General features: G+C 40.5%; 3 protein-coding genes, 1 long non-coding RNA gene and 1 other non-coding gene across 15 annotated transcripts; 3 read left to right on the top strand and 2 right to left on the bottom strand.

Moving 5' to 3' along the window:
• The first annotated feature begins 10,965 nt into the window (after nt 1–10,965).
• On the top strand, nt 10,966–36,816 carry LOC105489965 (actin like 6A). Of its 4 annotated transcripts, none has more exons than XM_071091295.1 (14): nt 10,966–11,157; nt 18,246–18,322; nt 18,490–18,664; nt 22,905–23,005; nt 23,923–24,020; nt 25,753–25,847; nt 26,151–26,257; nt 26,351–26,440; nt 30,381–30,442; nt 30,639–30,753; nt 30,883–30,963; nt 32,982–33,077; nt 35,023–35,109; nt 36,126–36,816. In XM_071091295.1, the coding sequence occupies exons 1-14, from the start codon at nt 11,133–11,135 to the stop codon at nt 36,204–36,206; spliced, it is 1,290 nt and encodes a 429-aa protein (XP_070947396.1). In that variant the 5' UTR covers nt 10,966–11,132; the 3' UTR covers nt 36,207–36,816. The 4 variants fall into 4 exon arrangements, with proteins under 4 accessions (XP_070947396.1, XP_070947398.1, XP_011753439.1 ...); XM_071091297.1 differs by having other exon boundaries at nt 10,966–10,985; XM_011755137.3 differs by lacking the exon at nt 10,966–11,157 and adding an exon at nt 11,433–11,678.
• A 121-nt stretch (nt 36,817–36,937) lies between these two features.
• LOC105489966 (mitochondrial ribosomal protein L47) lies at nt 36,938–52,910 on the bottom strand. Of its 3 annotated transcripts, none has more exons than XM_011755138.3 (7): nt 52,715–52,910; nt 50,850–50,995; nt 49,930–49,990; nt 46,868–46,964; nt 41,931–42,061; nt 40,769–40,864; nt 36,938–37,163 (listed from the first exon to the last, which is right to left on the bottom strand). In XM_011755138.3, the coding sequence occupies exons 1-7, from the start codon at nt 52,810–52,812 to the stop codon at nt 37,040–37,042; spliced, it is 753 nt and encodes a 250-aa protein (XP_011753440.1). In that variant the 5' UTR covers nt 52,813–52,910; the 3' UTR covers nt 36,938–37,039. The 3 variants fall into 3 exon arrangements, with proteins under 3 accessions (XP_011753440.1, XP_011753441.1, XP_011753442.1); XM_011755139.3 differs by lacking the exon at nt 52,715–52,910 and adding an exon at nt 52,591–52,706; XM_011755140.3 differs by lacking the exon at nt 52,715–52,910 and adding an exon at nt 52,494–52,621.
• A 58-nt stretch (nt 52,911–52,968) lies between these two features.
• Nucleotides 52,969–75,110, top strand: LOC105489967 (NADH:ubiquinone oxidoreductase subunit B5). 5 transcript variants are annotated; one of them, XR_011619915.1, is made up of 8 exons: nt 52,969–53,127; nt 63,155–63,243; nt 64,168–64,234; nt 65,163–65,224; nt 66,885–66,991; nt 70,912–71,055; nt 71,161–71,278; nt 74,493–75,110. XR_011619915.1 is itself a non-coding variant. In XM_011755143.2 (7 exons), the coding sequence occupies exons 1-6, from the start codon at nt 53,004–53,006 to the stop codon at nt 71,030–71,032; spliced, it is 570 nt and encodes a 189-aa protein (XP_011753445.1). In that variant the 5' UTR covers nt 52,969–53,003; the 3' UTR covers nt 71,033–71,055; nt 71,161–71,498. The 5 variants fall into 5 exon arrangements, 4 of the variants coding, with proteins under 4 accessions (XP_011753445.1, XP_011753444.1, XP_011753446.2 ...); XM_011755143.2 differs by lacking the exon at nt 74,493–75,110 and having other exon boundaries at nt 71,161–71,498; XM_011755142.2 differs by lacking the exon at nt 74,493–75,110 and having other exon boundaries at nt 70,912–71,498.
• Nucleotides 62,954–63,057, bottom strand: LOC112428065 (small nucleolar RNA U13). The gene has a single exon (XR_003019932.2). It is a non-coding gene; the product is annotated as a small nucleolar RNA U13 (small nucleolar RNA).
• Nucleotides 75,111–91,166: 16,056 nt separating the features above from the next.
• On the top strand, nt 91,167–95,626 carry LOC139361925 (uncharacterized). Of its 2 annotated transcripts, none has more exons than XR_011619917.1 (3): nt 91,167–91,758; nt 93,098–93,309; nt 93,640–95,626. It is a non-coding gene; the product is annotated as an uncharacterized lncRNA (long non-coding RNA). The 2 variants fall into 2 exon arrangements; XR_011619916.1 differs by having other exon boundaries at nt 93,654–95,626.
• The last annotated feature ends 12,624 nt before the right edge of the window (nt 95,627–108,250 follow it).

Here is a 108,250-nt window from a genome sequence, read left to right on the forward strand (position 1 = left end):
AAATCTGGGGAGGAGACAGTCCCATCTCAGGCTTTCCAGAGGCTAGGGGGTGTGGTCCTCATCAACCCTTTTGAACCGTTTTGTTTTCTGATAAACGCTGAACAAGTGGAACAAATATTTTACTCTCTTAGCCTAGATAGGTATTTTACTTCTAGGACATATTATCTTCAAATATGAGAGATGTTGGAGATAGTATTGAAGAGAGATATCAATGTTCAGCAATATCAAAATCTAGTTAATTTGCTGTATATAAATTACTTGGCATTTAAATGCTACATTGATTTAAATGGATAACTGTGTATTATAAACTCACAAATAGCATCTCTTCAATATTTAATTATTAGAAAGCATCTCAATATTTTATAACTCTTCAGCTACTAGTCAAACACATCATAAAAACATTGGAAGAAGAAATATTTGGGGATTTGATATACGTCTACAGTGACAGCTATAATAATGGGGACAACAGTTGACATAGGGTACTTATGCATGCTATGCTGTTTATATCACATGTGTTAGCTCAGATTTGCAAACTTTTCTTGTAAAGGATCCAGTAATAAATGTATTCTCCAGTTTAGTGGGACATATAGTCTCTGTCTCCCAACTACTCAACTCTACCCTTACAGAGCAAAAGTAGTCATAAATGGATAAGCATGGGCTGTGTCCTAATAAAACTTAGTTTAAGGTCACTGAAGTGTGAATTTCGTATAGTTTTTTTTCTCTTTCTTTCTTGGACTTGCTTTGTCACCCAGGCTGGAGTGCATTGGGGAGATCACGGCTTACTGTAGCTTTACATTCCCGGGCTCAAGCCATCCTCTCACCCTAGTCTCCAGAGTAGCTAGGAGGCATGTACCACCATACCCAGATAATTTTTAAATTTTTTTGTAAAGACGGAGAGGGGTGGGTGGTCTCCCTGTGTTGCCCAGGCTGGTCTTGAACTCCTAGCCTCAAGATCCTCCCGCTTGGACCTCCCAAAGTGCTGGGATTACAGGTGTGAGCCACCATGCCCAACCTGTCATACATTCTTTAAAATTTTTAAAAAAATAATTTAAAAACAGAAATAATCATTCTTAGCTCATGGTCGTAAAAAAAAAAAAAAATAAAAGGCAGTCTTCCCACCTGCTTCCCTTTTTCCCCACCTCCCCTCCCTGCCCCACACACAAAAGATGATTTGGCCCTAGTGCCTTAATTTGCTGACATCCGCATTATCTCACTGGGTTAATAGGGCTTTTCTAAATGATCAGATATACTGTGATTATATTGTCAAGTGAATGGGAAAGAGTTTTCCCGCTAGCCTTGTTTCCCACCCTACTGCCTCATCACTTTCTGCCACCCTGCTGCCACTGAGACTGATGGGGTTTTAGTCAATTGTTTCTGAGGTTAAAAGCAGGCTCTGCATGTCTAGACTCTAGACATATCAACTTAAGAACTGCTATCAATTATAAGGATAGGCAACAATCTTACGGGTTTGAGCGCTGGAGTGTCCTGATTGGGTTTGGTCGTTTTTACAGATGAAGCTCCGTTGATCAAGAGTGGCAAAGAGACAGAGCAACAAGTTGCTGCAGTAATCCGGGGATAAAGGAAGGTGATCTGGACTAGGCTGGTAGAAACAGGGGACTAAGACAGGCTGTTTATAGGATGTATATTTAGGATTGGGTGCTTGCTTGAATGAAGATTGATTAGCTGTTTTAAATACCTCTCACAGGATAAAATAAATTTATTTTTATTTATTTGAGACAGAGTCTCGCTCTGTTGCCCAGGCTGGAGTGCAGCGGTGCAATCTTGGCTCACTGCAACCTCCACTGTCCCGGCCCGCGGGATCGTCAAAGCAGGCCCTGGAAGAGGGGGTGGGAATTTGGGGAACAAGAGACACGAAAAATGGAGACAAGACAGTATCCTGATCAAGTCTCGTTTAATGGCGGTAATGCAATGCCTTATATACATTTGGAGGGGAAGGGGTTGGGCTAAAGCGGAAATGACCTAAAAAAGGAAGGCGTGGCCAGATAAGCCTCGGTTTCTCCGGTCAGACGTCATGTTGCGCCTGCGCAGTCAGGTAGTCTTTTCGCGGGCGCGGGAAAAAAGAATGAAGCAGCAGCAGGAAGAGCGCCATCTTTTAATGGCGGTATTAATACAGGGAAGAAGGTAAATCTAGGGAGAAGGTGTGGGGTGGAAATGAATATAGCTCAGGCGTTTAATCTTTAATTATTATTCGCTATGGCCGGGGCGTGCAGCTCCGGACAGGTCCCCCTTTTTATATTTTTATGATAAGAAAACCCCTCGGGAACTGCGCCTGTCTTAGGTTGGGTCAACTCACCCCCACCTTCTAGGCCCGTCATGGGATAAGGCAGCAGCAAAGGCGGCCCTCCTGTCTTAGGCTCTGATGGAGATAGTGTCCTCTTACCCGTCATTGACTGTCCAGTTCAGGTCACAGGGGAGGTGGTCTCTTTAGGGCAAATAAGACTCACCATTTTCAGACATCTCAAGGCGATGATAATGGACCTGTATAGGTTTGGCCTGGAAGGCCTCAATTTGTTGCTTGACGAATGCCATAAGCTTATTAAGAATTATAGGCCCGAGAGTGAGGAAGAGTAGAAGAGTGAGTAAAGGACCAAGAAAAGGCAGGAGATAGAGGAGAAGTCCATCGAGTCCAGTCCACAATGGATTGGCGGCCAGGTCTTTTCTGCGCTTTTCTAGTTCTTCTTGTAAAGTCTTTATTTTATTTCTGACGATTCCGGATTTGTTAGCGTAAAAACAACATTTTTCCTGTAGGGCCAAACAGATCCCTCCCTGTTCTGCTGTTAGTAAGTCTAGACCTCTTCTATTTTGGAGAACTACTTCAGCTAATGAGTCTACTTGATCTTGTAGATCTTGTATAGTACTAGATAAGGTTTGTACATCGGAAATTAATTGATTGGATAATTTGGTATATTGCGTTAGTGAAACTTCTAGGCCTGTAGCCCCTGTTGTAAATGCAGTGGTGATTTCTAGTCCAGCCAACAAAGGAATAAATTGTATGGCTCGTTTTGGCCTATATAAAAAATGTTCAATAGCAGGGATGGGGACAGGTTCATCTCCAGGGATGATATCAATATCGGGGAGAAGAGTGGCCAGAACACAAACCCCTGTCCAATTTATGGGTAGATAAGTATATGCCATGTTATTTCCACAGACAAAGACCGAGCCCTTTACAGCACATAAAGGGCTGGTGGCATTGATTATAGAGGTGCAGTTGGTGAATATAACGTAACCTAGATAGATTTCTTTAGTGTTATTATATGATGGTGAAAAGAGGCAAAGAATTAGAAAACGTCATTGGTTGAACTAAGAGGGGGGAGATAATAGGACAGGAGTTATTGACCAAGGACTCACATGAGTAATTGACATAGGATAATAAAAGATTAGGTATAGCTAGAGGGATAGGGGGGCCCATTTTAAGACAAAGCCAACAATGGTGGGCCAGGCTTGTATTGGACATTTGAAGTAAATTGTAAGTAGCATTGAGGATATCAAAGGTTTGGGCATCGAGCTTAAAATTACCTCTAAGCTCAGGCAGGGCTAAAGGGTGATATTGAAGTTCAGGATATGGCTTTATGAATTTCTTCTAATTTTTTCTGAACAGTTTTAATTCTAGCAGTATCTAATGGACCCCCTCCATCAGAGATATGGACGGGGGCGGTAGTGCTCCAACAAACAGGCTGTCCTTTTTGGCCGTTACAAGGAGATTGTACAAGTTTATTGGTGGATCCTAATACTTGTACGTTATTGGTACCTCCAGTTTGTGTTTTTAGTAACGTGGCCGTATAATATGTTCTATTGCCTGATTTGCATTGTTGATAGGAGGTATAACAGGAACTATGTACAGAAGATTGGAAAGAGCTACAAGGGCATTCTAGGAGCGGCCCGCTAGGTGAGGTATCTCTTGGGGTAGACTTACATTTCCATAACTGGTTTGGCATTAGGTAAGCTGTCTTGCCCGTGCAGGTCACCTGGGTGATTCTATCTGACGGAGGTTCAGATATTTGTCCCCCTCTGCAGTCACAAGGCTGGCCGTATTGTTTTCGTAATAATTCTTTTGCCTTACGAGGGTCACCAAAACCTGCATAGACTGTCACTATGTTATATAGAGTGATTATTCTCCAAAGGAATTTCATGTTAGGCTTCATTTCCTGAAAAACAAGAAGGAAAGAACTTCTCAGGGAGATTTATCTTCCCTGGACTGACAATGGTTATGATTTATTTGTCTTACCAATCTTTCAGGCAGCCATCTGGCTGCATCATTTTTTTGTGAGAAGATGCATACTGAGCCTCTTCCCCAAATTAAAACTGGATCGGGGCCATGCCATGAACTATCAAGTGGATCTTTCCATTTTACCATTGCAAACTGTTTTTGAGATTCAGGATGCCAAAAACGGTCGGCAGCCAATTTTCCATGACTGTCCAAATTTAAAAAATTAAGGATAAACAGGGCATGATTGAGTATGTTTCTGGGGGTACCCTTCACGGGGTACCAGCTCCCCCCTTTTAATTTTGTGATAATAGTTTTTAATGACAGATGAGCTCTTTCTACTATACCTTGTCCTTGGGGATTATAGGGAATGCCTGTGGTATGTTTAATTTGTAGGGTATTACAAAATTGTAAGAAGGTTTTGGCTATATAACCGGGGCCATTATCTGTTTTGATTTGTTTGGGTATTCCTAAAATAGAAAAGCAGTGTAATAAATGAGCTATGACATGTTTGGTGGCCTCTCCTGTTTGGAGAGTTGCACTGATGAATCCACTATAGGTGTCTATGCATACATGGATATATTTTAGTTGACCGAATTCTAAGTGGTGAGTAACGTCCATTTGCCAAATTTTGTTGGGGATGAGTCCTCGGGGGTTAACTCCTAGATGGGGAACAGGTAAATATGTTATGCAGTTGGCGCATTGTTTAACTATTTGTCGAGCTTGTTCTCTGGTAAGTTTAAACATAAGTCTTAAGGTTTGGGCGTTTAAATGATGTAAGGCATGTGCTTTTTGTGCTTGTTGCAAATTGTCTATAGTGACTGTGGCTATGGTTTTTGTTGCCGTGTCAGCTGTTGCGTTACCTTGTGTTAGAGGTCCCGGTAATCCTGAATGTGCTCTAATATGCCCAAGAAAAAAGGGAGTAGTCCTTTTTCGGATAAGTTGTTGACATTGTAAAAATAGGTTAGCTGTGTCTGAAATATGTTTAATTTGAGACACGGTCTCTAAGAGGGGTATTGAATGAGCCAGGTAGGCGCTGTCTGTATAAATGTTAAGTGGCTGACAAGGAAAAGCCGATAGTGCTGCAATTATAGCTTGCAATTCGACCAGCTGAGCTGATGTATAAGTGGTCTGGAATTTAACGACTACATTATTGTAAGTGTAAGCGGCAAGTCCTGTGGAAGATCCATCAGTGAAAATTAGTAATGCGTCATTGAGAGGTTCTTTACTGGTAATATGGGGAAATACAAACGCATGAAGTTTACAAAATTGAATAAGTTTGTTAGGTGGGTAATGGTTGTCAATCGCGCCAGTATAAGAAGCGCAAGCAATTGGCCAGGCTTCCGTATTTTGTAACAGCCAATGGATGCGTGGTTGAATGTAGGGCTGTATAATGGTAGAGGGTTCTATTCCAAAGTATTTCCTACTGTTTTCTTTTCCCAAGATAATTAGATCAGCTATGGCATCATAATAAGGCAACAAAACCTTTTTAGGGGAGGAGGGCAGGTGTACCCACATAATGGGATTGTTCTGCCAAAATAGGCCAGTAGGGGTTATTGTTGTGTTAAAAATAAGGAATATTAATGGCTGAGAATAATCAATACCGGTAACAAATTGTGTTGCAATGGCATGTTCTACCTGTTGGAGTGTTATTAATGCTTCTTTAGTAATGGACCTGGGGGATTTTGGATTAGAGTCTCCTTTTAATATATCGAAAAGAGGTTTTAACTCTCCTGTGGTGAGCTTTAAATACGGTCGAAGCCAATTTATGTCTCCCAGTAATTTTTGGAAATCATTTAAAGTTTTTAAATGATCACGATGTATAACGGCCTTTTGATTAATGATTTTGGGTCCATTAATCTGGAAACCAAGATAAGTGTATGGATCTTGTAATTGTACTTTTTCTGGGGCTATTTGTAGTCCGGCTGCTGTTAACTCTTGTTTGAGTTGGGCGAAGCACTGCAAGACTTGTTCGCCAATTTCTCCTGCTATTAAAATATCATCCATATAATGTATAATATACATTTGTGTCCATGTTTTTTTGACTGGCTCTATAGCGGCAGCTACATATTTTTGACACAAGGTAGGACTATTGGCCATACCCTGAGGTAAGACTTTCCATTGATAACGCTTCATTGGTTGTTTAAAATTTGTAGATGGAAGACTAAAGGCAAATCTTTTCTGATCAGCAGGGTGAAGGGGAATTGTAAAAAAGCAATCTTTAAGGTCAATAATGATTTTAAAATATTTTTGAGGAATCGCAACCGGTGAAGGCAATCCTGGTTGTAAGGCACCCATAAGGATCATAGTGATATTTACTGCTCTTAAATCTTGTAAGAGTCTCCATTTACCAGACTTCTTTTTAATAACAAAAATAGGTGTATTCCAAGGGGAATTACTTTCTTCAATATGTCTTGCTGCTAGTTGTTCCTGCACTAACTGTTGGGCAGCACTTAGTTTATCATTGAGTAAAGGCCACTGATCAACTCAAACGGACTTATCTGACTTCCAAGTAATGGGGTCAGCGCACCTTTGGGGTGCAGGTATGTCAGTGGCCTGAGCTAAAAATTTCCAAACCCCTTTTTATCAAGTTGTCCTGAAACCAGTATAGGCTGTGGGATACCGTTCTCTCCTTTTCCAAGACCTTTACCAGGGGTGTATCCTTGAGTTAACATTTGTGCAGTAACTATATCATTTGGACTACACATTATAATTTTCATTTGAGAGAGTAGATCTCGCCCTCAAAGGTTAACAGGTAGGTAAGGGATGACAAATGGCTTAATGAGGCCTGAATTGTTTTCTTTATCTGTCCATGTTAGGTATTTAGAACTTTGTTTAGGATTACTGCTTTGTCCAATTCCTCTCAAGTGAGTTAAAGTTTCTGTGGTAGACCAATGAGAGGGCCAATCTTCCTGTTTAATGATAGTTACATCAGCCCCTGTGTCTATTAGTCCAGTGAATGCCTTCCCGTCTAACCATAAGGTTAGAGAGGGTTTTTGATTTGTAATTGGTTGCACCCAGTATATATCTGATGATCCGAAACCTTTTATATTTCTATTAGAGTATTGGATATTATTATCTGTTTTAACCAAAGGTAGCAGGAGTAATTGAGCTATTCTAACTCCTTGAGGGACAGTAATAATACTATCAATAGCTCTGGCCATAATTTTAATTTCTCCTTTATAATCATTATTGATAACTCCAGGGAGGACTTGTAAGCCTCTCATGGTGACACTACTTCTTCCTAAAAGTAGCCCAAAAGTGTTAGGTGGTAAAGGCCCATATATTCCTGTATTTAAGGCTTGCGGTCCCATTTCAGGTGTTAGTATTGTGTGGGAGGTGGAACTGAGGTCCAATCCTGCACTTCCTGGGGTTGCTCTACTAAGTTTTGAAATGGATTGCTGTTGCTGGCTGGAACAAAGCTGACTGCCCCATATGCTTGTTTCGGAGCCTGAGGCTGGCCCCTCATCCGTTTCCCTGCCTGGGGGGTAAAGGATTTCCTTGACTGTCAGTTTTAGATTTACATTCGTTTGCCCAGTGCCTTCCTCTTTTACACCTTGGGCAAAGACCTGGAACTTTTGTTTCTGGATTTTTATTTTGGTTTTCATGGCAATCTTTTGCGAAGTGTCCCTTTTTACCGCATCTAAAACATCCCCCTTTATCTTTACCTTTGTTAGTGAGGAAATCTCTTACTGTTTGACCGCTGAAGGCGGCAGCCATTGCTAGACCTTGTTGGTATGAGGGCCCAATATCTGAACAAAGGCAAATATATCCTGTTAAATCTGTTTTCTTTCGATAAGGTCTGATTGCCGCTTGGCAAGCGGGGTTGGCGTTTTCATAAGCTAACTGTTTAACATAATTTACACCCGTTTCTGCATTTCCAAAGATTCTACCTGCCGTGGTCATAAGTCTATGCACAAAGTCTGAAAATGGCTCATCGGGTCCTTGTTTAACCGCTGTGAGCGAGGCCCCTGGATCTCCTTTAACGGGAAGTTTTCTCCAGGCCTTTGTAGCAGCAGCCTGGATTTGTGAGAATAGTCCAGGGTCATATTGCATTTGGGCCTGAGTGTCTGCATAGTTACCTGAACCAGTTAACATATCAAAATCCCAACCGTTTCCTGCCTGTTGATTTCTTTTAGCTGTATCTCTACAATTTTCAAAGAACTCTAACTTCCAAATTAAGTGGTCTCCCCCAGAAAGAACTGCCCTGACTAAGGTATTCCAGTCTGTAGGGGTGAGCCAATTATCGGCTACAGATTCCACTATAGCAAGAGTATATGGAGCAGTAGCCCCATACTGAGAGGCAGCAGTCTTTAGCTCTTTTATGATGGTAAAATCAAACCCAGCATGATGTCTCCAAGCCTGTCCCTGTTCATCTATGGTTTCAGTGACCGGAAAAACCTCTTTGGGGGAGGAGTCTTCTCTGTGTCGGCTAGCAACTAACCCCCCTCTTGGGACATGTTGTCCAGGCCGCTGAAGTGGGCGCAAGGAACCCTCCATAGCGTCTGCGTTAGGTATTTTTTCATTTCCTGTTTTTAGCTTTTGGAGCCTAATTATCAATGATTGATGTAACTCTTCAAGTTTAATCTGTTCTTCTAGTTGAGCAATTTTTTGCTTTAATTCTTCTTTGGGATCTATGGCTGCCATAACAATGGGCGCAGAAGCCTCATTATGTGTCTTATTATATGGGGGTGGGTATGAAGAACAGGGAGGCAAATCAGGGTCGTGATATTTAGCCGCCTCTTCCTCTAAATTATCCCAATTTATATCCGATTGATTAGGCTTATTAACTTCCTCCTCCTTTTGAAACATCTGTAAAATTGGGTATTTTTTTGGTTTATTTTCGTGTGGTATTTCTTTATCTGTTACAGGAGACTTGATTTCTTCATGATCACTTTCGAGGGAAATGAGATCTTCCTCCGTATCTTGCGGAGGCTTTGTGAGGTTAGAGCGGGAGCTAACCTTTAAAATATGCTCTGTCTGAGCGACCGCAGCCATGACTTGCGGATTGGCCTCCTTCTTATCTATTAACTCTTTAATGAGATTCCAATAAGAGAAGGCGGTCACAGGAATTTATTCTGGGCCAAAAGTATTATAATAATCTTGAAAACAATCCCCTACTCTACGCCATCTTTTAATATCAATAGTTCCTTCCTGTGGAAACCAAGGGCAAGTATCTTTTACAAAATCAAAAAATTTAAACAAATCATTACTTTTAACCTTTACTCCTCGTATCTTTAAAGCCTCTTTTAATTGTCCTACATATATTTGATGTTGACTTAATTCTTGTCCCATTTCGGACGCGTCACTTACCTTCGATTCTGACGCGGCAGGTTCCCGCGGTGATCGGAGGAGTTTAACTTCTTTTGTCTTTGTTAACGATCGACCAGTCTTTCGCGTCCTCTTCCTCACGGAGTCCCTCGTTTCCAGGCCCCACGTTTGGGCGTCACGTGTCCCGGCCCACGGGGTCATCAAAGCAGGCCCTGGAAGAGGGGGTGGGAATTTGGGGAACAAGAGACACGAAAAATGGAGACAAGACAGTATCCTGATCAAGTCTCGTTTAATGGCGGTAATGCAATGCCTTATATACATTTGGAGGGGAAGGGGTTGGGCTAAGGCGGAAATGACCTAAAAAAGGAAGGCGTGGCCAGATAAGCCTCGGTTTCTCCGGTCAGACGTCATGTTGCGCCTGCGCAGTCAGGTAGTCTTTTTGCGGGCGCGGGAAAAAAGAATGAAGCAGCAGCAGGAAGAGCGCCATCTTTTAATGGCGGTATTAATACAGAGAAGAAGGTAAATCTAGGGAGAAGGTGTGGGGTGGAAATGAATATAGCTCAGGCGTTTAATCTTTAATTATTATTCACTATGGCCGGGGCGTGCAGCTCCGGACACTCCACCTCCTGGGTTCAAGCGATTCTTCTGCCTCAGCCTCCCAAGTAGCTGGGACTACAGGTGTGTGCCACCACGCCCAGCTAATTTTCGTATTTTTAGTAGAGACGGGGTTTCACTGTGTTGACCAGGCTGGTCTCGAACTCCTGACCTCGTGATCTACCCGCCTCGGCCTCCCAAAGTGCTGGGATTACACACGTGAGCCACCACACCCGGCCTGAAATTTTTTTTTTTTTTTTTTTTAAGAAATTGATTTTTTAAACCGTTTTTAAAGCGCTACCTAGGTTTAGCTGGGATAATGCATCATTTCATTCTTCTTTTACTTACTAATAACCATTTTAAAAATTACAAGATCCTATCAATTTGTCTGATTTACTGATTCCCCTATCCCAAAGTGGAGCGCAAAATTTTTATTTCTTCAACCTAAAGTTAGTTTAAAATACTTTTTCTGAAGAAAAAAAGAAAGAAATCCGCATTGCCCACAGTCACTGGACAGGAATCTCAGCGTGGAGACACACGTTCAATTTCCAGAAGTCTACCTTCCCCTACCCAGGTTCCCGCAGCTCCTCAGCGCCCAGCCGCACCTCTTACGCCCCTCCCATGCTTCCCTCCAGCCTTCCTCCTTCTTCTCCCACTGCCTCCGCCCACTCTCTCGCCCACCCGGGAAGCTCCGCCCGCTTCAGCTCCGCAACCCAACTCCTTCTGTCCGGCTGTCGCTTTCCTCTTTCCCCGCCCCCATGGCTGCCTTCGATTGGCTAAACCTGCTGGGCCGCGGCGGGGATGCGGCGCAGCCGCATTCTGATTGGCTAAACGTAGGCCTGGACCCTCGTGATTGGCTGATAGGAGGAGACAGCAAGTGTAGCTGAGCTCCGGGGTGTGTGGACGCCGCTTTGTTGCCTGAGGGGGGTGGCGGTGGAAGTTAAGGGAGTCAGGGGCTATCGCTTCTCGGGACTCGCAGTCGCGGCCACTGCAGTCACTTCTCCAGTTAGCCCTTAGGGTAGGGGTCGCGCCGGCAGCAGCCATGAGCGGCGGCGTGTACGGGGGAGGTGAGTGAGTGCGGCCGGAGAGAGCGCGCGTTTTCGGCGTGTGGGGTTTGTAACCGCCGCTCCCAGCCCTCCCCTCCTCGGCGTTCCCTTCCGGTTTCCCCCTCTCGGGACCCCGGCCTCCCCGCCCCATCCCCGCCCCACGCTCTGCCCGCCCCCGGAGCCCACCAGGCTCGGCCAGCGCCTCGGGCGCCCTGAAGTGGCGGCTCTCTGTGGCCGGTTCCTGCCTCTGCCCCCGGAGAAGCAGGGTTTTGGGATGCACGCTCGTTTCTCTAGAGAGCCTCGGGGCTGGGCGGGAAGCTCAGTCCAGCCGGCCGCCGGGCCCCGGCTTGCGTTACCGCCCCAGGGTCGCATCTCCACGAGTGCCTCCTGGACTCGGCTGTGTCGGGGCGCATGTGCTCGCGCCTAAACTTGGAAGGTCCCGGCGGTTTGCAAGCGTGGACGGAGGGTTCCCAGAGCGTCTCACAGGTGGCAATGCGAGCCTCAAGCCGTAGAACTGACTAGGGAAGCGGCGGCTACTTAGGGTACTGCCTCCTCCCTGTCTGTGCCCCATGCGCGAGCTGCCTCACCTTTCAGTAGTAACTCCTGCCTGTTTGTTGGCTGCGGAGTCTCCAGAGTGACTCGTGGGCGGGTCTGTTTGAGATTAATTCAGGAGCACGTGTAGTTTAAGGATGCCCAGAAAGTTTGCCGGGGGTCCTAGGCGTCTTGTTTTTTCACTTATCCTTGATTAGACTGGTGTGGCAGAAAGATTACCAGGTGCGGGGGGTTACAGACCTGAGTTGAAATATCCGCCTCACTGTTGAGCGCTTTGGTCTTAGGCAATTTACATAATTTTCCAACTTTAGGCCTCATTTGTGGAATAATTCCTAGCCAATGGGGATGGGCGTGGAGGTTAAATGAAATAATGCTACATTTGCCACTTAAAGTCTGGGCCATGGACCAGCAGTGTCAGCATCACCTGCAAGCCTGTTAGAAATGCAGAATCTCACTCGTCATTCAAAATCTACTGATTTAGAGCCTCCATTTTTGCAAGATCTGCAGGTGAATCAAAACACTGATACATATAATTAATGTTCTGGGTTGTGTTTGATGAGTTAGAGACCCAGAAAACAAATCCAGACTATTGCTATTGTTGCTGTGTCTAGTAGTGATGCTGTTTCTATAAAGGATGTCATTTTACAGGTAAGATACAACAAAAATAAGATTTTTCCTTCATGTTCCCCAAGAAAATCACATCACCCCTAAACTTGGAAGGAGAAAAACATTTAAATCCTCAAAAAAGAAAAAAAACCTTTTTAGTAGAATAGAGGTTCAATTCTTTTTTTTTTTTTTTGAGACGGAGTCTCGCTCTGTCGCCCGGGCTGGAGTGGGCTGGAGTGCAGTGGCCGGGTTTACGTCATTCTCCTGCCTCAGCCTCCCGAGTAGCTGGGACTACAGGCGCCTGCCACCTCGCCTGGCTAGTTTTTCTGTATTTTTTAGTAGAGACGGGGTTTCACCGTGTTAGCCAGGATGGCCTCGATCTCCTGACCTCGTGATCCGCCCGTCTCGGCCTCCCAAAGTGCTGAGATTACAGGCTTGAGCCCCCGCGCCCGGCCGAGGTTCAATTCTTGAGGATTTTTATACACTAGAAATTGCATCCTAGGTTTTAAACATCCAGAACTCTGTGGTTCTTTCTACTAAGCCTCCTGCCTCCCATTGCCACTCTCCTACTTAGGGTTCATGGGGCTTGATTTTTAATGAAGCAGGGTACAGGAATTAGATGTATCTCCCATCCTGAAAAAGGAACAGATGTAAAATTCTAAGAATTTAGAGTCTTAAATTAAACTTCCACCATATCCAGTTTACTAATTAGGGCAGGAAAATGAGCTGATATGTTGGATTTTTTTCTATTTCACAAAAATGTTTTTTGAGCACTATGTGGCAGGTATAGGCTGTTGTCATCAAGAAGTTCAGTCTTGTAGATGAATCCGTTAGGTAAATAGACACCATATTTCACCGATTCTTAATTGTACATTTTTCCCACATTTAAACAGCTGAAGTTGGAATATGTCTTTTGTTTGTTTGTTTGTTTTTAATAGAGACGGGTCTTGAACTCCTGAGCTCAGGCAGTCCTCCTGCCTCAGCCTCCCAAAGTGCTAGGATTACAGGTTTGAGCCACTGCCCCCAGCCAGAATATGTCTCAGTAGTGCTGGCCTGGCAGAGTTTTAATTGCCATATTATTTTCTTAGTGATGCCGGAAATAGTGGTGCATCATGTAGTTGATAGCATCTTATATTGATCAGAAATGGTAACTGTAATTCAATGAGAGCTGTTCATTGATAACAATATGTAGAAGGGGCCAGGTGCGGTGGCTCACACCTGTAATCCCAACAACTTGAGAGGCTGAGGCGGGCGGATCACTTGAGGCCAGGAGTTCAAGATCAACCTGGCCAACATGACAAAACCCTGTCTCTACTAAAAATACAAAAATTAGCCAGGCATGGTGGCACATGCCTGGAGTCCCAGCTACTGGGGAGGCTGAGGCACAAGAATCACTTGAACCCGGAACTGCACTCCAGCCTGGGTGACAGAGCAGGACTGTATCCTAAAAAAACAAAAACAAACATATATATTTATATATGTTATATATAATTTATATATATAATTATATATAATTTTTATGTTATATATGTTATATATATTTATATGTTATATATTTATATATGTTATATATATTTACATATGTTATATATATATAGTGCAAAGGTAGTTCAGAGAATAAAGTTATTGATTCCATGTGGTGGAGTCAAGGGACTTTACAATAGAGGTAATGGGGATGATGGAGGAGGAGTGGAAAGGGACAACATATGCAAAGGTTAGCTGAGAGTATGTGGTGTGTTCAGGAGATGACATATTACCCAGTAAGTCAGTGTATGAGGCAGGAAGTGAGACTGCTACCAGATATTGCTACGCCTTGAATTTCAACTTGCTAGAGTGATTTAAATTTTATCAAATTCAATGATGAGAAACCACGGAATGATTCACCCCCTTATTTTTGTTGAAGGATTTATGTACCAAAATAATGACAGTTACAATATTGAAAGATCACAGTGCAGCAGTTGGAAGGGTAGATTTAAGAGGCAAAGAGGTGGAGGCACGGTATCTGTAGGGAATTGTAGTTTCCCTGTTGAGATAAGAGCTTGATTGAAGGCAGGGGCAATGGTATTTAAAAGGAGGGGATTTGAGAAATACTTAGCAGAAATATTTGGCAGAACTTGAAAGATGGAGGTGTTCACAACAACTCTCAGCTTTTTGCCAATGTGGACTGTGGTCAGCAATGTGTTAGGCAATGCTGAGATGAGCAGTGCTTCAGATGTGTTGAATTTGAGATACCCATGAGACATCAGATACAATTATGTTGTTGTACAGTAAAAAGTTCAGGATATGGATCTAGACATTGGTTAGAGCTGAGACAGAGAGAGAGAGAGAGAGAGAGAGAGAGAGAGAGTGTTTTGAGATTGGATTTACCAGTATTTAGGTAGAAGTTGAAGCTATAGGAGTACAGTATATTATCCAGGAAAGGGTAAATTAGGGAAAGGGCTCCTAACATGGGGTTTGTGGCCTTCCCAAAGTTTCCATGGTAGAACTATATTTTATTATAATTGGTTTCTTTTATAAACATTTAAAAACATTCTAAGAAGGGATTCATAATTTCCTAAACTGTGTGTATTAGTTTGTAGGTTGCCATAATAAAGTACCACAGTCTGTGTGGCTTAAACAACAGAAATTAGTTTTCTCACAGTTGTGGAGGCTAGAGGTAGATCTTAGTGTCAGCAGAGTTGGTTTCTTCTGAGGTCTCTCACTGTGCATAGATGGCTATCTCCTCCCTCTGTCTTCACATGGCCTTCCCTCTGTACAAGTCCAAGTCTGAATTTTCTGTGTTTTTTTTTTGTTGTTGTTGTTGTTGTTTGTTTTTTGAGATGGAGACTTGCTCTGTCACCCAGGCTGGAGTGCAGTGGCACAATTTCAGCTCATTGCAGCCTCCTCCTCCTGGGTTCAAGCAATTCTCCTGCTTCAGCCTCCCGAGTAGCTGGGACTACAGGTGCACACCGCCATGCCCGGCTAATTTTTTGTATTTTGGGTAGAGTTGGGGTTTCACCATGTTGGCTAGGATGGTCTTGATCTCCTGTTCCACCCGCCTGCCTCCCAAAGTGCTGGGATTACAGGTGTGAGCCACCACACCCGGCCCGAATTTTCTCTTAAAAACATCAGTTATACTGGATTAGGACCCAATCTAATGATTTCATTTTAACTTAATTACTTCTTCAGAGATTCTGGTTTCACTGGGCATGGTAGCTGACATCTATAATCCCAGCACTTTGGGAGGCCAAGGTGAGTGGATCACCTGAGGTGTGGAGTTTGAGGCCAGCCTGGCCAACATGGTGAAACCCAGTGTCGACTAAAAATATAAAACCTAGCCAGGCTTGGTGGCCAGCAGATGTAATCCCAGCTACTCAGGAGGCTGAGGCAGAAGAATCTCTTGAACCCAGGAGGCGGAGGTTGCAGTCAGCTGAGATTGTGCCATTGCACTCCAGCCTGGGCGGCAGGAACGAAACTCTCTCTCAAAACATAAAAAAAAAAAAAAAAAAAAAAGTACAGAATAAAGACTCTGGTTTCAAGTACATCACATTCTGAGGTACTAGGTGTTAGGATTTTGACATAGGAATTTTAGAGACACAATTCAGTCCACAACACTGTCACAAGGGTCCATAACACAGAACAGGTTAAGGGTTCCTAGTGCAGGGCAAAAGATAAATCCTTGAGGAACAGAAGTTGAAATTTTTGGTTAACTATACAATTAATTCATTTAATTAGGATATCTCTTTACCCAGCATTCTGGTTAATAAAAGTATTAAATGTTATCAACTCCTGTTCATTGCTATACTTACCATTTGTACTCAAGTTTAGGTGCTGTGGTGAAAACAAATACAGTGTTCTCCTTTTAAGGATCCCCTAGTTTCTGACAAAATAATTTGGACCAGAGAATTTTACAGGGTTGTGTTAATTATCTTGAGAAATGTAACAAATACATAAACTTTCTTTTATATTAGAAATTTAAATGTGTCTTTGTTTTATTTGAGTAAAAACGAAAGGCTGGGTGCGGTGGCTCACACCTATAATCCCAGCACTTTGAGAGGCCAAAGCAGGTGGATCACGAGGTCAGGAGTTTGAGACCAGCCTGGCCAATATGATGAAACCCCATCTCTACTAAAAATACAAAGATTAGCTGGGTGTGGTGGTGCACATCTGTAGTCCCAGCTGCTCGGGAGGCTGAGGCAGGAGAATCAGTTGAACCCGGGAGGTGGGGGTTGCAGTGAGCCGAGATCACACCACTGCACTCCAGTCTGGGTGACACATCAAGACTGCGAGTCCAAAAAAAAAAAATCATTCTGCAAAGATACTATCTCTTAACTGATATTTGCAAAGTAATGGGTTTACTTTTAAAATTTTTAAGAAGTTTTTGAAATATTTTAAGCATACTAAAAATATATAAACATAAAAAATATATAAATATATGTTTGTATGTGATATTACGGTAATATTACTATAAGTTTGTATGTAATACAATACTATATTCACCAGTGAGATTAAATAGATGTCATATTTTGCCATATTAATTCCTCAGATATTTTAAGAATAAAAATGTTAATTGATACAGATTTCCTCTCACTTCTTCAGTTCAGGTAACCACTGAACTGAAGTTGGTATGTAACATTCCCAGACCCCATGCGTATTTTCTTTTCTTTCTTTCTTTTTTTTTTTTTTTTGAGGGGGGTGTGTGTGTGTATACATATATAGTTTTTTGGTAACTAGCTTTTAAAACTAAGCGTTCTTTTAGATTTATTGATGCTGACATATGTAGATCTAGAGTGTTCATTTGAACTGCTGTACAGGATTCCATTGTATGAATATACTATTGCTTATCTATTTCACTACTGAGAGACCGTTAGATTATTTCTGCCTTTTCCTATGGCAAGCAGTGTGTCAATTATAATAGCAGCTTACATTTAGTGTGTGAGTTTTCTAAGACTTCATATACATGAAAGTATTTAATACGTTTAATCATTAGCGCATCCTGTGAGGTAAGAGCTATTATGTATATTTTACATGTTAGGAAACTGAAGCAGAGAGGTTAATAAATTGCTCAGTTCTTGTAGCTGTTGAACATTCTTGTACATGTCTCCTTGCAACCTGTATGAGAGAGTGTCTCCAGAATAAATAAGTGTAATTCTATGTATGCACAATTTCAACTTTAGTAGATGTAACTAAATTGCCCATAGTGGTTGTCCCACTTTGGATAATAAATTATAGAATCACCCTAGTTGATGGTGGAGGGAGGTTACTGGTATATTTATTAGCCTGATTCATTCACCTCAGGGTAATCTATGGCTAACTGCATCCCCTCTACTAAAAGTCACAGCTCCTATCAGGTAGCCCTCCCCATACAACTTTCTCTCCAGATTCTCATAACAGTAATTTCTTCTTGTTTCTTCAGTTTGAAGAATGGCAGTGGATCCATTATTATTAGTTATCATTATAGTACTGGGGAACTGTACTGTTCCTTCTGGTTGTCCGTATTTCACCTATATCTTTGCAAATAATTCCCTTTAATAAGTAAACTCAAATTACCCAGTTTTAGTGTACCATTTCTTAACTGATTGAACCTCTACTGAAATACGGTGTATGACTTGTTATATTTTAATTAAATGATTCTTTAAGGTGTATTTGAAACTAGGTTCAAGTGAATAATAATATGAATATAATTGGGTTGAGTGCAGTGGCTCATGCCTGCAGCACTTGGGGATGCTGAGGCAGAGAATTGCTTGAGCCCTGGAGTTTGAGTCCAGCCTGGGCAACATAGTGAGACCTTATCTCTACAAAAAATTTTTTAAAATTTGCTGGGCGTGCTGGCATGCATTTGTAGCCCCAGCTACTTGGAAGATGAGGCAGGAGGATTGCTTGAGCCTAGGAGATTGAGGCTGCAGTGAGCTGTGATTTTCATGTGATACTTCTGCAAGCTGTTAATGCTAATTATCTTTTAATCTTTTCAGATGAAGTTGGAGCCCTTGTTTTTGACATTGGATCCTATACTGTGAGAGCTGGTTATGCTGGTGAGGACTGCCCCAAGGTAAGTGTAAAGTTAGAGTTAATTGGATATGTAGAGCTATTCATGTAAATTAAAGTCATGCAGAAATTCTAATTTAAAACAAAATATAATAAATTATATTAGTTGGGGGAAAAAATGCCTCCTTGATAAAAGGTGAAACTTGTGTATCATATTTCTGACTCTTACAGGTGGATTTTCCTACAGCTATTGGTATGGTGGTAGAAAGAGATGACGGAAGCACATTAATGGAAATAGATGGCGATAAAGGCAAACAAGGCGGTCCCACCTACTACATAGATACTAATGCTCTGCGTGTTCCAAGGGAGAATATGGAGGCCATTTCACCTCTAAAAAATGGGATGGGTAAGATGTTTTCCCCATGGAATTGATTATAGAGTATACATGTTACAGTTTACATACAAAGTAGTAGCTTCCTATAAGTTGAACATCAGCCATGGTTTTTTTTTGTTTTTTGTTTTGTTTTTATTCCACAAACTGATTTCAGACACTGAGAATATAAAGATACATAAGAAATGTTCCTTTTCCTTAAAAGCTTAGTTAGGAGAAATAGATGTATGTATATATACAAATAATGGTACACTGTGATAAGTGCTACAATATAGGTATATGCAATGAGCAATGGGATTAGAGAGGAGAGGTATTTTACTCTAGTGTTGGGAGTCAGTGATGGTTTTCACAAAGGAGGTAACTTGTGATGAATCTTGATCAATGAATAAGAATTAGTCTGGCTGAAAATTGACAAATGGGATCTAATTAAACTAAAGAGCTTCTGCACAACAAAAGAAACTACCATCAGAGTGAACAGGCAACCTACAGAATGGGAGAAAATTTTTGCAATCTACCCATCTGACAAAGGGCTAATATCCAGAACCTACAAAGAACTCAAACAAATTTACAAGAAAAAAACAAACAACCCCATCGAAAAGTGGGCAAAGGATATGAACAGACAGTTCTCAAAAGAAGACATTCATACAGCCAACAGACACATGAAAAAATGCTCATCATCACTGGCCATCAGAGAAATGCAAATCAAAACCACAATGAGATACCATCTTACACCAGTTAGAATGGCAATCATTAAAAAGTCAGGAAACAACAGGTGCTGGAGAGGATGTGGAGAAATAGGAACACTTTTACACTATTGGTGGGATTGTAAACTAGTTCAACCATTATGGAAAACAGTATGGCAATTCCTCAAGGATCTAGAACTAGATGTACCATATGACCCAGCCATCCCATTACTGGGTATATACCCAAAGGATTATAAGTCATGCTGCTATAAAGACACATGCACATGTATGTTTATTGTGGCATTATTCACAATAGCAAAGACTTGGAATCAACCCAAATGTCCATCAGTGACAGACTGGATTAAGAAAATGTGGCACATATACACCATGGAATACTATGCAGCCATAAAAAAGGATGAGTTTGTGTCCTTTGTAGGGACATGGATGCAGCTGGAAACCATCATTCTCAGCAAACTATCGCAAGAACAGAAAACCAAACACCACATGTTCTCACTCATAGGTGGGAACTGAACAATGAGAACACTTGGACTCAGGAAGGGGAACATCACACACCGGGGCCTATCACGGGGAGAGGGGAGGGGGGAGGGATTGCATGGGGAGTTATACCTGATGTAAATGGTGAGTTGATGGGTGCTGATGAGTTGATGGGTGCAGCACGCCAACATGGCACAAGTATACATATGTAACAAACGTGCACGTTATCCACATGTACTCTAGAACTTAAAGTATAATTAAAAAAAAAAAAAAAAGAGTCTGGCTGACAAAGCTGGGTAAAGCAGAGGGACCAGCATGTGTGAAGGGATGGAATTGTGAAAGAAGCTTATGTGCTTAAAAATGTAATACAATTAAGTATGGTTGCAGCATTGGGCTCATTAGGGTCAGTAGCAGGAAAGGTAGGCAGGGAGCAGTCATAAAAGGGCTTGTAAACCATCCCAGGGTTGTATTAAGCTAGTTACTGAAGGATAACCCCAAAGGAATTTAAACAGATGTGATATGCTCGTATTTGCCAGCTGGAAAGATGAATAGTAATATGTAGTCTAGATTGGAAGGAGACACTAGAGACGGAGCTCAATAAGGGAGGTAAGAGTCCAGATGAGAAATGAAAAAGGTTTAAACTCTTATATAATGCTGGTAGAGATCCTGAAGGGACTTTCAGGGTAACCAGGAAAGAAATGGTACTAAACGATCGAGGGAGTGAAAGCAAGAGAGAAGTTGAGAAAGTTTCCTAGATTTTTGGTTGGAGTAACTCTGAACAGAGAGTACCATGCATTGAGATAGGAATAGAAAGGGAAGAAGCAAGTTTTATGGTTTTAAAAGGCATGGTTGGCCATGCGCGGTGGCTTGCGTCTGTATAATCCCAGCACTTTGGGAGGCTGAGACTGCGGGTGGATTGCTTGAGTCTAGGAGTTCGAGACCAGCCTGGGCAACATGGTGAAACCCCATCTCTACTAAAAATACAAAAATTTGCCAGGTGTGGCGATACATACCACCTGTAATCCCAGCTACTCAGGAGGCTAAGGCATGAGAATCACTTGAACCCAGGATGCAGAGGTTGCAACTGAGATCCCATGACTGCACTTCAACCTGGGTGACAGACCGAAATTCTGTCTCAAAAAAAAGAAAGAAAAAGAAAAAAGCGAGGTTATCAGGGATACTCCAAATCACTCTCAGGTTCAGTTACTCACCAGCAAGACTCCCTCACAGGACTCAGCATATGGTTGTATTCACAGCTAAGATTTATTGTACTGAAGATTCAGATTCAAAACAAAATCGACAAAGGGAAAAGGGACAGGGGATGATGAAGTCCAGATGCAAGCTTCAGAGAGTTTTCTCACAGTGGAGTCACACAGGATGTGCTTAATCCCTCCATCAACAAGTTACAACCTGTGTTATCTTCCAGGAGAACTCTGAAACTCAGTACCCAAGGATTTTACAGAGGACTGGTTATGTAGGTACCATGTACCTGGCATGTAACAAAATTTTAGATTATCAGAAGGAAAGCAAGTGTTCAGAACCAACCACATTGTACAAACAGTGTAGGTATAGCGAGCTACTCTTACCATTTAGGGACAAGTTTTATATGAACGTAGGGAACTGTTTGCCAATCGTGTTTCCAGACACCAGCTAAGAGTGAGCCTTACAAGCAGGCCTTTCTCAGGCTTGCAGTGTTAACTCTTTCATGTATAGTAAGTAAATGGGTTCACTAAGTTAAAAGTGCTTAGAACATCCAGGTGACAATTCTGTAAACAGGGGAATAAAAGATTATAAGAAAGATTTTAAGACATGGAGTTGCTTTTTATTACTCTGAAAAAATTTGGAATATGGGAAGAGGATTGAAGATGGAGTTCTTAGCAAAAAACTTGTATATTTTAACCAATAGAGAATAAAAGGTACCCTTGAAGGAGAATGAAAGGGAACAATTAGGGATGTAGGAAAAAATTCAGGGGAAGAATAAGAAAAGAAAAAGTTTCTGGAAGCATAAAATTCCATTTATTCTCAGTGTTTTCCGCTGTGACATTGAAAGCTTTACACTAAGAAAGAAGTTAAAAAAATCCAGGTGGGCCTGTGGAAATATATAATTAATGACATTTTTTCTTTGGGCTGCAGTAGAAAAGTTTGTAAACTCTTGTGAAGGCAATACTGTTATAATTTAGAGAAGTCAGATGAGATTAAAAATGTTAAGTGTCCATGAATTTGCCTAGTAGAAGGTCATTCGCGACTGGGAGCGGTGGCTCACACCTGTAATCCCAGCACTTTGGAGGCCGAGGTGGGTAGATCACCTGAGGTCAGGAGATAGAGACCAGCCTAGTCAACATGGTGAAACCCTGTCTCTACTAAAAATGCAAAAATTAGTTGGGCATGGTGGCGGGCACCTGTAATCCCAGCTACTTGGGAGCCTGAGACAGGAGAATTGCTTGACCCCAGAAAGCAGAGGTTGCAGTGAACCGAGATTGTGCCATTGTACTCCAGTCTGGGCGAGAGAGTGAGACTCCATCTCAAAAAAAAGAAGGTCATTAATGACTTATGTCAGTAGTTTTAATGGAATGTTTAGGTGGAAGCCGAATTGAAGACAGATGTTCTTCTTTGAATTTTTAACATGTCTTTTAGTCTTTTTCCAAATAGATTGTAAGCTTTTTTGAGTGTTGGGTCTAGACCATACAAATCTTTGTTGTTTTTTTTTTTTTAAACCCAGCAGTAGTATCATTTAGAAGGCCATATAATTCTTCTGTACTTCCTGTTATTCTGATCACATTCTGGGCCTCTAATAAGTATTTATTGAATTGATTAACATTTACTTGGTATTTTAGGTCTGTTAGATTAATTACATTTGGGATAGGTCTGGGGGCTGGAGGGACCAAAAAGAAGTTCTATGTATCTAGAAGACAAAGGTAATCTTTATATAAAGTACTGTGGTATGAAGTTGATCTGTAAAATCAGTAGGTTCTGTATAATACGGTATTAATTGTTAAGTCACAGAAACAATTTCTCAAAATATGTTGTATTCATCTTCAACTATGCATTGTTTCCAAGTTACTAATCTTATATTCTAGTTGAGGACTGGGATAGTTTCCAGGCTATTTTGGATCATACCTACAAAATGCATGTCAAATCAGAAGCCAGCCTCCATCCTGTTCTCATGTCAGAGGCACCGGTGAGATAAAGATTTTCTTTTTCATGTTTCTGTAGTTGGTTGTTTTTTTTTTTTCTTTTTTCCTTTAGTTTTCTACTCATTTGATGAATATTTTTCTATAAAGAGGCATAGAAATTCAGAAATTCATATTTTGAATTTGAAAATTAGGGAAAAAGATTAATTTTTTAATACTATTGTAACTTTCATTTTACTATTCTGATAAAATATGCAGAGAACAACAAAACACACTAATGAATTCTTGTGGTTATTTATGTATTTCTAGGGATTTAACATTTTATTTCCTAGGACTGCTTCCCATTTTGAATTACGAATCATTTCTTGTGCCCCAAGGGCAGCGTATATCTACTTTATTCAAGTTTCCAAGAGAGAATTAAGATGTTGAACAAGGGCTGGAAATTTCTGGACCAAAGTCTCTTGTGAAATACATTTGGTACATAGACAGAAACGACCCAGAAAGCAAGCATAATGGTCATAAATTATCAGTATCTTATTGTTGCTAACTTATAGTTTCTTTTATGAATACCATCTATAAGTGGGAGAATTTGGTGGTCTAAAATTCATACTTAGGATTTGGATTGACCATATTTACTCTTTAGATTTAATAATATGTTTATAAGAATACTGATTTCCTCATATGTGGAAAAGTCTCTAATTTCTAGAATTTATAGAAGCAATTTTATTATTAAAGAATTTTAATTCTTATCTGATTGATTTGTTAAATTTAATCTACATCTAAAGAAATATAGAGGTTTTGTTTTTATTTTTGTGAGATATTATTATGAAAGATTATTTCCCATGGTATTTTTTGCTGTTCTTATTGTTTTATTTCTTTGTTAATATAGTGCTAGATTTTATCTGGAGGTAAATCAACTTTTTAATTCTTAATAACTTGCATTTCTTTTTCCCCTCTTCTCAAGTGGAATACTAGAGCAAAGAGAGAGAAACTGACAGAGTTAATGTTTGAACACTACAACATCCCTGCATTCTTCCTTTGCAAAACTGCAGTTTTGACGGCGTATCCTTGAAAGAGTAATACCTTTCCTCTTGAAGTGTATACCATACTACTGAATGTGATAACTCTGGCAGAAGACATAAGCCAATTATTGCTTGTTCAGAAGTTGTTTTTTTCTCTTTTCTCTTGCTTTTTAGCTATTCATCTTTTGGTGTTTCTCATTAGAACTGATGATACACTAGAAAGTATGAGGGAAATAAAGTAACACTCAAATTCTGAGTGTTAAGACGTTTTTGTTTTTAGGAAGGTGCATGTGGATAGAAGGCAATATTTTAACCAGTTGGCTTAGATGAAATGAAAGATTGCCATTTTCTCCCTCCCTTCCAATATCACAGAAAACTGGAAATTGGCTGTAAATTCATTCCCCTTCAAATTTAGTCAGTCATCAAGTCCCACCTATTCTTTCCTGCTATTTGTTTCTCTCTTTCCCACTGCCACAGCATTAGGTGGAAGCTATTTCCAGGATTACTGAAGCACATCCTCTTGTCTGCCCATTCTTTACACTGTTGATCTAATAATCTTTCTATTTTTATTTATTTATTTATTTGGTAGAGATGGAGTTTCACCATGTTGCCCAGGCTGCTCTCTAACTCCTGGACTCAAGCGATCTGCTTGCCTCGGTCTCCCAAAGTGCTGGGATTACAGGCATGAGCCACCATGCCCAGCCTCTAATAATCTTTCTAAAGTGCTAGTCTGCTTTAAGCTAGAATCATCTTCTACATTTCTTCCTTTTACTTTCAGACCGTACTGAGGTGCTTGCAGTTCTCTGACCTCGCTGTGTTCTCTTGCCTCCTGGTCTTCCCACATGCTCCTACTCTTGCCCATATTCCCTTCCCCATAATTAACAATTGGATATCCCAGGAATAGGTTTCTCTTTTACACCACCACCTTCCCTGGGACATCGTGAGCTTTTCTTTTTACAGCTTTATTGATCATCTACTTCACTAAACAGGATAACCTTCAGGGAAAAGGCAGTTTTGGTGCACCATTGTGTGTCTACTGTGTTAAAGGAATTTTAGTGCCAGGTGAGCAGCCTCCCTCTTTCCTCCCTCCCTCCTTATTAAGCACCAGACTTAGTAGACACCTAATAGACGCTCAGTAAATATTTGATGAATGAGTGAATGCCCCTACTCCTAAACTTCAGTTTAGTATATTCAGGTAGTATAGGCCTTCTGCAGCACAGAATGTGGAAAATGGGATCTGCCAATATTCACCAACTGTGGAATTCACCTGGCATAGTTTTCCTGCCCATTGAGTTAGAGGAGATAGGAACTGCCATATGGCTTTGCCAAACTGCTGAAACAGCTCCTCTTCAATGCTATGTGAGAATGGTTATAGTCCCTAGCTCAGTTGTCACAACCTCCCACTGTTCTTACCAAGTTTCTGTACATTTTGTTAAATAAATGCATCTCAGTTTGTTGTAAGCGCTTTGATCAGTCTCCAGAGACTTTCAATGATTATGTTAATTTTGACCAGCTTAATAGTAGCTGTTTCTAGGATAAAGGTTTCCCTGAGTTCCTGATACCTCCATTCTAGAATTCCTGCCTCTTGCTATTTGTTCTTAAGCCATAAATATTATTTTATACCAATTTTTATCCCTAGATTCACTGTAATACATTTTTAACTATGAGATAGATGTTTAAGAAATAGTTTCTGAAATATAAGAGCCTGCCCTTTACAATAAACATTATTTTAGCGGCCTTGATACTTTCTTTTCCTTAATGTTTTAAACTAGATTTGCTAATGGTCGTTCTACTGGGCTGATTTTGGACAGTGGAGCCACTCATACCACTGCAATTCCAGTCCACGATGGCTATGTCCTTCAACAAGGTAAATGTATTTAACCAGGATACACTGAGATGATTTTAGGTGTTACGAGGACGCACATAATGAAATAAAATGATGAGTAGCACTTTTAAAGCATATCAGTTTCTGAATAAGATCATTTTTAAGTATGTTAAAAATCTTTAGTATATAATGTGTATTTAAAACTGATGCATTGCTTTATTTATGTGTTGAAGGATAGTTCATTTACCTGAAAAAGTTATTCATATAAATACACCCGTAGGGGAAATTCGTTCTAGGAAGTTTGGACTTAACTGCTCTCTTAGCCTTGTCTCATCTGTTTCATAGGCATTGTGAAATCCCCTCTTGCTGGAGACTTTATTACTATGCAATGCAGAGAACTCTTCCAAGAAATGAATATTGAATTGGTTCCTCCATATATGATTGCATCAAAAGTAAGTATTGAATTTTCTTTCTAGAACTTACCTCTAGCTCCCCCACCCCTATGAAATGAACTCCATTAACATAGCATCTCTTGGTACTCTCAGGAAGCTGTTCGTGAAGGATCTCCAGCAAACTGGAAAAGAAAAGAGAAGTTGCCTCAGGTTACAAGGTCTTGGCACAATTATATGTGTAATGTAAGTAACCCTCATTCTCTTTACAAAAATGTTATAGGCTTTTTGCGTGAGTGTTAAAAAAAAAGTTATATATAGGCTGTAAATCCTTGAGTAAAATATGAGCACTTTATATTTTCAAGCTCTTTTTTTTAAATTACTAAATATATTTTGAAGATTAAATAGAGCATGATCTCAGGATTACACTCTATATTTTTAATGATACTTTACTAACAAAAGAGCTTTGCTGTGAGAGGCATGCTTTTCATATTTGCCAAACAAATGTCTCTGCAAATCACTACATATTCACTTGGATTACTATGGTGAGACCTGGAAGGAATTTTTGTTTTATGCTATTCTGAACATTTTTGACTGAGAAAATGGTTTTAGGTTTTGGAGAGGCATACTAGTATGTCTCAGTTATGTTCTGTTTCCCAGCATCAGTCAGCCATATCAAAAATGTGTTTTTGTTCAGAACAAGGAACCCATGAGAGATTCTCTACTAAAAACCCATCTCTGAACATATGGCTTACTGATGGGGAAGAGGTTAGTAAAACAACCTGACACCACAGATACACCTTAATTTCTTTTTGTTTTGTTTAAAAAAACTGTTATTTTAGGTTCAGGGGTACATGTGCAGGTTTGTGATATAGGTAAACTCGTATCACGGAAGTTTGTCATACAGATTATTGTCCCCCAGGTACTAAGCCTAGTACCCAATAGTTATGTTTTCTGCTCCATTCCCTCGTCCCTCAGGGAGGCCCCACTGTCTGTTGTTCCCTTCTTTGTGTCCATGTGTTCTCATCATCTCGCTCCCACTTGTGAGAACGTGCTGTGTTTGGTTTTCTGCTCCTGCATTAGTTTGCTAAGGATAATGGCCTCTAGCTCCATCCCTGTTCCTTCAAAAGACATGATCTCATTCTTTGTTTTTTTTTTTTTTTCACTGTGGTCTGTATGTACCACATTTTCTTAATCCAGTCTTCCACTGATGGGCATTTAAGTTGATTCCATGTCTCTGCTATTGTGAATAGTGGTGCAGTGAACATACGCATACATGTGTCTTTATGATACAGTGCTTTATATTCCTTTGGGTATATACCCAGTAATGAAATTGCCGGGTCAAATGGTAGTACTGGGCCAGGCATGGTGGCTCACGCTTGTAATTTGAGAGGCTGAGGTGGGTGGATCCTTTGAGCTCAGGAGTTAGAGACCAGCCTGGGAATCATGGCAAAACCCTGTCTCTACAAAAACAGAAAAATTAGCTAAGTGGGGCCAGGTGCGGTGGCTCACTCCTGTAATTCCAGCACTTTGGGAGTCCGAGGCGGGTGGATCACCTGAGGTCAGGAGTTTGAGACCAGCCTGGCCAACATGGTGAAATCCCGTCTCTAAAAATATTTAAAAATTAGCTGAGTGTGGAGGTGGGCACCTGTAATCCCAGCTACTTGGGAGGCTGAGGCAGGAGAATTGCTTAAACCCAGGAGATGGATGTTGCAGTGAGCTAACATGGTGCCACTGCACTCCTGCCTGGGTGACAGAGTGAGACTCCATCTCAAAAAAAAGAAAAAGAAAAATTAGCTAAGTGTAGGGGTGTGCACCTTTAGTCCCAGCTACATGGGAGACTGAGGTGGGAAAATCACCTGAGCCCTGGGAGGTCGAGTCTGCAGTGACCCGTGAGTGTACCAGTGCCCTCTAGCCTGGGTAACAGAGTGAGAACCCACCTCAAAAAAGAAAAAAAAAACAAATGGTAGTTCTGTTTTTAGCTCTTTGAGGAATTGCCACACGGCTTTCAACAATAGTTGAACTAATTTACATTCTCACCAAAAATGAATAAACTTTCATTTTTCTCTGCAGCCTTGTCAGCAGCATCTGTTATTTATTTATTTTTTTCGAGACAGAGTCTTGCTTTGTTGCCCAGGCTGGCGTGCAGTGGTGCAATCTCGGCTCACTGCAACCTCCGTCTCCCGGGTTCAAGTGATCCTCCTACCTCAGCCTCCCGAGTAGCTGCAACTACAGGCGCGTGCCACCACGCCCGGCTAATTTTTGTATTCTTAGTTGGCCAAGGTGGTCTCGAACCCTTGACCTCATGATCTACCTGCCCCAGCCTCCCAAAGTGCTAGGATTACAAGTGTAAGCCACCGTGCCCAGCCCTATTTTTTTACTTTTTTATAATAAATAATAGCCATTCTGACTGGTGTGAGATGGTGTATCATTGTGGTTTTGATTTTCATTTATCTGATGGTCAGTGATAGTGATCTTTTTTTCATATGCTGTTGACCGCATATATGTTTTCTTTTGAAGTGTCTGTTAATGTCCTTTGCCCACTTTTTAATGAGGTGGGTTTTTTTGTTTAAGTTTTTTATAGAAGCTGGATATTAGACCTTTATTAGATACATGGTTCGCAAATATTTTCTCATTCTGTAGGTTGTTTGCTTACTCTGTTGATAGAAATTAATGTGTATCCAGCAAAAGAAACTAAGAGTAAAATTATATAAGTCATAATTACTATGAGAAGGATCACATCTAACAGGTTTTTAAAAATTATATCATATATATTTATATCATGTATATATCGTGTGTATATATGTGTATACATATACATATATGTATATACCTATATATACGATATATCCACACGATATATACATGATATAAATATATATGATATAATTTTATATATATTTATATATATATACACACACATATGTATATATATACACACACACACATATACATATATATATATATATATATATATATTTTTTTTTTTTTTTTAAAGACAGGGTTGGCCGGGCATGGTGGCTCACACCTGTAATCCCAGCACTTTGGGAGGCCGAGGTGGTGGATCACTTGAGGCAAGGAGTTCAAGACTATCCTGGCCAACATGGTGAAACCCCGTCTTTAGTAAAAATACAAAAATTAGCTGGGTGTGGTGCTGAGTGCCTGTAATCCCAGCTACTTGGGAGGCTGAGGCAGGAGAATTGCTTGAACATGGGAGATGGAGGTTTCGTTGAGCTGAGATTGTGCCACTGCATTCCAGCCTGGACAACAGAGCAAGACTCTGTCTAAATAAATAGAGCAAGACTCTGTCTAAATAAATAAAAATTAAATAAATAAATAAATACAGGGTCTCTCTCTCTGTCACCCAGGCTGGAGTGCAGTGGTGCAATTGTAATTCACTGCAGCCTCAAACACCTGGGCTCCTCCTGCCTCAGCCTCCTAAGTAGGGAGGACTACAGGTGCACGCCACCATGCCCGGCTAATTTTTTATTTTTTATTTTTATAGAGACAGGGTCTCACTATGTTGTCCAGGCTGGTCTTGAACTCCTGGCCTCAAGCGATCCTCCTGTCTCGGCCTCTCAAAGTGCTGAGATTACAGGCATGAGCCACTGCACCCAGCTCTGACAGTTTTTGCACCTAAAGATTTTGTGTGTGTGTACATGTAATATATGAGGAAAAATTAGGATTACTCATTTTTCCTAGATATTAGACAAGATTTTTCTAGAGGTCATGTTAGTTCATAGCATTTTATTAAACTGTTTTATACTATGTACAGTCATTAAAAGTTGCGTAAAATGTGATGTATATGCACATGTGTATATGTAGGTAATGAAATCTTGCTTCTAATCTAGCTTATTTTTAAGAAGAAAGTGGTGTTCTGAAATTGGTTTTGTTATGCAGGACTGTGGTGCAGGGGTTCCTGCACCTGCAGTTGTTTATCTCTCATCGTTTCATAACTGTTGTAACTTTTAAATGTGTGTAATTTAGCTTCTAATGCAAATGTTTAGAATTAGGTTTCTTGATACTCAGAATTCTTGTTAGGTAGATTAATACTGTTGAAATGATTTACACATCTAGAAACATGGTCCAATTTCATTCTGAAAAGTATTTAAAATATATTATAAAAGTATAGATTACAAAGATAAATCTCAACCTTGTTTGTTAAACTTTTTTCTTTTACTCACAGTGTGTTATCCAGGATTTTCAAGCTTCGGTACTTCAAGTGTCGGATTCAACTTATGATGAACAGTATGTTTTTTATTTAAATTGTATACTTTATAAATGAGGAAAGGATTTGTTTAGAAAACATAGAAAGTACTTAATTGAATAATGTTTAAAATATTCTCATTCCCATTTTTTTACAAGTTGATAATTCCCTAGTAGTTTATAATTTTGAAGAGAATTATTTTTGTCTTTTGTGTAATACTGTTTAACATGTTTTCAGAGTGGCTGCACAGATGCCAACTGTTCATTATGAGTTCCCCAATGGCTACAATTGTGATTTTGGTGCAGAGCGGCTAAAAATTCCAGAAGGATTATTTGACCCTTCCAATGTAAAGGTATAAAAGCTTTTCATAATTAGCCTGGCTTTTCCTATATAGGTGAAGAGCTTTTGTGGCTAAAATGTTTCAGATATGCTTTACTGTATGAAGAGCCTCCATGTGACTACTTGTTTTCTTTTGTTGTAGGGGTTATCAGGAAACACAATGTTAGGAGTCAGTCATGTTGTCACCACAAGTGTTGGGATGTGTGATATTGATATCAGACCAGTAAGTGCCAGTCTCCTGTTACGGTTTAAAGGTACCTTTTAGGGGATTGAAATGCCCCCAAATCATTGTTAGGTTGACAGTGACCTAATGGTTGTCAATGTCATTGACTTTGAAGTTCATTTTATAACAGTATCTATAAAAAGATGAAGTACTAGAAAAAGAAAAATGTGCAACTCTAGAGCCATGGTGTCCAGTTTTGTAGCTACCCTCCACATGTGGCAATTTAAATTAAAATAAGTAAAAACATAAAACTCAATTCTTCAGTTGTAATAGCCTCATTATAAATGTGGCTAGTGGCTGCTGCATCAGACAGTGCAGATATAGAACATTTGCACCATCACAGAAAGTTCTGTAGACAGTGCTGCACTAGAGATTTCCTGAAATGTGGCAAACCAAAATATGTATTGTTGGTGATTTTCTTACAGATAGTACAACTTCTACTTTTATTTTTCAGGAAGGTGTGGTTTAAATGGTATGAGTAACTTTTACATGAAGTTTATTTTAAATGATCTTCATATTTTTTGTGCTTTGTCAGGTTTTAAATACTAACTCCATATTATATATTTCACTCATTATCAGTGATAGGTTCTTGGAGACTGAACTTTAAGTGAAACAATGTACAGTAAGTCCTTGAAGGACATTGTTTCAGGAAAAAAATTGGTTTTGTTACATGTCATTTTGTTGAAAGTCAGTTTCCAAGGTCATATTGATAACATTGAGGACTGACTTTATCTTATTTAAACCTAATTCAGCTTCTCACCCACATACTGCCTAGATTTTGAATAAATGAATTTGCTTAAAGCATAGTGCTAATAGCTACTATGTTGTTCAAAAAAGGCTTTGAGTGGCTATGAAAATCATACTTTATTTTACCTTTATTTCACCTGGTAACCTGGTAGGCATGTGATGTTTCTAGGACAATAGTAATATAAGTTTGGGATTTTTTTAGTGCAAATACAATTCCACCTTTGGGGGAAGGTAATTGAATTGAAGTATATTTATTGCAACAGTGATAACTTTGTTTTTAGTGAAAATTCTCCCTTTAACTAATGAGATACTTTTGCATTCTATTTTCTACTTCAAAACTTAGATGATTTAGACATTTGAAATACGTTTTAAAAATAGGAACTTATCCACTAAAACAGGTTGACATTTAACTTTCTGATGCATACATGCAAATTCAAAGTAAATATAAGTAGTAATTTATTTTTATTTGGGGAGGCCTTAGCATGTGTGTTTTGGGAAAGCTCCCATGTGCTTCTGATGTATATATACCTCTGCAAAAGAGAAAGGTAGCAATCATTTTGGCCAGGAATATGTTCAGTTTATCATTGTCTGTCACAATCATAAAATAATCTGTCTAATTTTGAATATCCTAACTTCCAGATGAGCATTCTTTTTCAAAATATTTGTAATTTTAATTTTTGGCTGGTGGTTGCTATTAATATTTCCAGATGACCATTCTAAGATAAAGTCATTATAGAATGTACTTCTAATTAAATATTGGCAGCTATCTGCCAAAAAAATTATGATTTTTAGAATGATTCCTTTAAGTTAGTGGTTCTTAAAACTTCATGCACATTAAAATAATCTTGGGAGTTAAAAACCATGCCTGCCAGGCACAGTGGCATGTAGTCCCAGCTACTTGGGAGCCTGAGGCAGGAGGAATGTTTGAACCCAGGAGTTTGAGGCTGTGGTACACTATGACTGTGCCTGTGAATAGCCACTGCATTCCAATGTAGGCAATATAACGAGACCCTGTCTCTAAACGTAATCTTGCCTGGATCCCATCCCCAGACATTTTTATGTAATTGCCCCTAGGAATTTGTGTTTTAAAAGCTCCTTAGATGAGTTGAATGTACAGCTAGGATGGAGAATCGATGGATTAAGCTATTAGGTCTATATAATAGTAAAACATTTCCAAAAAATGAAAGGGAAGATTGTAGTAGCGCACATTTTTAGTTGTATTTAAAACTTTTGGAAACGTGGAACTGATTTTTCTTGTATTTTTATCCTAGGGTCTCTATGGCAGTGTAATAGTGGCAGGAGGAAACACACTAATACAGAGTTTTACTGACAGGTTGAATAGAGAGCTGTCTCAGAAAACTCCTCCAGTAAGTTCTGTTTGTTCTTTAATGGTATTCTTCAGTCATATCTTTCCTCGCTGATGGTGTCATTTTGTAGATAAGCATTCATCTTTCAATAGATACATGATATTTTGTATGTGCCTGGTATAGTATCACTAAAGTTAATATCCTTTAACCAAGTTTTTCTAGTTAACATCTATTAGTTTCTCTTAAATTATTTGAATCTCATTTATTAACTTAATATTTAAATATGGATAGTTTGCTAGGCACTAGTCCATGCACACCAAGGGCTCAGTCTACTAGGATGGTTAGACATGCAGAAAATGATGACTGTAGCATGCTAAACAATTCAGTATGTCATGGACCAGGTGCTGTCGGGAACACCAAGAAGCCACTACTTAACTCGCTAGGAGTATCAGAGAATAGCCTCATGAAGAAGCTATAGTTTGAATGAATAGTTCAACTCATTACTAATTTATGAAAGGATATCTAGATGGAGGGAATAAAACCATTTACAAAAATATTAAGAGAAGATGGGTATGTTCCAGTAATTCAAAGTAGTTGGCTTCTAGTCTTTACATAAGTGGGGAAAGCAATATGGCTAGAAAGATGGATTAGTTTCCTAGAGCTGCCATAACAAAGTACATGTTGGTGGCTTAAAACAGAAATTTATTGTCTTATAGTTCTTGAGGCTAGAAGCCTCAAGGTGTCAGTGGGGCTATGCTGAATCTCTAGGGGAAAATACTTCCTTCTTCACAGGATAAAATCTAGCAGCGGACTGATGAGCTCATATGTTTGTTTTAGAAAGATCAGTGGGTATATTGTAATAACTTTTAAGAGAATAGAAAAACTCGGTTTGAGAAGGTAATTTATATAGTACTTCAATAACAGAATGGCAGTTATAATCTTTTAACTTTAAATTTAAAATTTTTATTGGCTGGATGCGGTGGCTCATGCCTATAATCCCAGCACTTTGGGAGGCCGAGGCAGATGGATTACGAGGTCAGGAGACCAGCCTGGCCAACATGGTGAAACCCCATCTCTACTAAAAATACAAAAATTAGCTGGGCCTGGTGGCGGGCGTCTCTTAATTCCAGCTACTCGGGAGGCTGAGGCAGGAGAATTGCTTGAACCCGGGAGGCAGAGGTTGCAGTGAGCTGAGATTGCGCCACTACACTCCAGCCTGGGTGACAGCGCAAGACTCCATCTCAAAAAAAAAAAAAAAAACAAAAATTAGCGGGACATGGTGGCACGTGCTTGTAATCCCAGCTACTTGGGAGGCTGAGGGAGGAGAACTGCTTGAACCCAGGAGGCTGAGGTTGCAGTGAGCCAAGATCATGCCACTGTACTCCAGTCTGGGTGACAAAGCAAGACTCTGGCTCAGGAAAAAAAAAAACAACAAAACTTCAAGTGGATTTTTTGTAAGGTGTTCTGCACTAAATATTAAATTTTAAAACCCATATTAGTGGTTACATATGCCCTAACAATGTCTATAAATCTGTATATTTAATAGTCTTTTAGCTTCCCATATAAAAGAATGTTTTACATATGCCACATTTCTATTATTACAAGTGATATCTAAATATATAGGCACACAGACATCTGCCTTGTATTTTCTAAATTCTTGGAGATCTAGAGCATTACCTGAATTATAATACTAATCATTAGATTGATTTATTGATTGATTTGAGATTTGTTATCCTATTTCAAAATTACCATATTTTAATCAGTGTTTGAACCACAGGGAGCCATTCAGAAGTCTGTCAAAATTGAATTTCCTGGCTGGGTGCAGTGGCTCATGCATGTAATCCCAGCACTTTGGGAGGGTGAGATGGACCGATTGCTTGAGTGCAAAAGTTGGAGACCAGCCTGGACAATATGGAGAGCAAGACCCTGTCTCTATTTAAAAAAAAAAATTTCCTAAGTTGAGTCACAAGATTTGATTGAACTAATGCATATTCTTCTATTTCAGAGTATGCGGCTGAAATTGATTGCAAATAATACAACAGTGGAACGGAGGTTTAGCTCATGGATTGGCGGCTCCATTCTAGCCTCTTTGGTTAGTAGATGAGCTACTTTGCAAAAATGTTCTTACTGAATTATACTAAATTTAGTAAAAATACAAAAAACAATTCCAGTGCTTCATTTGTCTTTGCATTTTATAACTGTCAAATGAGTGGAGGACCTAATAGAATAACCAGTTTTATGTGTTCTGATATAACAAAATGCCTCTTTGCCTAATTAGTGGACATCTGTCAGCCTAATTTCAATGTCCCCTCTCAAACAGAGGTGGAAATATGTTAACATATGCATGCCTCTTCTAATTATACCCCCATTGGCACTGGTCAGGGCTTGTCTGGAATGTATTTAAAATCGAAACATTCCTTCTCAAGTTCTGGTCATTCCCCAGTTTACAGTGAGGTCTACAGTGAGGTCTAGGAAGTCAGGAATTGGTTCTTGGAGTAAATGGTGAAGTCATGGTGCTGTGTGTAAGATGTTTCTTGGACTACCATCTGCCTTGAATAAGGAGAAAAAAATCCTTATACTTTTCTGCATCCTGGACTTACAGCATCCTCCCCCTTTATATACTGTATATATACACACCATATATACTGTTCTGGAGTATGGTTCTGGAGGAGGACAGAAATAATCGAGTACTATTTTGGGAGGTGGGACTCTTAAATGAATTATTCAAAGTTTAGGAGTTATGAAAATAAGATATTAAAAGAAAAAAGGCTGGTGCAGTGGTTCACACCTATAATTCCAGCACTTTAGGAGGCTGAGGCAGGAGGATCACATGTGCCCAGTAGTACAAGACCAGCCTGAGCAACATAGTGTGAGGCCCCATCTCTACAACAATTACAAATTAGGCAAGGTGGCATGCCCCTGGAGTCCCAGGCTGATGTGGGAGGATCCCTTGAACCAAGAAGTTCGAGGTTGTTATGAGCTATGATTACGCCATTGCACTCCAGCCTGGCTGACAGAGCAAGACCCTCTCTCAAAAAAATAAATTAAGAAAAGCCATTTCTAGTAAAAAGTAAGGCATAATTATATAAATTTCTTTCCATTTTACAGGGTACTTTTCAACAAATGTGGATTTCCAAGCAAGAATATGAAGAAGGAGGGAAGCAGTGTGTAGAAAGAAAATGCCCTTGAGAAAGAGTTCCCAAGCTTCTACCTTCCTTTGTCACCTTACGTTTCATAGCTTTAGTATACTCAGGAAAAGAATGACCATCTTTTGTAGAATGTTTATACATTTTTGCATATTTCAATTTCCACTTAAATTTTTTAAAGCTTTAACTGGCTCTATAAATTAAGATAAGTTTGTGCTTTCCTTGAAATGCACTTATTCTTATTACAAGCATTTTTATAATTTTGTATAAATGTCTATTTTCTCTAAATATTTTGCTTTCAGTAAAATGCTTTCCAACTCTGTTTAGTATATTAATTACCAGTGGATTGGTAGAATTGCTTTTTATTGACTAGTAAAAGTTACTGCCTATGCTTTTTACCTTAGGCTTATAGAATTAAATAAAAATTAGCCATTCCAGAAATAAATTTTGGACTGTGGTGCACTGTGACTTACTACTTTAAGGACTGAATGTGTTTATCATTATTTTGAAGCAGTACCCACATCCTCTTCATATCCTATTAACAACAGAGGTAAAATTATTACTCAAATTCAGTTATTGCCTTTGCCGTGGCAGTTACCATCACCTTCACCCTCTAAGATAGCAGGCGACATTTAAAGCCTACTTAAATGTCAGAATTCATAAAGTGGGAATTTAATCCGAACTTTATACCTGATTTTTAGAGGTAAATTAGCTTCTACCAAATTAGCTAATTAGCATGCCATATTCACACTTAGAACAACTGATTAAAGTCACTTGACTAAAAACAGAATTTCTTTATAAACCACTTAACATATTTACTCTTGTACACAGACTATTCAAGAAAAACAAAATGGTAAATTTAAGAGTTCAGACATCTTAGACAAGACTTGACTTCTGCGCTTCAGCAAGATGTGGAAACTTTTTTAGAAGAATTTTTGCTTTCTTTCTCTCTAAATTTTCCTTCCGTGCTTTGATGCGGGCTCGTTTCTCACGTTCCAGTCTAGAATAAAAAAAGCATAAAGCAATTTATACAAAAATATTTCCTTGTTATTCAATACTATCAAAATATGCATAAATCAATTACATCAAAGCTTCAAACATGCCAGTCTCTGTATTTGGTGTATTATATATATTATTAAACTTGAATAGTAATCACTGTAAACCTATACAAGTCAAGAGCATCTGAAACCCTATACCAACTATCCCTGTTTCTTGACTAGAAAGAATGTCCCGATCTTACGAACCTGTAACAAACTGGGACTTAATAAGCATCATCTCTTAGCAGGGTTTTACTCTGTGTATAAGGGAAATGATAAGCTAGAGTGAGTACTATTTGAAAGTAGGGAATTCCCACAAGTCTCAGGATATATCTCATGATGTCAAAAATAAATTCTTAGGCTCTGGCTAGGCTTACTATTCCTTAAATGAGTTTGTTCCCACACATCAGTATCCCAGGGCATGACACATGTGCTGCATAAATTACAACATAAATTACTTGACCTGTAGGGTCAACTTGGGAGTTGTAAAAATTGAAAATGAAAAAAAATGCTTGGATACCAAACCTCCATTTAAATTGATATATTACAGGATATTGATAATAGAAATAAGCTTATATAAAATACAGCAATAAAGTTACTACAAATGAGTTTTTTGGGGGAAAAAAGGCTGAATACAATATGCCAGTGCTGTGGGAGAGGTCATAGAAAATTGGGTGAAGTAAAAAATATGCACATATATAGGAAAAGTATAAAGGCTATAGTCAAAATGAGATTACCCATTCTATTCATCAGTCTTTGCTCCAACTAAATTTTGACCATTTACAAAAACAAAGACCCATCTGAAGGAATAAAGGTTTGCTATTCTTAAGAATATTAAGATGATGATGCCAAATTCTGAAGGTGAGGCTAAAAAAGGTACTTTCAAAAACAAAATCAGAATGTGTATAAAACCTGTAAAAGTGATACAGGATTGATACATTCTCATACATTATTTTAAAAGTTATGGCCAGGTGCAGTGGCTCATGTCTGTAATTCCACCACTTTGGGAGCCAAGGCAAGAGAATCACGAGGTCAAGAGATCGAGACCATCCTGGCCAACAGGGTGAAACCCTGTCTCTACTAAGATTACAAAAATTAGCTGGGCGTGGTGGCATGCACCTGTAGTCCCAGCTACTCGGGAGGCTGCAGCAGGAGAATCGCTAGAACCTGGGAGGCAGAGGTTGCAGTAAGCTAAGATCACACCACTGCACTCCAGCCTGGCAACAGAGCAAGACTCCATCTCAAAAAAAAAAAAAAAAAAAGTGATTTATAACCACCCTGTATGACTAAGGGACAAAAGGATCAAACAGCACAACACTGGGCTTGGAGAAATCTCAGACTCAGATTTCTTCAGTTGCTTAGCATCTCAACTAGGTCTTAAATGTGAATAGCAAAGATTTAAAAGCTTTCGCCACAGAAGAAGCAACAGTGGAAAATGAGCAAGGAATATTTAGGAAACAAGGCAAGAATTCTGACTTCGATGAAGGGTAGGTAGCTAAGACTTGTAGGAATGCTGGGAGGAAAAGAGTTTAAGATTTGATCCTGTAGATAAGAAGCTGCTGTATGTTTCTGAACAGCCCTGATGTGATTAAAAAAAAAAAAAAAAAAAAAGTCTTGAGGAAAATTAGCCAGGAAGCAATACTTGATTGGACTGCAGTCAAGAGGATGTGCGGTAATTAAATTTGATAAAGACAGAGACTGCACTAGGGCAAAGACAATGGGAGAAGAAAAGACAGATCCTGGAGACATTCTGCAGCAAGAATTAAATCAAGGACTGATTAAATATACAGCAATGGTGATGAAAAAGACGACTGATGGTTTAGTGCCATGCAGACTGGATGTACTACACATGAAATGAGGAGAGGTAGCTGGTTCAGTAGGGAAGATAAGTAATTTTAAATGTGATTCTAAGGTACACTAAACACTTTAAAGCCAAGCTTAAAGATACATTCCATTCCTGTTTAAATTGTTTTTAAAAGTTTGTTTTGGTATGAAAATCTTTCGTGGTGGGGGGCGGGAGAGAATCAGTTTTTGAGGAACTTGCTAAAAGCAGAATGTATTATTCAAGAGAGTTGTTAAAAGCTGTGGTTCTTGTGCTGCTACGATTTCCCTTTTAATTTTCTAGCTGCCTTCCCAGCCTTGAATTCTGACTTCTAGCACCCTTAGCCAGGAGCCTTTTGGTTCCTCTGCCCTCTCTCTGGAGCCACAGCAATGGGAATTGAGTAGCACCCTTGGCCCAGGAAACCATTAACTTGCAATACTTTTCCCTTCTAATTGCAGTTTTGGGGATTAAACTCTATCCTCTGGCTTTGTCTCCTTTTGGATATGGCCCAAGTGTTTTAAAATAGCTCTTTAAAAAAAAAATCTTAAGTTTGTATAGTTATCAGCGAGTGGTTCATGGGAACACGCGCTCCTCTATCATAACAGAAGCCCTATGTTCTCCCTATTCAATGATAAACCTAATGCAGGAAAAATGTGCTAAAGGAAATATTTGGAGACCAACATTCTGCAGGACAACATGAGTTTACATATAATACAACAGACTTCTCTTTCTAGCCCCATTTTCTTTTCAACAGCCTTCGAATAACATGAACTCACACTGTATGCAACTGAATTATTTGGACCTTCATTTTAACAAGAGGAGAAATTCTTCCATTTACATATAGATACAAGAATAGAAAGGCAATAAAACTTTTCAAAGGATACATATTATAATGTTAACAGTGGCTATTTCTTTTTTTTTTTTTTTTCTGTTTTTTGAGACGAAATCTCACTCTGTCACCCGGGCTGGAGTGCAGTGGTGCAATCTCAGCTCACTGCAACCTCCACCTCCTAGGTTCGATCAATTCTCATGCCTCAGCCTCCTAAGTAGCTGAGATTACAGGTGCATGCTACCACGGCCGGCTAATTTTTGTATTTTTAGTAGAGACAGGGTTTCGTCATGTTGGCCAGGCTGGTCTCAAACTCCTGACCTCAACTGATCCGCCTGCCATGGCCTCCCAAAGTGCTGGGATTACAGGTGTGAGCCAGCGTGCTTGGCTGACTATGGCTATTTCTGATAGTGAGCTTATATGTGACTTCAATTTTCTTTTTAACCTGACTTTCCTGTTTTTCTTTCTTTTTTTTTTGAGACGGAGTTTCACTCTGTCACCTAGGCTGGAGTGCAGTGGCACGATCTCTGCTCCCTGCAAGTTCTGCCTCCTGGCTTCACACCATTCTCCTGCCTCAGCCTCCTGAGTAGCTGGAGTACAGGTGTCCACCATCATGCCCGGCTAATTTTTTGTATATTTAGTAGAGACGGGGTTTCACTGTGTTAGCTGGGATGGTCTCGATCGCCTGACCTCGTGATCCACCCACCTTGGCCTCCCAAAATGCTGGGATTACAGGTGTGAGCCACCACACCCGGCCTGACTTTTCTATTTTTAAAAATACTTATGTAATAACAGAAATTAAAATTTAAAGAAAGCTTTCTTTATGTCTTTATGTCATATTTCTTTATGTCTTTATGACTTTCTTTATGTCATCTGGTATAAAGATAGTATGTTTTATTAAGAGTACTTGTGCTCACCTGAGAAAATGGTCCACATAAGGCATGGCAAAGAATCGTTTCCTATTGTATCTTTTATTTAGGTGCCAAGGTATAACCCACTGCTTGAACTTGTGCCTGCCAATAAAGCAAAAAGTTATTTGCCTTAAAGAAAACATTTAATACATTTTCACTTTCCTAATTTACCTCAAATGGGTTAGTCCAAATACAAATTAGTAGAAAATAAAACAGATAAACGTTTTTAGTGAGATGTTTTGGCAATTTCTCTCTTTTCTGTGTTGGACTTAAACTCCATTGAAAGAACCTACCAAATGAGCTATGAGTTAAGTGGTATAATGTCAAGAGTACAGGGAAGGTCTCTAACCAAAATGCCTTCCCCATTCTGCCTACATTTAAAAGTCTAATGATGCTTCATCTTGGTTGTTCAGCCCAAAGATAAATAAACCTCCTTCTGAGCGGAAGTTTATTTACCTTTGGGTTGAACAGCCTTCCCACCGAATGAGGTTTATTTACACCAGGTCTTCTTAGTTACTTACACCTCAGCATGAATGCTGATTATCAGATCCTTTCCCAAAGGCCGACAAGACTCTGGGATATGAATGTAGGAGAAACAAGGAGGTATAAAAAATAAACTATTTTTCTCTCTTTTTTTTTTTTTTTAAATAAACTATTCCATAACTTGTCCTAGGGTTTATCCTGATGGCAACGGGAGCAAACTGAAACTGGTTCATGTGACATTCCCTGAGACTTTAAAAAAAATAGTTCCAGGTTCTCAATGGGCAAAGAGGGCAGGTGTGTGTCCTGAAGTTAGCTTCGTGGATTTTATACCTTCTGAAATGATACGTGTGCATGTACATTCTTCTGAGGAAACGATCCATAACTTTCATCAAAGTCTCAAAAGGCCTTGTGATTCATGTAAGACTACGAACCACTACAATAAAGACTTATAGGTAACTGAATCATGGGAATGGGATGTCTGGGCTGGTTTTACCAGATAAAGCTACCTTCATTCATATCCCCCTTCGTTAAAGTGCAAAGGAGTGTGGGGCCTCTTCTTTTATTAGACATATCACTAATATATCTCATACGGTGCAAGTTTTTTTTTTTTTTAAAGATATTGGGCAGGGGAATGAGGCATGGATTTCCACTCTCATCTTAGAAGAGCCACAGCGTAACTACCTACCAGATGATTCTTCCAAAGATGTCTCTTCTCCAAGCACCAGGTCTGGCTCTTTCTTGGCCAGTCTGAAGAAGCCTTAGGGCATCTTCTCTTTCCTGGACAACTTTATCTAATGCATCCATGGAATCTACTACCTGAAAGGAGAACAGAAAGATACAATTTCAACAATCACCTACTACAAAATTCCAAAAAAAAGAGAATGTATAAACACTCCGCTACAGAAAACTTACGATGAATATTTATACCAAAGAACCACTCTGTTAAGTATTTCCTAAAAATCTTTTTGGCACAAGTATGTCTACATGGGTGTCTAGATTACCACTTTCTATGTTTTTAAAAAAGTTTATAGTTTTATTTAACTACAAATCTATTTCCACATATTAGTTCTGTTTGGAGTGAGATACACTTATATAGATTCTTTTTGGAGACCCAATTTGATTCATGTTATTTCAAAACTCAATGAGCTAATAAGAAGTGACAACAATTTGCTATTTTCATTATATTAAAAAAGACATGTTCTGGTCTCAACTAATCATTGTGTCCCTGACATGCAGACACAGATATTGCAGCCTGCTTGGTAGCTGTTGCTACTACAGGGAAAGGAATAGCAGTCCATCTAGATAAGAATCTCCAAAGATTTATCAAGATGCAAGATGATACTATTAAACTTCTATTTAATTTTACCTCTTTAAGATTTCTATTGTTTTATAATGTATACATTGGCAGAGTTTTTATATATATATATATATATATATTTTTTTTTTTTTTTTTGAGACAGAGTCTTGCTCTGTCAATCAGGCTGGAGTGCAGTGGTGTGATCTCGGCTCACTTATCTTAGCTCACTGCAACCTCCACCTTCCAGGTTCAAGTGATTCTCCCGCCTCAGCCTCCTGAGCAGCTGGGATTACAGGCACCTGCCACCAAGCCCGGCTAATTTTTTGTATTTTTAGTAGAGACGGGATTTCACCATATTGGCCAGGCTGGTCTCGAACTCCTGGCCCCAGGTGACCTGCCCACCTTGGCCTCCCAAAGTGCTGGGATTACAGGCATAAGCCACCATACCCGGCCTTATATTTGTTTATACATAAATATTCATATGTTGGGGATTGTAATGTGAGATGGGCCAAACTTTTTCATAGTTCTAAATACATACTGAGAGCCATTTTATGTGTTATGTATGTCCCTTAAGCATCACAAGAGATATCAAATACTGCATAAGCACATTTGTTTCTCATAAGAATCCTCAAAAAAAGCACAGATTATAATCTCCCAGGTAGCTATGAGATCTGAAAAAGATGTGAAAGCCACAAATTTAGATAAATTATTTCATAATCTGTTTCATTTTTGTTTTTTGAGACAGGGTCTAGCTCTGTCACCCGGGCTGGAGTGCAGTGGCATGATCTTGGCTCACTGCAACCTCTGCCTCCTAGGCTCAAGCAGTCCTCCCACCTCAGCCTCCCAAGTAGCTGGCACTACAGGCATGCACTATCACACCCGAATGATTTTTGTATGTTTTTGGTAGAGACAGGGTTTTGCCATGTAGCCCAGACTGGTCTCAAACTCCCTGGCTCAAGTGATCTGTTTGCCTTGGCCTCCCAAAGTGCTGGGATTACAGACGTGAGCCATCGCACCCGGCCCATAACCTGCTCGGTTCACACTCAGCACTTCTGCTATCCTCAACTTCACTAAATGGCTTACAGTAGCTGAATTCACATGCCTTCCTCTTAACTATTTTATTTTCTACAAAATCCCTGAAAAAGAAAAGATGACTAAGACAAATTCTATTTTGAAGACAAGCAAACTCAGGAGGGTAAAGGGACCACACTGATAAGGGCTTTATATAAAATTCGCTAATCTTTAGAAATTTTTAGTAAATCTGGTTGTTGATTAACTACACTAACAGTTTGCCTAAGCAAGGGTAAGACTTGAGGCTTTCGGCTGAAATCCAGTGTTAGCTCACAAAGATAGAAAGAAAATGGCTACCAAGTCCACAGAATTAACATTCAGAAGTTCATGCCAAGAAATGTGAAGGAAAATCAGAAGTATTATTTAGATATACCTTACTGTAAACAAGTCAACCTCAAAGAGCCCATCTTTTCTGTAAGTTTCTTAGTGCCAAAAGTGTCAGTTGAGAGAATATAAAATTAATAGGACTGTGTTCCAGGGTAAGAGTATACACTTCTCTTTACAGCCAAGAATTAATATTACAGAGTAGCCCTTGAAACACATTTTTTAAAAAGAGACAAAAAGATACACTTGCAAAATTATAATCAATCTTTTATCATGTGCCTTGTTTCTGTATTTCAAACACAAGGGAAGTAACATAATATCATTTATTTGTGTGATAAATAGGTACTAATACTCTGAAGAGAAGCACATATAGTGAGGGTTTTTTTTTTATCTCAGATGGATAGTTAATACTTTAGTTACAATCATAGCTATTGTGCCAGAATTATACAATTTCTCCCTTAATTTTTCTATTATTCTGTAAGTAAAATTTGTCTGTAATATGCTTGAACTGGGTATCAACTCAGATCAGCCCAGTGATAAGAATTATATCCCAGTTATAATTCTTCTTTTCTGTTTTCCTTAAAATAGTTCCAAATCTTTGGTTTCTATCTTATATTGAGAAATTTTTTTACATTTTTGCTTAATAAAGTTTCCTAGTAGTATGTCACAAAACACTGGAAACACCAGATATATTTGAAGTTTGAAAAAATTACGGTCACTTTCAGCTTCTCTGGAGTAAACTTCTATTATTTTGGGTTCTACTGATTGAGAAAGTGCAGTACATATGACCTACTGGGCTGAAGTTCACCTCTGAAATATATATTTAAAGCAGATAATCCACTGTTGAAGTTCTATAACAGCACCATTATAACAAAAGCTTTTTCATCAAATAATGTGTTCTTTATAAAACATCCTTGTCAATGCACTTTCAGTTTTTTATTTATTGAGACAGGGTCTTGCTCGGTCACTGAAGCTAGAGTTTGGTGGTGCAGTCGGGGCTCACTGCAGCCTCAACCTCCCAGGCCCTATCGTTTTAAAAAAGTTCAATGTCAGGAAACACAATGAAAGATTAAAGGAGATAGTCTCCAGATTAGAGTAAAGAGACACATGAAAATTCATGATGCAGAATTTTCTTTTGCCATAAAGGACACTTGGGATAACTGATAAACTCTGAATAAGATCTGTAGATTACAGCTAATAGAATTGTATCAATGTTAATTTCCTGATTTTGAAAATTACACAGTGGTTATATAAGGGAATATCCTGGATTTTATGAAGTTTTTATAGATAAAGGGATGTCACGTGTACAACTTACTCTCAAACATTTGAGAAAAAATAATGTGTATGGAGGAGTGATGGATGAATAGAAGGATAAGGTAAATGCAGTAAAACAGAGGAATCGGGGTAAAGGGTATATGAGAATTCCTTCTACTATTCTTGTAATTTTTCTGTGAGTCTAATATTATGTCAAAATAAAGATAAAAGAAAAAAATGTTATATAACTCAACTTTAACTACATCAGAATAACCTTCTCCATAATTAGGGCAAATCAATGAGGTTTCATTTTTTTCCTCTTTGATTTTCTCCAGGTATTGTTGTCCTTCCATCTTAAAGGCAGTGTGGTAACAATGGCTGCAACTGGCGTGAGGAAAGGAAACTAAAGTAGCTAAGGTTAGCTAGCAGCACTAATGCTATTACAAAAACTGAATTCTGTTCTCACTACTTACTATGCCACAGAAAAAAATCAATAAAGGGTTGATCTTGAAAGCAATCGAGTAAAAACATAAATCTAAATAAAAACATAAGTCTTTGGCTGGGCACGATGGCTTATACCTGTAATCCCAGCACTTTGGGAGGCCGAGACAGGCAGATCACGAGGTCAGGTGTTCAAGACCAGCCCGGCCAACATGGTGAAACCTCGTCTCTACTAAAAATACAAAAAATTAGCTAGTCGTGGTGGTGTGTGCCTGGGGTCTCAGCTACTTGGGAGGCTGAGGCAGGAGAATTGCTTGAACATGGGAGGCGGAAGTTGCAGCGAGCCGAGATCATGCTATCGCACTCCAGGCTGGGCAACAAGAGCGAAACTCTGTCTCAAAAAAAAAAAAAAGTAACCAACCTTTCATTGTAAATCTATTAAACACTACTGACTATTACACTTAAAAATGGTCAAGATAGTAAATTTTATGTTATGTGATTTTTACCACAGTATTTTAAAAAGCAGTAAAAAACTGATCTAGTTATTAATGAAATGGTTAAACCAGAACTAGGAATGTAAAGTGGTATAGCTACTTAGAAAACAGTTTGGCAGTTTCTTAAAAATGCTAAACATAGATTTACCATATAAGCCAGTAATTTTACTCCTAGGTATCTACTCAAATAAAAACAGTTGTCCACATTTATGTTAGAAGTTGCAGGTAGGTTTGGGAGGCCGAGGTGAGTAGATCACTTGAGGTCAAGAGTTTGAGACCAGCCTGGCAACATGGTGAAACCCCATTTATACCAAAAATACAAAAATTAGCTTGGCATGGTGGTACGTGCCTGTAATCCCAACAACTTGGGAGGCTGAGGCAAGAGAATCGCTTGATCCTGGGAGGTGGAGGTTGCAGTGAGCTAAGATATCACACCACTGCACTCCAGCATGGGTGACAGAGTGAGACCCTCCTGCCCCCCACGCCCCCACCAAAAAAAAAAAAAAAAAAAAAAAACCTTGCAGGTAGAAATGAGGAATGACTGCAGATGAGTATCAGATTTCTTTTAGGGGGGATGGAAATGTTTCCAAATGAGCTATGATGGTTGCACTACTCACATTTACTAAAACTCAAACAAATAAGAAAAAAAAATCTATTTGACAACAAATACAAGAACCACATAGCTAAACTCCTTTTAGCTGTAATCGTGTATACCAGTCTCCAGCCTCCCCCAATTCTTACCTTATCTAACCGCTCTGGACTTGGCATTGGCAATCTCTGCCGCTTGGCCTCCTGCTCTAGGGTTAAAAGCATGTTTCTTTCTTTCAGTAAGACATACCTAAACAAAAGAACACAAACCTTGTGATGCTATTCTGTGGTTATGTTAATAAAGTTGTGATTTCTGACATCAAAATTAATTGTCTGTACTTGAAAGTCACTTATGGGCGAGGTGCTGTGGCTCACACCTGTAATCTCAGCACTTTGGGAAGTTGAGGTGGGAGGATTGCTTGACCTCAGGAATTCAAGACCAGCCTGGGCAACACAGCAAGACCCCATCTCTACAAAAAAATAAAAAATATACATAGCCGGGCATGGTGGCACACACCTGTAGCCCCAGCTGTTTGGGAGACTGAGACAGGAGGATTGCTTGAGCCTGGGAATTCAAGGCTACAGTGGGCTAAGATCGCACTACTATACTCCAGCCTGGGGATAAAGTGAGATCTTGTCTCAAAAAAAAAAAAAAGTCATACTAGAAATCTCAATATATAGAATATGATTACAAAGAATAATCCTATATACATAACTATCTTTGCTTATCCATTTGTTCAATAAACTTTTCATCTGCCACATGTATTAAGTGCAAAGATAGTTACAAAGAGGCATAAAATATAGTCCTTACATTCTGAGTGGAGAGTAGAGAAGGCAGATGGAAGATAAATAACATTTGTTGAGTACCTACTATATGCCAGACAATGTGTTAACCATTTTATATACACTAATTTCATCTAGTTTTCACAACCGCCTTCTGAGGTTGGCATTATTTCCACTTACTAAACAAAGAAGCTAAGGCTGAGAGAAGTAAGGTATTCTGGGTCATACAGGTAATTCAAGATTCAAATCCCTGATCTCTGTGTACAAAATCCATTCTATTTTAACTCCACCATGCTGCTTCTGAAACTGTAATGTATGTGGGATAATAAGTGGGACAGGCAATAAGTACCAGAAGAATTAAGTGGGGGAGATGAGAAACATCTTTTCTAGCTAAGATGACCAGGGAAAGATTCATAGAGGAGATGCAGTTTATCATAGAAGGGAGAGCACAGCAAACATAATCAAAGGTACTGAAGCAGCAGAGCTAAAGTGAAGACAGATTTTCTGAATACATCTATTTGAGAATAAGAGTTAGGGCCGAGTACAGCGGCTCACACCTGTAATCCCAGCACTTTCAGAGGCTGAGGTGGGTGGATCGCTTGAAGTCAGGAGTTTGAGACCAGCCTGGCCAACATGGTGAAACCCCGTGTTACTAAAATACAAAAATTAGCTGGGTGTGGTGGTGTGCGCCTGTAATCCCAGCTACTCAGGAGGCTGAGGCACGAGAACCTAGAAGGCAGATGTTGCAGTGGGCTGAGATCACGCCATTGCACTCCAACCTGGGCGACAAAGTGAGACTTTGTCTCAAAAAAACAAAAACAAAAACAAAAAAGAGAAATGGCAAAACTTTGGTTGGTTGCAGCCATGATGAATGTTGAAATAGCCTTAACTATCCTTTCACCGATAACCCATGGTAACTAATAGTGCTTTAAAACAACTTATTTTTCTATAATGAATAAACATAGTATCAGTGGTTTTTATAAATACCTTACAATTCTTTAATTTGTCAAGAAAGATAAACAATGCTTTACATCAGGGGAAAAAACATAAATGCTGGCCATGCACGGTGGCTCATGCCTGTATATAATCCCAGCACTTTGGGAGGCCAAGAGAGGCGGATCACTTGAGGCCAGGAATTCAAGACCAGCCTAGCCAACATGGTGAAACCCCGTCTCTACTAAAAATACAAAAATTTAGCTGGGCATGGCGGCGTGAGCCTGTAATCCCAGCTACTTCAGAGGCTGAGGCACGAGAATTGCTTGAACCTCGGAGGTGGAGGTTGCAGTGAGCCAAGATCACACCACTGCATTCCAGCCTGGGTGACAGAGCGAGACTGTGTCTCAAAAAAAGAAAATAAAAAAAAGTAAATGTCTACTAGAGTTCTTAGGCAGATAACAATTATGAAGGAAGTAGACACAGTGAAAGAACCACAGGGTGCCTAAGAAGTGGTGTGTCCCTGCTCCATCTAGGAGGGGCAGTTGCTCCACAGACCAGCCAAGTTGTTGCCACGTAGGAATGCAGGGCCAGTGTTGCCAAATCACAGGTCTCGTTATTCAGGAGCCGACAGAAATAATATTTTCTGTGTGAAACTTCCCAATTTAAAAAACAATTATGGTCCAAACAAAACATATCTTTGGCCTACATATAGTACATTAAAAATGCAATCCTGTCTTAAATCTTCTCAACCCTCTCTAATTCATCAGAGCCCGCCAGAAAAATCTACCTATATTCCCAATTAAATGCACCCTCCAACATGCCCTTCCAAAGCAAATACGCTAAAGATTACAGATCATGAAAACATAATAAAAAGGAGAGAGTTCTAAATATAACCAATGGCTGGGCACAGTGGCTCACGCCTGTAATCCCAGGATGTTGGGAGGCCGAGGTGGGAGGATCACTTGAGCCCCAGTGAGACCAGCCTGGGCAACATAGGGAAACTCCCTCACCACAAAATGCAAAAAAATTAGCTGGGTGTGGTGATGCATACCTGTGCTCCCAGGTACTCAGGAGGCCGAGGTGGGGGATCGCTTGAGCCCAGGAGGTCAAGGCTGCAGTAAGCCATGACTGCACCACTGCACTCCAGCCAGGGCAACAGAGCGAGACCTTGTCTCAAAGAAAAAAACAAAAGCAACCAACTGTTCCCCGTTTCATTTTATTAATTGACTGAAATTGCTAGTATAAAGGTGTTAGTAGGACCAATGTAAATCACAGTAAAATTTCTGAATTCCCGACCACTTGAGAACTGTGACATTTGTCATAACCTAACCTCTGTCATATAAAATCTTTCATGATCTTAAATATCAGATTTATCATCCATAGTACTACAAAACAAATCACTTTACTCAATTTCCTATATCAGATTTAGTTTTTACCTCATTGTTATATTATAACTGCTTCAAATGTCTAGATATTAATGTACTTACTATACTTACCAAAGTTTGTGTAAATCTTCATTACTTTTGTTCCTTAGTTGCTGACAGGTCCATGCTGCTCCTATTAAAATAATACATAACATGAAATAATATTTCTAGCCATGTGCCCTTTGGCAAATTATTTAAGCTCTCTAAACCTGTCTAAACCTCTTTCCTTATCTGTAAACTATATAATAGCTTTTTTACAGTATATAACATAATGTGTAATTAGGGATAAATTAGGTAACATATGAAAATAACATTAACATGATTGGCAATAGCATTCAAAAAATGTTAGCATTAGTACAGAATGTATTTTCACACCCTAATGACAAAATACTTTATGTCATTATAAGTTAACTTTTTGGCCGGGGGCAGTGGCTCAAACCTGTATTCCCAGCACTTTGGGAGGCCAAGATGGTGGGGATCACCTGAGGTCGGGAGTTCAAGACCAGCCTAACCAAGATGGCGAAACCCTATCTCTACTAAAAATACAAAATTAGCTGGGCATGGTGGCACATGCCTGTAATCCCAGCTACTTGGGATGCCAAGGCAGGAGAATCACTGGAATCTGAGAGGCAGAGGCTGCAGTGAGCCAAGGTTGTGCCACTGCACCCCAGCCTGGGCAAAAAGAGCAAAACTCCATCTCTAAATAAATAAATAAACTTCTAATTATCATTAAAAAATAAAATCTAAAATAAGCCCTAAACCTTACTTTAGTTAATAATTTCAACCTATTCCTTTTCTAACCATCTTGCCCATCTGCCAAGGAACAATTAACTCTACTATTATATGGTTCTTTTAATTTTCTCTAGTAGACAGTCTCAAAGAAAACTGAAAAAGGAAACATCTAAATAATTCCTAAACTGGATAAATAATCCTAGAATGATGGGGGGAGGTTCCATAAATATATTTAATGTTGACAAATCCAAGTATCTCACCAGATTTTACTTTTTCTTGCCCCCAGTTTTTTGGGTCATCAAAAAATTCTTCTAGTCCTTTTCTTGACAATGTGGTATGAAGTAATCTATATTGGTGAAAGGATGTCACATTTGGTGTACTCTTAGGCAACAAACCAAGAAAAAACCTGCAATTGAACACATATAAACAAGTAAAGTTTTATAATATTTGGATTTTATAAGCAGCAAACATTATCATAATAAATATAATCATTTTGTCATCTATAATGTTTTAAAAAGCTACTCAGGGTTTCTGCACAAGAATTAATTTTTTTTTTTTTTCTTATTTAGAGACTTGGTCTCACTATGTTGTCCAGGCTGGTCTCGAACTCCTGGACTCAAGTGATCTTCCTACCTTGGCCTCCCGAAGTGCTGGGATTACAAGCATGAGCCACCATGCTTGGTCACAATAAATGTTGAAAATGCTTTAGAAAGTATTTTCAATATTGCATTATAGAAGCTGCTACCTTATAATTTCAGAGGTAACACATTAACACAATTATATTTTAAGGTAACATTTTTGGGTCCTTCTTACATTGCTAATGGGTGCAAGCACAGGTAAAAAGAGCAGTCAATTTTGCAACATGTGGGCTGGGCACGGTGGCTCACACCTGTTATCCCAGAAATTTGGGAGGCCGAGGTGGGAGGATCACTTTGAGTCCAGGAGCTCAAGAGCAGCCTGGGCAAGATGGCAAAACCTCGTCTTTTAACAAAAATACAAAAATTAGCCAGGAGTGGTGGCACGTGTCTTATAGTTACAACTACTCGGGAGGTTGAGGTGGGAGGATGGTTTGAGCCTGGGAGACAGAGGGTTTCAGTGAGCTGAGATCACACCATTGCACTCCAGCCTGGGCGACAGAGTCAGTCCCTGTCTCAAAAAACAAAAACAAAAAAAGCCCCACAATTCTGCAACATGTATCAGGAGCCTCAAATACTTCCTCCTTTAACTCAGTAATTCTACATCTAGAAATTTCAACTGAAGAAATTATCATAGATGGGAATTTGTAAATTAAGATGTTTATCAAAGCACTATATAGGATATCAAGTTTTTAATTATGTAAATGTGCAGCTGAGAATGGTTCAAAAATTATTGTGCATCTGGATAAATTATTATGCAGTAATTCAAAATTCCTGTTTTTAAAAAATAATGACCTGAGATGATCTGAAACTAAATAATGAAGTTTATCACAAGTGTTGTATCCCTACCAAAAATATTTAGCCTAAATCTAATCATGAGGAAACAATCAGAAAAATCCAAAAGAAGAGAGATTCTTAAAAAGCTAATCTCATCAAAATGTCAACAACATTAAGACAGAGAAAAAAAGAAATTGTTCCGGATTAGAGACTAAAGAGTCAGGGCAACCAATGTAATAAATGATCCTTCACTGGATCCAGAACCAAAAAAAAAAAAAATTAAAGAAGTTACGAAGTTACCAGTTACTTTCATTGTAACACATTCTGTAAATACAAACACCTCTTCTTTTTTAAACCATCCAAACTTGACACAGACTTGAGTATCATAACAAAAACATCTTAGGTAAAGCTTTTCCCACCTCACCCAGCCCAATAGGATGCTTCTGTACTTATAGGTTTATTTACTTGAACAAATTCTGGACATCTACAAACCCCATATACTGTCTTGTCCGCAGCGGGCAGCAACAAAATGAGGAAGAAATAGAAATGTCGGAGGTGGGCGACTTCTCCAAGGTCACTCACTCCTCACCAAAGTGGGCTCCTGCTCTGCCATCCAGGCGGCCTTTCCATTCTTGAACTGTTCTCGGCATCTCCGCAACCAAAGAAGATCCAGAGTTGGAGAGGTGGGCAAACCTACTTTACACATCACTTACCCTGTGCAGGCAGGGACCTGAGGAGTTATTAACGACCTGGAAGCTTTCAGGGCAGCTGAGACTCTCCTACAAAGAAGGGCCAAACCTGCCGCAGCCATGTTTTCGCATAACTAGGCAAACCGCGTTTCCGCCAACGATGGCGTTACTTCCGGCGTCTCAAGCCGGCCGTGAAGGGACTAGAAACTTGCCCTCACTTAAGATGGCCACTTCCTGCCTTTGTCCTCATTGGTAAATTGGCTCTCTCAGCTTCCGTGACCCGCCCCCATTTTTCCTGTTGCTCGTAGTAGCCATGGCGGGCATGAGTTTGTTGCGTCGGGTTTCGGTTACTGCGGTGGCAGCGCTTTCTGGCCGCTCCCTTGGCACTCGACTCGGATTTGGGGGCTTCCTCACTCGTGGCTTTCCGAAGGCTGTTGGTGGGTGCTGGCCTTGGGAGAACGGGCGTGAAGCGGGTGCAGGGCGAGAAAAGAGAGGACGCTTCCGGGGTGACCTTGGTGGGATCCGGAGGGAGCCGGGACAAATTGTCGGCTTGGGGCTTGAGAGGAGAGACGGAGCGCGAGCTATAGGAGGGGTTTTCCTGAAGTAGTCAGATCGATCGCGTTTACATTATTAGCATTTCTAAAACGTTGTTATTCACCATCTCAATGCTAATTTGCGGATGAAGCTGAGTCTAGGAAGCTATAGAGCTGAGACCTGTATCTCTAGGTCACAAGCTTATTGTTGCGTTCCACCTGCCCAAAGGCTGGGTTCTAGTCCCACATATGCAAAGTCATGTTGCTGAGAAGCCCACCTATGCTAAGGAATATGAAGACAGGTAATATGTAGACAGGTAAAGAGGCTCAGGGCCAACTTATTCTTTAGGCACAGTAAGTACGGTGCCGCCCAATAATGAGATGCAGATGGACTGGGGGGGGGGAGAGAGGTTTTTTTTGTTTTCTTTGTTTTTTGAGACAGTCTCACTTTGTCACCCAGGCTGGAGTGCAGTGGCGCGATCTTGGCTTACTGCAACCTCCGCCTCCTAGGTTCAAGCGATTCACCTGCCTGAACTCATGATAGTTTTAGGGGTCCACGAAAGTGTTTTAATTTAAATTTCTTTTTTAAAAAGATCATAATGTTTATGAATATGATAACGAATCTAGCCTGTATTATATTCATTTTATACCAATGCAGTCATAACATACGATTTTTGGTAACTTAGAGGAAGGGGCCCTTGAAGGCAAAAGTGCCTAGGTCTCAGGAAAGTCATAATACAGTCTTTTTGTTTGTTTGTTTTGAGACAGTCTCACTCTGTCACACAGGCTGGAGTGCAGTGGCACCGTCTTGGCTCACTGCCCGGGTTCAAGCCATTCTCCTGCCTCAGCCTCCCAGTAGCTGAGACTACAGGTGCACACCACCACGCCTGGCTAATTTTTGTATATTTAGTAGAGATGGGGTGTCATCATGTTGGCCAGGCTGGTCTCGAACTCCTGACCTCAAATGATCTGCCTGCCTCAGCCTCCCAAAGTGCTGGGATTATAGGCGTGAGCCATTGCATCTGACCAATACAGTCTTAACAGGGTTATTTGGACCTAGTGAGTTGCATTATGGCGGTGTGAATAATCATAGCAAAGCATCAAATGCTTGGTATTCGGTGCATTTTATTATCTCAAAGACTGTGCAAAGAAATTACAATGTTATTTTCATTTTACAGATGAGGAAACTGACTCAATTATTAAATAATGTGTCACTGTACTAAATGATAATGACAGCCAACATTTACTGAGCACCTGTTATGTGTCAAGCATCATTTTCCTTTTTTTTTCAAGACGGAGTCTTGCTGCGTTGCCCAGGCTGGAGTGCAATGGTGTGATCTTGGCTCACTGCGACCTCTGCCTCCTGGGTTCAGGCAATTATCCTGCCTCAGCCTTCTGAGTAACTGGGTTTACAGGTGCATGCCTCCGTGCCGGGCTAATTTTTTTTTTTTTTTTGTAGAGATGGGGTTTCACCATGTTGGCCAGTCTGGTCTCGAACTCCTGACCTCGTGATCCACCCACCTCGGCCTCCCAAAGTGCTGAGATTACAGGCGTGAGCCACCGCACCTGACCTCAAGCATCATTTTAAGGGTTTAAAGTATTAATTTATTTAATCCTCCTCATTAAATATATACTGTGAGCTATTTGCCCTGTGCATTAGAAACAGGTAAAGAGGAAGTGAAACTTTAAAGTCAAAAAGTTGTCTCCAGCCTCAAAATATCTTGTTCTGTTTTTACCCTTATTCTCCCAATTTAATTTGAATTATGCCACTCCACAGGATGAGGCAATATACATAGGGATTTGCTTGAAACATGATGCAAAGAACCAGTGGTATTTAACAGATTTCCAGCAGGAATTTGAACTTGTTACAAAATTACATATGCTAACATTCCTTGATGAAAATGCCTTTTAAGTCTTTTCTGATTACAAATATCCTCATATAGCCAAATACAAATACTTCAAATACTCGCCCTGGTAGTATTCAATCAAATCTAGCTGGAGATAAACTGCAGCAAAATTTCACCCCTAGTTTCTCTTTCTACATTATTGCCCTTTCTTGGGCTTCTCAAAGAATCATTACCGTGTTCTGCGCCCTTTCCAGTCAGAGCAGGGAAGGATCTAATAGCTATCTTTACTAAAGGTTACTGTGTTTTCTGCTGTGTACCTGCTTTCAAAGGTATTTTGCATCTGTCACTGTGATATGAAAGGTTTTAATCTCTTATATGGTTGTTTGTATCTGTCCCTACAAGAATGTAAGCTCTAGTGTAGTAGACAACCTGTCTTGTCTTGTTTTCTCTGGAGATAGACTGCCTATCTTCAAATTCTGGCTCTAGAATTTAGAAGCCATGTCTGTGATCATCACATCTTGGAAGCTAAAGTGGAAGACACCTAATTGCTCATAACCTGCGTTTCCTCCTCTTTAAAAAAGATGAGAATTTTAACCTGCCTCAAAAGGTAGTTGTGAAGAGTGGAAAAAATCAACAGTGCCTGGCAGCAGTAATCTTTAAGAAAATTGTGGTAAAGTACACATAACATTTACCATTTTAACCATTTTTAAGTGCACCGTTCAGTGGTATTAAATACATTCCTAATGCTATGCAACCATCACCGTCATCCGACTCCATAACTTTTTTCATATGCTAAAACTAAAACTCCGTATCCGTTAAACAGTAACTCTCCATTCCCCTTCCACGTAGACCCTGGTAACCACCATTCTGCTGTCTTTATGATTTTGACTACTCTATTTTTCATGTAAGTAGAATCATAAAATATTTGTCACTTAGCATAATATCCCAAGGCATATTTATGTTGTAGCATATGTCAGAATTTCCTTCTTTTTAAAGCTGAATTGTCCATTGTCCATTGTATGTATTTACCCCATTTTGCTTATCCATCATCTGTCAATTGGGTTGCTTCAGGTTTTTTGTTTGTTTGTTTGTTTGTTTGAGACAGAGTCTTGCTGTGTCTTCCAGGCTAGAGTGCAGTGTCATGATCTTGGCTCACCGCAACCCCTGGCTTCCAGTGTTCTCGTATCAAACTGAGGGTCAGGCTGCTATTTCTTGCTGCCCAATAATGAGATGCAGATGAACTGGGGAGGAAGAGGGGGTTTTTTTTTTTTTTTTTGAGACACAGTCTCATTCTGTTGCCCAGGCTGGAGTGCAGTGGTGCGATCTTGGCTCACTGCAACCTTCGCCTCCTGGGTTCCAGGGATTCTCCTGCCTCAGCCTCCCAAATAGCTGGGATTACAGGTGCATGCCACACCACGCCCGGCTGATTTTTGTATTTTTAGTAGAGATGGGGTTTCAACATGTTGGCCAGGCTGGTCTTGAACTCCTGACCTCAGGTGATCCGCCCGCCTCGGCCTCCCAAAGTGCTGGGATTATAGACATGAGCCACCACGCCTGGCCAGAGAGAGTTTTTATTCCTGTAACCGGTTACAGGGAGAAGTCCTGGAAATTATCGCCAGACCAACTTAAAATTACGGTTTTCCAGAGCCCATAGACCTTTTAAGCTGTATGTCTACATGTAAGTGTGCACTCATCTAAAGACATAAGTGACTAAGTTTTTAAAATCGATAATTAAGGTCCGAGTCCTGAAGACCTTCCTCTGGAGCCTTAGTAAATTTACTTAATCTAAATGGGTCCAGGTACTGGGGTGATTACCCTTATCTTGTCTCCTGCTAAATCATGGAGGTTTGGGAAGTTCCTTCAGACCCCCAGTAAACTTGTTTGTGGAGGCCTGGGGAGTTTCTTCATACCCACAATAAAACGTGTTTAATCCTAAATGGGTTCTGTTAAGAATTCCTTCGAACTCCTGTCCTCAAGTGATCCACCTGCCTTGGCCTCTTAAAAGTGTTGGGATTATAGCTGTGAGCCTACACCCAAGCACTTGCAGATTTTAATTACTGTAAAGCTTCACTTAACATCATTGGCTTTTGAAACTGCAACCCTCAGAACCTATAATAAAGATGGAAATGATGTTGTTTAAGGACCTGCTGTATGTGGTTTCACTTAAAGTCACAGTTTCCAAGAACTTATCAGTGACATTGAGTGTGACTTGTTTTGTGAATAATGTTTCTGTGAACATGGATGTACAAATATCTCTTCTGAGACCCTGCTTTCAATTCTTGTGGGTGTATCTGCAGAAGTGTAATTGCTGGGTCATGTGTGTCATGGGTGTCACTGGCTGGGACTGGCATTGTGGGTGGTAAAAGAATTTACCAAGACAGTCATAGGTAAAGAGGACAGATTTGTTAGAGAAAATACAAAGATAAAGTTGCAAGGGAACAGTGGGCAGCACAGCAGAGAAGGGGCTATCTGCAGAATCAGGGGCTACAGGGAAGTTTTATAGGGTCATACTGACGGGACTATGAGCAGAGAAGGTGTGCAGATAAGGTCACTCTGCTGGGGCTATGTGTTGAATGAGGTATTTGGGAACAGGATGTTGTGCCCGTGCGTCGCCTGTGATTAGCCGTGTCTCAGCAGAATTGCTTTCCTCCTCCTGGGGCCCCTTACTTGTTGCTTATGTATCTTACTAGGATTCCACAATATGGTAATTCTATTTTTAATTTTTTGAGGAACCCTCATGCTATTTTCCATAGCAGCAATACCATTTTACATTCCTTTGTTTACCAACAGTGTGCAAAGATTCCAATTCCTCCATATTCTGACACTTGTTATTTTCTGGTTTTTTCAAAGTAGCCATTCTGATGGGTATGTGATGATATCATTGTAGTTTTGATTTGCATTTCCCTAATTAGTTTGCTTCTTGGCCATTTGTATATATATCTTCTTTAGAGAAATGTCTATTCAAATCCTTTGCTTATTATTTATTTTATTATTTTTTATCTTGAGTACGAGGTCTCCCTAATGTTGCCCATGCCGAACTTGAACTCCTGGACTCAAGCAATCTTGCTTCAGCCTCTCAAGTAGCTGGGACTACAGGTACATGCCACTCTGCCAAGCTATTTGCCTGTTTTATTTTTTCGTTTATTTTTGGCAGGATCTTGCTCTGTCACCCCGGCCGAAGTGCAATGGCGCAGTCATAGCTCACTGTAGCCTCAACCTCCTAGACTCAGGTGATCTTCCTGCCTCAGCCTCCTGAGTAGCTGGGATGACAAGTACACACCACCACACCCGGCTAATTTTTTAAGTTTTTTGTAGAGATGAGATCTGGCTATGTTGACCAGGCTAGTTTTAAACTCCTGGGCTCAAGAAATTCCCCACCTCAGCCTCCCAAAGTGCTGGGATTACAGGCATGAGCCACCATGCCCAGCCTATTTTTAAATTGGATTATTTGGTTTTTTATTGTTGTTGTTGAGTTTTCTATGTGTTCTGATATCAATCCCTTATCAGATATATGATTTGCATATATTTTCTCCCATTCTGTGGGTTGCCTTTTTACTCTGCTGATAGCGTCCTTTCAGACACAAAATTTTTAAATTTTCATGAAGTCCAGTTTGTCTGATTTTTCTTTTTTTGTCTGTGCCTTTGAAGTCCTGGCATTAGCCTTCTACAAATTCCTATAGCCTCATCTTTCCTAAAAGTCTAGTACTGTCATGTTCTCCATCACCCTCTGTAAACCTTTCTCAGAAAATTAGCAGATAAAGCTATTCTATTTAATTAAATTATTTATTAAACATCAGAGATTGTGTAATTCCAGAAATGAGCTAATTTCTCCCCTCAGCTGCAGGTAAATTTAATTTATAATTGAAGACTGATATGCACAACTTATGGTTTTTAAAAATGTGAAGAATATTAATATGAATATATAAACAAGAGTGCTGTGGAGTTAATCCAGACATGGAATAGATGGGGCATTTTAACCGAATTAAAGGGATAGTTTTAATTGGTGGAACTGGCAGAAAAGTAAAGGTTAAGTTTTTTTTATTAGATATATGACTCTTGGGGCAGGTAGGTGTTGGGAGAAAAGGCAAATAAAGGAAAGTTGGGACCAAATTGGGGGAGGGGAGGGACTGACTACAAAGCCAAAGTATCTTCATTTGATTTTGTAGGCAACAGAGTGTTATAGCAGAAGAACAATATCAGGAGTGTGTTTTAGGAAGATGCTTCTGAATATTGGATGGCTTATAGGGTATGTTGATTACCTAGGCCAGTAAGGTAAAGAAGGCATGGAATGAAATGGAGAGTTTAAATCTTAGAATCAAGAGGCCTTGGCAAATGATGAATGAAGGATAGATGCACGGAAGATGATTGAGATTTTTATCCAAGGTAATTGAGATGGTGGTGCCCTTTACTGGGAATGACGGAAAGAAAATGACCAATTTTTATTGTTGTCGTCTTTTTATTTTTTTATTTTTTTGAGACAGAGTCTCACTCTGTCACCGAGGCTGGAGCGTAGTGGCACAGTCTTGGTTCACCACAACCTCCACCTCCCAGGTTCAAGCGATTCTCTTGCCTCAGCCTCCCAAGTAGCTGGGATTACAGGCCTGGCTAATTTTTTGTATTTTTAGTAGAGACAGGGTTTCACCATGTTGGCCAGGCTGGTCTCGAACTCCTGACCTCAAGTGATCTGCCCGCCTCGGCCCCCCAAAGTGCTGGGATTACAGGTGTGAGCCACTGTGCCCAGCCCAATTGTTGTCTTTGATACACAAAAAGTTCCTACATTATCTTATTCAATTCTTATAAAAATCGCAATCGTCAAAGGCTTAGTAACTTTTCTGAGGCTATTTGCATTTTAAAAAATTAGTTATTGAGGCCTTGGGCCTATGAAATTAATGAATACTTAATGGAGAAATTTCAGGCTTTAGAGAGCAGTGAAAGATGCCTATTTTTGGTGTCAGGAGGATCAGGGTTCCAGAAATCCTGGTAGTCACTTCATTGTAAGCAATGTTCACCCTATAATTTAATTTTTTTTTTAGGGGGAAGGCTCTAGCTATGTTGCTCAGGCTGGCCTCAAATTCCTGGTCTCAAGTGATCCTCCTGCCTCAGCCTCCTGAGTAGCTGGGATTACAAGCATGTACCGCCATTCCTGGTTACACACTAATATTTTTAGATTTAAGCAGATGGCCCTACTACATCAAAAATCATGACGGCTCAAAACATTTAAAAAGAGTTAAGTGCAAGTCAGTTGTGGTGGTGCGTGATGTAATCCCAGCTACTCCGCAGGCTGAGGTGGGAGGATCTCTTGAGCCCAGGAGTTTGAGACCAGCTTGAGTAACATAGTGAAAAACCTTGTCTCTGGAAAAGAAAAAAGAAAAAAAGAGTTACATGCTATGAAATATACTTTGAAACAATATTAATAAGTTATCTAGGACTTTTAGTGACATGACTAATTGTTTAATAATTGGGTAATATGTGTAAAGAAAGAGCAAGCTGTTCACATTACTAAATGCATTAAACTTTTTTTTTTTTTTTGGAGACAGAGTCTCGCTCTGTCACCCAGGCTGGAGTGCAGTGGCACAACCTAGGCTCACTCCTGGGTTTACTTACACCATTCTCCTGCCTCAGCCTCCCCAGCAGCTGGAACTACAGGCACCCACCACCACACCTGGCTATTTTTTTTTTTTTTGTATTTTTAGTAGAGACGGGGTTTCATCGTGTTAGCCAGGTTGGACTCCATCTCCTGACCTCGTGATCTGCCTGCCTCAATCCCCCAAAGTGCTGGGATTACAGGCATGAGCCACCGCACCCGGCCAAAAACCACAATTACTTTCAATTGCAAAAACTGCAGTTACTTTTGCACCAACCTAATATTAAGCTGAAAATAGATTGTCCCTCTAAGAGAGTATGCTCTTGAATGAACACATTTCTGCAGGTGTAGTCAGGGGATAAGGGACAGGGAAGATCATCCTGTTTTGACCCTGTACTTCTAGTGTATCAGATTAATATTGAATTGGCCTTTTGCTTTTTTGTGAGCAACTAAATTTCTGGGAGTTCCAGGTGGAAACCCACTTACCTTATTACATCGAATCCTTTTGGATTCAGCCTTTTGTAATGTGTGTAAAGACTCTTTAGGGACCCTGTTTCATCAGTGTCTTAGCCACTGATGATGTAGCAGTAGCTTTGTGTTTCTAAGTAGTTGTGTTTCTAAGTAGTTCTTTGTGTTGTAGCAGTAGCTTTGTGTTTCTAAGACTTGACAAGTCAGGAATGCTGTATCCACCTCATCTAAGCCATTCATAAAAACCTTGATGCTGCAGGACTTTTGAGAGATCCCTTTGCCAGGTTACTGCAATAATTAATCAGTACCTTTTGGTTACAGTCAATCAAGTACCCATTACAAATTTCTCTAACTTGCTCTTTCTCTCAGCTTATAATGTCTCCTCTTCCTAGCCCCCACATCTTGTCCAAATAGGAACTTTTCTTCTGGGCCACTGTATCCTATTTCTTTCCCTTGTTACCGTTACAGATTTGTAATTATTTGTGTATTGTGTATTTCTCCCAGCAAGATATATATCCCTCTTAGACCGTATATTGGTCTAGCATAGGATCTGCACATAGTATGCAATTAAATATGTATTGAATTAATGAGTACTTTGTACTGTCATCCAACCCTTTTTCTTCATCTAGTCCACAAAAAAATTCTATTATGTATCTTTCAGATGATTTGCTGAAGTCCATACTTACTTTGTCAAATTCTCTTAATCTTGTTCTTTAAAAAGCCTTAGTAGTATGAATTATATATAGTAAATTCATGCCAGTTTCTAATTTCTCTTGTGATTCTACCTCCCAAACTCACTGCAAGCTGCTTTCAGGTGTTAACCAAAGTTAAGAAGATAGTTCCTGCTTTCAAGATATTTATACTTAAAAGTGGCAGCAGTGAACACAAATATACACATCACAGTAATGTATAGTAATTCAAAAGTAGGAAAGATCTCGTATGGTTGGGAAGAATGTTGGCATCTTGGAAGATAAGATGTTATCTGGGCCTAATACAGATTTTAGGAGAGGGGACACCTTTCTAGATATTAAACATGAACAAAAGATTCAGATCTTTCTGACATCTATTATGACTGAAATTCCTTCAATGGGAAATTAAAGTTTTTTATTCCACAGTGACTCACATGCAAAATATCCTTGAGAGTAGTTACACAGTGAAAACATAGGAACCTTCAGTTTCTAAGTAACAGCTAGATCCTTTCCTGTTCCCGTGCAAAGGGCTTGGAATGCCTGTAGTGATCCTTCCAGACCTTCAAGAGGAAGAATGTAAAAAGAGGATCCAGAAGTGAAATTTTGCCTCAATTTACTTCCAGCAAGGCTTGATTAAATTCTCTCAGGGGGGAGACTTGAAGAGGATATTCTTAATCAGCAATGGTTTACCATGTGATTTTATCAAGATATTTTAGAGTGTGTAGTTTGATAACAAGTTCTAATTCCTGCTGGTGATTTGTTGAATAAATACTCTGGTCCTTTCCATCTATTTTGCAGCATAATAATACATATAATACAGATAATGTGTCATGTGAAATGTCATAATGGAATAATTTACATTAAATGTATTTCTTTTGCAGCATTAGCAAATATTTGTTGCAGAGGAGACACAGATAAACAGCTCATTAAGTAGCTAACCTCTCGGCCTGCTATTGAAACAAATTAAAATGATTATTTAGATACTTCTTTAACTTTGAATTAAAATGAGGAAAGTTATGCTTTAGAACAGTAGATCCATCTTTGTTTAAAGATATCCTATCTGACCTGGCCTTGTTACTCAAATAAGACATTTTAAAATCTTATATTAAACATCTAAGAATGTATATTTTCTTTTTGTTTCATGTCAGATGAGTAATGTGCCTACCTCATAACAAGGTTTGAGGGAGGCATATCTCACACATGAATGTGAAAACCCAGTCACCCTGCTTATGATCTGCAAAAGGATCCTTGTATTTTTTTTCTTTATAATCTGATTTTAACTCAGAATATAACAGTATACCCATATGAACCTTGTATAAAACAGGGTAATTCAATATTTCCAGCTCCTGTTCGACACAGTGGAGGCCATGGGAAAAGACTATTTGTCATCAAACCTTCTAGATTCTATGACATCCGGTTTTTGAAGTTATTGGTAAGTTTAAATTTTTTGTTGAATTAGAGTCTCTGCATGTAATGGAAAAAATTTTTGCCTCTTTAGAAAACATCTTTCATTTTATGAAATATTTTATTTTGTAAATTTATATTTCTTTCTGTAGAAGAGACTGAGATTGTAAAGTCTGATTTGTTACTGAATTTCTCTTTAAATTAGTGAAGCTTTCCTTCTTCACAAAAGGATTTACACTAAATGGAGGTAAAACATGAACCATTCCTTTCTTTTGAAGACTATGGCGTTTCGAAATAGAATCTGTGTTGCTATAACTAAAATATTCTTTAAATGACCAAAGAATTTGTTGAAAGACTTTTTTAAATAAAGGAGCTACATTATTTTGGGATATGGTTTTATATTTATATGTTGCTCAAGAACACTGATTTCAGAGGGTAACAGGGATCTATAGTGCCATCTTAATTTAGCAATAATATAATTACATTGCTTATTTAGAATGCTGACTGTATTTCTGTCTCAAGGCTCAATAGGAACAAAGTAGAGGCTTAGAAAATGGGAGATTGTCTGAACCATCTGCCACTGTAGATAAAGCTCTGAATCATCATTTGAGTACTGACCTTAAAACTTTCTCTTGCCCTTCCATTGTGTTTAATGACCTTTTTCATCTCCTTGGTTGAGCCCTTGCTTTTCTTGTTATGACCAGCTCAAATCCTGTTTAGTGATAGAAATCACCCTGATGTTTTTACACTTTTGTTCTTAACGTGTTGTTTTCTTTCATGACATTGCTTTACCAAAAAGTAAAATCACAGAAATTAATAATTTCGTACTGTATGCCCAATTTGGCAAGTTTATTTTATAAGAAATATGAGGAAATCATATCATGAGGATGATTTGTGTGTGGGGAGAGTTACGAAACGGTCATGAGAAACATTTTTTTATTTTTTATCTTAGAGATTCTACATTGCATTGACTGGGATTCCAGTAGTAATTATCATAACTCTGGTGAATGTATTCATTGGTAAGTCACTTCCATCCCCTGCCAGCACCACCAGATTGGAAAAATTTTTAAACATATGTACATCAATATAAAAAAGAAATTACGGATATTGTAATGAAAAGCTCTTTAAGCATAAGCATGGCAGTTTATCTTAAAATAACCAAATCTCAACCTGAACTAAGAATTTTTTAATCCATCCTAGAACATATAAAACTATAATCCTCGGCCGGGTGCAGTGCCTCATGCCTGTAATCCCAGCACTTTGGGAGGCCGAGGCAGGCGAATCATGAGGTTAGGGGTTCAAGAGACCAGCCTGGCCAACATAGTGAAACCCCGTCTCTACTAAAAATACAAAAAATGAGCCGGGCGTGGTGGTGGGCACCTGTAATGCCAGCTACTCGGGAGGCTGAGGCAGGAGAATGACTTGAACCTGAGAGGTGGAGGTTGCAGTGAACTGAGATCGTGCCATCGCACTCCAACCTGGGCGACAGAACGAGACTCCATCTCAAAAAAAAAACAAAACTATAGTCCTCTAACAAAGAATGAAAATGTCAATGACAATAAACGTTAGATTTTCATGGGAAATTTTGTTCAAAGTACTTCTAACATCTTGAATCTTAAAATGTTTCGTATCATAGGTATAGGGAAGACCAGAAGGAATAATATGTCTTTTATTATATCTTGTTACAGTATATAAAAACAAAATGAGAAACTTGTGGAATACCTATAAATAATGCCTTACACAGAGAGATGTCTAAAAATGTCTAACAAATGAATTGATTGTCAACCAGATTAAAGTGAATTAAAGATATTAGATATCTTCATTGGTACAAAGTTTTTAAAGGATCCTTTAAAACCACAAGAAGTTGGTTTTATTACTTTAATGGTGAAGAATTAATTTTTTAAACTCCTCATGCTGAAGTTGAACATAACCATTTTTTCTTATTAGGTGAAGCTGAACTAGCAGAAATTCCAGAAGGCTATATCCCAGAACACTGGGAATATTATAAGGTTTGTATAGGACATTGACAATTACATACTGTTACGTGCCTTGTCAATGCACTAGTTAATATCTTAATTCAGCAATTATGATATAGTCAGGTTTTTTGTTTTGTTTTGCTTTGTTTTGTTGAGACAGCATCTCTCTCTGTTGCCAAGGCTGGAATACAGTGGCACGATTTCGGCTCACTGCAATCTCTGCTTCCCGCGTTCAGGCAATTGTCATCCCTCAGCCTCCCATGTCGCTGAGATCACAGGTGTCTGCTGTGTGATCCTGGCTAATTTTGGTATTTTTAGTAGAGACAGGATTTCACCATGTTGGCCAGGCTTTTCTCGAACTCCTGGCCTCAAGTGATCCGCCCACCTCAGCCTCCCAAAGTACTGGGATTAAAGGTGTGAGCCACTGTGCCCAGCCATGATAGAGTTTTATATTTCATTTTTTATATCAAGTAGATACATTTTTTGCATACTTTTTATAAACAACTAGTTTTGATACTTAATTTTTTTAAAATCATTTTAAGCTTTACAATTTTTTAAAGAATGATTGCAGTGTGTTCTCAGCCTAACAGACTAACATAATTTATCCTAAGTTCAATGCCTTAGGAAAGATTTCACCAATGTTAATGCTAGCTGTCATTTATTGAGCACCTACTGTGTAATGGGTACTGTGCTGAGTGTTTTACAAACATTATTTCATCCCATGTAAAATGTACTATTATTATTCCCTCTTTGGAGATGAAGAAACTGAGGCTAAAAGAGTTCAGTGACCTGTCTAGATAGGGTCACTATTTCAACCCAGGCAACTTTGACTCCAGAGCCTGCACTGTTGGTCATTACGCCATACTGCCACTGCTACCAAAACCCAAAATTAATTTTGTTATTTGTTTACAAGTGTTATCATGAGCCTTGAATAGAGTATGTCCCAAAAAAAAAACGAAACTATAGTCCTCTAACAAAGAATGAAAATGTCAATGACAATAAACGTTAGATTTTCATGGGAAATTTTGTTCAAAGTACTTCTAACATCTTGAATCCTAAAATGTTTCGTATCATAGGTATAGGGAAGACCAGAAGAAATAATATGTCTTTTATTGTATCTTGTTACAGTATATAAAAACAAAATGAGAAACTCATGGAATACCTATAAATAATGCCTTACACAGAGAGATGTCTAAAAATGTCTTATTATCCCATCATGTTTTATTATCTGAATGAATTATATTTTAAATATAAATCTTAAACCATTAAATCTTAAGGCAGGCCTTAGAATTAGTTCGTTTATGCTAACTGGTACAAAGAGCCCCATTTTTGAATTACCAAAACCTGGGTTTGGCTTCTGAATCTGCCACCTAAGATGCTCAGCATAGTGTAATGGAAAAGAGCACATAGCTTTGGAGTCAGACTTGGTTTGAGTCCAGGTGCTGCCATTTATTAGCTACGTAACTTTGTGCAATTCACTTATCTTTAAAATGTGGACAAAAATAGTATCCACCTAATCTGTTAAAATTATTTTTTATATATATATATAAATCATACTAGATATAAATCAAATAACATCATACTAGATGTTATTGGTTTATCTAACTGAGATGATCATTTTAAAGAATAGTCAACTAGAAAAGCAAAATATTATTCAGAAATGGACTAATATTAAACAAATTTTCTCTTGTAGCATCCCATATCGAGATGGATTGCCCGTAATTTCTATGACAGTCCTGAAAAGATTTATGAAAAATCAATGGCCGTCCTTCAGATTGAAGCTGAAAAGGCTGAATTACGGTAGGAAAAAAGAGGGGTTGGTGGGAAAGAAAATCTTCCTAGGGTTGCCAACCACCAGAAAAAAAAAATTAATAAAACTATTACTATTTCAGCACTATAGAATGTTTTATGTAAAAGGATAAATTTATATCCAGATGCAGTGGCTTACACCTGTAATCCCAGCACTATGGGAGGCTACAGAAATTAGCTGGGCATGGTGGTATGTGCCTGTAATCCCAGGTACTCAGGAAGCTGAGGCAGAAGAATCACTTCAACCCAGGAGATGGAGGTTGCAGTGAGCCAAGACCACGCCAATGCACTGCAGCCTGGGTGACAGTGCGAGACTCTGTCTCAAAAAAAAAGGCGGGGGGGTAAAGATAGAATTCGCTTGTTTGGAGTGAAAATTATAAACTGGTGACAAGGAGACTATTAGGAGATATGTGTCAGATTAAAAGGAGTTCTTTTTAAAATTTAAAAATTTTTTTTTAGAGTTGAAGTCTTGCTCTGTTGCCCCAGCTGGGCAGCAAATGGATGGATATATCCATGCAATGAAATGTGTAATGTGGCCATTAAAAAGAAAGGGATATATGCTGTTATGGAAAGCTATGTGGATTTTCTTTCTTATATATTATATTTTATTTACATATTAAAAAACTAGACATATATATTTTTTCCCTTCTCTTATGCTGCTGAGTGCCTGTATTATTTTAACCAGTCCCCTATTGCTGATACTTGGGTTCTTTCCAAGTTTTTTGGTATTATACATACTGCTGTGTTTAATTTTCTCCCATATTGTTTGCATATTTATGTAACATATCTGGAAAATAAATTTCTGGAAGTGGCATTGATAAGCCAAATAGCACATGCTTTTAAACTTTGGGTACATATTGCCAAACTCTTCTCCAAAAAGTTGCACCAGTTGTTTCTTCATCAGTTTCCATGTTTCAGTTTTCCATGTTTCTCTGTAATGGAATTTATCAAAGTGAAACATTTTGCTGATACGGTAATTGAAAAATGTTGCCTCATCATTTCAATTTTATATTTCCTTGTAAAGTTGAGTAGTTTTTTCATATATCTGTTAGTTGTGTGTATTTCTTTTCTTTCTTTTTTTTTTTTCCTGAGACAAAGTCTTGCTCTGTTGGCCAGGCTGGAGTACAGTGGCATGATCTTGACTCACTGCAGCCTTGGTCTCCTAGGTACAAGCCATCCTCCCACCCAAGCCTCCCTAGTAGCCAAGATTACAGGTGTATGACACCATGACCAGTTTATTTTTGTTTTTTGTAGAGACATGATTTCACCATGTTGCCCAGGCTGGTCTCAAACGCCTGGGCTCAAGCAATCCACCCTCCGGGGCCTCCCAAAATGCTGAGATTACAGGCATGAGCCACTGCACCTGGCCATGTGTATTTCTTTCTCTATATGTTGTCTTTTGGCAGTGTAGAAATTTTTGCAACACAGAAGTGTTTTTATATTTTCAGACAAATTTGTAATAGTAACTAAGAGCATTTTCTTTTTTTCCTTTTATTTTTTGAGACAGTTTTGCTCTGTCTCCCAGACTGGAGTGCAATGGTGTGGTCTTGGCTCACTGCAACCTCTGCCTCCCGGGTGCAAGCGATTCTTCTGCCTCAGCCTCCCAAGTAGTTGGGATTACAGGCGCCCAACCCCGCGCCCAGCTAATTTTTGTATTTTTAGTAGAGACAGGGTTCTGCCATGTTGGCCAGGCTGGTCTTGAACTCCTGGCCTCAAGTGATCTGCCTGCCTCAGCCTCCCAAAGTGCTGGGATTACAGACGTGAGCCACTGTACCTGGCCGCTAATAAAATTTTTAATACATTTTGTATCAGTGTTTTAATTACTTTCTATGTATTTACTCATTTAATTATTGTCAGGTTTGCCAGTCTTTGGCTTTTGGGATTTTGTGTCATACAGAGATCTCTGATGATAATTAAATCAGTAAATATATAAATCCAAAATTATTTTTTTTTAATATTCACTTGTGCTTTCCTTTTGTTTTTTTGAGACAGGATCTCGTTCTGTTGCCTAGGCTGGAGTGCAGTGTTGCAGTCATGGCTCACTGCAGCACCGACCTCCTGGGTTTAAGCAATCCTCCAGCCTCAGCCTCCTGAATAGCTGGGACCACAGGTGCTGGCCACCATGCCCAACTAATTGTTTGGGGGTTTTGTTTGTTTGTTTTGGTAGAGATGGGATCTTGCTCTGTTGCCCGGGTTGATCTTGAACTCCTGGGCTCAAGCAATCTTCCTGCCTTGGCCTCCCAAAGTGCTGGGATTACAGGCATGAGTCAACTTGCCCAGCCTGTTTTTGGCTTTTTTGTGTGTGTGTGTGTGTTTTTTTTTTTTTTTTGACATGGGGACTTGCTGTGTTGCCCAGGACGGACTCGAGCTCCTGAGCTCAAGTGACCCTCCCACCTCAGCCTCCCGAGTAGCTAGGACTACAGACATGTGCCACTGCTCCCAGCTTACTATTTTTTAATGAAATAGGAAAGTGCTACACATGCTTATTTTATACCTTGACATAACAGTATATGTAGTATCTCCTCCCATGTTACTACATACAGATTCTCCTTATTCTTTTTAGCAGGTATATAGTAGTTCATTATGTGGATGAATCATAATTTAACCAGTTAGTCTCATGTTGATAAATATTTTAATTACTCATGGTTTGGGTAGTTATACTCTAAAGAGTAGACCAGAAAGAGGATGTTATTTAATCCTTCAAAAAATGATACCTGCTAAATACACCATCACAAAGGCATATAATCTCCCATAGGGTTAGTGAGCTGGTTGAGGTTAATAAAGTGACTTATTTAACTGTGATAAATTTTAAGTCCTATGAAAAAATATGTATTCTGTAAAAACAGAAAGTAGAAGGTTTGATGGAGAAGGCACTGCTTCAGGAATGTGTGATTGTGCAAAGACTTAGATATTGAAGTGGGAAAGCACCTGTATAAAATACGAGAGTATTCAGTTTGTGAAGAACAAGAACAAGTAAGTAGATGTTAGAGTTGGAGAATGTTTTTCTTGATCTTGATTTTTCTTGCTTTCTATTTATGTTTGTATAAATATTGACTGAGTGTCTGATGTTGACCGGGCCTGGTATAATGCTGGCAAATAAAAAACCAGTTCTACTCTCAGAAAGCTTTCTGTCCTAATGGCGATGGGCAGACACAAGATGTGAAACTCCAAGAAAGTTTATTCATATGTTAATTCCTAGCACAGCATATGACCATAATAGTAGACATTCTATAAATGACTCTCCTAGCATCTAAAAGGTGAGAAGATAGGAAAAGCACTGTAACAATTCAGATGAAAGTGATCTGTGCAGGCACAGTGAAGGAGAGAATTCGGTATCAATTCGAGTAATGTTTTGGTGTTAAAAACTGTTTGGTGGACCGGGTGCGGTGGCTCACGCCTGTAATCCCAGCACTTTGGGAGGCCAAGGCAGGCAGGTCACAAGGTCAGGAGTTAGAGACCAGCCTGGCCAACATGGTAAAACCCTGTCTCTACTAAAAATACAAAAATTAGCTGGGCGTGGTGGTGGGCCCTTGTAGCCCCAGCTACTTGGGAGGCTGAGACAGGAGGATCACTTGAACCTAGGAGGTAGAATTTGCAGTGAGCTGAGACTGCGCCATAGCACTCCAGCCTGGGCAACCGAGCAAGACTCTGTCTCAAAAAAAACAAAAACAAAAACAAACAAAAAAATTGTTTGATGGCTCCCTATATAAGCAACATAATAAAAGTCAAAAATTTAAGTCCCAACTTTTGCTTATAGATGTATACCAGATGTATGCCTACATAAAGGTCTGTGGAGGGACATTATACTTTACACAAAAGCAGACTCTAGTGATTGTCCTTTATGGAAATGGCTCATTAAATTTATAATTGGAAGTGCTGGGATGTCAATATTGCTGTTCCATTTGTTACAGGTTGAAGGAGCTGGAAGTACGAAGATTGATGCGTATGAGAGGAGATGGACCCTGGTATTACTATGAGACAATTGATAAGGAACTTATTGATCATTCTCCAAAAGCAACTCCTGACAATTAAGCATTTTTTTCTCCAAATACAAAGTATGTTCTCTTTGTTGGAAAATAAATTAGTAAATATATTCTGTATTTTTGCTCTCCGTGAAAAACAAACGAGCTTCTGACATTACTGTCTCTGTGTTGGTTCAGACTGAGGCTTTCGTTTAGGGAGTTTGGCTTCCAGTCCACAAAGAAGATTTAAAATGTACTAATAAAAACTGGAGAAACAGGAATTTGTAAACTCCTAAAGTTGTAGCAACTTTGAAAGGTTAGTGTTTTATTTACCTGACAAATGGAAGTTATAGAAAAGAAGTTTAATTATGTTAAGTACAAGTAATTGTAGTATTTTGTACAAATGCCTGTACTGTAGATGTCTGTATTATTGAGGTGCAACTCAGGATTTTAAGTTCCATAAAGCATTGAACCAACTCTGTAATGTTAACTCCTTAATAAACAGATTTTCAATAAGCAAATTTTAAAGTTTATAATGCTTTCATGTTTCTTTTTTTTTTTTTTTTTTTTGCTATGTATTGTTCTTTTTTTAAACTACACACATACACACAGACATGTACACACACACACACACACATGCACACACACATTCTTTTCCTAGATGCAATCTCTGAGATCCCTTAGAGTCCTATTTTGTAAACACTGGGGAAGTAGTTGTACTAGGTAATATGATTCCTGCAGAGATTATAAAATGTGAGTAAAAGATAAAAATGACTGTCATTTATTAAGTATTTATTGTCTGCTAGGCACTATATTAAATAACTGCATGTTTTTTTTTGGACGGAGTCTTGCACTGTCGTCCAGGCTAGAGTGCAATGCTGCGATCTTGGCTCGCTGCAACCTCCGCCTCCTGGGTTCAAGCAGTTCTTGTCTCAGCCTCCCAAGTAGCTGGGATTACAGGCACCCACCACCACACCTGGCTAATTTTTGTATCTTTCAGTAAAGACTTTCGCTGTGTTGGCCAGGCTGGTCTTGAACTCCTGATCTCAGGTGATTGGCCTATCTCTGCCTCCCAAAGTGCTGGGATTACAGGCCTGAGCCATGGCGCCCAGCCAACATTATTTTCAAAATGACTTACGAGGTAGTATTACTCTTGAGTTTTACATATTAGAAACCTGAGGCTCAGATGTTAAACACAAACTCGGATAGATCACTGAGAAATAAAATAAACAGATTAAAAAAAAAAAAAAAAAAAAAAACACAAACTCAGCATTTACAAAAATAAACATTTAAAATATTTACACTTCAACTTCCAAAATGGCTTTGTAGCTTAAGCACTCAGGATTTTCAAACCTGTAACAGCTTATCAATGCATCTCATCTTACAAGTATGTTTTACATTCTTCATAAAAGTAAAAATGAATCCAGGTTTCCTAAGATTCAGGCCAGTGAGTCTCCACTTAAAACCAAATGGAGAAATAATTTTTTGCTGCCTAAACACACAAGTGAATTGAAAAGACACAGGCCATTGATTCAACAAATACCTTTATTATTTTTATCGATAATGTACTTGTACATGTAATATGCTATTTTGATACATGTGTGCAATGTATAATGGTCAAATCAGGGTATTTAGGATATCCATCACCTCAGACGTCTACCTTGTGTTAGGAACATTTATTTTGAAATATAGTATGAGTTATATAACTTATGATAACTACATTTCAAAATATAATTATATTTCAAAATAAGATAACATATAAATATATGTTATTGTTAACTATAATTTACCTACTGTACTATCAAATACTAGAACTTATTCCTTGTATCTAACTGTATTCTTATAGCCATTAACCAACTTTTCTAAATTTCCTACTCTCCCCTTCCCTTCCCAGCCTCATAACCACCTTTCTACTGTTTGCTTCCACGCGATCCTTTTTTTTTTATCTTCCACATATGAGTGAGAATATTCACTATTTGTCTTTTTTTTTTGAGACGGAGTCTCGCTGTGTCGCCCAGGCTGGAGTGCAGTGGCCGGATCTCAGCTCACTGCAAGCTCTGCCTCCCGGGTTTTTACGCCATTCTCCTGCCTCAGCCTCCCGAGTAGCCGGGACTACAGGCGCCCGCCACCTCGCCCGGCTAGTTTTTTGTATTTTTTAGTAGAGACGGGGTTTCACCGTGTTAGTCAGGATGGTCTCGAACTCCTGACCTCGTGATCCGCCCGTCTCGGCCTCCCAAAGTGCTGGGATTACAGGCTTGAGCCACCGCGCCCGGCCTTGTCTTTCTAGGCTTGGCTTATTTCACTTAACATAATGACCTCCAGTTCTATCCATGTTGCTACAAATGACAGAATCCCATTCTTTTTCATAATATTGTCCATACATATCACATTTTCTATATCCATTTATCTTCTGTTGATGGACACAGGTTGCAAAGGGATTGCTGGATTATATGATAGTTCTATGTGTAGTTTTTTGAGGAACCTTCATGGTGAGGAACCTTCATAATGGTTGTACTAGTGTACATTCCTACCAACAGTGGATGAGCATTCTTTTCTGCACATCCTCACCAGCATGGTTTTTTTTTTTCTTTTTTAAAAAATGCCCATTTTAACTGGGGTGAGATGATACCTTAATGTGGTTTTGATTTACATTGCCTTAATTATGGTTGAGCATTTTTTCACATATCTAATGGCCATTCATATGTCTTCTTTTGAGAAACGTCTGTACAGATCTTTTGCCCTTTATTTAACTTTTTTTTTTTTTAATTTTTTGAGATGGGGTCTCACTCTGTCACCCAGGCTGGAGGTGATCTGGGCTCATTGCAGCTTCTGCATCCTGGGCTCAAGTGATCATTCCACCGCAGGATGACCTAAGTAGCTAGGACCAAAGGCAAGTGCCACCACACTCGGCTAATTTTTTTGTATCTTTTATAGCGACCGGGTTTCACCATGTTGCCCAGGCTGGTCTTGAACTCCTGTGCTCAAGTGATTGCTCACCTCAGCCTCCCGAAGTGCAGGGAATTTAGGTGTGCCTGGCCTTTTTGTCCATTTTATTTTTTTATTTTTTAACGGAGTCTCACTCTGTCGCCCAGGCTGCAGTGCTGTGGTGTTATCTCGACTCACTGCAACCTCTGCCTCCCAGGTTCAAGCAGTTCTCCTGCCTCAGCCTCGTGAGTAGCTGGGATTACAGGTGTGCACCACCACACCCAGCTAACTTTTATTGTATTTTTAGTAGAGAGAGGGTTTCACAATGTTGGCCAATGTGGTCTTGAACTCCTGACCTCATGATCCACCCACCTTGGCTTCCCAAAGTACTATGATTACAGGTGTGAGCCACCGCACCCGGCCTGTCCATTTTTTAATCAGGTTATTTGGTTTTTTGCTATTAAATTGTTTGAGTTCCTTATATATTCTGGTTATGAATCCCTTGTTAGATGGTGTGTTAGGCCATTCTTGTGTTGCTATAAAGAAAATCCTGAGTCTGGGTATTTTATAAAGAAAAGAGGTTTAATTGGCTCATAATTCTGCAGACTGTACAGGAAGCATGGCACCAGCATCTGCTCGGCTTCTGGGGAGGCCTCAAGGAACTTTCACGCATAGCAGAAAGCAAAGCAGGAGCAGTCACATCACGTGGCAAGAAAGCGAGAGAGAGAGGTGGAGGAGGTACCACACGCTGTTTTAAAGAACCAGGTCTCTCAAGAACTCACTCTTGTTGGAACAGGCATTAAAAGAGATTAGAGTGTGTAAGCAGAAACTCAGTTGTACGTAAGAAAACTCAATTCCCCCTGAGAAAGATAAAGAGCTGGAGTCCTTTAAAAATTAACTGCCTGTTTTTCTGTGGCTAGTGAGCCTTATCTCTCCTCCCTTCCCAGGCATTGTGAAGACCATGTTTCCCTAGCTGTGCAGCTGCAAGGTCACTAGACAGATAAACCCAAGTTGTAAAACATGTTTTTCCTTGAAAAGTAAGAAATGATGTAATGCATATCTCGATTGAATAACTGTCTTTGTTTCTTGCTTCTGTATTATGCTTCCCCTGCACAGATCTCCCCCAACCCCACGAAATGCTTAAAAGGTAGCTTAACTCTTTGTTCAGGGCTCAGTCCTTTGGATGTTAATCTGACTGGGCCAGTGCACCTAAATAATAAATATCCTCATGAACCCCATCAGTCTCTCTGATTCCATAAAAATCCTGCAACATTTCTGGGGGCTTGTCTGGGATTGGAGACAACAGATTTATCATCTCCTTTGCCTGTGGGACTAGAGCCCCAGGGCTGGAGGAGACCCAGCATCCAAGGCATGCCATGGGGGAGCTTCACCCAGGCGGAAACCAGCTCCCACGTCCCAGCAGCCTGCCCGGCAGGGCAACAGGACCAGGGACGGGGTTGTGGAATGATACCAGCACTTCAGGAACCATGGTAAGGAGCAAGGGCCCAATGCAGGGAAGCCTGTCCCATAGGGATGAAGGGAAACTTGATCACCTCCCAGGGAACAATGACTAATCCAACCCAGAGTGGCTGGGGGCGGCAGGAGTGGCTTGCCAATTTGGATGAACCTCGTGTCCCCACTAACAAAGTGAAAGTGGTTCACTGGATCTGGAGACAGGAAATGGGAGTGTGTGGGTGTGTGTGAACCCACCTGGGACATGAGAGAGGCTCATTTTGCCCGATGAGGAGTCCTGGGGCAGGGGAGGTGTGTGAAAGTATGTGAAACAGACAGTCTCTGGAGAGGCCAATGCAGGGAGTGACGTGGGGAGGCATGGATCCCTTAGCATGGGCTCGTTGCTCCGAAGGGACTGTGGGGGAACTCAGACCTAGGATGCTGCATACGGCTGATAGGACCAGCTTCACAGCCACAGCAGGCTGTGACAGGGGAAGGCACGTTCCTGGCTAAGCAACATCTGAAACTCCAGTAATAGGACCCGGTCTGGTGGACCTGAGAGTGAAAATGAAAGTGAAAGTGCGCCGCAAGGGAGGAAATGGGAGGGAAAGCATCAAAACCAACTCCTTTGGAGTGCATGATAAAGAATTTTACAAAAGGATTTAGAGGTGATTATGGGATGATACTGGATGCTCAAAAGTTAAGGACAAACTGTGAGATAGGTTGGCCTGCTTTCAATGTGGGGTGACCCTCTGAAGGTACAATAGACAGGGAATTAATTGGCCATGTGTTTAAGGTGGTCACTGGAGTTGGAGGACAACCAGGATACCCAGACCAGTTTCCCTGTATAGACTCTTGGCTCAATGTGGCACAAACTCGCCCCAAGTGGCTACAGCTCTGCCTAGAAGGATATTACAAGGCATTAGTGACTCGGGCAGCCCAACCAAAGAAAGAAAGAAAAACCAGAAACAGAAACAAAGACACAGCTCAATTTATAGCTGCTGCCCTAGCAGAAGGTAACCCTGGATTTGATAGAGGGCGTAGCTGAGGTAGCGGCCGAAGAAGGGGCCAGACAACACCGGGAGAGGAAAGCTGGTCCCAGTTGGACAGGAACCAATGTACAAGGTGTAGGCAAATGGGCCACTGGAAAGATGAGTGCCCTGAAAAGGAAAAGGATTGAAATGATGGTCAATGGTCTAACACCCAAGTGCAGCATTTGGTAGCTAGTCATGGTGCCTCAAAGGCAGATCCTGATCTGATCAGCTTAGTGGGGGCCAAGAATTTTGAGGACTGAAACAGACTGAGCTCCATCTTTTTAGATCCTGGGGAGCCTACGGTCTCTATGGAAGTAGGGGGCTGGATAACAGAGATTTTACTCGATACTGGTGCTGATTTCTCCATGGAAATATACCCAGTTAGCCCCCCAATGAAGAACTGTGCTACTATAGTAGGGGCTACTGGGGCCAAAGAAAAGAGATCTTTTTGCAAGTAAAGGAGATGTGTTATTGGCAGACAAGAAGTGCAGCATAAGTTTCTTATTTATTTATTTATTTATTTATTTATTTATTTATTTATTTTGAGACGGAGTCTCACTCTTTCGCCCAGGCTGGAGAGCAGTGGCACAATCTCGGCTCACTGCAAGCTCCACCTACCGGGTTCACGCCATTCTCCTGCCTCAGCCTCCCAAGTAGCTGGGACTACAGGTGCCCGCCACTATGCCTGGCTAATTTTTTGTATTTTTAGTAGAAATGGGGTTTCACCTTGTTAGCCAGGATGGTCTCGATCTCCTGACCTCATGATTTGCCTGCCTTGGCCTCCCAAAGTGCTGGGATTACAGGCGTAAGCCACCACACCCGGCTGAGATGAGTTTCTATATATGCCAAATTGTCCAGTGCCCTTGTTGGAGAGAGACTTACTCCAGAAACTGCAGGCACAAATTTCCTTTACACTTAAAGGGAATATGACACCAAAGTTTGGAAAGTCTAAGGCAATGATATTGATTCTAACTGTCCCAAGGACTGAGGAATGGTGGCTCTATGAACTGTGTGCCAGAAGGCCACCGGAGGGACCTACACAATATGTGGGGGATGCTTTTGAAGGTACTGGGCGTATGGGCTGAGGATAACTCCCCTGGACTTGCTGCAAACAGACCCCGGATGGTAGTAGAGCTTAACCTTCATGCTGCCCCAGTACAAGTCTGTCAGTATCCACTACCCAGAGAGACAATTGATGGAATAACAAAGCATCTAAATCAGGTTTATACACATGGAATTTTATAGTAAAATGCAAGTCCTCATGGAATACTCCTCTGCTTCCAGTGCGCAAACTAAATGGAGAATACAGGCCAGTGCAGGATCTCTGGGCAGTAAACAAGGCCACTGTCACTATCTATGCCATAGTACCCAACCCATACGCAATGCTGGACATATTCCTGTTGATGCTGCTTAGTTCACATGTCTGGACTTAAAGGATGCCTTCTTCTTCTTCCTCCTCCTCTTCCTCTTCCTCTTCCTCTTCCTCTTCCTCTTCCTCTTCCTCTTCCTCTTCTTCTTCTTCTTCTTCTTCTTCTTCTTCTTCTTCTTCTTCTTCTTCTTCTTCTTCTTCTTCTTCTGTTCTAGGGCACATGTGCACAACGTGCAGGTTTGTTACATATGTATACATGTGCACATTGGTGTACTGCACCCGTAAGATGCCTTCTTTTGTTTGAGGCGTGCTCCCCAAAGTCAGCCTGTATTTGCCTTCCAGTGGGGGCAATGGTAATATACCTGGACAAGGATGCTGCAAGGGTTTAAGAATTCTACCATTTTTGAGGAGGCCTTGGCTACAGATATTGAGGCTTTTACGCCACCTAGTGACAATTGTGTGCTATTACAATGTATTTATGATTTGTTATTCGCTGCCCCCATGAGGGAGGAATGCCTCCAAGGAACAGAGAGGCTTCTTCACCTGCTGTGTGAAGTTGGTTATAAAGTGTCCAAGAAGAAGGCAAAAGCCTGTTTTTGGGAGGTTGGATATCTAGGATTCATGGTATCCCAAGGCCAGCGCAGGCTTGGAAGTGCACACAAGGAGGCTGTATGTGCATTGCCTACCTCAGTTACAAGGCGGCAGGTCAGGGAATTTCTAGGCGTGGCAGGATTCTGCCGAATCTGGATTCCAAACTTCTCCGTTATAGCAAGGCCCTTATATGAGGCCACCAAAGGTAAGGAAAGAGAGCCCCTCCTATGGGAAAAGGAACAGGAAAAAGCCTTCAAGGATATAAAGGAAGCTCTCATCCAGGCCCTGGCACTAGGATTGCCAGATGTAAAAAAGCTCTTTTTGTATGTGAATGAACAAAAGGGAATGGCAGTCGGAGTCTTAACTCAGTTGTTGGGCTCTTGGCATCGGCGGTAACATACTTATCCAAAATACTGGACTTGGTGGCCTTAGGTTGGCCCCACTGCCTCAGGGCATTGGCAGCTACCACAATCCTTATAGAAGATGCCAACAAGCTAGCCCTAGGTTAGCAATTAATAGTTCGGGTGCCTTAGGTGTAGTCATCTTAATGGAACAAAGAGGACATTGTTGGCTGTCCAACTTTAGAATGCTAAAGTATCAAGGACTTCTGTGTAAAAATCCCCAGATAACACTAGAGACTGTAAATACCTTGATCCAGCTACCCTGCTGCCTGTGGAGGAACCCTATTGGAAGGACGGTGGGTTACCTCACTGATGGCAGGACCTTCCCCACTGTTGCATAAATATAGTGGACAAAGTGTTCTTGAACTGGGAAGACCTCAAATATACCCCTTTGGAGAGCCCAGATGTTGAATACTTCACTGATGGTAGCAGTTTCATAACACATGGGGTGCGATATGCAGGGTATGCAGTAGTGACCCAACACTCGGTGGTTGAGACTCAAGCAATACCTTCTGGGACTTCTGCTCAGAAGGCCGAATTAATAGCATTAACCAGAGCACTGTTATTGGCCAAGGGGAAGAAAGTAAAGATATATACTGACTCCAAATATGCTTTTGCAACTCTGCACACCCATGGGTGATATAGAAAGAGAGAGGACTTTTGACTACTGAAGGAAAAGAAATAAAAACTAAAGAGGCAAGATGGCCAAATAGGAATAGTTCTGGTTTGCAGCTCCCAGCATGATCAACACAGAAGATGGGTGAGTTCTGCATTTCCAACTGAAGTACCTGGTTCATCTCATTGGGACTGGTTGGAAAGTGGGTGCAGCCCACGATGGGTGAGCCAAAGCAGGGCAGGGCATCGCCTCACCCAGGAAGTGCAAGGGACCAGGGGATTTCCCTTTCCTAGCCAAGGGAAGCCATGACAGACTGTACCTGGAAAAATGGGACACTCCCGCCCAAATATTGTGCTTTTCCCAAGGACTTAGCAACCGGCAGACAAGGTGATTCTCTCCCGTGCCTGGCTGGGTGGGTCCCACACCCTCAGAGCCTTGCTCACTGCTAGGACAGCAGTCTGAGATTGATCTGCAAAGCAGCAGACTGGCTGGGGGAGGGACATCTGCCATTGCTGAAGCTTGAATAGGTAAACAAAGCAGCCAGGAGACTAGAACTATTTGTAGCCCACAGCAGCACAACAAGGCCTACTGCCTCTAGACTCCACCTCTGTGGACAGGGAATAACTAAACAAAAGGCAGCAGACAACTTCTGCAGAGTTAAATGTTCCTGTCTGACAGCTCTGAAGAGAGCAGTGGTTCTTCCAGCATGGCGTTTGAGCTCTGAGAAAGACAGACTGCCTCCTCAAGTGGGTCCCTGACCCCCATGTAGCCTAACTGGGAGACACCTCCCGGTAGGGACTGACAGACACCTCACATAGGCAGCTGCCTCTCTAGGACGACGCTTCCAGAGGAAGGATGAGGCAGCAATATTTGCTGTTCTGCAATATTTGCAGTTCTGCAGCCTATGCTGGTGATACCCAGGCAAACAGGGTCTGGAGTAGAACTCCAACAGACCTGCAGCTGAGGGACCTGACTGTTAGAAGGAAAACTAACAAACAGAAACGAATAGCATCAACGTCAACAAAAAGGTTATTTATACCAAAACCCCATCTGTAATTCACCAACATCAAAGACCAAAGGTAGATAAAACCACAAAGATGGGGAGAAACCAGAGCAGACAAGCTGAAAATTCTAAAAATCAGAGTACCTCTTCTCTTCCAAAGGAACGCAACTCCTCGCCAGCAACGGAACAAAGCTGGACGGAGAATGACTTTGACGAGTTGACGGAAGTAGGCTTCAGAAGGTCGGTAATAATAAACTTCTCCGAGCTAAAGGAGGATGTTTGAACCCATCAAAAAGAAGCTAAAAACCTTGAAAAAAGATTAGATGAATGGCTAACTGGAATAAACAGTGTAGAGAAGACCTTAAATGACCTGATGGAGCTGAAAACCATGGCATGAGAACTTCGTGATGCATGCACAAGCTTCAGTAGCTGATTTGATCTAGTGGAAAAAAGGGTATCAGTGATTGAAGATCAAGTTAATGAAATAAAGCCAGAAGACAAGGTTAGAGAAAAAAGAGTAAAAAGAAATGAACAAAGCCTCCAAGAAATATGGGACTATGTGAAAAGAACAAATATATGTTTGATTGGTGTACCTGAAAGTGATGGGGAGAATGGAACCAAGCTGGAAAACACTCTTCAGCATACTATCCAGGAGAACTTCCCCAACCTAGCAAGGAAGGCCAACATTCAAATTCAGGAAATACAGAGAACACCATAAAGACAGTCCTCGAGAAGAGCAAACCCAAGACATGTAATTGTTAGATTCACGAAGGTTAAAATGAAGGAAAAAATGTTAAGGGCAGTCAGAGAGAAAGGTCGGGTTACCCAAAAAGGGAAGCCTATCAGACTAACAGTGAATTTCTCGGCAGAAACCCTACAAGCCACAAGAGAGTGGGGGCCAACATTCAACATTCTTAAAGAAAAGAATTTTCAACCCAGAATTTCATATCCAGTGAAACTAAGCTTCATACATGAAGGAGAAATGAAATCCTTTACAGACAAGCAAATGTTAAGAGATTTTGTCGAGGAAGCACTAAACATGGAAAGGAACAACAGGTACCAGCCATTGCAAAAACATGCCAAATTGTAAAGACCTTCAATGCTATGAAGAAACTGCATTAATTAATGGGCAAAACAACCAGCAAACATCATAATGACAGGATCAAATTCACACATAACCATATTAACCTTAAATCTAAATGGGCTAAATGCCCCAATTAAAAGATGCAGACTGGCAAATTGGATAAAGAGTCAAGACCCATCAGTGTGTTGTATTCAGGAGACCCAGCATGTGGGCTCAAAATAAAGGGATAGATGAAGATCTACCAAGCAAATGAAAAGCAAAAAAAAAAAAAAAAAAAAAAAAAAAAGCAGGAGTTGCAATCCTACTCTCTGATAAAACAGACTTTAAACCATCAAAGATCAAAAGAGACAAAGAAGGCCATTACATAATGGTAAAGGGATCAATTCAACAAGGAGAGCTAACTATCCTAAATATATATGCACTCAATACAGGAGCACCCAGATTCATAAAACAAGTCCTTAGGGACCTACAAAGAGACCTAGACTCCCACACAATAATAATGGGAGACTTTGACACCACACTGTCAATATTAAACAAATCAATGGGACAGAAGGTTAACAAGGATATCCAGGACCTGAACTCGGCTCTGCAACATGCAGACCTAACAGACATATACAGAACTCTCCAACCCAAATCAACAGAATATACATTCTTCTCAGCACCACATCGCACTTATTCTAAAATGGTCCACATAATTGGAAGTAAAGCACTGAAAGAACAGAAATCACAGCAAACTGTCTCTCAGACCACCATGCAATCAAGTTAGAACTCAGGATTAAGAAACTCACTCCAAACCACACAACTATATGGAAAGTGAACAACGTGCTCCTCAATGACTACTGGTAAATAATGAAATGAAGGCAGAAATAAAGATGTTCTTTGAAACAAATGAGAACAAAGACACAATATACCAGAATCTCTGGGACACATTTAAAGCAGTGTGTATCACTCATAGGCGGGAACTGAACAATGAGATCACTTGGACTCGGGAAGGGGAACATCACACACCGGGGCCTATTATGGGCGGGGGGAGGGGGGAGCGATTGCATTGGGAGTTACACCTGATGTAAATGACTGGTTGATGGGTGCTGACGAGTTGATGGGTGCAGCACACCAACATGGCACAAGTATACATATGTAACAAACCTGCACGTTATGAACATGTACCCTAGAACTTAAAGTATAAAAATAATAATAATAATAAAGCAGTGTGTAGAGGGAAATTTATAGCACTTTATAAATGCCCACAAAAGAAAACAGGAAAGATCTAAAATCAACACCCTAACATCACAATTAAAAGAACTAGAGAAGCAAGAGCAAACAAATTCAAAAGCTAGCAGAAGGCAAGAAATAACTAAGATCAGAGCAGAACTGAAAGTGATGGAGACACAAAAACCCTCCAAAAAATCAATGAATCCAGGAGCTGATTTTTTGAAAGGATCAACAAAATTGATAGACTGCTAGCAAGACTAATAAAGAAGAAAAGAGAAAAGAATCAAACAGATGCAATAAAAAATGAAAAAGGGGATATCACCACTGATCCCACAGAAATACAAACTACCATCAGAGAATAGTATAAAGACCTCTAAGCAAATAAACTAGAAAATCTAGGAAAAATGGATATATTCCTGGACACCTACACCCTCCCAAGACTAAACCAGGAAGAAGTTGAATCTCTGAAAAGACCAATAACAGGCTCTGAAATTGAAGCAATAATTAATAGCCTACCAACCAAATAAAGTCCAGGAGCAGACGGATTCACAGTCAAATACTACCAGAGGTATAAAGAGGAGCAGGTACCATTCCTTCTGAAACTATTCCAATCAGTAGAAAAAGAGAGAATCCTCGCTAACTCATTTTATGAGGCCAACATCTTCCTGATACTAAAGACTGGCAGAGACACAACAAAAAAAAAAAGATAATTTTAGACCAATATCCCTGATGAACATCGATGCAAAAATCCTCAATAAAATACTGGCAAACTGAATCCAGCAGCACATCAAAAAGCTTATCCACCACAAGCAAGTCAGCTTCATCCCTGGGATGCAAGGCTGGTTCAACATACACAAATCAATAAATGTAATCCATCACATAAACAGAACCAATGACAAAAACACATGATTATCTCAACAAATGCAGAAAAGGCCTTTGAAAAAATTCAACAGCCCTTCGTGCTAAAAACTGTAAATAAACTAGGTATTGATGGAATGTATTTCAAAATAATAAGAACTATTTATGGCAAACCCACAGCCAATATCATACTGAATGGACAAAAACTGGAAACATTCCCTTTGGAAACCAGCACAAGACAAGGATGCCCTCTCTCACCATTCTTATTAAACATAGTGTTGGAAGTTCTGGGCAGGGCAATCAGGCAAGATAAAGAAATAAAGGGTATTCAATCAGGAAAAGAGGAAGGTAAAGTGTCACTATTTGCAGATGACATGATTGTATATTTAGAAAACCCTGGGGGTGCACCCAAGTAGGCCGAATAGGAACAGCTGCAGCCTCCAGCTCCCAGTGTGAGCAGCACAGAAGACGGGTGATTTCTGCATTTTCAACTGAGGTACCGGGTTCATCTCACTGGGGTGTGTCGGACAGTTGACACTGGTCCGTGGGTGCAGCCTGACCAGCGAGAGCTGAAGCAGGGCGAGGCATCACCTCACCTGGGAAGCACAACAGGGAAGGGAATTACTTTTCCTAGCCAAAGGAAATTGAGACACACAACACCTGGAAAATCAGGTAACTCACACCCTAATACTGTACTTTACCAAGGGTCTTAGCAAATGGCACACCAGGAGATTATATCCCACACCTGGCCCAGAGGGTCCCATGCCCACAGAGCCTCCCTCATTGCTAGCACAGCAGTGTGAGATCTAACTGCAAGGTGGCAGTGAGGCTGGGGGAGGGGCGCCCACCATTGCTGAGGCTTAAGTAGGTAAACAAAGCCGCCAGGAAGCTCAAATTGGGTGGAGCCCACCAAACCTCAAAGAGGCTGGCCTGCCTCTGTAGACTCCTCCTCTGGGGACAGGGCATAGCTAAACAAAAAGCAGCAGAAACCTCGGCAGAGGTAAATGCCCCTGTCTGACAGTTTTGAAGAGAGCAGTGGATCTCCCAGGATGGAGGCTGAGATCTGAGAAGGGACAGACTGCCTACTCAAGTGGGTCCCTGACCCCTCAGTAGCCTAACTGGGAGACATCCCCCACTAGATGCAGATCGACACTTCACACCTCACATGGCGGGGTACACCCCTGAGACGAACCTTCCAGAGCAAGAATCAGACAGCAACACTCACTGTTCAGCAATATTCCATCTTCTGCAGTCTCCGCTGCTGATACCCAGGGAAACAGGGTCTAGAGTGGGCCTCAAGCAAACTCCAACAGACCTGCAGCTGAGGATCCTGACTGTTAGAAGGAAAACTAACAAACAGAAAGGACATCCACACCAAAATCCCATCAGTACGTCACCATCATCAAAGACCAAAGGCAGATAAAACCACAGAGATGGGGAAAAAGCAGTGCAGAACAGCTGGAAATTCAAAAAATCAGAGTGAATCTCCCCCTCCAAAGGAACACAGCTCATCGCCAGCAACAGAACAAAGCTGGATGGAGAATGACTTTGACGAGTTGAGAGAAGAAAGCTTCAGTCAATCAAACTTCTCAGAGCTAAAGGAGGAACTACGTAACCAGTGCAAAGCAACTAAAAACCTTGAAAAAAGAATGGGTGAATGGATAACTAGAATAATCAATGCAGAGAAGACCTTAAAAGAACTGATAGAGATGAAAACCATGACACGAGAACTACATGACAAATGCACAAGCTTCAGTAACTGACTCGATCAACTGCAAGAAAGAGTATCAGTGATTGAAGATAAAATGAATGAAATGAAGTGAGAAGAGAAGTAGAGAAAAAGAGTAAAAAGAAATGAACAAAGCCTCCAAGAAATATGGGATTATGTGAAAAGACCAAATCTACATCTGATTGGTGTGCCTGAAAGTGACGGGGAAAATGGAACCAAGTTGGAAAACACTGCAGGATATCAACCAGGAGAACTTCCTGAACCTAGTAAGGCAGGCCAACATTCAAATTCAGGAAATACAGAGAACGCTACAAAGATACTCCTCGAGAAGAGCAACTCCAAGACACATAATTGTCAGATTCACCAAAGTTGAAATGAAGGAAAAAATGATAAGGGCAGCCAGAGAGAAGGGTCGGGTTACACACAAAGGGAAGCCCATCAGACTAACAGCAGATCTCTCGGCAGAAACTCTCCAAGCCAGAAGAGAGTGGGGGCCAATATTCAACATTCTTAAAGAAAAGAATTTTCAACCCAGAATTTCATATCCAGCCAAACTAAGTTTCATAAGTGAAGGAGAAATAAAATCCTTTACAGACAAGCAAATGCTTAGAGATTTTGTCACCACCAGGCCTGCCCTACATGTGATCCTGAAGGAAGCACTAAACATGGAAAAGAACAACTGGTACCAGCCATTGCAAAAACATATCAAAATGTAAAGTCCATCGGTGCTAGGAAGAAACTGCATCAACAAACGAGCAAAATAACGAGCTAATATCATAATGACAGGATCAAGTTCACACATAACAATATTAACCTTAAATGTAAATGGACTAAATGCTCCAATTAAAAGACACAGACTGGCAAATTGGATAAAGAATCAAGACCCATCAGTTTGCTGTATTCAGGAGACCCATCTCACATGCAGCGACACACATAGGCTCAAAATAAAGGGGTGGAGGAAGATCTACCAAGCAAATGGAAAACAAAAAAAAGCAGGGGTTGCAATCTAATTCTCTGATAAAACAGACTTTAAACCATCAAAGATCAAAAGAGACAAAGAAGCCCATTACATAATGGTAAAGGGATCAATTCATCAGGAAGAGCTAACTATCCTAAACATATATGCACCCAATACAGAAGCACCCAGATTCATAAATCAAGTCCTTAGAGACTTACAAAGAGACTTAGACTCCCATATAATAATAATGGGAGACTTCAACACCCCACTGCCAACATTAGACAGATCAATGACAGAAAGTTAACAAGGATATCCAGGAATTGAACTCAACTCTGCAACAAGTGGACCTAATAGACATCTACAGAACTCTCCACCCCAAATCAACAGAATATACATTCTTCTCAGCACCACATTGCACTTATTCCAAAATTGACCACATAGTTGGAAGTAAAGCACTCCTCAGCAAATGTAAAAGAACAGAAATTATAACAAACTGTCTCTCAGACCACAATGCAATCAAACTAGAACTCAGGACTAAGAAACTCAATCAAAACCGCTCAACTACATGGAAACTGAACAACCTGCTCCTGAATGACTACTGGGTACATAACGAAATGAAGGCAGAAATAAAGATGTTCTTTGAAACCAATGAGAACAAAGACACAACATACTGGAATCTCTGGGACACATTTAAAGCAGTGTGTAGAGGGAAATTTATAGCACTAAATGCCCACAAGAGAAAGCAGGAAAGATCTAAAATGGACACCCTAACATCACAACTAAAAGAACTAGAGAAACAAGAGCAAACATATGCAAAAGCTAGCAGAAGGCAAGAAATAACTAAGATCAGAGCAGAACTGAAGGAGATAGAGACACAAAAAACCCTCCAAAAATAATCAATGAATCCAGGAGCTGGTTTTTTGAAAAGATCAACAAAATTGATAGACCGCTAGCAAGACTAATAAAGAAGAAAAGAGAGAAGAATCAAATAGATGCAATAAAAAATGATAAAGGGGATATCACCACCGACCCCGCAGAAATACAAACTAACATCAGAGAATACTATAAACACCTCTACGCAAATAAACTAGAAAACCTAGAAGATATAGATAATTTCCTGGACACTTACACCCTCCCAAGACTAAACCAGGAGGCGGTTGAATCCCTGAATAGACCAATAGCCGGCTCTGAAATTGAGGCAATAATTAACGCCCTACCAACCAAAAAAAGTCCAGGACCAGACGGATTCACAGCCGAATTCTACCAGAGATACAAGGAGGATTTGGTACTATTCCTTTTGAAACTATTCCAATCAATAGAAAAAGAGGGAATCCTCCCTAACTCAATTTATGAGGCCAACATGATCCTGATACCAAAGCCTGACAGAGACACAACAAAAAAAGAGAATTTTAGACCGATATCCCTGATATCCCTGATGCAAACATCCTCAATAAAATACTGGCAAACTGAATCCAGCAGCACATCAAAAAGCTTATCCACCATGATCAAGTGGGCTTCATCCCTGGAATGCAAAGCTGGTTCAACATATGCAAATCAATAAACGTAATCCAGCATACAAACAGAACCAAAGACAAAAACCACATGATTATCTCAATAGATGCAGAAAAGGCCTTTGACAAAATTCAACAGCCCTTCATGCTAAAAACTCTCAATAAATTCAGTGTTGATGGAACGTATCTCAAAATAATAAGAGCTATTTATGACAAACCTGCAGCCAATGTCATACTGAATGGGCAAAAACTGGAAGCATTCCCTTTGAAAACTGGCACAAGACAGGGACGCCCTCTCTCACCGCTCCTATTCAACATAGTGTTGGAAGTTCTGGCTAGGGCAATCAGGCAAGAGAAAGAAATCAAGGGTATTCGCTTAGGAAAAGAAGAAGTCAAATTGTCCCTGTTTGCAGATGACATGATTGTATATTTAGAAAACCCCATTGTCTCAGCCCAAGATCTCCTTAAGCTGATAAGCAACTTCAGCAAAGTCTCAGGATACAAAATCAATGTGCAAAAATCACAAGCATTCTTATACACCAGTAACAGACAAACAGAGAGCCAAATCATGAATGAACTCCCATTCACAATAGCTTCAAAGAGAATAAAATACCTAGGAATCCAACTTACAAGGGATGTAAAGGGACTCTTCAAGGAGAACTACAAACCACTTCTCAGTGAAATAAAAGAGGACACAAACAGATGGAAGAACATACCATACTCATGGATAGGAAGAATCGATATTGTGAAAATGGCCATACTGCCCAAGGTAATTTATAGATTCAATGCCATCCCCATTAAGCTACCAATGACTTTCTTCACAGAATTGGAAAAAACTGCTTTAAAGTTCATATGGAACCAAAAAAGACCCCGCATTGCCAAGACAATCCTAAGCCAAAAGACCAAAGCTGGAGGCATCATGCTACCTGACTTCAAACTATACTACAAGTCTACAGTAACCAAAACAGCATGGTACTGGTACCAAAACAGAGATCTAGACAAATGGAACAGAACAGAGCCCTCAGAAATAATACCAAACATCTACAGCCATCTGATCTTTGAAAAACCTGACAAAAACAAGAAATGGGGAAAGGATTCCCTATTTAATAAATGCTGCTGGGAAAATTGGCTAACCATAAGTAGAAAGCTGAAACTGGATCCTTTCCTTACTCATTATACAAAAATTAATTCAAGATGGATTAGAGACTTAAATGTTAGACTGAAACCATAAAAACCCTAGAAGAACACCTAGGTAATATCATTCAGGACATAGGCATGGGCAAGGACTTCATTTCTAAAACACCAAAAGCAATGACAACAAAAGCCAAAATTGACAAATGGGATCTAATAAAACTAAAGAGATTCTGCACAGCAAAAGAAACTACCATCAGAGTGAACAGAGAACCTACAGAATGGGAGAAAATTTTTGCAATCTACCCATCTGACAAAGGGCCAATATCCAGAACCTATAAAGAACTCAATCAAATTTACAAGAAAAAAACAAACAACCCCATCAAAAAGTGGGCAAAGGATATGAACAAACACTTCTCAAAAGAAGACATTCATACAGCCAACAGACACATGAAAAAATGCTCATCATCACTGGCCATCAGGGAAAGGCAAATCAAAACCACAATGAGATACCATCTCACACCAGTTAGAATGGCAATCATTAAAAAATCAGGAAACAACAGGTGCTGGAGAGGATGTGGAGAAATAGGAACACTTTTACACTGTTGGTAGGACTGTAAACTAGTTCAACCACTGTGGAAAACAGTGTGGCGATTTCTCAAGGATCTAGAACTAGAAATACCAGTTGACCCAGTCATCCCATTACTGGGGATATACCCAAAGGATTATAAGTCATGCTGCTATAAAGACACAGGCATACATATGTTTATTGTGGCACTATTCACAATAGCAAAGACTTGGAATCAACCCAAATGTTCATCAGTGACAGACTGGATTAAGAAAATGTGGCACATATACACCATGGAATACTATGCAGCCGTAAAAAAGAATGAGTTCATGTCCTTTGTAGGGACATGGATGCAGCTGGAAGCTATCGTTCTGAGCAAACTATCACAAGAACAGAAAACCAAATACCACATGTTCTCACTCATAGGTGGGAATTGAACAATGAGATCACTTGGACACAGGAAGGGGAACATCGCACACCAGGTCCTATTGTGGGGGGAGGCGAGGGATAGCATTAGGAGATATACCTAATGTAGATGACGAGTTTAATGGGTGCAGCACACCAACATGGTACATGTATACATATGTAACAAACCTGCACGTTGTGCACATGTACCCTAGAACTTAAAGTATAATAAAAAAAAAAAAAAGAAAGAAAACCCCATTGTCTAGGCCCAAATTCTCCTTAAGCTGACAAGCAACTTCAGCAGTCTCAGGACACAAAATCAAAGTGCAAAAATCACAAGCATTCTTATACATCATTAATAGGCAAGCAGAGAGCCAAATCATGAGTGAACTCCCATTCACAATTGCTACAAAGGGAATAAAATACCTAGGAATCCACCTTTCAAGGGATGTGAGATGTGAAGGACCTCTTCAAGGAAAACTACAAACCACCGCTCAACGAAATAAAAGAGGACACAAACAAATGGAAGAATATTCCATGCTCATGGATAGGAAGAATCAATATCAAAGGCATGAAAATGGCCATACTGCCAAGGTAATTTATAGGTTCAATGCCATCCCCATCAAGCTACCAATGACTTTCACAGAATTAGAAGAAAACTACTTTAAAATTTATATGGAACCAAATAAGATCCTACATTGCCAAGACAATCCTAAGCATAAAGAACATAGCTGGAGGCATCACACTACCTGACTTCAAACTATACTACAAGGCTACAGTAATCAAAACAGCATATTACTGGTACCAAAACAGATATATAGAGCAATGGAACAGAACAGAGGCCTCAGAAATAATACCACACATCTATAACCATCTGATCTTTGACAAACCTGAGAAAAACAAGAAATGGGGAAAGGATTCCCTATTTAATAAATGGTGCTGGGAAAACTGGCTGGCCATATGTAGAAAGCTGAAACAGGATCCATTCCTTACACCTTATACAAAAAGTAATTCAAGATAGATTAAAGACTTAAATGATAGACCTAAAACCATAAAAACCCTAGAAGAAAACCTAGGTAATACCATTCAAATCATAGACATGGGCAAGGACTTCATGACTAAAACACCAAAAGCAATGGCAACAAAAGCCAAAATTGACAAATGGGATCTAATTTAACTAAAGAACTTCTGCATGGCAAAAGAAACTGCCATCAGAGTGAACAGGCAACCTACAGAATGGGAGAAAATTTTTGCCATCTACCCATCTGACAAAGGGCTAATATCCAGAATCTACAAAGAACTCAAACAAATTTATAAGAAAAAAACAAACAACCCCATCAAAAAGTGGGCAAAGGATATGAACAGACATTTCTCAAAAGAAGACATCTATGCAGCGAACAGACACATGAAAAAATGCTCATCATCACTGGTCATCAGAGAAATGCAAATCAAAACCACAATGAGATACCATCTCACTCCAGTTAGAATGGCAATCATTAAAAAGTCAGGAAGCAACAGATGCTGGAGAGGATGTGGAGAAATAGGAACACTTTTACACTGTTGGTGGGAGTGTAAATTAGTTCAACCATTGTGGAAGATTCCTCAAGGATCTAGAACTAGAAATACCATTTGACACAGCAATCCCATTACTGGCCATATACCCAGAGGATTATAAATCATGCTACTATAAAGACACATGCACACGTATGTTTATTGTGTCACTATTCACAATAGCAAAGACTTGGAACCAACCCAAATGTCCCAAATGTCCATCATTGATAGAGACTGGATTAAGAAAATGTGGCACATATACACCATGGAATACTACGCAGCCATAAAAAAGGATGAATTCACCTCCTTTGCAGGGACATGGATGAAGCTGGAAACCATCATTCTGAGCAAACTATCGCAAGAACAGAAAACCAAACACCGCATGTTCTCACTCACAGGTAGGAGTTGAACAATGAGATCACTTGGACACAGGGTGGGGAACATCACACACCAGGGCCTGTCGGGCGCTGTGGGGCTGTGGGAGGGATTGCATTGGGAGAAATATCTAATGTTAATGATGAGTTGATGGGTGCAGCAAACCAACATGGTACATGTATACCTATGTATCAAACCTGCACGTTGTGTACATGTACCCTAGAACTTAAAGTATAATAATAAAAAAAAAAGAGTGTGGGTGGAAGTAATATTCCATCCCTTTTTTTTGTACTTGTCAAAAAGGAATGAGTAATTTCTGCATGTATGGATTCTGCTACATATATATTTTGACTAATAAACCCCTGAAAAAAAGCAAAAAAATAAAGAGGAAATTTTACCATTATTAGATGGCATATGGGTTCCGGAAAAGGTGGCTGTCATTCATTGAAAAGGTCAACAAATTGGGAAAATCTATGAGGCACAGGGCGATAGAAAGGCAGGCCTAGAGGCTCAGCGAGCAGCAATGAGCAAGGCTTTACCTGAAGAAAGAACTCTAGTAATGCCTCTCCTTATGGAGCTCCCTTTGCCAGAGTTACCCAATTACTATTCAAGTGAAAAAGCTTGGTTTGGTCAGGAAACGGGGAAATACATTAAAGGTGGATGGTGCCTGTTCTCTGACGGAAGGCTAGCCATCCCAGAGACAATAGCCCCAAGGTTTGTGAAGCAGATCCATCCAGGAATACACATTGGAAGGACAGCCCTAGAGACATTGATAGGTCGGACACTTCTATGTGCCATGGCTTTATGCCATCACCTGTGCTGTTTGCAAACAACGTCTGTCCTGTGCCTGGAATAATCCAAAACAAGGATCTACTCGACCCCCAGGAATTCAGGAAATAGGAGCTGTGCCTTGTGAGAACCTCCTTGTAGACTTTACTGAGTTGTCTCAAGCAGGAGGTTACCGGTATATGCTAGTGTGTGTTCGCACCTTCTCAGGGTGGGTGGAGGCCTTTCCCATCAGGACTGAAAAGGCATGAGAGGTGACAAAGATGCTACTAAAAGACATCATACCAAGGTTTGGATTGCCTTTAACCCTAGGATCAGACAAGGGTCCTGCATTTGTGGCAGAAGTAGTACAACAGCTGACTCAATTTTTATTTATTTATTTATTTATTTATTTATTTATTATTTTTTGAGACGGAGTCTCACTCTGTTGCCCAGGCTGGAGTGCAGTGGCACCATCTCGGCTCACCTCAAGCTCTGCCTCCCGATTCACGCCATTCTCCTGCTTCAACCTTCCTAGTGGCTGGGACTACAGGCGCCCGCCACCACGCCCAGCTAATTTTTTGTGTTTTTTTGCAGAGACGGGGTTTCACACCATGTCAGCCAGGATGGTCTTGATCTTCTGACTTTGTGATCTGCCCACCTCAGCCTCCCAAAGTGCTAGGATTACACGTGTGAGCCACCGCGCCCGGCCTCAACTTTTAAAGATCAAATGGAAACTGCACACAGCCTGCCGACCAGAGCTCAGGGAAGGTGGATGGGATCAGGTCTTGCCCATGGTCCTCCTCCAGGTCAGGTGTACATCTACAAAACAAACTGGGTATTCGCCCTATGAAATATTGCTCGGAAGACCACCCCAATCATTAATCAAATTAGAGGGGATTTAGAGGAGTTAGGAGAGCTAACCCTTATAAAATAGATGCAGGCTTTGGGAGTGGCAATGCAGGAGGTGCAAGGCTGGGTAAGGGAAAGGATACGTACAAGTCTAACAGACCCAGTGTATCCACATAAGCCAGGGGACTCTATCTGGGTTAAAAGGTAGAATCCAACAACCCTAGGGACCTTATGGGATGGGCCCCATAATGTGATCATGTCTACTCCCGCTGCTGTTAAAGTTGCAGGTGTCACACCTTAGATTCACCATAGCCGGCTGAAACCAGTGGCAACAGTGACTCCTGACAACGACCAGTGGATTAGCCAACAAGATCCAGATCGTCCCACCTGAATAGTCCTACAGCGAAACCCAACAACCAGTAAGAAGGACAACTGCCCTGCTCTGACCACACTGGAAGCTGATCAGTCTATGCATGGCTGAAGCTTGAGGATCCTGCAAGCTCTGCTCTAGTCACATCCTGGAAGCTGACTAGTCTACGCACTGCCAAAGCTAAGAGGACCATCTCTGGATAAGTAAGTGTGGATACAATTCATAAGTCTAGTTATAATTCTGTCCATACGGATTGTTCTGTTGTTACGGTATTACTGCAAAAGCTGCAAATGTCTATGCCCAGAGGAAGGTTTGCCATGCCCATGAGTAGTGTAAGCATGTTTCTATTACGTACACTAATGTTCTTACTATTTCTGCCTATACCAAAAGGGGAGAAATCTCTAGAAGGATGCCCATAGTGTGTACACACTACCTGGGTAAGGAATACCACAGTTAAAACTCTACTGTACCATTCCTACTATGAATGTACAGGAACCAAGTTAGGAACACGCTGATACAACCAGACCACCTATTCAGTCTGTGACCCAGATAATAATCAGCTATATGTACGTTATGACCCTAAGCTCTTACTCTATGAATTCTGGTTTGAAATACATATTAAATCAGAGGGAAAAAAAGGAGAGCTTATAGCTCCAACCAAAGAAGCCCCTCCCACCTATAAAGGGCCTATTTCCTTGTACTTTGATGCCTGCCATGCCACGTATGTTCATAATCCTAAAAAACTAGAAGCAGTCTGCAATAGTTTGACACAAGAGAGGCTTAGCAGCAACAGTCCTAAACATCCATACGGAGAACCACAAATTGGATGCCCAGACTGTAACATCCAGTGGTCTAAGCTAACACAGCTTGAACACTTATATTCAGGAAGGACTGCTCTGCTAAGTAGTATGTCAACCAAACCAAATTATAAGACAAGGACATGCAATCCTTTAAATTTTACTATCTTAAAGCTAGAGCCACATTTTTGGTCTACAGGACAGACAGCACTATTACGAGTTGATAGACAAGGGGCAGGATTTGGAGTTCCACTACTAATTGTCAAAAAGACTAGAAGGACTCAAATGCATCCAACCCCGCAATTCCGGGTCCATAAGTCATTCTATAAGCATTTTGATCAGCCAGTGCCTGAGCTTTCCCCATCAATCAAAAACTGATTTGCTCAAGTAGCTGAAAACATAGCTGGCAGCTTAGGAATTTCCTCATGCTGTGTATGTGGAAGAACTAATATGGGGGGACCAGTGGCCATGGGAGGCAAAGGAATTAATGCCACAAGATAACTTCACTTTGCCTAACCCTGCCAGTGAACCAACAGCCTCAGCTAGTGCTTGGTTGTTATAAACCTCCATAATTGGAAAGTACTGTATTGCCTGATGGGGAAAGGCTTTCACAGAGGCAGTAGGAGAAACAACTTGCCTAGGGCAACAGAATTATGAGACTAAAAACAAAACTCAATGGAGAAACACTCAGAACAACTCCTACTTACAGATCCAAACCCTTTTTCTCAATTCTCTACTCTAAGCCACACTTGGAATCAGCTAGAGGCTTCAAATGCTTGGAAGGTACCCTCTGGCCTATATTGGATCTGCAGAGCATGGGCATATTGGCAACTGCTGGCTAAATGGATGAGGCATGTGTGTTAGGAACAATCAAACCATCCTTCTTTCTAATTCCTCTAAAGCAAGGGGAACTCTTAGGATATCAAGTTTATGATGAAAATAAAAGAAGAACTAGAAGAAATATAATCACAAAAATAGACACAAATATCAAAAAGGATGTGGACATAGTGTGTCCAGAATTGGTTCCTTCTGGTGGGTTCTTGGTTTTGCTGACTTCCAGAATGAAGTTGCGGACCCTCACGGTGAGTGTTACAGTTTTTTGTTTTTTTTTTTTTGTTTGTTTTTTTTTTTTTTTTGAGACAGATTCTTGCTCTGTTGCCCAGGCTGGAGTGAGTGCAGTGGTGTAATCTTGGCTCACTGCAAGCTCCACCTGCCAGATTCATGTCATTCTCCCGCCTCAGACTCCAGATTAGCTGGGATTTCAGGTGCCTGCCACCATGCCCAGCTAATTTTTTGTATTTTTAGTGGAGAGGAGGTTTCACCACGTTAGCCAGGATGGTCTCAATCTCCTGACCTCGTGATCTGCCTGCCTCGGCCTCCCAGAGTGCTGGGATTACAGGCGTGAGCCACCACGGCAGGCCTACAATTCTTAAAGATGGTGTGTCTGGAGTTTGTTCCTTCAAATGTTCAGAGGTGTCCGGAGTTTCTTCCTTCTGGTGGGTTCGTGGTCTCACTGACTTCAGGAGTGAAGCCCCAGACCTTCGCGGTGAGTGTTACAGCTCATAAAGGTGGCATATCTGGAGCTGTTAGTTCCTCTTGGTGGGTTTATAGTCTGGTTGGCTTCAGGAGTGAAGCTGCAGACCTTCATGGTGAGTGTTACAGCTCATAAAGGTAGTGCAGACCCAAAGAGTGAGCAGCGGTAAGATTTATTGCAAAGAGCAAAAGAACAAAATTTCCATAGCATGGAAGGGGACCAGAGTGGGTTGCCTCTGCTGGCTTGGGTGGGCAGTCTTTTTTCCCTTATTTGGCCCTCCCCACATCCTGCTGATTGGTCCATTTTACAGAGCGTTAATTGGTCCATTTTAAAGAGTGCTGATTGGTGCATTTACAAACCTTTAACTAGACACACAGCACTGATTGGTGCATTTACAATCCTTTAGCTAAACAGAAAAGTTCTCCAAGTCCCCTATCTGACTAGCTAGACATAGAGTGCTGATTGGTGCATTTACAAACCTTTAGCTAGGCAGAAAGGTTCTCCAAGTCCCTACCCGACCCAGGAAGTCCAGCTGGCTTCGCCTCTCAATAGGAGCCTGGAAAGATAATGAATGGCCTCCTGAAAGAATCATTAAATACTCTGGGCCAGCTACTGATTGCAGATGGGTCATGGGGGTACCACACCCCAACCTATATGCTCAACCGCATCATAAGGTTGCAGGCAGTCCTAGAATTTATAACCAGTGAAACATCAAGGGCACTAGATTTATTGGCAATACAAGCAACACAAATGAGAAATGCTATATATCAAAATAGATTGGCTTTAGATTACCTCTTAGCCTCAGAAGGAAGAGTATGTAGAAAATTTAACCAACTGTTGCCTAGAAATGATAATGGCTGAGCTGTCATGGAAATCACACTAGAATGTGCAAGTTGGCCCATGTTCCAGTTCAGACTTGGTCCAGGTGGTCCCCAGATTCCTTGTTTGGAGGAAGGTTCTCAACCTTTGGAGGATTCAAAACCCTCATTTGTGGGTTCTTGCTTATTCTTGGCATCTGCCCTTGCCTTTTACCCTCATTTGTGGGTTCTTGCTTATTCTTGGCATCCTCCCTTGCCTTTTACCCCTGTTTATTAGAAGTGTTCAGTCAACTATAAAGGCAATAGTAACCCAACACACTACTGCGTAGTTGATGGCATTAACCAAATATCAGCCACTGCCAGTAGAAGCAGAAGCTTAGCTCCATGAGAAGGTGGCAAATAGTGGTGCTTTCTATTAACACTTTTGTTTTAAAAAGCACCAAAGAGGGGGAATGGAACAGGAATTAAAAGAAATTAAAGAGTGTGTAAGCAGAAACTCAGCTGTATGTAAGAAAACCCAATTCCCCCTGAGAAAGATAAAGACCTGGAGTCCTTTCAAAATTAACTGCCTGTTTTTCTGTGGCTAGTGAGCCTTATCTCTCCTCCCTTCCCAGGCATTGTGAAGACCCTGTTTCCCTAGCTGTGCAGCTGCAAGGTCACTAGACAGACTCAAGTCACAAAACATGTTTTTCCTTGAAAAGTAAGGAATGATGTAATGCATGTCTGCATGTCTCAATTGAATAACTGTCTTTTTTTCTTGCTTCTGTAATATGCTTCCCCTTGCACAGATCTCCCCCAACCCATGAAATGCTTAAAGGGTAACTTAACTCTTTATTCAGGGCTCAGTCTTTTGGATGTTAATCTGACTGGGCTGGTGCACCTAAATAATAAATATCCTCCTGAACCCCATCAGTCTCTCTGATTCCTTAAAAATCCCGCAACAGTGAGAGGACAGCACCAACAGGATGGTGCTAAATGATTCGTGAGAAATTTGCCATCATGATCCAGTCACCTCCCACCAGGCCCCACCTCCAACACTGAGAATCACATTTCAACCTGAGAGCTCAGGGGACAAATATCCAAACTCTGTCATGTGGATAGTTTGCAGATATTTTCTCCCATTCTGTAAGTTGTCTCTTCACTTTTTTAATTGCTTCCTTTGCTCTACAGAAGCTTTTTTAGCTCAACAAAATCCCTTTTGCCTTTCTATGCTTTTGTTGCCTATGCTTTTGAGATCTTACCCAAAAATTCTTTGCCCAGACCAATGTCCTCTATCATTTCCCCAACGTTTTCTTTTAATAGTTTTATAGTTTCAGGTCTTACATTTAATCTTTAATCCATTTTAAGTTGATTTTTATATATAGTGAAAGATGGGGATCTAGTTTCATTCTTCTGCATATGGATGTCCAGTTTTCCCAGCACAATTTGTTGAAGAGACTAGCAGCTATGTGGGATCTTTTGTAGTTCCATATACATGTTAGAATTTTTTTTTTTCTATTTCTGTGAAGAATGTCATTGGTATTTTGATAAGGATTGCATTGAATCTGTAGATTCCTTTGGGTAGTATAGACATTTTAACAATGTTGATTATTCCAATCCACAAGTATGGGAGATCTACCTTTCCATTTTTTGGTGTCCTCTTCGATTTCTTTCATTAGTGTTGTATAGTGTTCCCTTTTGGAGCTCTTTCACTTCTTTGGATAAATTCATTCCTACGTTTATGTTGTTGTTTGTTTGTTTTGTTTTTTAGATTTCCCTATGCAATCTAATTACCACCTCATAATTCTGCCAAAGGATTTGGGAGAAGGACATATTGTCTCTAAAGCCCCTACTTAAGCAAACCAGTTTGTAAAAGAGGGATAAGGAGAATTGAAGCAGATGGGTCTCGTACATGGTGATAGTAAACGATCCTAGATTTATATACGTTGATATATTCACCTTAAAAAATAGCCTACAGGATGTTTTTTGACAGTTGTAGGTTTTACTTTACTTTCTCTTTTCTACTACTATAAATACAAGAAAAGCTTAGAATAAAAAATATGGAAAGTATACAATAAATACTGATAATCCTAATGTTCATAAAGACATTTCAGAAATTTCCTCCAGGCTTTGTTTAACACAGCTGGGATCATGTATAAAAAATGGGATTGGCACTTTTGGCGGCGCGTGTGGCTCACCCCTGTAATCTCAGCACTTTGGGAGGATGAGGCAGGTGGATTGCTTGAGGTCAGGAGTTCAAGGCCAGCCTGGCCAACATGGTGAAACCCTGTCTCTACTAAAAATACAAAAAATTAGCCGAGCCTAGTAGCATATGCCTGTAATTCCAGCTACTCAGGAGGCTGAGGCAGAAGAGTGGCTTGAACCTGGGAGGCAGAAGTTGCAGTAAGCCGAGATAATGCCATTGAACTGCAGCCTGAGTGACAGAGCGAGACTAAGACAAAAAAAAAAGTAAAATAAAATGGGACTGACTTTTTTTCCTTTTTTAAGTTGTAAAGTGTTTCTTGGGGGAAAAAAGTGTTAATTAAAGCTAATATATGTGTTTATATTGATTCTTATGCTAACGTTTTAAAAGTTCAATATTTAAACTTGTTCAATATTGGTTGAGGGAAAGAAGAAGGCACTTGTAGTAACCTATGGGATCCCAAGGTAGCCCAAGGGTTACTGGAATGACTGTGAGCTGTAACCCGAGGATGCATACATTCTGGGTGGGAAGGGAAGGGAAGAATACTACATTCCAAGAAGAGAAAATAAGAGGCAAGAGAAAATTGAAGTGAAAGCCTGTTAGAGAAGCCTGAAATATAGGGCATGAGTGGGGTGAGAGTGCGGATGAGATTATTTGCAGTATTGTAGCTCTCGGTGAGGATTTGGATCTCATCCTAAGGACCATGGGATGTCACTGAAGTGTTTTAAATGGGGAAATGACATGATTAGATTTGCTTTTTAAAGATCACGCTGGCTACACGGCAGAGAACAAATTAAAGATAGTGAGTGTAAATTATTCATTCTCAATGAAATCAATATTATACTTGAAGGGGACAAAAACTGGTTCTTGGGGGACAAAAAGACCTTACTCTCTTATGAACAAAGGATAGATATACATACATGAGCAGATATATGGTACATTTGTGGTATTAAAATTTTATGGTGGGGGAAGGAACAATTTGGGGAAAAAAATCTAACATGCTCCATAGGGGGCGATAGTGGAAAAAATGGTTGAGAAAAACAGACACAAATGCAGGGAAAACCAGTCAGAAAGTTGTTCCCATCATCCAAGTGAGAGACGGTGATCACACGGCTAGGCCAGTAGCAATGGCGATGGATGAAAAAAACTGGACGATATTGAGGTGACAGAATTAACAAGACTTGGTGAATCAACTGAATGTTTTGGGAAGTGGAAAGAAGGAGTGAAGCATAAATCCTATTTCTGGATTAACCAATGGGGTATTGCTGCTGTTTGCTGAAATGGGGAGGACTGATAGGAGAAACGGGTTTGATACAGAAGATGAGTTCAATTTTGGACTTGATTTCGAGGTGCCTTCTGGGACAGAAGCCAGTTCAGGCTGAGGAAGATGGGAAGTGATGGAAGGGAGGCAACTTCAAGAAATTTGGCAGTGGAGAGGGGAAAAGAGGTAGGTAGATTTAACAGCACATGGAGGAGCTAGTCAATGGACAGTTTGTGGGGAAAGGCTTCCATATATTAAACGCTGAGCAGAAGGGACAGTAGAGAGGGAGAGGTTGAAGATAGAGATTAAAAAAGAAGTACTTGATGGGCTGAGATATCTGGTAAGGCAGGAGGAAAGGAGATCCTAGGGAGGTGAAAGGAAAGATTAGGCAGTAGGTTTGGTGGTAGGAGGCTGGCATAGTTCTTACCTGATAATTTCTCTTTTTTTTTCTGGTGCAAGAGGAAAGGTCATCTGCTGAGAGTGTAAGGGGAAGTGGGACTTTGAGAAAACTGAGAAAAGAAAGCGGTTGCAAAGAAGAGGAGAGTGAGCCAACATGGGGAAGGTGGTCTTTTGACTGAGCATCATCAAGAGCCCATTTGAGATTGGCGACCATTTATTCATCGTGGTACTACCTGTGAAGTTGGTGGCCTCTTTTGGCAGCACTTAGTAGCCTGAGTGCATGTGCAGGGAAGGTAGATGTTGGAGGATGAAAGTTGCTTGGACAGGAGCAATAGAAAGACCATGGGGAAAGGAAATTTATGGCATTAATAAGAGTGTCTGGCACAATGAACCAGGAAATAATCTGCTTGGGGGAGGAAGTGAAGTGGGAAGGTGTGATGTTTAGATTGAAGAACTGGTGTATTATGCAAAACTGAGCATGGAAGCTGGAAGGATTGGAAGTTGTCTTCAGAGTGGATTCTTGTTCCATCCTGCTTCTAATTAGCTCTTTATATCTTCGCTCATATGGTATGGATCCTTGTTACTCAACTAAATTATATCGGCATCCTTCCTTCCAGTTTCCCCTTACTGCAAACCTTTCCCCACACTTACCCAAAGTGATCTTTCTAATTTTTAAATGTAATCACACCCTCTGATCTTTAATAGCCTTCAGGTAGTGGCCTGAAACACTGTCTAATTTTTTTTTTTTTTGGGGGGGGGGGGATAGGAGTCTCATTCTGTTACCCAGGCAGATTGCAGTGGCGTGATCCCGGCTCACCGTAACCTCCACCTTCTGGGTTCAGGTGATTCTCCTGCCTCAGTCTCCTGAGTAGTTGGGACTACAGGTGCCTGCCACCATGCCTGGCTAATTTTTATATGTTTAGTAGAAATGAGGTTTCGTCATGTTGGCCAGGCTGGTCTTGAACTCTTAACCTCCAGTGATCCACCTGCCTCAGCCTCCTAAAGTGCTGGGATTACAAGTGTGAGCCACCGCGCCCAGCCGAACACTGTCTAATCTTACCCCCTACAACTTCTTACATCACTCTGGCCCATAAACTTACTAAGCAACTTGCTCTTCCCAGAATAAGCCACATTGTCACCTCTGCATCTCATCTGCCATTTGAATGACTGATTATATTCTCATTCTTCACATATCAGCTCAGAAGCTACCTCCTTTATGAAGGCAAAGGTGAATGCGTGCCATCCTGAATTCTTCCATAGGATGGCATTTAAAAAAATTGTTATGACATTTTCTATTGTATTAGAGCTGTATACAAATCATTAGGTCTTACTGACCTGAGAGCTTCTTTAGAAAAAGTGCCATGCTTATTCCTCTTATTATCCCCAGCTCATTTCATACCCTCTGGAACACAGTAGACACTGAGTAAAGATCTGTTGAGTGGATGATACATGGATTTAACACGGTCTGGGGTTATCTTTACTCTTTTTTATTTTTATTTTTTAGACAGAGTCTCTGTCACCCAGGCTGGAGTGCAGTGGCAAGATCTTGGCTTACTGCAGCCTCCACCTCCAACTGCAAGTGATCCTCCTGCCGCAGCTTCTGAAGCAGCTGGGATTACAGGCGTGTACCACTAGGCCCATTTAATTTTTGTATTTTTAGTAGAGACGGAGTTTTGCCATGTTGGCCAGACTGGTCTCCAACTCCTGACCTCAGCTGATCTGCCCACCTTGGCCTTCCAAAGTGCTGGGATTACAGGCATGAGCCACTGTGCCCGGCCAGGTTTTGGGTTATCATTAAATAATATTTTTTCTTTTCTGCAATTCTACAGGAGCCCAGCATTATAAAAAGACATGGCGTAGGTTGAACAGACTTCAGACTAAATCCAATCACAAAGAAACACTGAACAAACAAAAAAAATTAATAAACACTTTATTTCAAAAACATTGAGTGGACTGTGTTCATTAAAAACGTGAATATAGGCTGGGTGCAGGCTCATGCCTGTAATCCTAGCACTTTGGGAGATTGAGGTGGGCAGATCACCTAAGGTAGGGAGTTGGAGACCAGCCTGACCAACATGGAGAAACCCTGTCTCTACTAAAAGGTATGGAGCATGACTGTAATTCCAGCTACTCGGGAGGCTGAGGCAGGAGAATCGCTTGAACTCAGGAGGCAGAGGTTGCGGTGAGCTGAGATTGCACCATTGCACTCCAGCATGGGCAACAAAAGCAAAACTCCGTGTCAAAAATAAAAAATATAAAAAAATGAATATAGTCCAGGTGTGGTGGCTCATGCCTGTAATCCCAGCACAGCAGTTTGGAGGCAAAGGTGGAAGGATTGCTTGAGGCCAGGAGTTCAAGACAAGCCTAGGTAACACAGTGAGCAAGACCGCATCCCTACAAAAAGAGTTTTAAAAATTATCACCTGTGGTCCTAGTGAAGCGGTGTTGTTCATCTGGGATAATATCTGAGGTTGGTTGCCTCACACCAAGGAAATCAAGGATGCAAACACACAAGGAATGAGGTTAAGAGTGGAGGTTTAATAGGTAAAAGAGAAAATCTCCCTCCTGCAGAGAGAGGGGCTCCCGAGGGCACGTCTTCTAGGTCTGTGGTGAAATGCACACGGTTTTATAGACTAGCTTGAGGAGGTGGTGTCTGATTTACATAGGGCCCAAAAGATTGCTCAAATCAGGTGTCCCATTTACATAGCGCAAAGATGCTGGTTATCTTGTATTATGCATATGGGTTCTCTACCTGGCCGGCGCCATGCTGACTGTACTTTACTGTACATGACTTTACTGTACATGTGGTGACAAAGAAAAGGGAAGATGGAGTTTCCATGTTGAACATACCTGGCTTCCAGGTAGCCCTTTTCTATGGGCACAGCTACCGGCATTCACCCGTGCAAACTTCCAACTTGCTTATCCATATCTGCAGCTCGATTTTACAGGTTGTTCTTTGTTAGAAAAGAAATGATTTGGCAGCTGCTTTTTGTTAAAAGGGAAGCCGTGCTGAGAACTCGCTTACCTTCACTATCTGCCTAAATAATGTCTTTTTAGCTTCTGTATCACTAGCTACTCCAGAGGCTGAACAGGAGGATCACTTGAGTTCAGGAGTTTGAGGCTCCAATGAGCTATGATCATGCCGCTGCACTCCAGCCTGGGCAACAGAGCAAGACCCTGTCTCTTAAAAAAAAAAGTGAAGGCTGGGTGTGGTGGCTCACACCTGTAATCCCAGCACTTTGGGAGGCCGAGGCGGGCAGATCACAAGGTCAGGAGTTTGAGACCAGCCTGGCCAATATGGTGAAACTCCGTCTCTACTAAAAACACAAAAATTAGCCTAGCATGGTGGTGAGCACTTGTAGCCCCAGGTATTTGGGAGGCTGAGGTAGGAGAATCGCTTAAATCCAGGAGTCGGAGGTTGCAGTGAGCTGAGATCGCGCCACTGCACTCCAGCCTAGGTGACAGAGCAAGACTCCATCTCAAAAAAAAAAGAAAAGTGAATATCATGAAAGACAAAGAAAGGCTGTGGAAATCTTCCATATAAAAAGAAGATAAAAAGACATGCAAGTAAATGCAATACCTGACACTACACTGAATCCTGTGGTAGAGTGAGAGATGTGTTAGATCAAATAACAAAAACTGGAGTATGGAAGGTGGATTAGATAAAAGTATTATATCAGAGTGAATGTAGGAGTTGATAATGTACTGTGGTTATATAAGAGAATATCGTGACCAGGCGCGGTGGCTCATGCCTATAATCCCAGCACTTTGGGAGGCTGAGACGGGGGATCACCTGAGGTCAGGAGTTCGAGACCAGCCTGACCAACATGGTGAAACCTCATCTCTACTAAAAATACAAAAAATAGCCAAGCATGGTGGCACATGCCTGTAATCTTAGCTACTCAACTTCCCAAGTAGCTGGGACTATAGGCATGTGTCACCATGCCCAGCTAATTTTTGTATTTTTAGTAGAGACAGGGTTTCACCGTGTTGGCCAGGATAGTCTCAATCTCTTGACCTCATGATCTGCCCGCCTTGTCCTCCCAAAGTGCTGGGATTACAGGCCTGTGCCACCATGCCTGGCCTACATTGTTTTTTAAATAAATTAAAACTAGCTATCAGGCTGGGCGTGGTGGCTCGTGCCTGTAATCCCAGCACTTTGGGAGGCTGAGGTGGGTGAATTGCTTGAGCCCAGGTCTTCGAGACCAGTCTGGGCAATATGGCAAAACCAGGTTTCTCCAAAAAACACAAAACAAAAAAATTAGCCCGGGGTTGTGGCTCACACCTGTAGTTCCAGCTACTTTGAGAGGCTGAGGTGGGAGGACCCCTTGGGTCCAGGAGGTTAAGGTTGCAGTGAGCTATCATCTTGTCTAAAAAACCAAAAATAAAAACTAGCTATTATTTATTGAGTCCAATATGTAGCAAACATGAACTAAACACGTTGGGTATTTTATCTTCTTTCTTTCTTTTTCGTTTTTATTTTTTTGAGACAGAGTCCCACTCTGTCGCCAGGCTGGAGTGCAGTGGCGTGATCTCGGCTCACTGCAACCTCTGACTCCCTGGTTCAAGTGATTCTCCTGCTTCAGCCTCCTGAGTAGCTGGGATTACAGGCACGCACCGCCACGCCCAGCTAATTTTTGTATTTTTAGTAGAGATGGGTTTTCACATGTTGGCCAGGATGGTCTCAATCTCCTGACCTCGTCATCAGCCCACCTCAGACTCCCAAAGTTCTGGGATTACAGGTGTGAGCCACCGCGCCCAGCTATTTATTTCTTAAAATAAGGCTTCAGTGTAGATATCACTATCCTCACTTAAATAAGAAAAATTGATGCTCAGAAAGTTTAAATAAAGTAAGTACCCTAAAGTTACATCTAATAAAAGTTATACCATATTTTTATTATTTATTTATTTATTTATTGAGACAGAACTTTTTGCTCTGTTGCCCAGGCTGGAGTGCAGTGGTGCGATCTCGGCTCACTGCAACCTCTGACTCCTGGATTTAAGCGATTCTCCTACCTCAGCCTCCCAAATACCTGGGACTATAAGTGCTCACCACCACGCTAGGCTAATTTTTGTGTTTTTAGTAGAGACGGAGTTTCACCATATTGGCCAGGCTGGTCTCAAACTCCTGACCTTGTGAGTAGCTGGTGAGCTACTCGAGTTCCACCATGTCCTGCTAATTTTTTGTATTTTTAGTGGAGACAGGGGTTCACCATGTTGGCCAGGCTGGTCTCGAACTCCTGGCCTCAAGTGATCCACCCGCCTTGGCTTCCCAAAGTATTGGGATTACAGGCGTGAGCCACTGAGCCCAGCCCATATTTTTAAAATGAATAGAAAATAAATAAAAAGTCCACTAGTCTTGGGAAAGAAGTGACAGAATTAGGTCTTGGCATGTTGTAAAGTGACTCTCACTTGGAACCTCTGTCCCCTAAGTGCCCAGCACTCTCCTCCTTTCTCTTGGAAGTACATGATTTCTTTAACAATCACCCCATAATCACCCGCACTTTTCTGACATTTATTTTATTTCTAATCTCATAGCTACATATTTGTATGCATCGGTATTGGTTTCTTAGTATAAATTGCTAGAAGAAAAACATTTAGTCAAAGAGTGTTTTTAGGCTGTTGATACATGTTTCAAGGTTGCCCTCCTGGAACATTGTAACAATGCACACTCCCATTGGACAGCATGAGAGGGCATCAATTTTCTCAGGCCCTAAAGTCCTGGTTTTTTTGTTTGTTTGTTTTTTGGGTTTTTTTTGAGACAGAGTTTCACTCTTGTTGCCCAGGCTGGAGTGCAATGGCACCATCTCAGCTCACTGCAACCTCTGCCTCCCAGGTTCAAGCAATTCTTCTGCCTCAGCCTACCAAGTAGCTGGGATTACAGGCACGGCGCCACCATGCTCGGCTGATTTTTTGTATTTTTAGTAGAGATGGGGTTTCATCATGCTGGCCAGGCGGGTCTCAAATGCCTGACCTCAGGTGATCCACCCGCCTCAGCCTTCCAAAGTGCTGGGATTACAAGCATGAGCCACTGCGCCTGGCCATCCTAAAGTCTTAAAGACTTCGTGTCTTGTCAGACTGATGGTAGGATTTTATGACAGTTTCTTTCAACACCCTCAAAGTCTTTTGAGCAATGCATTCTCAAAAAGCATTTCCCATTCAGTACAGACCTTATACCTTTGCTCAGTATTCCAGATCTTGGCAATTTGACTCTGTTTATGAAATTGCTTGATGTACTAATTAAATTGTAATAAAATATAATTAATGCGAACAAAATGAAATTATTCGGAAAGTAGCCTTCAGTTCCTTTTTTTTTTTTTTTTTTTTTTCCGAGACGAAGTCTGGCTCTGTCGCCCAGACTAGGGTGCAATGGTGTCATGTTGGTTCACTGCAAACTCTGCCTCCCAGGTTCAAGTGATTCTCCTACCTCAGCCTCCTGATTAGCTGGGATTATAGGTGTGCACCACTACACCCAGCTAATTTTTGTATTTTTGTAGAGATGGGTTTTCACCATGTTGGCCAGGCTGGTCTCGAACTCCCGGCCTCAAGTGATCTGCCTGCTTTGGCCTCCCAAAGTGCTAGGATTACAGGCATGAGTCACTGAGCCCAGCCCCTTTTGGGTATTTTGAAGTTTGTCTTTGATTTCTTTAAACATGATAATCATAGCATCATGGATTCCCTACAGCAAGCAAGAATGTCAAGGTGGCAGGATCACTTGAGCCCAGGAGTTTGAGACCAGCCTGGGCAACATTTCGAGACCTCACCTCAAAAAAAAAAAAAAAAAAAAAAATTAGCCAGGCATGGTAGCTGCTACCATGTTGCAATGGCAACAAAAGCCAAAATTGACAAATGGGATCTAATTAAACTAAAGAGCTTCTGTACAGCAAAAGAAACTACTATCAGAGTGAACAGGCAACCTACAGAAAGGGGGAAAATTTTTGCAATCTACCCATCTGACGAAGGGCTAATATCCAGAATCTACAAAGAACTCAAACAAATTTACAAGAAAAAAATCAAACAACCCCATCAAAAAGTGGGTGAAGCATATGAACAGATACTTATCAAAAGAAGACATTTATGCAGCCAACAGACACATGAAAAAATGCTGATCATCACTGGCCATCAGAGAAATGCAAATCAAAACCACAATGAGATACCATCTCACACCAGTTAGAATGGCAATCATTAAAAAATCAGGAAACAACAGGTGCTGGAGAGGATGTAGAGAAATAGGAATAGTTTTACACTGTTGGTGGGACTGTAAACTAGTTCAACCATTGTGGAAGACAGTGTGGCGATTCCTCAAGGATCTAGAACTATAAATACCATTTGACCCAGCCATCCTATTACTGGGTATATACTCAAAGGATTATAAATCATGCTGCTATAAAGACACATGCACACGTATGTTTATTGTGGCACTATTCACAATAGTAAAGACTTGGAACCAACCCAAATGCCCATCAGTGATAGACTGGATTAAGAAAATGTGGCCGGGCGTGGTGGCTCAAGCCTGTAATCCCAGCACTTTGGGAGGC

The sequence above is a fragment of the Macaca nemestrina genome, chromosome 2 (genome assembly GCF_043159975.1).
Source record: "Macaca nemestrina isolate mMacNem1 chromosome 2, mMacNem.hap1, whole genome shotgun sequence".
NCBI classification, from domain to species: Eukaryota; Metazoa; Chordata; class Mammalia; order Primates; family Cercopithecidae; genus Macaca; species Macaca nemestrina.

Bases quoted from the DNA above. Each gene is read 5' to 3' on its own strand.
- LOC105489966 (XM_011755138.3), bottom strand. From the start codon at position 52,812: ATGGCTGCGGCAGGTTTGGCCCTTCTTTGTAGGAGAGTCTCAGCTGCC. The intron at 49,991-50,849 runs GTGAGATACTTG...TTATTTTAATAG, and splicing joins GCAAGAAAAAGTAAAATCTG to GAGCAGCATGGACCTGTCAG. The intron at 42,062-46,867 runs GTAAGAATTGGG...TTCTCCTTTCAG, and splicing joins GTCCAGAGCGGTTAGATAAG to GTAGTAGATTCCATGGATGC.
- LOC105489965 (XM_071091295.1), top strand. From the start codon at position 11,133: ATGAGCGGCGGCGTGTACGGGGGAG. The intron at 18,665-22,904 runs GTAAGATGTTTT...CTTATATTCTAG, and splicing joins ACCTCTAAAAAATGGGATGG to TTGAGGACTGGGATAGTTTC. The intron at 25,848-26,150 runs GTAAATGTATTT...TCTGTTTCATAG, and splicing joins TGGCTATGTCCTTCAACAAG to GCATTGTGAAATCCCCTCTT.
- LOC105489967 (XM_011755142.2), top strand. From the start codon at position 53,004: ATGGCGGGCATGAGTTTGTTGCGTCGGGTTTCGGTTACTGCGGTGGCA. The intron at 64,235-65,162 runs GTAAGTCACTTC...TTTTCTTATTAG, and splicing joins TCTGGTGAATGTATTCATTG to GTGAAGCTGAACTAGCAGAA. The intron at 65,225-66,884 runs GTTTGTATAGGA...TTTCTCTTGTAG, and splicing joins AACACTGGGAATATTATAAG to CATCCCATATCGAGATGGAT.